The following is a 144,179-nucleotide window of genomic DNA, read 5'->3' as shown; positions in this document are numbered from 1 at the left end:
TAATTGAGAACCATCCTACACAACTAGGTCTTCTATTCAAACAACTGAATCTACATTAGTAATGAACCCTGGCTGAAATTGGTGAAGAAAATCAGTTTCATGTAGATACATCTAGAACTGAAAGGTAACACCTTATCAATTACCTCTTGGAGGAAAGGAATATTTGAGACTAGCCTGTAAATGGAAAAATAATCTGGAAAGGAGGGTGGTTTTTTCAACAATGGTCTTATTACTTTACCATGGAATTCTAGGGAAACAATCATTAAGTGTGTATGCTAAAAGAAGGGATAGAAAAACCTGTCTTAAACATGAAGCCAGGCCAGTGGTGGGCCCGGCAGGGTCCACATGGACACGCGCAACGTGCATCTTAGCGCCTCAGCGAGCCTTCGCGACACTCCAGCTGCTTAGCGGAGTATTGCACAGGTGCTGTACGCGCCATGGGCGTGCTTGGAATCATGAAGATTTAAAAGACCAGTAAGGATGTCGGGCGGGCGAGCGGGCCCTCCAGAGAACCGTACCAGAACGGTATCCGGTGCTCCAGACAGGCTCCGGTATGTCCTTACTGGAGCGTACTGCCTGCAACCCACCACTGAGCCAGGCCCAACTTAGCTATTTGAATCAATCAAGAAAGGCAAAGGTCAATATTAGAAGTAGAGCATCTTTATCTACATCTTCAAAATGTCAGACCAAGAAGAATATTGCTAATGTTAAGGAACAGTTGTGCCCTGTTGAAGCCCAAATGGGATCAAGTTTAGCTTCTGACCATTTATCCTTTAATAAAAGCTTACAATGTGTTCATATGATCACCCAGCCATAATTGTCATCAGTACTATTATTTTGACCCAACAATGAGCAGATGAATCTTTAAGACACTAATGGAGAGATCATTCATCTCTCTTCTTTCTCACCCTTGTTTTGTTACTTTATTGCCATTTTAAATTCAACTTTGTTCCCAGAAAGAAGGATGTATTAAAATATATTTCTAAAATACATTTCTAGTCAACAAGGAGGAAAATTGCAACATTTTTAGGTCAGCTGTATACTTTTTTTCCTTGTTCTATTAAAAAGATGCCAGGTACCCTCTATTTTAAAAGTGTCTTATACATCAAAGTGTGAAATACAATATAATTGATTGTTTTATTACAGACATTACAGCTTTGAAGTTTTGCTTTTCTTTGAAATAGATTTGCCAGGTGTCATCAGAAATCAAATTTGTACTTTAAAAGATCTAGCCTTCTCCCATGCTTTCTTCTAAACAGTAAGAAAACCCATCTTGGTTGGTGGAGTGAAGATGTGGAAATAATGGGGATGGAAGAAGGAATCTCCCATAAAACAAGGAGGTCCATTTTTTTCCTGCCTTCTGCATGATATTTAAAAGTTTATTAGTCACCTGTCAACTTCAAGTTTTGCAGCACTAACTTGAACCTGCCAAGCTGGGACATTACCTGTTGCTTCTGCATAAGAACAGTAGGGCAAATGTAGATTGAAGAAGGGAAAGAACACCAATTTTACACATAAGACTATCTCATATCACAGTTCATATTTGCTCTTCCAACTTTTGGTTCAAGTACTTCAGTGTAGTCATCAACATCATTTATAGGGTCATAAAATCAAAACTATTTTATTTTTAAACAGAGAACATTGTGCATAACATAACATCTCCCTCTGATTTTATTTATATTGGTGTTCAGTTGTGAGTTTTGGCATTTTTGAGAAATGTTTTGCAGAATTTCAAATGGGAACATAAAATTTTTGACATTTAGCAATGTTTCCCTAAATGGTGTTTAATAAATGTTTGGGTCTTGGGAACACCTGGGAAGGGGTCATGCATTCTATGATCCCCTAAGCATCCCATGACTGATCACCTCCACACACAAACAAGTGCACAAACACACATAGAGATTTTACATAATGTCCCTGAAAAGGTTTGTGATGATGAAGGAAGAATTTTGAGTCAACTGTTATAAAGCTGAAGTTATAATCCCTGATTATATATCAAATAACTCTGCAAGCACATCCAGAGCTTTCACCAGAGATATCAGACTTTAGCCCCATCATAATAATGTGCATCATTAAAGACACTGCAGTGGAAATGGAGCACCACCATTAGTGGAGAGCTTAAGGAATTTCATTTGCATTGCTAATCTATGACATGAGCACTGTTGCTGAATTAATTAATATAACAATGAACCAGAGTTATCATTTCCAGAACCTCAGTTGGAATCAGCAGGCCAGCGTCTCTGAAAGAAGACCACAAAGAAGCAAAGCAAATATAATATGAATAGGTATCTCTTTATCAAAAAATTTTAAAAAACTGTTAATTAATGTGCACTTTCAGTGTATTGGTAAATTGGAAGTAACCCATCCTTGAGAATAACAATACGAGCCATTTGGCTAATGATACTGCTCATTCTGTTATTGTGTCCTCCCCCAAATTGTAATTAATTTTGGATGTATAATAAAACCAAGAGAATTCTTTTTTCTAAATCATGGTAACATAAAGAGTCCCAACTAGCATTCAATTAATTAAAAGGCAACTTTAATGAACTGCTATTCCTTACAGCAGTTTATATTACACAGATTATATTAGTTTAACTTCTGAACAGATGGCATTTAAATGCTAACTCTGCAGTGCAGAGAATGCCTAAGCATCAAGAGATGTGAAATTAATTGATCAATTTATTTGTTTGCTAACAGCACATTTCCTATGCAAAATGTACAATATTTGTCTTTGCAGTTATATATATATATAGAGAGAGAGATATATAAATTAAGGTTTTCTCTCAGGTTTTTCTAGTGAAATAAAGTTATCCAAAAAAGTTTGATACATTACAGATATTAAGACCTGGTTTATTCATGATATTCAGTGAATCAAAGAATAAATCAAGTAAGCTTGATGGAGCCTTTCTGAGTGGGTTTATGCTGGAAATCATTCAAAACTTTAGAGGCTGATTTTGAAATAATTAACATTTTTAATATCAACTTGAGAAAGCCATTCTCCTTGACATTTCTGCAAATTCTTCTCTAAGTTTAAATTGATCAATCATTTTCTCATTAGAAGATTATTAAAATTGGATATGCCATAATTTAAAATAGTTGTAATTATTTAAGACCTGACACTTTTTTCATGGCAGCTAAATAATAAACAGAATCTTTATCTTTACTGTAATCCATAATTCACAAGTTAAGAGCTAGGTATCTGTCCCAAACTAGGTGGTGGTAGAAGGAACACCAAAATTTATCATATTACTTTTACTTACATGATTATTAAAAAGTCAGAACAAATCAGAAGTGATTGTATTAATACATTTGCAAAGGTTATTTTTAGTTATAGGAATGTTAGAGGAGTATAAGAAAATCAAATATGATTTTGTCAGGTGATTAATATGTTTTTAACTGTAACATCGTATAAATCCTCAAATGCGAATATCCTGGACTAAGGCAGTTACATTAACTTGCTTTTAACAGTTTCTTTCTTTTTTTATTTTTATCAATAATATCATTTGAGTGGTCTTCTGCCTGAACTTTATTCTTCTTAATTTTCACATGTTGGTTGAAGTTTCTGACCTTTTTCTGTTTTGCCAACTTTTGGCAAATATTAAAAAATATTGGCATAGATTTAAAAGCTGGTGTTGAATGAAGAAGTGGTACTGAATTGAATATCAAAGTCCAACATGTTTGAACAATGTGCCAACAACAAAAGAAAGGAGAGGAGCAGAGGTAACTTGTAGTTAATCTACACACAACTTCCTGAGACACAGTAGTATAAACAGCCTGCCTTATTACTGCTGATAAAGTCCAGTTGGGAATTGTGAAACATTAATCAAATAACCACTGAAAGTGATTTATTAATCTTATATCTTTTGAGTCTTACAAGCTTTGAGCAGAAAATATTAATTAGGTGCTGCTGAGATCTTACTAAGAATTCAACCTGTTGGATTTCATTAAAATCACACACCGAAATGTTTGATGGCTGGAAAAGAATTGGAAATTATATTTTGCTCATTAAAACATTTTGAAATGGTGAGAAGTTGTTCCATTCATCCATGCCTATCCCTGAATTTTCAGATGCCTGGCATGACAGCAAATGAATAGCCACAAATGAGAGAGTAGTTCAAGAGGTTATGTCTCTTATGATTGTCCACGTGGCATTTTCAAAGTGTAGCAAGTATTGTATCCATAAAAGGAGTCTTATAATTATGGCACAATCTGAAAGGATGTTCTTGTACCTATTATAAGCCCCTAGAGGAGTGTGAAACAGTTCTCCACTCAGCTCAAGTGATTTCAGCATGGTTTACAATGATTTTAACAGTAACAGAAAAAGGACAGGGCACAAGGTACCAACAAGATAAACAATTTCCCTTGCTACATCAGAAATGTAGTCCTACCACAAGTTGCTCCTATAACTCAGAAAGTTCCTGGAAAAGTTATGCACTTTTCTGATGTCTGAATTGTTTAGCAGGAACATGATATCAGCATAGAGTATACATATTTTATTTCATTTAAAAATCTGATCTATTTTCCTTCTATGAAGAAAATACTGAAATTCCTTTTGGTTACCATCAAGGGACCTGTCACTCCAGAGTGATCTGGGACATCCATATGATGTTGTTTAATAATATTGCTATGGGATGTAAGATGTTCCAAGTAAATCTGTCTTTGAAATTGACTGATGGTCACGAATGAAGGCAAATGTACATGTCCAATGATAATGTTGCAGGATCCAATCTGCATCAGTCACCGGGACTCATGCTAGATCCCATCCTCAATCTATATCTAAAAACCTACACACAACAGCCACAGTGATGTGCGGTGAGGTTTATGGCTGGTGAGGCTAGTGACATCATCAGGAAGGCGGGGAATGGGACCATGTGTGCAGGAGCTGAGGCTGCCTCAGCCTCCCTCCTGCACAGGTGGTCCCATTCCCCACCTAGGATTTCCTGGGTCCCCATCCTAACCGAAGTTTAATCAAATCTGACCCCGCTTAGTTTTCTTGGAATCAGCCATGGCCCTCTAAGTGCTACGTTCAATATCGTATCACAAAATAATAATTGTAAAAAAAATACATCTGCTTTTTCTCTCTGTCTCTTTCAGCAGCGCAATTCTTAACAAGGTGCCGGCCACGACTAGGTTTCCAGGGTCCTTTCGCGAGCAAGCTGGCAGGGAAATGATAGCCGCCGGTCTGAAAAGTCCATCGCATTTTCCGCTTTCACGAGCAACTTCCCGTAAACCCGCTGTTGCTCAGTGCGAGGAAGGGAGCCACTCGCGCATGCGCATTCGCCCTGGAACCATGATCTCCTGCATCAGAACCCGACAGAAGGCAGGGAATGGGATCACATGTGCAGAAGGGAGGCTGAGGCTGGAAGAGCCTCCTGCACCTCCCTCCTGCACACGTGGTCCCATTCCCCGAGGCTCCTCAGCACCTTTTCCCTTTCCCCCTTTTTTTTCTTTTTATGATGAGAGCGGTGAGGCTCTGCCTCCCCTGCCTCCCCTGCCTCCCCTGCCTCCCCTGACTGCACGTCCCTAAACAGCTAACATATAAATACCACACAGAGAATAGCCCAGAGGTCACAGAAAAGTTCCCTGAGGATGGATTCCAGCATGAGGCTGAAAGCTCAGAAGACAAAACTTCTGACTTCTCCTGGAGACCAACCCAGATTGGATTCTCCACATTGACTGATGGTGATTTTGTCAATGCTGATGGTATTGAAGTGATGCTCAGGATGGTTTGGAATTGCACCCAAGACACTTATTACTATTGGTATTAATTTTGCTTTCTTTTGCCAGTCATTCTACTTCTATTTGCAGATCTTTATATTTTGTGATTTTTTTCCAGTTCATTCTTTTCTCTTCTCCTGATTCCAAGTATTTCAATGTCCACTATTCAGACTTTTTTGTCTTTCTTATAAAATAATAATTGTCAGGTCTTTGGTGTTATTCCGCAGATGAAGAAAAGTCTAGCTTTTCTTTAAGGAATTCAAGGAAGCATATTAGACCTCACTGTGTTTTCAACCACAAATTTAATGAGAGAAAATAACTGGCCTCCGTCACCCACTGAATACAATAATTCAAGGGGATAAACTTGGACTCGGTTTCACTAGCCTCACTGTGATTCCTTAGCTGGCTTTCAGTAACTGGGAATGATAATCTTTTATGTTGTCTTCAATGGTCCTATGCAATGAAAAATTATACCTATAATAGTTGTCTGTCTGTATTACAGACAGGTGGTTAATTTCATCAGATAATCAAAAATGGGTAAACAAAAACACTCTGAGTACAGTCTTGTTCCAAAAGCAACACTGTGCTATATTCTTGCCATTTTAATCTGATAATTAAAACTCTCACAGTGCCTCTCACGTAAAAGAAATTCATGAAAAAAAAATGTCATCCGTACCAGTTTCTGATGTAAGTGGTGGGATAGATAAAATGTTAATTATAGTACACATGCATTTTTTTCCTCCTTGAAAGCAGATGGTCCTGTTAAGGTGTGAAAGAGATTCATTTTCGATATAGATAGATGTCAGGAAGAGAGTAATAAGCCTCTTGTTATTCTTACAGTCACCTAATACATTTGTTATTTACAAATATATCTAGACAACCAGTCACAGTATCCAGTTTTTTCCAGCTAGTGAAGCCAATGTAGCAAGCTGGTTGGTGGGCCTTTTGCTTTTCCATATTTCAAAAAGGAAATAACAGTAATCATACTTGGCCTTTTAAAACAATTACAGGTAGTCCCCAACTCACAATAGTTTGTCTAGTGACAATTCAAAGTTACAATGGCACAGTAATAAATAACGTATGACCATTTGTCACATTTATGACTGTTGTAACATCCCCATTGTCACATCATCAAAATTCAGATACTTGGAAACTGACTCATACTTATGATGGTTACTGTGTCCTGGGGCCTTGTGATGACCTTTTGCAACCTTCTGACAAGCAAAGGCAGTGGGGATCCAGATTCACTTAACTGTACTACTAACTTAACTATTGCAGTGAATCACTTAACAAAGGTGTCATTAATTTAACAATTGCAGATTCACTTAAAAACTGTGACAGGAAAAGATGTAAAATGGGGCAAAACGCACTTAACAACGGTCTCACTTAGCAACAGAAATTTTGGGGTCAATTATGGTGATAATTTGAGGACTACCTATAGTTTGTAGGCTTCAGTTCTGTTGTTAGCTGTTTCCTTCGTCTCTAATTGACAATAAGAATTTGTTATCTTTCCACCTTACTTTCAACCAAAGCTCTCCTGCCAGCTAGAAAAACAGAAACTTAAGTTTCAGTTCCAAAAATCAAACTAGAAAAGGAGAAAAAAAAGTTGTACTGAAGTTCAACAGGGTTTCCTGCCTAGGCAGGGGGTTGGACTAGAAGACCTCCAAGGTCCCTTTCAACTCTACTATTGTATTGTATTGTATTGCATTGCATTGCATTGCATTGCATTGCATTGCATTGCATTGCATTGCATTGCATTGCATTGCATTGCATTGCATTGCATTGCATTGCATTGCATTGCATTGCATTGCATTGCATTGCATTGCATTGCATTGCATTGCATTGCATTGCATTGCATTGCATTGCATTGCATTGCATTGTTCGCTGAGCTCTAGGGACGTTTGCAACATTGGAAAAGAAGATAATCCCATCACCCCAGAATCAAAATTTCCTTTTCATAAAGTAAATCTGGATGTGAGATAAGAAGAAAACATCCTTCTCTTATGTATCCTGTCAACTTTAAGAGTTTGTAACCAATCAGATATGTTGAGTGGGCGATTTGATTTAACAAAGCTTCGGTCAAATCATCCCTTGAAGCAAATTTGTGAATTGAAGCAGAGACTGTTTTCAAAGCAACAAATCAAATCGGTTGACCTCTAAAATCATGAGCAATTATATGTGTTGAGGAAAGGTGCCACCAAATGGCATCTATTTCACTTCGTGACATTGTGAAATAGATATCGCAACATAGATACTGTTGTCGGGCATCAGGGCCAAAGTACATAAGGCAAGATTGGTGTATTGTCTTTTTTTAAAATCATTATGACTTGCTGAGGAAGCCACTGCTCCCAAATGCTTTGGACATACAATGGCTATTCTGCTGCTGATGGAATTCTAGCTAGTATTATGCAATGTTACAACTTTAATCCCATATATAGAAAACACTGAGGGGGTGTTAAATGATGTGGAAGGCTCTCTGACACTGACATGAAAAGCTGGCCAATGAGACTTATCACCTTCTTAAACCTCCTGTCCACTAGAGTTCTTTTGGGATAGCAAGGCTAACATTGCTTTCTCAGCTTTCCCTTTCCTTATTGAGGTCAGGCACAATGTTTACTGTCTTGTGCTAACAGCCTGTACACTTCTTTGCTGCTCATATCAACACAACTGGGAGTTCAATTCCCCTCTTGACACTTTTTCCAGGGAAAAGCAGACTAGTCCAGGACCTGAGGCCCAGCAAGTTTGCTTTACTCTTTCTGGAGTAAAAACCATGGCATATTTTTTTTCAACCCTCAGTGAGTGAGGATAAACAAGGCAGGATGAGGAGAAAGATGTTGATGAATTTAATGGTGTATTTTCCTTTAAGTAGCCACAATACAGTGGCTACTGTCTCTTCAAGTGTCCAAAGGTTAGATCTGGATCTTATGAAACACATTGTTTGAAAAGAAAAAGATTATTGTTTTGAAATAATAATTCAGCTAATAATTGGTTTACACCTAGGAGTAGGCGGCCAAAGCTAATTTATTTACTTATTTATTGTATTTATTTATAATTTGTCAAATAAAAATGAAAACACAAATAATATGAAAATAAAATGACGGAGATGATAGGCATGTTAGTGCACTTATGCACGCCCCTTTACAGACTTCTTAAATACGAAGTGAGTTCCACAGAAGTCAATTTGTAGCTGAGACAACTGAATCAGGCAGCACATTCCAGACTTTGACAACTCTATTTAAAAAATTGTGTTTTTACAGTCAAGTTTAGAACAGTTTACACTGCGTTTAAAATGTTGTTTGTGCACGTATTATTGCAATTAAAACAGAAAAGAGTCATTTACAGGTGTGTACAATTTTGTATGCAATACCTAAGTCCGACCCCAAGCGACAGAGTTCTGGGTTATCCAAATGATGAATTTCGAGCCTAGTAGTGTAGGGGATTTGATTATGTACAGAAGAGTACAAAACTTTTATCATAAAATACTTCTGAACCCGCTTGATTGTGCTAACATTAGATATATGGCAGGGATTCCAAACAGTTGAACAGTATTCCAAGATTGATCAAGTATAGGTTTTATAAGCTGTGGTTAACAATGCAATGTTTCCAGAAAAGAAACTTCGTAGAATTAAGTTAACAACTCTTAATGCCTTTTTAGTAATGTTGTTACAATGATCTTTGGAACATTCGTAGATTGTCAGAGATAAGTACAACTAGGTCCTTAACAAAGTGAGGGGCATCTGCTAGATCAATACCACCTAACGTATACTAAACATTCTGATTACGTTTACCAATATGTAAGACAAAGCATTTATTAACCGAAATTTGAAGTTGCCAAATAGATGTCCATGTAGACACATAATCAAGATCGCTTCGCAAAACAACAGAATTATCTATAGTATTAAATCATGTTATGCCATCAGCAAAAAGGACACAATTGCTTTTAAATTGATCACATAAATCATTCATATAGAGCAGGAAAACTGTGGGTCCTAAAATGCTGCCTTACGGAACACCACTGTTAACTGATGCAGAATTAGACAGCGAATTCCCTATTTTGACTTTCTGCAATCTGTTAGACAAGAAGGCAGCAATCCACTTGTGCAAAAATCTAAAAATGCCAGAAGAATTTTGTTTCAACAGCAGTTTATTTAGGCCAACTCTACACATTTGTTTTATTCCCTCTGGAATTAAGGCTAATATTAGGTTAGGCCAATAAAAGCTAGCTTTATTTCTCAGAATAAAGAACCATAAACAGCCAGAACCTTCTCTCCTACTGCCTGCCTCTGTGCCCACCAGACCATTACCACTCAGTGAATGAACAAATGAAAGGATGTCAGTTTATATTCCTCCTGCCAACTTACCAAGCCTGCTCGTCCTGAGGACATTATTTCAATTCTGATAGATTGGCATTGTTTTTCCTCTTTGCCATACTGCTGTATTACCAAAGACTGCCAGCCTATTCGAAAATCAAGCATGTTAGATATTAGCATATATCGGAGGAAGTTTCCTCTCTGGTCCGCTGCTACAGCGGGAAACAGGTATCGCTCTGATTGGTCGAGAGGCGTACCCGAGTACTATAAAAGGGGAACCCTCCGGCCACAGAGCAAGCTGGATCACTACTACTACTAATAAAGAGCTGTTAAGTCACTTCGTGTCCGCAGTCTGTTCTCTCGTTGCCCAGATCTAACATTGGCGACGAAGGTGGGATTGAGAGACAGATAGGACGAAGAACGCTACCTCCAGAATCTCCGGATTTGATCCAGCCTAGGAATTCGGCAGAAATTCCGGCAGCCATCTCAGGTCACCACAGCGCGGCAAATTCAAACGAGAGAAGATGGCGATGCACACTCCCCCCGCTCCATTCGTCCCAGAGAACGACGAATGGGAAGCCTTCATGATTCGTTTCGAGTGTTTTCTCGAAGCGAACGAATACACGGGGATCACCGACGCCCGAAAGAAAAACACCTTCCTCGGCTACTGTGGAAAAGAAGTCTTCAACACGGCCAGAGACCTCACCGCGCCTACTCCAATACAGGCAGTATCATGGGCGGCGTTGCAACAGGCTCTACAGACTCATTACGCGCCAAAACCTTCCCGCCATGTTTGCCGCCAAGCATTCAACACGAGGAACCAGAAGGCGGGAGAATCTATCAACCAGTACGTTGCAGCCCTACGAAAAGCAGCCACACATTGTGGATTCAGAGACCTGGATGAGCAGATTATGGATCGACTTGTTAGCGGGCTGAGAGACATTTCCCTACAAAAACGGCTGTTAGCCAAAACCAATTTAAGCCTACAGATTGTACTCGACGAGGCAAGAGCTTCAGAAGCAGCAGACAGATCAGCGGAGACCATTCAACACGGATTCAACACAGGCCAGCCAGCGCCAAGACACACCAGAGTCCACTACGAGGACACCATTCCAGATTTCGGGGATCCCGAGCTCGAGGAAAGTCACCTGATGCGGAGCAGTCACGTGAGACCTGGGGGGAGACCCGGATCCCGTTTGCCGCCCTGCGCAAGCTGCGGAGGGAATCACCCCCGGTCTACCTGTCGGTTCAGGAACGTTGTTTGTTCGCACTGCAACAAACTTGGGCACATCGCACAAGTGTGCCGGAGCGAAGTCCCTGCCTCACGGCAGCCACCCATGTACCGCCAACATAAGCCCAAGAGAGGAGTTGCGAACATATCTCACCACAATAAGTCAGGTCCGCACCAAGCGGCCAAAAAAGCTGAAAGTCACAGTCCTCTTGGAGGGCTCACCTTGCAAGCTGGAAGTTGACACAGGATCGTCCCTGACGATCATTTCATGGGCATCCATAAAACAGGCTATCCCTAGCCTCAAAAAGAGCCAACTACGCGTTCCAGACATCCTGCTACGAGACTACCAGGGGAACCGAGTCCCCATCGTAGGCCAAGGCACGTTCCAGATCCGCTTCAAGGACATCGTAGCCCAGCTGCCCGTGACCATCGCCAGCGCACCATTACAAAACCTCCTAGGACTGGATTGGTTTGAATCCTTGGGGCTAGAAGTCACCGGAATCAACGCCGTGGAAAACAGCAGCGCTGAGCAGATTTTTAAGGAGTTCGAGGATGTGTTCAGCCCCGGTCTTGGTAAGTATGTGGGTAAACCGATTTCATTCAATTTAGACCCCAAAGTGGCACCAATCCGACTTAAACCGAGACGGGTGCCTTTTGCACTCCGCCCAAAAATAGATAAGTTAGTGGAGCAAGGAATCCTTGAGCCGGTGGATCACGCGCGCTGGGAAACGCCCATCGTGACCCCAGTCAAACCAGACGGATCAGTCCGCATCTGCGCGGACTATAAATGCACAATTAATGTCGCGCTACAACAAAGAGCATATCCTGTGCCTGTAGTACAGCACTTATTGCACTCGTTGGGGCCAGGAAAGGTATTTGCTAAATTAGACATGGCACAAGCTTACCAGCAGCTGCCCGTAGATAGCGCCACAGCGGAGGCCCAAACTATAGTGACGCATAGAGGAGCATTCAAATGCAACCGGCTACAATTCGGTGTGAGTATTGCCCCAGGATTGTTCCAGAGCGTCATGGAACGACTTTTGCAAGGGATACCGGGAGTCGTCCCCTATTTTGACGACATCTTGGTGTCCGCTGCAAACGAGGAGCAATTAAATAAAAGAGTCAGAACTGTTTTGGCCAGAATCAGAGAAAAGGGTCTCCGCCTCAAAAAGGAAAAATGCCAAATTAACGTGCCTAGCGTAGAATTCCTGGGTTATAGAATCGATGGTCAGGGAATACACCCCACTTCAAAGAAAATTAAGGCGATCCAGGACGCCCCCACACCACGAAATCAGACCGAGTTGCAGGCCTTCCTCGGACTACTTAACTTCTACAGCGTTTTTCTGAGACAGAAGGCGACCGTTGCTGAGCCACTACACCGTCTACTCCAGAGGAACACACCATGGAAATGGGGACGATCCGAAGCTGCAGCTTTTGCCGGAGTAAAGCGCCTGCTCACCACAGACTCACTGTTAGTCCAATACAGCCAGACACTACCGCTGGTATTGACCTGCGACGCATCACCTTTTGGAGTCGGCGCAATCCTCAGCCACCGGATGCCCGACGGAAAAGAAGCACCCATCGCCTTCTACTCCAGGACTCTTTCATCGGCCGAGAGGAATTACAGCCAGATGGACAGGGAAGCGCTAGCTGCTGTAGCTGGAGTAAAACGTTTCCACGAATACCTCTATGGCCGCGATTTTGAACTGATTACAGATCACAAACCGCTGTTGGGACTTTTGGCGGGAAACCGCCCCACTCCAGTCTCCCTTTCTCCTCTCATGACCAGGTGGACTGTTTTCCTGGCTGCGTACTCATACAAATTGATTCATCGACCGGGCTCCACTCTAGGACACGCAGACGCACTCAGCCGTTGCCCACTACCGGACCTTTTGCCAGACCCCACTCCCGAAGTATCGGTGCTGCTCATTGATTGTTTGGACTCAGGACCGGTTTCTTCCTACGATGTTGCAAGGTTCTCTACTAAGGACAGTTTAATAAAGCAAGTTCAAACTTGGGTTTGGAGGGGGTGGCCGAAGGGAAACGTGGGCCCGGAATTCAAAGTGTTTTGGTCAAAACGGGATGAACTCTCAGTGTTACAAGGTTGTTTATTGTGGGGGGATCGAGTTGTTATTCCGTATGCTTTGCGTAGGAATGTATTAGATGCTTTACATGTTGGTCATCCGGGGATTGTTAGGATGAAGGCGTTAGCAAGAAGTTACGTTTGGTGGCCAAACATGGACAAAGAAATAGAGGAATGGGTGGCCACTTGCGACCCATGCCAGGAATCGAGACCAGCACCCCCGGAAGCGCCCGCCACAGAATGGGAGAAGCCTAAATCACCCTGGTCGCGAATACACATCGACTTCGCAGGGCCATTCCAAGGTCAGACCTTCCTTATAGTTGTGGATGCATACTCGAAATGGCTAGAAGTAGTCCTAATGACTTCAACCACGGCAGAGGCAGTCATTAAGGTTCTACGGCGACTTTTCGCCACTCATGGCCTGCCCGACCTCCTGGTCTCCGATAACGGGCCCCAGTTCACGGCCATGCAATTTGAGACATATCTAGCAGGTCAGGGAATTCGGCATGCCCTCGTCGCGCCATTCCATCCGGCATCAAATGGACAGGCGGAGAGAATGGTGCGATTCGCAAAAGAGGCCCTCGCTAGGATGGGTCCAGGTGATTGGCAAACACGCATTGACCATTACCTATTGATCCAACACATTACCCCCAGCGCAACGACGGGTAGGAGCCCTGCTGAACTACTCATGGGCCGCCGTTTACGGTCTCACCTGGACCGTCTTCACCCAAATTACTCTGCCACAGCTCCCCCAGACTCTACAAGCAAAATTCGGATTTTTAGCATAGGGGATTCAGTATACGCCCACAACTATGCAGGGGGGACATTGTGGATGCCGGCAAAGGTCATTGGCATCACGGGTCCACGATCGTATCTGTTGGAACTGGAAGATGGGCGGAACTGGAAAAGGCACATCGATCAACTTCGGGGTCGCCTAGCACACTCAGACCTTCGAACCGAGGACGAGAGCTACCTACCAACGCAAAGTCAGCCACTCGAGAGCCCCAACGCAGAGAACTACGACACCTGCGAGCCCAGGTCTGAACAAGAGATCGAGCACGAAGCAGAGCAACCCCCAAGCAACATAACCGAGCAGACTCCGGAACGCCCTAGCCACGAAGGCACGAAAACCCCCGAACGCGAAGCAGAAAAAGCATCCGATCCTGCAACCACTTCTAACCAACCCGAACTGCGACGCTCCTCCCGAGTAAGGCAAACTCCAACATACCTAAAAGACTATGTTACTAACCGCAACGTTCCGTCTAGGAGGGGAGGGGTGTTAGATATTAGCATATATCGGAGGAAGTCTCCTCTCTGGTCCGCTGCTACAGCGGGAAACAGGTATCGCTCTGATTGGTCGAGAGGCATACCCGAGTACTATAAAAGGGGAACCCTCCGGCCACAGAGCAAGCTGGATCACTACTACTACTAATAAAGAGCTGTTAAGTCACTTCGTGTCCGCAGTCTGTTCTCTCGTTGCCCAGATCTAACAAAGCACCTCTCTGTTTCTTCAGTTCTTTTAGTGGATATCATCTCAGAAAGGAAACCTGCAAATCACTAGTAGAAATTTACAGCAAGCCACAAACTTTGAAGCTAACTTTACATTAGCCTGAGATTTGTAACTGGGCATCCTGTGGAGTTATATGCATAAGAAATGATGCTTGCCAAGCTTAAAAAGGCACTCCCGGTGTCAGACAAGGAAGAAAATATTAAAAAGTAAATGTTAATGTTGGGGAAATAATAGATGCTTGCCTTTAAAATTCTGTTTCTAGAAACTCTGGAAATGCACCTTTGCAGGAGCAATGCTTACTGCCTACTCTGTTGCCCACTACACACATATTATTGATTTTAGCACAGCAACCGAGAATTAAACTTGTCAATAAGGACTGAATGGACAAGCACACGTATCTAACAAAAGGATGTTACCTAAATTGGAATTGGAATTAGGACTGAGAATGGGTGGATTATCTCCAAACTATTTAATCACAAAGTGTTTGCTAATAGTATGTAATGATCATTGTTTAATTGATTCATGGCTTTGATCTTTGTTGCCTTTCTAAATTTATATTACTAAGCTAAGCAAGGCTGCAAATGAAGTAAGAGCAAAGCCCAAATTGGCCTGGGCTCCATTTAGATTCTCCTTTTCAACTTCTTTCATGTAGACCAGGGATGTCAAACTCAAGGCTCGCAGGTCAGATATGGCCCACGGAGTGCTTAGATCTGGCCCATAGGACCACCATGGAAACAGCGAAGGACCGGCCTGCAGTGCCTCTACTAATGGAAATTCTTAGGCTACATTTTATGGCCTCCTACAGCCCTCGGGACGGGTGTGTGCACACAGCCGAAAATGGGGCCTAGGAGCCCGCACACTGGCAGAGTGCTTGGGCCACCAAGGGGACCCCTGATATGAGTGAACATCAAGCTGACCCTGACTATCCCCACTCCAGCTTCCCAAGGTCAAATAAAATCCTGATGTATCCCTCAATGAAATCGAGTTTGACACTCTTGATATAGACATGATTTAATTTTGCTATTTCTTCTGATGGCAGAACGGTACGTTTCTGTACTGGTCCTAATCAACACAAGTTTGAGTTCAAACTCAACTTCCAGCACCCTGAATATATATATTCATGTTTAACCAATCCAGAATATGTATTTTACTATCAAACCATAGGATCACATTTAAAATGATTGGGGAAAGTGGAAATTTTCCTGCATTACAACATGAAATGAATCTGTTCCAGATACTGGTCCAATATTCACCACTTTAAGAATGGTAGACAGTAAGGGTAGGACTGTCATTGTTCTATGTTAGCTGATTTTTCTGATGACTTGTAGGTAGTTGAGGAGTTGGCCATTGTTCGGTCAATTCCATTCAGCAATGTAAAGCAAGCACACTTTGAAGGGTAGATCTGAAATTTGAATCAAATCAGAGCTACCAATGAATACAATCATATCAGGTTTATGTATCTGCCTCTCACCTGCCCTATTTATTCATTACTTCCCATCTCTATTATTATTTTTATAAAGAACTCAAGTGGGGAAAATATCTAATTCTTACTCAAAGGAGTGTTTAAGAGATAAAAGGAACTTCTTGGGAGTTTTAGGCTCTTGGGCTTCCTTCTTTTTAAGTTGTAATTTAGGCTTTTCTATCCATGTATTTCTTAATATATCTTGCTCTTAATTAAAATAGAAGAAAAGCTGTTAGAATTCACTGATAGGCAAAGTTAGGGTTATATATAGATTATATTAAGAACGATGTTCTTTTGAATAGGACATTCTATTACTTAATTACAGCACTCCAAGTATTTTTAACACTCTGCCTATGATCAGGAGCATCTATTATAACAAAGGTTGTTAAATTAAAATCTCCCCAAAAAACCCAGAACAATTTGAATCAAGTCTAATGAGGATCCATTCAGAATCAAGCACTACCATAATTCTTGCATAATGTTTAATTATGCAGGATTCTCCTTTCAGTAAGGCTGTTACTCAGGGTCTGTGCAAAAATCTATTTCTTGCAGTTCTTCCTTCATCTTTTCTTCCTTTTTTAAAAAATGTGATCATCAAAAGACAGTTACTAGAATTGTATATATTTATGTTATTATGTCAATGGGCCTGTTTAGTCATCCAGGTCACGGTTGTCCCAAAGATGTTTTTTTCAAAAGGTAACTGGATGTTCTTAGTTTTCCCTTGAAGACGTTTTGCTTCTCATCCAAGAAGCTTCTTCAGTTCTGATTGAAGAAGTTAGAACTGAAGAAGCTTCTTGGATGAGAATCGAAAGTAAAAACCAAGTCTACTTGCCTTTGGAAAAAGCATCTTTGGGACATGTATGTTATTAATTTTTATTTTAAAACAAAACTCAGCCTTTCTGTATCTGTGCTACCTATATGTGAACCTTGAATCCAAAATTACTTAGATGCCCCAACAATACTCTCTGGTCTTACATCGTTTTCTTTTCAACTTTTGTTACCTTTTTCATCTCATGTGTGTATACATATATCCAATGTTGTGCTTTTGAGTCAGTCTTGATTCCTGGTGACCACCTGCGCAAGTCCTTGCAGTTTTCTTGCCATTGCCTTACTCCTAGGGCGAAGAGAGAGTGACTGGCTCAGAGTTGCCAGGCTGGCTTTGTGCTTGGTCTCCTGATTTCTAACCTGATGCTTTCTGGAGTGCCTGATCATTACACGAAACCAGTGACGTTTGGTGAGGTTTATGGCTGGTGAGGCACTGACACAGTGCTGGGTTTCAAATATTTTTAGACTTGTGGACTTCAACTCCCAGAATTCCACAGCCAGGCATGCTCAGTTCCAATTTAAAGCGACAGCATTCGTTTTTCTCCTTTGCTCCTTCTTTCTTTTTCTTCTCCTTCCCCTCCTTCCTCCCCCTCTCTCAAACACACACACACAGAGAGAGAGAAGTTGGATTGGACTATCTCTCCTACCCCTTCCCTCTCTCACTCACTCTCAAACAAACCCCCCCACACACAAAAGTTGGATTGGATATCTTTTCCAGTGGCTTGAAAGCAGCTCCTCTGCCATCCCCCCCCCCATTCCCCTGCTGCCTTTCCCAAACACCTCCACCATTGCAAATGCAACCTGCTGTCTGGGTGGGAAATGCCTGGAACACAATAAAGCCCACCCACCACCTCCTGCTGGCAGGCTGGGGTGAGAGGAGAGGCAGAGAAGCCGGAGGGGAGCCGATCCGAGCCTTCCAAAAGAAAAAGGCTGGGGGGGGAGTGTGTGTACTACAGCATGGCTCTTTGCCTGGCTTTCTGCCTCCTCCTGTGGTCTCCTCAGTGCTCGCTTGTGCTCTCCCTCCCCAAGTGTAGTTTGATTGCAGGTGGAGCCACGTTGCCTTTTCAAACTTGTAATCAGTGAAGCTGGGCTAGATTTTTATATAGTTTTATCCAGCTGTGTGTGTGAGAGAAGAAATGAATGGGGGCATGAGGAGGAAGTCACTACACTTGGGGAGGGGGAGCACCAGTGAGGAGACCACAGGAGGAGGCAGGAAGCCAGGCAAAGAGCCATGCTGTAGCACACACACCGGCCCCACAACGTGGCTCTGCCTGCAATCAAACTACTCTTGGGGAGGGAGAGCACAAGCGAGCCAGGCTCCTTCCCTCCAGCCTTTGCCCAAAGCCCTGCACAGCACCAGGAGGATGAAGTTTGAATTCCTCCCCCTCCCTCCAACCCACACGTACCTTTTCCAGCTTTTTTTAACAGTTAAGCAGAGTCATCCACGGTGAGGCAGTAACTAGCTCAGCTTTTTCCTTTTACTTTTTTTTTTCATGATGAGAGTGGTGAGGCTGTGCCTCACTTGCCTCACCTGACTGCACGTCACTGCATGAAACTGACTCTTACCTCTTGAGCCACTCCAAAATACATCATGATGAGCAATAAGTGTGAGAAACCTAAGAACCAAGTGAGCCCAGTGAGTGCCAACTCAAACATAGATAAATGGAGAAAGCTACTTGTCTAAATTATTTTGAAGAGGCCAAATGGAACTGCTTTCGGTAATAAAATAAATGAAACTTCTGCAAGAAAAGGCAAGGGGGCAGGGATGGAGAAGAGAACAGAGGTTAAAATAGCACATCTCTTTCCAGCATCACTTTTTATCAGAGTATCTCTGTTCAAACCTTTAATTAGATTAGTATTAACTCAGCAAGTTTACAGCTGCCGCATGCCAAAATATTATTTTCAAAATAAAATAAAGTAACATTGTCAGTGACAGAACATCTTGAAGGGCCACTCAAATATTCTCAATTTGGTTCCCTCTGGCTATCAGCAACTCCGTGTATGCTTCATTCCTGCCAATGTGCAGCTTTGTTTAGCAGTGTTTGTTGGAAATGCACGCACTTGCTTTCTCTCTGTGTTTTTCTTTGCTGTAACGAGAGTTTATTCAGAGAAGCCCTTGGAAGCCCATGCTGTTTAATTGCCTGATGTCAACGGAGGATGAAAACAGCCTTAGAAGCAGGCCATGCTGGGTGGGACTATAAACAGAAAGATAAAGATGAGAAGTAATAAGTGAATAAATCCAGGAGGGAAGCCCTTTGGGTTTGTTTTTTAAATTATATTTTTAGTTTTCCTTCCTTACCTTACTTGGCACAAACAAACTTACTGTTATACAGGAGGCATTTGCATTCCTGTTTTTTTTTTCTTTTTAAGAACAGCAGCGTTTTTGAATTGTTTTCTAATGAATAGCTCTTTCATTCCTTTAAATTCAGTGCTGAAAACAGCAAAATGAGAACTGCATTATTGGATATAAACAATTGCACTGCGGTGATGTTCTGTGTTTTGCCGGCCACAGAGAGTACGTTGGATACAAACAAGGTGGGGGCTAAGTGACTCATGCTGCAGGAACTTGCTTGGATGAACAGGGGAAAAAATGCCAGTTCATCAGCAGACAAAAGAGTGTATCTTTTCAAAATAACCGTTTAAGGAAGACTTTTATAGGACAATGCACGTGAGTAGTGCTCTGATAAGGACCAACAGAATCCTTTAGCAGGCATGCTAACATCATAATCCAGTGTGAGATCAGTGGTTGTGCAGAAGCATATATGGTGCAAGCTTCATCTTCTTTTAATGACCCCATGATCCCTTGCGGGGTCGAGTCTGGGCAACTGAATGGAACTGTGGGTTTGCTGGCCAGATGCCCTTCCTGTCTCCAATGCGGAGCTTAATTCAGCAAATATATTCTCATTGTTCCCAGAGACAGCAATATCTGCTTCTACCCGGGATTGAACTCACAGCCTCCTGATTGTGAGGTGAAGGCTCCACCTCTAGGCCACCGGACTACTCATACTTAGTGCAAGCTTGCCATTGGAACATTCATATCTGCTTCTTTTTTATATTTACTTTTATCAGCTGCAATCTTGAAATTTGCTTCTATCACACATCATCCAAGGGTTACTCAAGGGTATTGATTAAAACAAATATTAAAATAAAAGACATTCACCAAATCATGTTCCAAAGCATGTGCAATTGGCATGATTAATGCATCATCCAATAGATAGTCTACTTTGTATATTTAATATTTGCATGAAGGAGCTCAGCAAGCTGAAAAAATCCTATGAACTTTTCTACAAATGTTGCTCTGCTTCTCTAAGTTTCACTGTCACCATACATATTATAGTATGAATACCTAAACTGGGGATGCCATGACTTTCTCATAGAAGGTACTACATGTTTTTTTTAACTTTGGGTCAATTTAGATGTTTTGGCTAGATGGGTAATTCAATGTACTTCAATGTACATCTCCCTTCTCCCTCAGTCCTCTGTCATTATGGGTTGTAGCAAGATCTGAAGAGACAATGCTCAACTGTTGCTGGCTCCAGCATCTGTCCAAGGGCTTTGGACAATATCTGTCAAATCTCTCCCTTGTCCTTTTTTCTCAATATGAAGATCCATGGGGAGAATACAGGCCAATAGAAACTGTTGCTACATCTTCTCACTCTTGTCATACCTCAAAGAAGACAGATGACAAGGCACAACAACAAGAAGAAACTGCAGGGGTTCCAGGAGCAATGTATATTACATCAAAGCTGTCCCATGGTCAATGCTCACATTAATATGTGAATGGCAAGAGATATGAAAACTGTACAATAGATCAAGGCTAAAATATGTTTTCCACCAGCTCTTTCAACACATTTCCCCATCCCTTGAATAAAATTGGTTTATTCACAGCTGAATGTAAGTTCCATCTGTAGCAATACCAGCAACTTATAGAAGCTCCTTTAGTTTCCTTTCCGCGCTTTTGGTTCAACAGTATTAGATTTATTTTTCAGCTGAGTTCTTTTGCAAGTTTGTTGAATACCAAACAGGCAAAAATTTTCTTCATGCGCCTTTGTGGATTTCAGGTTGACATTCACCCAAAGTTGGAGAATGCGACGGTTTTTTTTTCAAACAATTAATCACAATTTTTAATTATCTTTTAATTAAAGCAGGCAGTATCACATCTCCAAGGGCTTTCATGCCAGCTTGCTCTCTTTGCAATATTAAATGATGCCAGCTGAAGTTTGTTTAAACCATTTTTATGGCTATATCTGTTCCAGCTCTTCTCAAATTGAGTTCAACTATTTTCAAAATTAGGCCATTGTCTTGGATGAAATATTGTGTTTCTAATAAGTCAGATGCATGCTCTGAATGAAAGAGCATTTAATACTTTTGCCTCCTTTTATATAATGCTCCGGCACATAGATTTCATAAATCTGTTCATCATGGACCTCAGTATGAATTGGTGTGATTCCTACTGACTACTGAACTTATTTACTTGGTATTTGAATTAGTATCTGAGCTACCATGCATACCATAGTTATTTTTTTCCTCTATAATTTAAATAAATAATTGTTAGATAAGTTTTAAATACATCTGAGAAAAGTGAAAAATAGCTGTAGGTGTCACAGGTCTAAGAAATAAATCCTGTTCAACACTGGATCTCAATCCATTGACAGAAAATATATAGTCTACAAAAGACTTTAGGTAGCTCCAGGCCTAATTCATTTTTGCTGTATGAGTCTTTGGAGAAAGAGTTTGTCCCATTGAAAATAGTAGTACTTTTAATGTTTATATATACTGCAGTTTTAAGTCTTAATATATGCATCACTACTATCACATGAATGAGAAAATATACAAACCAGGCATTTGTACGTAGAAGTAGACATACATTTAGCCCTTTAGTCACATATCCTTAAAGAAGAATGAAGCATCAAAAGTCTCAAGGAGATTTATGCCAACCTTCATACATGCAAGTGCTGTTGTCATGTTTATGCTAACTAAGTTTAACAGATTGTAGGATACAGTCATTAGGTCTTTATCTGTTTTACTAAGGATGTATATAGAGGCAGAAAAAGAACGTGAATTATATGTCCTCATATAAATCAAAATCCTTTATTAAAATCAATGACTGGATGTTCACATTTTACACACACACACACACACCTCCCACTGCCCTCATTCCTGGCTATTGTGTTTTGTAATCTCCCCCTCCCCCCCTCATTTCTTCTGGATAAGAAGTTCTGAGACTGTTAGCTCTTGAAACAAATCAAGAAAGCACGTAGTAATATCTTGGTTTCCAGAAGAACTTCTAACAGCAATTATAACTATTTTTTAAAAAAATTGCTTTTCTCTAACATGATCTATGAACATTCAAGAAAGTATGATATATCAATATCTGGACAATGTAGGCATAAATCTACAAGGAAATAAATTTACAGCCATCATGATCTGCAGTGTAATGTTACTTCTCCATCTCTAGTCAAATTTCAAGCATCGTATGAAGCACCTGAGTACAGATCCTTGAATCCTATATTACATAAGTGATGATAAATAAAAAAAATCTTTCTGTAAATAAGTGGAAATGTATGGGTAAGAAGAAAACTTGTACATTCTCTCTTCCTCCCATCCCACCCCACAAAAATCCCACAAAGTAATAGAATTGTAGATCTGGAAGGTCTCACTAAGGTCATCTAATCCAACCAGTGTGCTCAGTAAAACCAAATAAAATATCCTCAAGAGTCCCACTTCTTTTTCAAAACCTTCAGGATTGGAAATTTGATAATCCCCCTAGATAGATTTCTTCACTGCTGTAGAGGAGTTACTTGTCTAACATGTCAATATTCTTTTGGAAATGTGGTGCCCAGGATCATACAGTTATTTTCTATGTGTATTATGTATTATTCAAAAGTAGACACCTTGTTAAATATGTACAGAATTATTATTATTATTATTATTATTATTATTATTATTATTATTATTATTATTATTATTATTATTATTATTATTATTATTATTATATACTTTATTCATTAAACATGAAACTCAGCCAACTGAACATTCAAAAATACATTACAAATACCAGTGACTGGTGCTAATGGTTGATACGGTTTGCTGCCAGCGTCCTAGATATTAACCAAGTACCTTCTTAAAATATAAGCTGTTCCGAGTAGCGCAGTTTTTTGCAGTTCTGCTGGTGTTATTGCAGGAAGCTGCAATTTGTTGATGTATCTTGTAAAATTCTTGGACATGATGCCAAGTGCCCCGATCACAATGGGTATCACTGTTACATGCTTCATCCATAGCCGTGTAGTTTCGATGGCCAGGTCACAATATTTCATTATTTTTTCTAGTTCTTTTTCTTCAACTCTGGCATCTCCAGAAACAGCATTATCAATAAACTGTACACTTTGGTCCTCTACAACTGTGATATCTGGCTTGTTGTGCTCCAAATGACGATCGGTTTGTATTCGAAAGTCCCACAAGATCTTCACCTTCTCATTTTCGATAACTTTTTCCACTTTATGTTCCCATGACTTTCTGGATACAGGTAAATCATATTTTTTACATAATGACCAGTGGATTAATTTAGCAACTCAGTCATGTCTAGCTTTGTAATCAATTTGTGCAATTTTGCTGCATTCACATATTAAATGTGAAACAGTTTCGACTTTGTTATTGCAAAGTCAGCAGTTTGAGTTGTCAGTGGATTTTTGTATCTTCGCTTTCATGGCATTAGTTTGTAGTGTTTGTTCTTGAGCAGCCAGTAAACCTTCCGTTTCTTTCTTGATAGTTCCCATCTTAAGCCATGTCCATGGCAAGTTGTCATCACATTTTCCTTCAAAGTTTTTCAAGTGCTGCCCATGCAAAGCTTTGGTTTTCCATCTATTTAATCGGTCATACAGCTGTTTTTCCTTATATTCTGCCTTTGTTTCTGTTGTTTTTATGCTGTTCTCCGTTTTCACAGCCTGCAGCAATTTTTCTATACTTTGGTTCACATAATCAGTCAAGCTTCATTTTTATTCTTCTACAGTTTGATGGATTTGTAATAGCCCTCTACCTCCTATTTTTCTTGGCAGGTACAACCTGTCGATGTCACTTAGTGGATGTAAAGCGTGGTACATATTCAAAAGTTTGTGTGTCCAAGTTTTCCAGTTCAGCCAGAGTCCAGTTGATGATTCCAGCTGAGTAGCATATCACTGAGAATTGAAGAATTGTTATTACTGTCTTGAAACTTTGGGATTAAAAAAGGGAGAAATACTCTCTTTCTCAACCCATTTTCCCTTACAAATATGAAAAGTATGAATACTATAATATGCTTCCTGAAGATCTTTGGCAAGCAGCATACTAAAAAAAAAAGTTCCATTATCTCTATGAGGTATGCTGTCTAATGAACTGATTTGTAATTGCTTTAAGCTATTTGTATAACAGTTGGGTTTCTCTTTTTTTCTCACACTATTCTTTTCATAAGACGCAATTAATTTTGACACAAAGTACCTGGCAAAGCATACATAAAATACAGCTCATTTTATTCATTCCAATAAAAGTAACCAATTGGAAATGTTGACAGGTTAATCAAGCAAAGGAGCTGTCTTGTTTAGTCATTAAAGTGTCAGACTAAGACTTGGAATGCCAAGGTTCAAACTTCAGTCATGAAAATGTCATGGGATTGTGCCTATAGAAAATGGAGAAAGAAACCCATATATTAATTCCATTGTGTGTGTTCACCTTTCATAAAAGACAAATGTGAATATTTCATTCAAGACTACAAAATTTACCTATAATATTTGCTACTCATAGAAGCCAGACCTTCCCACTAAATCACAATCTCCCAGCAATTACAGGTAATCCTTGATTTATGACCACAATTAAGCCCATGATTTCTGTTGCTAAGCAAGGCAATTTGTAAGTGAATGTTGCCTCATTTTATGACCTTTTTGCCACAGTTGTTAAGTGAATCACTGCAGTTGTTAAGTAAATTTTGTGGTTGGTAAGTGAATTAGAGTTAAATTTCCCCCATTGACTTTGCTTGTCAAAAGCCAACTGGGAAGGTTTCACACATCCCTGGCTGCCTCAGCTGTATATCATTGAGAAGAAACCATCACGAAGCCTTCACTTTAGATTTAATTGAAGCTTGACAAGCCACAGTAGCTGCAGATCAGTTAAGAGATGAAAGGCAGGATATTCCTTCCACCATAGTGGCCACCTAATAAATGTAAAAACAGCATATGCCATATGTGAGAACACTGCAATTTGTTTCTTTGACAACATTTTCAGTATCTAATTGTCTTTTCATCCAGACCTGGAAAAGAAAAGAAATTTTTTTTTCCTCAGAGTACTTGAGTCATCATAAAACAAACTTCATTGGCTACGTGATCTATCATGAAATGAGATCAAAATGAGGATAAATATTCATTTTCTGACTTGACACACTGTACTAAATCAAGACTGTTTTAATACTAGTATGTCAATTAGCCCTTAATTTATCATTCCTAATGCCCTCATGCTAAACCAAAACCAGATAAACTACTTGTGTCTTGCTGTTTTAATCCAGTGAAATTTGAAGGGACAAGTTACAAAACATTGCTTAAAAACACAGCAGTGAAATTTTGGAGGACCATAAAACTCTTAACAAAAATGATCTCTGAAGAAAAGAACACCCAGTTCATTGCTAAAGTCTGCTTCCTCTTCTCTAGACCTCTGTTCAAGTAATATTTTAATATGGAGGGTTGAGGCTTTCAATTTGAGTTTGCTTTTCCTCATTGCAACTTAGTTTACATAGCATAAAAACAATGCACTATGTTTCTCTGTATTTTTGTGATCTCATGTCAGCGTTACTTTTCTCATTCAAGAAGGAATGAAAAGTAGGCTGATAACATTAATATATAAATACATGATACAGAAGGAAGAGAAAAAATGAATTTTCTGTAGGTTTGTTATTTGAATTGGCTTTTCATTGACACATGTAAAATGCAATTCTTCCTTGTGTGAATTCTCACTTAAAAGTAAGTACAGATTCCAGAGACATTTGAGCATGATTCTTCATCCCAATTTTCATGGATTCAGATCTGTGGTTGCAATTTAACTTACGCAAACATATATATCAAATGTTCAATATTTTCTCTGGCTACTGTCAGCTCTGTATCTGCAGCAATTTAGCATTTTTCATATGTATAATGTAAGTGCTCAGTTATAATAACCCACTAGCTTTTTTTCAGCCTATACCCAAGAGTATATTTTATACACAGGAGATAATATGCCCATTTAGGTGTCTGCCAATATTTCACTGTTACCACTCACTTTGGGCTATATTTGTTCTCTGCGTGTTTGTGAGTTATAAATAGCTAGCAACTGCACACTTACTGTCTGCTTACGTTGGAAGAGCTGTAACATTAATTCCCTCAAACAAGACCATCTCAGGTTGTAGTTCGCTATAGAATATTACAAATCAACAGAACATGTGTAATGTTCTTTGTTTCTACACTTAGCCAACATCATTTCAGACTTGCTGGATCTCATGTTTCTTGCCCTCTTGACCGCAAATGTGATCCTGTAGGAATTCATGGAGCTATTTATACACATGGGCCTGAGCATATCTTCAGATCAGCCACAGGTAAAGTGGTCACTGCCTCACATATGACTGCTTAATTACCACACCCATATTATGTTTAATTAATCACCTAAACAAACCAACCAACTTATCACAGAGATGGCAAATCCCTGAGTACTCGCAATATGCAATGACACAAAGTGGAGGCTGCCACACACAAAAGAAAGATAGTATAGTGATTAAGGTGTTGAATTGGCTTCATGAAAATGCAGGTTCTAATCCACCCTCAATTCTGAACATTTGTGGGATATTTTTGATCTACCTTTGATTCTCAGCCAAACCTATCAACCAGTGGTTGTTGTTGGGGGGGGGAATAGAAGTAAAGCACATTACTCAACCTACGACCACAATTGACCCCAAAATTTGTTGTTCAGTGAGAAATTTGTTAAGTGAGTTGTGCCCCATTTTACGACTTTCCTTGACACATTTGTTAAGTGAATCGCTGCAGTTGTTAAATTGGTAACATGGCCGTTAAGTGAATCAGGTTTCCCCATTGACTTTGCATGTGAGAAAGTCACAAAGGCGAATCGCATGACCCCAGGACACAGCAACAATTATAAATGTGAGTCATTCACCAAAAATCTGAAAGTAAATCACATCACTGTGGGGATGCTACAACTCATAAGTGTGAAAAATGGTCATAAGTCACTTTTTTTTCTGAAAGAAATGAACTGTTGTAAGTTGAGGACTGCCTGTATTTATGTGGACTTAAGCTCCTATATGAGAGATGAAATATAATGTTGTTGGTTTGAGCTTGGCAGTTTGATTGCAAACGTTTCATCCTCATTCGAGGAGACAACTTCAATGCACTTTGGATTATATACAACCTAACTACCAACCCGAGCTACTAATATTCAAAGACATTTCAAGATGAAATATAACTAAAAAAACTGCAGACACCTCTGGAGCTTCTTCTGACTACACAGGCTTCAGTGACATGATTCCTGGTTTCTTACTTTTTGAAGTAAGAAATATATATATGAATTTAGCTTAAGTCCTGGCATAGGCTAAATATTTTTTTAAAAGAACAAACCCACCTCCTCTTTCAGAAAGGAAAATTCTAACCCCATCCATATTTTGTTTGCATATTTCTTTATATAACAGATTCTAGGACTGCAGATTTGCCCCGACCTAGTCTACTGAAAAATAATAGTTGAAGAAATTGCTTTTGATGTGCTATTTCATTTCCAAAATATTAGAATAATCACAGCCTGGTTTGTGATCTATGCAGTCCTTTTAATTGGGGACTTCCATCGCATAGCATAGAAAATATAGTCTACTTGTTCATGGTTTGTTGAATAGGCTGGATTCACACACACACACTAAATGATAAATCATCATGTACAAACAGCTTCAGAGATTCAGGCAGAATTTATTGGCTGTAAGTCAGTGCAGAAATAAACCAAACAAATGAATGGCCCCTAACCACAAGGTACTTGGTGGTATTATGGCTTTACGTCTGATATGGATCTCTTGGACTGAGATGTATTCCTTTATAAAAACTAGTCTCCTTTCTTAGGATATTCATTACAAACCCAGCAGTTCTCAGACAAATAATATCCTTGATGACTTTGAGAAGAGGTGCAAGTTTCCAATCATTCCTTAACCCATACATTTTTTAAAAAAATATTCTGCAGTATGTGAAGTCCCCAAGCTGATATTATTTTGAATTTTCAAAACTAGTCAGTAGAGGGTCCTCCCTCCCCAAGTGTTCCTTTTCAATATTCAGTGTCCTGTGTCATTCTTCATCACATGTGAAAGACATTTAATTTTTCCCTTAGTGAGGATGATAAATTTTTCTTTTATTTTTGTGGTGTCGGTCTATGCTGTGCTCTTATTTTTTCTTACCTAAGGGAGGATGAGAATTATCCAAAGCCAAAATAAGTTTTTAAAAATATTCAGTCATTCTGCCATGCATTCTGTATGTGTATGAATGATGGACTCAGCTATTACAAAGAAAGCATGAGTAAGACTAAGTGAACGTAATATGAAAGAAGGAATTTATGTATTGTACGACTGAACAAAAGAGACAGCAATAGCAGTCACTCTGCATAAATTTAACAAATAGTTCTACAACTGGCCAGTTTCATACATTGAGCAAAAATAAAACCCTGAAAACAATAAAAAAAATACTTTATGAAAATGAAACCAAAGATGGTAAGAAAAAAAAAATTCCATATTTAAAATAACATTTCCTCTTCGTTTGATAAAATCCATATCTGGATTGCATATTATAGTATTCACTTTTAGATGGACGAATCAAAAGGAACTTTTTCTGCAGTTTGTGTGTTTGTGAGCTGAGATGTAATAGGAAATGGATGCAGTGCGAATAATTGGGACAGTACACAGCAAATAGCAGGAACTCAAGTTCATGAAGTAAATTTTCGAAGTGATAATTGTTCAAGACATCTTTAGTCATACTATGAACAACTCAACAACAACAGGCAGCAGATAGTTGAAGCCTCAAAGCTACAGAGACCTTCACAAATTACTATTTCTAACTGTTTATGCTGTTAAGAGCTCTGGCTCCATTCATGTGGCCACCCACTTCACCCGTCACTGCAATTATCATTTTTCTCCCACTATGTGTTGCCCAGAAACTATCCCCACTTTTCTATCCATGTGTGAGGCAGTCTGAAAGATGATTGCCAATAATAGGACATAGTCATTACCAAAGAGTGAGACAGTCACTGTCAGGAGAACCAAAGCTATTTTTACATCAGGGAGCAATGGGAAAAGGGGGAGATACAAATTCATAACTCGAAGATGGAATGAAGTTCAAGTTCCTGCTAGTGGAAATATACCTGTTTGCATTTTCAGAGATGATGGTGCAAAACTACAATTGCAGCATTTTCTTCAGTGCAAAAGCCAGGCTGACTAAATTCTAAGAATAGAATAGAATAGAATAGAATAGAATAGAATAGAATAGAATAGAATAGAGTTCTTTATTGGCCAAGTGTGATTGGACACACAAGGAGTTTGTCTTTGATGCATAAGCTCTCAGTGTACATCGAAAGACAAGATACATTTGTCAAGAACCATAAGGTACAACACTTAATGATAGTCATAGGGTACAAATGAGCAATCGGGAAACAATCAATATAAATATAAATCATAAGTATACAAGCAACAAACCTACAGACCTGAAGTCATAAGCGGGAGGAGATGGGTGAATAGGAATGATGAGAAGACTAATAGTAATAATAATGCAGCCTTAGTGAATGGTTTGACAGTGGTGAGGGAATTATTTGTTTAACAGAGTGATGGCGCTCAGGAAAAAACTGTTCTTGTGTTCAATTGTCTTGGCGTGCAGTGCTCTATAGCATCGTTTTGAGAGTAGGAACTGAAACAATTTATGTCCAGGATGCAAGGGGTCTGTAAATATTTTTACGGCCCTCTTTTTGACTCGTGCAGTGTACAAGTTCTCAGTGGAAGGAAGGTTGGCAGTAATTGTTTTTTTCTGCAGTTCTGATTATCCTCTGAAGTCTGTGTCTGTCTTGTTGGGTTGAAGAACCAAACCAGACAGTTAAAAGGGTGCAAAGGAATCCCTTGAAGGACTTTAAAAAGGTAACTCATGTGGTAACTGTATTAAAATAATTGAATCTTAGAGCTGAAAAGGCTGTTTAGGCTATTAAATGAAGGAACCCAAATGAAAACACCACAGATAGATGTTTAGTCTGTTCTTGAGTACATTCAATGGAAAAGGGTCAGAATCCATTATTCCATACCTTAAGCAAGGGAGATTCTTGATATTTACAGTATTTTTGTGACTCTATCATATATTTAAAGAATGCTCTATTATTCCCCCAACTTCAGTCCTTTTCTTCAAGGCTCACCATACTTAACTCCTTTATGGGGCTTAGATTTTAGTTCTCTGATTCCCTTCATCTGAACCAACTTCTTTGAGTTCTTAAAGTGAAGTGCCAGGACTGAAAATAATAATGAAGGAGGTGGCCTAAGAAATCCAGAATAAAACTGAAACATTTTTTTCCCATTCAGAAATTAAGATTCTATTTACCCAGCCTAAAAATTGCTTTTTTGTTTTGTTTTGTTTTTTTGCAGCCACATCACATTTCTGGCTAATACTTCATTCATTGCAATCAAGTACCATGTCCCGATTATTTTCCCAAGAGCCATTATCAAACAGAATAGTCCCAATCCCACCCCTGTTATTTTATCTCATTTATCTCAGTTAGACTTTAATTCTGTTACTTTCAGACCATTTGTCTAACCTAGCAAGTTACTTTGGGATTTTTATTCTGTTTCCCAGGGTATCAGCTATGCCAGCCAATTTGATTAATGTTCTCTCTGCCTCTTAATCCAGATCATTAATAAAAAAAATTGAACAGTGGAAGACCCAGGATTGAGCTTCCTGATATCCCACTAAATACTTATCTCCAGTTTGACAAGGAACAATCTTTGATTATATTTTTCAAGCCAGCTATCTACCTACTTGTGCTGCCAAAGTTTCCACATTTAACTAGCTTGCTAATCAACATGCTGTGAATTCCTTGGTTAAATCTGTTCCCTAAATCAATTAAATAAAGCAAAGGAGGCTTCATTTCTGGAAATCAGCTCTTTCATTACGAACAATGTAGGTCTAAAATCTAGTTATAAATCTAAAAACAGACATCTCAAAGTTGAATCAAAGTTTCTGAATGGTCTGAAAAAGTTTCAAAATCCAAAGGGCACATACTTTTCTCTTGTTTCTACCAATGTTTCTACCAATGTTTCATATACGATTTCTTCCTTCTATGGGTCTTTTTGTTTATAGGCATTAATACTATGGAAACTGCCATTCTACTACATGCACTGGCATTTCAATACATTTTAATCTATTTGATATAACTTATATTTAGCAAGAAGGGGAAGAAACAATCAGATTGTGACAAGGACTCTGTCAGGAAATAACATAGAGGAGAGGCAAAGAAAAAGATTTTGGGTGGGATGCCAACATCCCCAGGGTTAATGCCGGCACCAGTTTCTAGTCCTCAAGCTCTTCAGTCCCTTTGACATTGTAAAATCCAGACTTGTTAAAAGGCCCATTTGGCTCAGGAGCAAGGATTAGGCATGTTGTATCATGTTATTTATAAAAAAATAATAAAGGTAAGAACAAATAAATAAATAAAAATATCCCTGAAAGACACAGTTCAGTTGTGTGCTTGTACAACCTCTGATGCAAACTTCACTTGCTTGTAGGAAATTGCAATTTTCATGGCCAGGTGAAAGGGATCCTCTTCCAAAATCTGTAGAGAAGGACCCAATACATGGCAGCCAAACAAGTTTCAAGATGAGGAGAAGTTTATAAAACACTGCTCAAAAACTTGAAGCAAGGCATCATAACTGGGCTGAGCTGGGCTGGCAAAGCTGAATGTTTCCTAGATCTTAGGCCTCCTGGCCAGTCTCATACTCTAAAAGTGACCCAAGTGCCTCCCAATATATAAAGAAGAAATCAGTTTATTAAAAACAAATCAGAAACACTGTTTCTTTTTTACTTCCATCTTGCTGTTGGCAAAATTTTTAATCAACTCAGACAATCAACAGTCTGAACATTCCAAGAACAGAATAATAGTGTTCTGGAATTCTGAAATTGGCTGAATCCTAAAGAAAAAAAACATTTTAACTGGGTAAAACAGGGATGCAATTTTGTATTTTAGGGTAAGGGCTGCTTAAATGATTTGCTGGCCTACTTGATTGTACTGGAAAGGAAATGGATGTGGGTTAAGATATAGACAATTAACCCTAAATCAGTTAAAGTCAGTCAATACAATTTAGAGACTGCTTTTAGGTATAAACTGGGTTCAGAAAATCACAAATGAGGAAGTGATAAGCCGCCTGGAAAAGCAAAGGGAAATCATCAAAGCCATTAAAAAGCAAAAATTAGAATATTTTGTACCGGTGATGCGATACCCAGAAAAATATGGCATACTTCACTTAATCCTCCAAGAAAAAACTGAAAGCAAATGCGGTCCAGGCAGAAGAAGAACATCATGGCTTCAAAACCTAAGGGACTGGTTTGAACAAAACTCAGCAGCACTTTTTCATGCAGCTGTTGACAAAAATAGGATTGCCAACATGATCACCAATGTCCGACGATGGTTATGGCACAAGAAGAAGAAGAATAAAATTTCTCCCTGGTTATTTAATAATTTCCACTTTTATCACATTTAAAATTATAATGCCGTATCACTTATGAGTTTGGCTCAATGGGAGAGGGGTGTTCCTCTCAAGTCCTATATCTTACAGGACTCTGGGGAATAAAGGTTATACACCATAGATTAGAAGTGTTGAGAGTTACCTTATAGCTCAGAAACATTACACAAGTAGACATCAACTTACGACCACAGTGGCGCCCAAAATTTCTGTTACTAAGTAAAGACACTTGTTAAGTGAGTTTTGTCCCTTTTTTCAATCTTTATTACCACAGTGTTAAGTGAATCACTGCAATTGTTAAGTCAGTAACATGGTGGAAACTGAATCTGGCTTCCCCATTGGCTTTGTTTCACAAAAAATGATCACAGAACCAGAGATGGGTTCCTACCGGTTCGGACTGGTTCAGCCGAGTAGGTAATAACTCTGCCTGAAACATGCTTAAACTGGTTCCATCCTTGGTGCCGCCATCTTGCTTTTCTGTTCTGCACATGCGCAGAACAATCTTCCTTGAAAAAAATGTAATTTCCCCTCTTTTTTAATGTTGCGCACATGCACAGACCTTTTTAGGTGCAAATGCACCTAAATGCACGCACCTGTGTGTTTGGCGTGCACAAACTTTTTCGGGCGCCAAACCGGTAGTAAATGTCAGCAGGAACCCACCCCTGCACAGGACCCTGGAGACACTGAAACCATTGTAAATATCAGACAATTGCTAAACATCCAAATTTGGATCACATGACCATGGGGATGCCACAATGATTGTAAGTGTAAAAAATAGTCACAAGTCATTTTTTTTCAGTTCTAACTTTGAACGGCCATGAGTGGCTGTAAGTCAAGGATGGCCTGTATCTGAGATTGGATTTTATTTTGGTTCTTTGCCTGCCATCAGGATAAAGAAGGCAAGTTTTGTAGATTGAACAAATCTTTTTGGGTTTGCTCAACCAGAAAGGCATACATTTTTCCCCCCTACTTCTTCAACTGTCTTGTCTTTTTTTGGCTAAGTTCTGCCTTTCAGCTTATTGATTAATTCACAAAGAAACAGCTCACACTGCTTCTGGAAACACTATTTGTCTCAGCTGTCAGCCCAGTGTGCTATCAATACATAAGTGCCAAAACAAGTGTACATTTTGTATTTTATCCTCTGCAGACACCGGCATAACTTGTGATTCATCAACAAATTCATCACCAGCTGCCTAATTATCATATCATTTCTGGATTTCTTAATGTACAAAGTACTTTTATTTATTTCTAATAGAAGACAGCAAGAAATGTGTAGTTGCTTGAATATTTTGTCTAATTTCATTATGTATACAAAAGCTGAAGAAGTATTTATTAAAATTTGTTTCAAGCAGACTGAGCTCGATGAAAGATCTAGATGTAGCCTCATATGCAACAGCGTAAGGCTTGCAAGACTCAAGTTTTGACTTTGCAGACCTGGAAAATATGCTTTGAAAATTGTTCTAATGAGCACATGGAGACCACATTCCATAACTTCAATGAGAACTAGGAAAGGAACATTGACATTCATTCACTGTAGGAGAAAAGAGCTACAGACTCTATCACATTCGGTAGTTACTTACAGCTGGCAAAATTAACCAGTGTGTATTGCAGCACATAAAATTTAATTATATATTGCAAAATATCAATAGTAGGAAAATTTGAGGAATTCAAACTTGTGAATTGTGAGAGAAGATCAGCAAATATGCAGATGAGAACCAGGATGTGCAGATCAATAAAAAATAGTTCAGCATGAATAGGATGGCATTCCAGTCAGATGGGTTTTAGGATGAAAAAGATCTCTATAACTTTGGATTGCTTACTATTTCCGTGTGTAATGTTTCCCCAAGCACATCCTTTTCTTTTTTACAGTGTAGTTACTGCTATTTGATCCAAGTTTTTTGAGAGATGAAGTTAGTCAGATAAAAGCTTATGGTCTTTTACCATCCTTTCTCTCCCAACTGGAATTTAGTCCTTTGTTTGAAAGCCAAACCATTTTTCTACATCAGCAGAAGGAGAGGCTAAAGACAACTGCCTTTGGGTACATGAAGAAGACATAATTCTCCCACTTGTAACTACCTACTCAGTATCTGAACCTGTCTGGAAGCTAGGGAAGCCTCCCCAATAAAAGCCATTGCTTAGTGCTTTGTGAAATAGAGTCATCTTGATTTATAGTACTAGCAATTATTGGCAGTCCTATACTCCATAACAAATTTCTGTACTTCTCTTTTGAAACCACTCTGGTTGGCAACCATTTTTTTTGTGGCCTTTTGTGTATTTCCCACCAGCGGTATGCTGAACTTGCTCTATTCAAATAGCTTTGACTAGATTAATGGGAAATAATGTGCAGTGTAAAATACCACGTGGAATGCATTTCCTCACTGTCTCATCTGCCCTTACTCACCTTGACTAAACTAAACTAAACTTAACTAAATTAAACTAAACTATTGTGGATTTATAGTCAACCTTGATCATTTTAGATGCATTTTTCTTGAGATTTCAAAATAATGCAGAAATACGATGGGAAAAGGTCATAAATGAAGATATGTAAAAGTGACAGAATGGAAACAGATGAATGGGCTTGTTTAAAGATTCTAGCTGAGGTACAGAGGGACCTTGGAGGTCTTCTAGTCCAACTCCCTGCTCAAGCAGGAGATCTTGTACCATTTGAGACAAATGGTTGTCCAATTTCTTCTGGGAAACCTCCATTGATGGAGCAACCACAATTTCTTTTTTAAGCAATTCAAGCAACTAAGAAATTGCAATTAATCTGAACAAAGAGATGCCACTTCCTTGCCATTTTGCTGATTGAGAGCAGAGAATTAAGATGGACAGACCTTTGCAAATAACCACAAGCAATAAAATTTGTAAGTCATTGTGACTCTCAGCATGTGAATGTTGTTCTTCTAAGACAGGGGTGTCAAGCTGAATTTCATTGAGGGCTGCATCATTGTAGATGACCTTGTGGGTGGGGTCGGATAGGCATTGCCAGGGTGGATGTGGCTGGGATGGAAGTGACCAGATTCCCTGTCTCCCTCTTCTCATTTCCATCTCCCTCCCTCCCTCCTTCCCCTCCCTTCCTTCTTTCAGGACCTAAGGCTGGTCATGTTCTGGCCCAGATGGCGGCCATAAAGTTATAGATCAGGGCCTGGATGGCCTGGGCCAGGGTTGAGATCCGAAGCTGGTCCTTCGCTGTCTCCAGGGCAGCCCCACAGGCCAGTTCTAGCCACATTGCAGGCCGGATCTGGCCCACAGGCCTTGTGTTTGATACCCCTGTTCTAAGAAGACTGAACAAATACCTATTATTGATAAATATCCAGAGAGGAAAGGAAGATTAATACCTGATGTGGCAAGTCAGCATCTTTAGCTCCATCTTTGTGGCTCAGACAATGTTTGAGGCAGAAAGAAAATGCCTTTAGTTAAAGGAATAAAATGAAGGAATAGAAAATATAAAAATCTTGCAATGAAATAGATGACTTGTATCTTATGTCTCGGAAGAGGACTCTGTCTGCATTCATATTAAGAGTACTGCTCTTGGACAATTAACACAACTATTCCACAAGGTTTGAGAAAAGTATGAACATTTGATTGGACAGTTTTTTTAAAAAATAAGTTTGATTAATGTCAGAATATTTTTACATTCTTGCTTTTATGTGATATTATTTTTATTTTGTCAACAATTGTAATATGCCTGGGAAGGAGACAATTTATCTTGAAATATTTGTTCGTTCATCATCATCAATTCAACTATAGTCAGATTGAACTAATTCTTATTGAAGAATTTTCCTTAGAAAGTGAAAACAATACAAATTTAAAGAAAAAGGAAAGCAAGGTAAAAGAAAAGTGATAAATCAATAGAAACAAATGAGAGAAAAAAGACAAGAAAGATTTTAAAAAAAGTGATTACTTTAAAGTAATTATAAAAACATTATTATTTTATCTTCTTTCTCTCTCAATTATATCAGGGCTCCCTTCTTTTCATATTCTACCCTTTCTAATCATGAAAACCATACATTACAAGTTCACTTCTTTCCATTTTCAGCAAAAAAAATCCATAAGGGATTTCCAATCATTCATGACTTATGGGAGTGTCTGTCTGACCAACTTCCAAACATGTTCTGGACTTTAAAACCGCTTAGTCCCAAATGCTGAATCGCATTTACATACCTCTGTCAAGGTCATCTTCCTCACTGTCTACAAATAATATTTTTGTACTTGCATTTCTAAGAGATAAATGTACAAAACTCTCCTGGATAAAACTATTTGCCCACATGAAATTAATCAATAAATTGTATTTTATTATACTTATCTGCTATAAGAACTTGCATGAAAACCATCTTAAAGTTTAACTGATGGAATAACTGGGTAGATTGGGTAAGTCTTATACTATTCTCTTTGCATTCTCTTTTGAATGCAAATTGTTATATAACTATCAGAGTCGCCAAGTTCTGTATAGCTGCTGGGAAAATGTGACAACAAATAATTCAGCCACGATGTTTTAGATGGCATGATTCCTCCCAGAACATAATTATCTTTTATTAACTCATGTTAGCTTTTTATCTCTGATCATAAATAAAAATATGTGTGCATTTCCAAATGATTTTCAGTCTCAAAAAGAGTTTTCAAAGGTTATCAGAGAAGACTGAAGTGAGAATCCATATTTTACTTCCAAAGTCAAGAATTTTCCTTTCATCTTAGGAGAAAACATAGCCCATGTTTTGACATGCTACCCCAATAGGGTATAGGATACTTTCATAATTCAAACATCTTCATGCTGTTTGAAAATATTTGGCTTTATAATAGAAGCAAGGAAGGAACCAATTTATACCCATTTGAGAGGATAATATTTTGTTTTTTGATCATTTGTATAAGTATGAATATTTCCAAATTTCTTCACAAGAAAAATAGAAAATATTTGTTTAGAAAGGCTTTCAGGGGTGTTTTTTTAAAACAAGAAACAAAAAACAAAACTATGAAAGTGGGAGAAGGTGATGCTGACAGATTTGTCCATCAAAGCAGAGAGCGTTGGTTTGTTAGCTATGAAAATCTGAGTTAAATCCTGTTTATTTGATATCTTGCCTTTCATTCAGAAGCTCAAGGCTGCTGAAAGAATGGCCCCTTTTCCTATTGGACCAGGAGTAGAGAATAGACTTAAGAAAAAGATGGCTTGTTCCAAGTTATCTCATAAATTTCTATGCATACAGGTATGGTTGAGAATCTGATTCTTTTCACTCTTAGTCCAATAGGATTAGTAATTTCCCCTCCTCATGAGGGTTTCTTTTTTAATGTTAGGAATACTAAATTTGGTTAGTAGTGTTGGGTGCAAATTTAATTCATCTTTTTTTAAAATGTATGCTAGTATTTGTAATTTTTTTCTATAATAGGAGATGCAAAGATTTTTATATTAGCATATAAAAGTGAAATTGACAGACTGATCTAGCATCAGTAACCCAGATGAGTAAGATTAAATATAAATGTGGAAATTTGGAATGCAATTGAACAGCGACCTAGAAAGAAAACAGCTTTCTGTTTATGTATTAGATCAGAGTGGGTGGATTTGCTTTTTAATTTCCTGAGAAATCAAGATAAAATTAAACTCCTTGTGTTTTTCATTTTCCTTATTGTTTTGCCATGATAACATATATGGCGAACCTCGGTTAATCTAGAAACCTAAGTATGGGCTACTGTCAACCCTGAAGCTGACCTGGCTTAAGCCATCTTGGAGCTTCAGTGTTGCCACACTGAAGCGAGGCATAGGGAGGGTGGGATTAAAGATAGCTGGGGTTTGTGTAGTCAAAGTAAAATACTTTCCCCTGGGAACCAAGGACATTCTCACACCTCGCTGGGAGCAGGAGGTTTGATGTTATCAGACCAGCAGACGCTGCTTTAATTGGGCCATGTGACTGATTGTTTGGGATTGAGGGAAGAACTTTACTTTTAATTACGTGAAAACCAGCTATGTGTCAATATGATATTTCCAATAAAGCAATTCTTTGAGGAATTCACCTGCCTCGGAGTTATTGCTTGCAATGGACTTATTACTTGGAACCCTGACAGCTAGTGAAGTGGAAAAAAAACTATCCTGAAAAAAGAAGAACTACTGCTACATCACACCCAGAAATCAAGCATGTCTGGGCCCATGGAAATCAGCCAGTAAATGAATTTAATCTTCTTATTTAATTCGATGCATTCCTACCGATGTTGCTGCATCTCAGGACATATATAAAATAGGCTATTCACTAGTTTTTAACACTGACCACTGAATCTTTGCAGTAAGTGTTACAAAACCCTAAAAATATAAGGATATCTATATCAATTCAAAAGTTGACAAGTTGAATCATTCAGAAGGGGAAAAAAATGTCCTTTTTTGACCAAGCTGTTTAAATGTAAATGTCTTCTTGCCCAGAATTTGGCAGGTATATTTTTGTGTATGTCTTTCTTTTGCTTTCTTTTTTTTCAGCTTAGTCCATTTCTGTTAGAGAAGAAAAGAGCCATCCCAATGATTCTAATGGGAAGTAAATAATTTAAGAGATCATTATTGAAATTATGACACTGCTGAAATTGACGAGTCCAATAACAAATTGTGGGTTAATGCATTCCCCTTATTTAAAAAAATCTTAACTTTGCATAATTATCCTAAACTTACAAGATATCTATATAAAGTGGTCCCAGTAATGGTAGGAGAACTTGGGGCTGTGATTCCCAAGTTGGGAGAGTGGTTCTGACAGAGCCCAGACACAACATCAGAGCTCTCTATCTAGAAGAGTGTAGTGATACAGTTGGGGGATTCAAAATTTCTTACTACTGGTTCTGTGGCGTGGCTTGGTGGGCATGGCAGGGAAAGGATACTGTAAAATCTCCATTCCCTCCCTACTCCAGGGAAAGGTTACTGCAAAATCCCCATTTCCTCCCAATCAGCTGGGACCCGGTAGGCAGAGAATAGATGGGGGCAGGGCCAGTCAGAGGTGGCATTTACCGGTTCTCCGAACTACTCACAATTTCTGCTACCAGTTCTCCAGAACTGGTCAGAAATTGCTGAATACCACCTCTGCAGTGATAGGAACAGCTAAAATACTGTGCTGAACCTTCAAACAAGTTTCTGGTAGAAAATTTGAGATTGAGAAAGACACATACCACCCTTACTATTTCACTTCACTATTTCTCCTTGAATTAATAACAGTTAGCAATATTTGCAATATTTGTCTTTTCCAGAAGTATCACAGGAGTTCTGAAGAAATGTTATCTCTGTGTAAGATAACTTATGTGATATCATATAAATTAACTTTCAATAGGTTAATATTTTAATAAAATATTTCACCAGTAAATGGCTTACTAATAATCAGAAAGAACACCTTCTAGTGTACTATTTTCCAACTATTCTCTGAAATGCTAAGAGTTTGTTCAACTGGACAAAATAAAATCTTACTTATTTTTGAAACCTCCATGTGTGAGCCCAAAGAATAACAACATTTTTAAATACATTTAGTGTCTAAGCAATTGCCCTAGAGAGTTTCTTCCTTGTAAAGATTACAAAATTTGTGAATATTCAATCTGTATGACAAATGAAAAAAAAAACGATAATGTCCCAGTAACCCACATGCCCAATTTCTTGGTGGTTTTTCATACCTTGAGTCTAAACCCTGCAGAATTAATGATTTTGGGGTAGCTTGCAAGCAAATGTCACTGAATGTATGTAGCCCCTTCCTTTAATATTTCTCCTACAAAGTTTAGCATAGATATGAAATTTATGGACCCAATACAATACAATACAATAGTAGAGTTGGAAGGGACCTTGGAGGTCTTCTAGTCTAACCCCCTGCCTAGGCAGGAAACCCTATACCGTTTCAGACAAATGGCTATCCAACATCTTCTTAAAGACTCCCAGTGTTGGGGCATTCACAACTTCTGGAGGCAAGCTGTTCCACTGATTAATTGTTCTAACTGTCAGGAAATTTCTCCTCAGTTCTAAGTTGCTTCTCTCCTTGATAGAATGCAAAAAAAAATCTAGATTGTGCTGCAAAAATTCATCAGCAAAACAATTCTTTGGTAGCATGATTGGGATTTTTTAATTATTTTTTTGCTTACTTCAGTAAACATTTCAGCTTTAATAGAATCTTTTTTTTACTAGAAAAACCCAGAAGGTATAGTTTTTCATGGTGTTGTTCCCACAGGTTTTAAGGGAACGATTGATGTTTGCAGCAATGTTGGTTGCTTTTTCTTCTGTTCTATTTCTTGAATCAACATTATTCACTCCATCAAACAAACAGCTGGAAGGGCAATAACTGTTTTACACAATTGTATAGAAAATTTATCTATTGTTGGGTTAGAATTTTGAAACTTGAATGTATTATAAATTTGCTGCTCTGTTCCATGCCTTGCTCTTTTTCCATTCAAAACATACTGATATTTTTTAACTTTACCAGTTTACATGGGAAATGAGTGTTTGTAAGTAGCTGGATGTACTAGAGGAGCCATTGGTAAGGGAAAATTTCCTCTCATTGCAGCCATTTTCTAGAAAGCATCAACAAACTCCCAATCACCCAAAACCAATAAAGCAACAAATGTACCATAAAGCAAGAGATTTGAGAGGGCTTTGTTAAGGGAGTAAAATCATCTGGTGACCTCTTATACAAATTTTATCCCAGTCAAAAGTCTCTGTAGAGATGAAAAGTAAGTCAGGAGGACACTAGAACAGAGAAGGCTCCATCTTTTATCATACTTGTCTTAACTCAGAAAATAAAGTGATCTGAAGAGAGGCTCCATGTTAGCTCCAACTGAATGAAGATGTCCTTTAAAGAACTCAGTTCTAAACAATTCATAGTACAATTAATGCACATTTATTGAGAAATATTGTTTTGGTAGGTTAGTGGGGTTTATGAATTATAAATATATACAAAGAACCATGGCCTCTGGATATTATATACAGGTGAGATTAAAAGGCCTACTACAATCTCAGGATCATTAGTCTGCTGCAAAAGATAAAACATTTTCAGAGGTTGGCAACAACATCATAACTGTTTCAGAGAGAAAGGAGTTACTATAAAGGATAGGACCATGCAAGATCGCTCAAGTTCCAAAGAGAAAAGATACCCATAGCACCTTTAATTTAACAACATAAGGAGAGATTTAACCATAGTTTCAATTGGGAAGATATGACCATCCTAGACTAGGCCAAGTCCAAAAATGCCAGGGAATTTCTAGAAGCTTGGCACCCTGACAAATCAGCCATCAATAGTGTTGTGTACCGAGCCGGTCCACCAGTAGGCGGCGCTGTGTAGACCTTCCTTCATTGGCCCATACATCCGGCGGGAGAATCCTGGTTACCCTATTGGTTCCCCGACTGACGGCGTTTGTATAAATTGCTGTCAGCCGGGGATTGTGTATCTCGGTTTTAGTCAGTTACTGTTGCTTTTAAATAAAGATTAACGTCCAGCAGCCTTCTTGTACTTCTTTGCCTTGGAACACAAAAAATAGACACATAGACATTAATGTAGAATAGGCGCCGCTCTTCAGCCAAGCCGCGTCTTAGCCAATCAGACGCGGCTTGGCTGTTGCTAGCAGACCGGCAGGGAATCCCCGGTCGTAAGTCGAGGAATACAACAATTAACATCTATAGACTCTGCAAAAGAGACAATCAACCAGCCCAAAAGAGAAAAAGACTCCATCATCTCTCCACCAGTAATCAGCACTCAAATCAGCATAAATTAACTCCAAAGTTTACTGCAGACCAACAATCAAGTAAACAATCGAAAAACTGCCAAAGAGCCATCAGTAAACAGCCCTTCAGTAAGAATTGGAAAAAGCGGATGGCAAACAGCACTGCTTATTAGCACTGATGATGTTATCTAGTTAGGGTAGTGAAATGTCTGTAAGAAAACAAGCAAGCTCAGAAAGCTCTAAGAACTCTTCATTTCAACCTTGAGCTAGAAATATTCTCTTTATTGGTACATAGCACCTGTTGCCAACTGTTTAAACAAAATATGTCTTTTCACAGATCACACTACACTTAGAGAGGGCATATATGCCGTCCCCTCCAACAAAAGATGCAGCTGCTTTAAGGAGAAGCAATCAGCACCATATAAGTATTATTACGTTTCAAGCAGTTTTTTTTCTTCACATATGAAGATCTATGCACTTTTCACATCAGATACGAGACAGCAAAGCTGTTTTTGTGGTAAAAATAATTGTCATCTCTTCAATCAGCTTAAAGTACGTAGTACAATAGCTTTATTTCTATTATGGTATATTTATGTGTGTATGGTTTCAATGAGTCATTTGAACAAGTCCGTTTGATCTTGACTGCAACATAAACTGCCTTGGGGTCTTTTCAGAAGAACAAGAACAAAACCCAAATGAATTGAGAATAATTTGAAACCTTACTTTAATCCTATTGGATTTAATTTGGAGACTTCAGAAACTACTCCTTCTTTATCCGACAAAGGGAAATATTAACTTGGATAATTATTACAGTGTACTCAGAATACTTGGCTTCCAAGACTGATTTGTCTAAAGTTCCGAGCTGAAGCTTCATTCACAGAGCAAAATCGCCATCTAGTGGATATTTGTGGCATATCTTGCTTCCCAAACCACACTGACAAAAATAAACATCCTTTAAGCAAGCAGCCGCATCCTGTGGAAAGCTCAGTGCATCTCCTTGAAAGCCTTTGCAAAGTTGTCTCTGTGTGAGTGTGTACATGAATGAGAAAATATGTGGGAATATGTTCTTTATTAATCAACAAAAATTTCACCAGGCTCCATTTAGTCTTTCTCTTTGGCTGTTTAGCAGCTTCATATTTGAAGAGCTCATACATTGATGGTTTCTGGACAACAACGACAATTATATTTCTTTTTATCACAAACCACATCTAGGCACTATACCATGGTTTAAGGTTTATGTGGATTTTAAGTAATTTGCTAGATATGTTCATTCCTAAAGAGAATGTATGTGTTGTGGTTACATGTACGTGGATTAACTATCATGTTATTCTTGGAAAGTATAATTTGTCCCAGATGTAGTAGGTACTGAACTTTATTACTCCTTTCTGGCAATATTTATTTTATGATCAGTTTGTTTCTGCCACAGTTCAAAATGTTGCCTTTCTTTAAATTTTGAACAGCTTGCATACAAATTCTATTATGTCATTCTGTCTATTAATTACAACAATTAAGTTGGAAAGTCTTGCATCTCAGCCATGGTGGAAGTGTAATTGACTAGGAAATTATATAGAACTTCAGATTAATCAACCAGTGTTTTGGAATACAATGTTTGATATTGTGACCTTCTGCTCCACGCATGCTAATTAGTAAAGGCAATTTTATCTATCTAAAACTAAATCTATATTCTCTCTCTCTCTCTCTCTCTCTCTCTCTCTCTCTCTCTCTCTCTCTCTCTCTCTCTCTCTCTCTCTCTCTCTCTCTCTCTCTCTCTCTCTCTCTCTCCATCCAAGAGTAGCTAAATAGATCACAGGTGTAACATGGGCAATTCTAGGAGAACACTTAACTGCCTGAGGTGCTGCATTTTGCACTAGCTAAATATTTCTGCATACTCTTCAAGGGCAGCACTTGCTGTTGTCACGACTGCTATTGTATTGGGCTTTTATATAACATTTTGTCTGAATACTGGAATTTATTTACTTTGTTGCATTTTGATATTTCTATGGAAAATATCTGTTAGGAGGAGGAGGAAGAGAAGAGAGACCTAATGAAATTTTAGGAAATAGTAACAGAAATATAGTTCTTAATCCATAAAAAGCAGTTATTCCACATTATTCCAACCTGCACCTTGAGTATTGTGTTCAGATCTGGTACAGATCTGGAGAAAAATAATCTGGAAGGTCAGAAAATTAAAAATTGAAATTCTTGGAGAAGAAATAAAAGGATCTCTGGAACCGTTAGCCTTGAGAAGAAATAATTGATTAGAGATGTGATAGCACTTGCCAAATATTCATGCAAAGGGTTGCCTTCTATCATCACAGAAGTCCAAGCAGAGTTTAAAGTTGTATTCTGGCTGGGGAAAATTTCCAAGAGTAAATAATTCTTAAACTATGTAATCAACTTGCAAGAAAAGTAACAGCATCTCCTTCACTGAGCCAACAGACAGTCATATCCCAGAAAGGCATGCATTCCTACATGAAGCAAGGGCTGCTTTTTGGGGGGGGGGCGCTAAATATTCACTCATAATTCAATAATTGTTTGAAATGGGATTATGGTTACAACTGAAAGATATGTCCTAAGTTTTCTCAAGGCTCAGGGTCCGAACTGATTAATGTGTTTGTCAATTATCTGCTAGCATCCCCAGAAAGAAGTCATTGTTGCTAATAAACTTGTTTGCTAAAAACAAGAAGAAGAATTAAAATCTCCAAGAGAATAAGGGGAGGAAATGGGCCTTAAAATGACAACTAGGGTTAAGTATAAGCAAGTGCAATGGTACAATAGATAAAGGATAGTTCAAAAGAAAATAAAAGGGATAATTAAACACATCATGTCTTTGCAGAATACCTGGTTGAACCTGGGGCTGTGTGATTATGACAATCAGCATGGATGAGTTTTAAAAGGAAGAGTTTAAAGCTAGACATATCTAGGCCAAATAAGGCTATTAAAGACTACTAACCATGATGGCTATCTATTACATTTATATTGGGGCAGTAAACCTCAGAACATAATTTTTCATGAGCCATGAATAAGAAATTGCTATTCTATTCTTCTACAGCTAGTCCTCAATTTACGGCCATAATTGAACCCCAATTTTTTGTTGCTAAGCAAGACATTTCATAAGCGAATTTTGCCTCATTTTGCTATTTTTCTTGTCACGGGTGTTAAGTGAACCACTGCAGTTGTTAAGTTAATAACATAGTTGTTAGTGAATCTGGCTTTCCCATTGACTTTGCTTGTCAGAAGGGGATCACATGAGCCCGGAACACTGCAACCGTCATAAATAGGAGACAGTTGCCAAGCATCTGAAATTTGATCACATCACCATGATGATGCTGCAATGGTGGTGTGAAAAATGGCCAGAAGTCACAAAGAAATATGTTATAACTTGTCAATATGTTCCCACTTATACAGCATTCCGTTCATACTTTGCTTTAAAAAAATTAAACTTACTAAGAATTATAAATGAAGAAAATAGTACAAACAAACAAAAATGCAAACAAGAAATAGAAAAGAAAAAAGAGAGAGTGGTGTGACACCGAAGAAAAAGGGGAAGAGACAGAAAAAAGAAATTACTTCCTCTGTCATCCAAGTAGATAAAAACACTTTTTATAGCTGATCACTGTCTCTAAAAAAAAATAGTCTCTTTTCTTCTGATAGTTCATCTCTAGATAAATCGTAACTCCACCCCAGCCTCTAATTTGCTGTTATCTTTCCAAGATCAATATACTAAGCACTCTTTTGCTGCGTTATCCAAAATCATATATTTTAAAAAAATTAATCAAATTTATGCTATCATCTTTTAAAGAAATAGAAACTTGCCTGATGAACACAGTAAAACCTTGCAAGTCTGAAGGGTATTAATCTCCCCAATATGCAAAATATAAAAAAGAATACCATAAAAGGATTAAGATACAAGGTTCCTAAGCCTTAATGTCCATAAGGCTCTTTTGTGAGTGGGGGCTTGATGCCGTCCTGAGTCTCAGCCATGCTATTCATCATTACTTGCTGATTATATGTACACTGTGAACCTATGCCCAAGAGACAAATTCCTTGAGTGTCCAATCAAACTTGGTTAATGAAGAATTCTATTCTAATCTATTCTATCCAGCATCCAGCAACAATTCCACTCACACACAAAAAAAATGTCTTGCTAGCCAACAAAGTCGCCAAAGTGCTTATAGGAACTCAATTCATACTTTGCTTTATCATGAAAATCTATAGATAGTCCTTAGTTTACAACCATAATGGAGCCTGCCCAACACAGTCATAAACCACAAGTCATGGTGATCATAAAATGCGTCACTCATGTGATCAACTCAAATCTATGACCTTTCTTGTGATGGTTACTAAGTAAATGCCACTGTCATAAAATGAATGTTGTGATCATAAAATGAAGAGCAATGGTGGGGCAGTGGTTAGAAAGCAGTTCTGCTGACTGCCAGCTGACTGCAATTTGGCAGTTTGAATCTCACCAGGCTCATGGTTGACTCAGCCTTTAATCCTTCTGAGGTGGGTAAAATGAGGACCCAGATTATTGGCGGCAATACGCTGACTCTGTAAACCGCTTAGAGTGGGCTGTAAAGCCCTGTGAAACGCTATATAAATCTAAGGGCTAGTGCTATCAAGAATGAAGGCTGTGGTTTAAAATCAAATCTGTGGTTGTAAAGCAAACAAACCAAGGGTTTGTTATGGACTGGTTTTGCTGAAATAAATGCCAGTTTTCAGCAAAACCTTCGTAAATCATGGTCTCATGACTGTAGATGATGCAAACAGCCAGTTGCCAGGCACCCAATATGCAGTCATGTGATTGTGGGGACCTCATCAGAGACATCAGAACTTCAAAACAGAGTACTTCCAGGTAAGTCCCTCATCACTTTGAATGGTTGCTAAGCAACTGGTAGTAAGTTGAAGAGTACCTCTATATTGTACACATGTACACTATCTCTATCAAATTACTTCCATGTCAGAAAAGAAATGTAATGACTTTAGCTAATTAGAAAATGGCATTCTTCAAATAAACTTTTTTGGTACCATATACTGTATATACCGTGTTAAAATGCTGATTCTTGGATTCTAATCTCAGTTTACCGGGAGGAGCGGGGAGGGGCAACTTATAAGTAATAATAATAATAAGTTTGAATTTATTAGCCGCTCCCTTTCCAAGTAGGACTCGGGGCGGCGTACAATGGGGCATATAAAACACAGAAAATATATAAAAACACATAGGCGTACATACAGAACATACATACAGATACACGAACACGGACTCGAACTCGGAGGAGGTAAACAATTTACATCATATAGACAGTTAAAAAACCCGCATTAAGATACCCCAATTATAAAAACCCCGTATAGAATTAAACTTCAAGTGTGTGTGTGCTTTGTAACCCAAATATTATTTTAACATTATTTTTGTCGTTAGAGACAGAAATATCACCCTATCCATTTTACAGTTACTTTGAATTTTGTACAGTTAAGGCAATCTTTTTACAATTTTCAGCATGTGTTTTAAAAAATGCTTCCTATCTTGAATAAAAAATGAAGCCCTAATATAAATCAAGCTTAAAAAAGAAAAAAGAAAAACCACAGCCTATGCTTTTCATTTCAAGAACACATCTGTCTGTTGAGCTGCATTGTGAGCTTAGCATTAGTGATCTAGGAGTTATTTTAACTGCTGCTTGGCTCCAGCTCACTTGATATATTGGTTATTTTTATATATGGTGGGCCATTTGTGTGACTGATTCTGCAATTCACACCGCCTGCTGAAGGACATCTTTTGAAACAGACCTCAGAGCTGTATTTCCCGAGATAAAAACAATTGGATAAAAGTACCTTTCTGAAAAGAGGACCCTCGATTACATTTTTTTCCCTGAATTGCTTGCACAAACCAATTGGCTGGTTACTGGTAGAAATGAAACAGAGAAAAAAAAATTGATAGGATTCAGGTGTCAGTGTGCGGCATTAAATCCATTTCTTATACTTAGCAAATGGTGAATGTTGTCTCAAATTCCAGCATATGGACAAAATATAGGACAAGGCAGAAAATGGCCAGATAACAGGGGTCAGAAAAAGAGAGCTGCTAATGCCTGCAGACAGCAGAGACAATTTACATGATATTGTTATTTTAGAAAGCACGGGGCTCCATTCTCCTCTAGTTACTCAGGTCTGAGGTGAGGAAGTTCTCACCATTTTAAAGATGATAAGCACTCAAAAGAGCATAGTAGACATAAGAACTACTGCAGTACAAAATGGAGAACCAGGGTAGATTCACAACTCTAATCCAAAACAGAGATCAAATAGACCAACCTTCACAACACAACAGAGGATGATAGTGTTGGAGGAGTGAAATCACTCCTCCAACATGTAATCAGTGTTGGAGGAATGAATCCAATGGCACCGACTTTTTAATGTCTAATCACCTACTGAGAAAGAGCAGGTAGAGATTTAAGGATGTATGGGTATGTTTCCTATTTGTCTGTCATTTTGCCTAACCTTGGTTTAGATTGCCAACTTCACATCCTTCTCCCTTCCTTGCAGAGCTACACATGAGATATATACTCCCTGACTTTTCATTTGGTAGAATATAGTTAAGAAACAGTTAGCTAGCCTTGACAATCACTATAATGAGTTTCCTCCACATAAACTCCTTCCAGATCTAGTTATAAAACTTGCTTCAAACTTTTAGGAATGGTCTTCATTTCTCTTTCTCATGTATGAATGGGACAACTTGCCACAGCTAACTCATTGTAGCTAAGTTGCCATCTCCAACTTACCATGACCAACTTGCCATGGCCAACTCACCATGGCCAACTCCTTGCAGGACAATTCGCCACGGCCAACTTGCCATGAGACAATTACTGTGGAACAATTTAACAATTCTATTTAATTATTTTAAATAAAAAATATTTTAATTTTTGCAATTCACATTTTGTTCTATCCCTCCCTTTGCATCATTTCTTTAATGATTCTATTCCACTATTTCTTTGATATTAGTGTAACACTTGTCCCACAAAGAGTTGGCTGTAACAAGTGGTCCCACAGTGAATTGACCGTGGAAAGTTGGCTAGGGTGAGTTAGCCATGGCAAGTTGGCTGTGCCAAATTGTCACAGGCCTTTCTCACGTACACACCCAGAACATATTAATTTGTAATAGACAGACAGACATACTTGGAAGGCCCCAGATATGGGAAGGTTAATACAATTGTTTGCTGAAAGTTGTCATCCTTTTGCATATTGGTTAAAAAGGGGGGGAACGGGGGGGGGGGAAAGCAGAGTAATTATATGTGTAATAATCTGTGCTCCTGAGGTTATTAAACAATAAGCCCATGTACTTACCCTAAAAACATCCTTACAGAGGAAAAATGAAGATGATTCCAGAGATGAGTTTGAGAAGATCTTCACTGCTTTCTGGGTCAAGCAATGAAGTTGTGTACAAGCAGTCGAAGATTAGTTTCGCTTTTGTAATAAAACCCACTAGGATTGTTTTAGCCTGGGCAAACTTTTCAGAAACTAAAATAACACTAGGTTTAGATAAACTAATAACCAGGTTTGAAAATTTCTCTTTAACCTCCAAACCACACTCACAAATACTCACTTTTCTTTTCATAATGAATGAGAATAAACCTAGAAGTGCTCTGATACATGCCGCTGTTCTCACATATATCATATTGTAACAATTAAGATGCAATTATTTGCTATAATGACAGCTGAAAATAAAAGAACATATCCCTTTTATTGGATAGAGATTTCTGCTGCTTGTATCACATTGAATACATATATGTGCATTAATTAAAATCTTGGGACTCATGGAGAAAGATTAACATGTTATATGGAAGTTAATACAACCAAAGGTCATCTAAAGCATGCAACCTTCCTGACACAGTACAGGAAAAAATATTAATTATTATCCTTCTTTATATTGATTTCTTCACCAAGCATGAAGCTTGTGCTGAATTCCTTGCTCTGGTGAAGGGATATTTTTACTTAATATACTATCTCTCCACTGTTGAGTAACAAATGTTCCTCTTTTTAAAAAGTTATCCAACTTTGTAGATTAGGTCCATTGCCTTTTTGAATTTTGAGAACTCAGTGACCTCCTGGAAGAAATGCTCAATGATCTATTGATCTGTAAAGGTCAAGGTGAAGCATGGCTTTCCTTTGTAGTTCTCCCAAATAATCACAAGTAGCTGAAGACATTTCCCATAATGTGAAAGAAATTCGTTGTGTGCTAACACTTTATCAAGACTGTACTTTTAAGAATCTGTGACCAGTGTGCCTCTGCAATTGAAATGTCATATGTTGTATAGTATGAGGGTAGATTTAATGCTATAGATCTATAGATCCATGTTGTTCAGTGGATTCTACTTTGACTGAGACATTTTCCATATCTTCCAATGCAAGCTGAAAGTCAATTGCCTTAATTTCATGATTGCCTGATAAGGTTCATTTACAAAGGAAACACCTAGAAGTGATGCCAATCTCCCATGCTTATTTCATCCCACATCACCAAGGTATCAAGGCTTTCCACAATTGTGTTATGCATTGGAAATCTGCCATGACAGGGGCAAGAACTATCTCATCAGGTATCCATAGGTGCCGGTTAACAGGTGCTAGATTCTGCCTTTTTGGCCCCCAAAGTCAATGACATTCCAAGTAGAATGTATCTAACTCTGTGATAAGTTCTTGAGTTGTTAAAATATGCTAGGTAAGAATTTATTCTCCAAGGTATTAAGTAGCTATTAAAGGTAAAGTTTTTTTTTAAACTGAACTCAGAAGCATTCATATTTTCTGGGCAACAGTATGCATATGTGACTTGAAACTGCTTTCTTCCACTACAACTACATGGAATGACTTCCCTATAGCCCCAAATTTTCTTGACATCTTCCACTCAATTACTTACCAGATCTGACTCTGTTTGTCTTCTGAGCTCAACCAAATGCTGTTCCAATTCAGGCATGCTTCACATTGAAAATCCCTTTTGTTACTCAACTTCAACTGACAAAAGGCTTACCTTTTCCAGTTCTATAACCCAAACTTACAAAGGTGTGTTTCACTGAACATACAAGAAGGTTCTGGCATCTTTTAATACCTCCCACGAGGGTGCTCTGGACCTCTTCTGCTTCGTGGACCTTCTGGATTTGATTTATTTGGTTTTTCCTTTCTTGCTGTACCTCTGTGTCTTGGAACAGTGAAGGAGAACTGACTCTTTACTTTCAGATTTGCTTGTTGCCCTGGACCAGCCCAGCTGCACGCCCTGGTGACGCCATTTTCTTTGCATAAGATTTACCATCTCTGAACTTAGACAATGGGACCTAAGAAACCCCCAACGGGCAAGTCACTTTCGGCCCCGGCTTCAGCGGCTTCCAGTCCAAGTACCCAGCAGCCAAAAATCACTTCATTGCTTCAAACAGAAGCTGCTGGAGAGAGTTCAAAAGAACTATCTGTCAACCAAATGTTCCAGGAAATTATGAGAGGTCAAAATGAACTGAGGAAGGAAGTGGCAGACCTCAAAAATGAACTCAGAGGGGTACAACATAATACAGCAGAGAATAAACAGAGAATTGTAGTACTTGAGGAAAGCGCAGCTGGGATGGAAGAAAGGGTTAAGGAGGTCCGAAAAGGAAATTTAGAACTGGAAAATTTTATGGCCAAAATAGAATTGGAAAGAATGTCTTTTTTTCTCAGGTTCCAGAACCTACCAGAGACAGAAAATGAAGATCTTAAAGATATTATGAGCACAATCTTAGCAGAATACCTTAAGAGAAACAAAGAGCAGATCTGGGGGGATATGGACCTGGTCTATAGAAGCAATTCAGCATATGCCAGAATTCATAATGTTCCAAGAGAGGTACACGTTAAATTTCTCAGGAGGGCCACGAGAGACGAGGTAATAGGGGCCCAAAGGGAGGGACCTTTAAAATACCAAGACAAAGAAATTACCATTCTAAAGCAAATTCCAAAAAAGATCAGAGAAAAAAGGAGGAAGTATGCTTCCTTATCAAAGAAACTATATAATAGAGGAATTTGGTTCAGATGGTTATTGCCAGAAGGAATGTTGATTTTCTGGGAGGGAAGTCGAGTTAGAATTAAGACAGTGGACGAGGCAGATGCCTTTATTAAAAAACATTTTCCCCTCCCAGAGGACGAAGATAGCAGAGGTGGGGAAAAAAGCAGCAATGTACAAGATATGGAGGGGGGGGCACGGCTCCACCCGGGAGCAGAGAGGAGGAAGCAATATCGAAAAGGCTCAGGTCACAAAAATAAAAACATCTGAAATATTATTGCAATTGTTGATATACTAGAAAATGACAAAGAAAGAGATGATTGAACATGTTGTTGACATAAAGTAAGAATTCTGTTTATGCTATCCTTTACATGTTATTTTTAAAATTGTAAAAGTATGAAGATGGGGGGGGATTTCTACTGCCAACATGGAAGCTACTAAAATTTTCTATGTACCCTATTACCTTTTTCCCATAAATGTTTTTAAAACCAATAAAACTTTTTACAAAAAAAAAAATGAAGGATTGAAGCTGTACTAGATATGCTCATCTCTAATCTAGTGGATGACAAACAGCCTTATTTCCTGGTATCTGGATTAGAATCACAAATTGAAATGTCCGTAGTATCCAGTATTTTCATCAAAATGGCACACTGTCACAATATAATTTCCACCCCTATTCTACTTGCAGGCAAGACCGCATATACAAATGGGGCACATCTTGCATCTGATTGGCATGACACAGGTTTTGTCACTTGTCTCCCTTGTTCATCTGTTTTGATCAGGGATCCCTAACCCCCAGGCCATGGTCTGTTGGGAACTGAGCATAGTGAAGGTGAACTGAGTGACAAGAGAGCAAGTGGGGCTTCATCTGCATTTGCAGCCTTTCTCCACCACTAGCACCACTGCCTCAGCTCCACCTCAGATCATCAGGCATTAAGTTCTCACAGGAGAGTGAACCCAACTGGAAATTGTGCATGTGAGGGATCTAGATTGCACACTTTTCCTTCCTCTCCCAGTTCAGGGAAAAATTATCTTCCATGAAACCAGTCTCTGGTGCCAAAAAGGATGTGGAACATTGCTCAACATATTGTTGACGATCAATGTTTGCTGGGAGGAAACTTCATGCATTTTAAGGGTTCCACACTATGGAAAATTCAGCACAATCAGGATTCCAGATTGCATCAAAGTCTTAGGTGTAGGTTCTTCCCTTGCAGAGATGATTGTGAATGGCTCCTGTGTTTTTAAGAGGTGGGGATGAGCAGTATAGCCTCACTCTCTTTCATATTCATTCAGTACATGAAGGAGATATCTGACAAGAGCATCATCGCAGCAAACTTCTTTGACAACAAGGTCAGAAAGAAAGCCACTCGCTCTTGGGAGACACTGATAAAAGACTACCTGCCTGTACAGGGCATCTTCCATTCCATTATTGATTTCTATCCAGTGGACTTAGCCAAAAAAAAAATCATTACAGTAAAAAAAATGTTATAACTATGTATGATGAAGTGCAGAAAGCACACGGTGATTAACACTATAAACATAAGCAAGTTATAGTGTCATCAGTGCAGGGAGAGAGGAACAGTTCATCAACCCAATATCATTGGCCTCACACTGATTCAGCAAAGCTCCATTCTGCCTTGAGCTTGCTATCCCAGGGTCTCCATAGACAAAAGTTGCCCATCTCCACAGGCAAAAGTTTCCCTTTGAGAAATTACAGCTGGCTATACATGCTTTTCATCTCAATCTAGGCCAAATGACCAAAGCAAATAACCAATTCTCTTAAATGTGTTCTTATCCAATCATTGAGGTTTCAATAATGAGATACACAGAGAGGGGGGGGGAGAAAGAGACAGAGAGGGAGAGAGGCAGAGACAGAGAAAGAGAGACATAATAAAATATTGGGCTTGCAAGAAAATCATGAGTAAGGATTCCATAAAAGTATGGGGCAAGTGAAAGAATAGCAAGCTGGATTTAACTTGATTGTTCTTCTACTTTCTCTGTCCATATGACTAATTCCTGTCCTTCAAAAGAAAGCAATGACAAAAATATGCAGGTTTACTATTGCATGTTGATTACTATGTAAGAGAAACTATAATAGATCTTATTGGATCTCTTCTCATGGCTGTCTCTTATTTTTCACTACCAAAACGTTTTTGAACTGTCCAACCTTGACATAAAACCTTGAAAATGCCCAGCCATTCCAAAATAACTTGTATATGGTCTTGGTATTTGGGAGGAGGGAGGATTTCTTAAAGCCCTTTGTTCCATGGTCTTTTTCCACAATTTTTTATGACTTGGCAAGCATTGACAATATTTGTTACTCTGGATGAAAATGAGTGACAAATTTATAAAACCCAGTCTGAATACCGAATTGCCAAGTTAATTTGGAATCTCTCCAGTGGCCTTTGGACAACCATTAAATGAATGTTCAAGAAGGGACAGGAGACTGAATTAGCCTCTATATGATTCAGTAAGTCAATGCACATGATATTATATTAGTAGGCACTTTACGCTAAGACTGGCTATTGATTCTACGCCGTGACAAAGCTTCAGACAGGTGAGTTTTAGTCATATCATAATTGAAGACATCAAGAATTAATCTTTTGTCTCTGAAGCTGGTATTTTATCACAGAGCATCATGAGCAGCAATAACCTTTCTAATCTAGTGTCCTCCAGATTCCCAGGGAGTTGAACCACAGCATCTTTGCAGAGCATCTGAAACTGAAAGAATCTATTGAAGTTTATTTTAAAATTGGTCAGAACAAACTTTGCCTGAAGTGCTCTAAACAGCCTATAGAGGGCACCTTCCAACCACAGAAAAGAATGCTAAGCATAATTGACTGTTAATCGCTGCCTTCAGCAATTCCCACTTACAGGAGACTCCAAAGTGCATATGCATCAACCTCCATGAGCAGCTCAGGCAGTATGAATTACTGATTGTAAGGAGCCAGGAGCAGTGTCCTTTGGAAGGAGACTGTTTTCTGAGCTCTAATCTTTCACTAAGGATGTTATACAAGAGGGAGGGAAAATGCATGAGTGAAGGTCACAAATAAGTCTTTCTGACATTTTGCTTTTAGTCTCAAGTCAGTGAGCACTTTGGTTTTGGAAATTTTAACCGTGAAAATATTTAACCTTCAAAACTGATCGCCTAGGGCAAGGTTTCCCGACCTTGGTGACTTTAAGAAGTATGGATTTCAACTCCCAGAATTCCACAGCTGGCTGGGGAATTCTGGGATTTGAAATCTATACTTCTTAAAGTTATCAATGTTGGGAAATCCTGATCTAAGGCAGTAGCAAGAGGGATGGGGCATAATCAAATAACAATTATTTCTCTCCATTAGCTGCTAGAACAATTGTACATGGGGTGGTGGGTAGGCAATGGTTAGAAGTGTGAAATTTCAAACTGCTGTCTAAGAAATTTTTTTTTATCTAAACTGTTTACTGCAATTTGCAACTTCTACTTCTTCTATATCTTCTTCTTGGCTTATTTCACTGGTCAGTCATGTTCTCCCCCCACCCTTGCGACCCCAGCCAATTAAGAATTTTTGTATGATTCCATCCAAGAACAAAGACTATTCTTGTTACTGAGGTAGTCATATTAAACATTAACCAATTTACTTTGATAATGTACCTGTGATAAACCTGCAACTGCCATGGTTTTGGCACTGACTAGTCATATATTCTTACATCTGTGAGAATCACACATCTGTGCGATCCCAGGAATGTTAGGAGGAGGCAAAATAACTCAAACTACATACCATCTTATATGCTAAGATCTAAGATCTAAACTGCTTTGGTTCCACATCACAAATATTACTCAAAGTTAAGGATGAGGTTTGTTTGCGTTTCTGGTTAATTTTTCAACCAGTCACTAAGCCACACCAAGGTTATTATGGAGTCAGATTTCTTCTCATAGAGTTCTTGTTCTGTACATCTGATCTTTCCATGTTCCTTCTTCGTTTGTTCATTTGTTTGTTACCAGTGATGGTAGCAGACAGTGCAATTAATGCTATGTCAAAATCTAACTTGCGATTTCTCAAAAGTTTCTTCTTCCAGAAAAATAAGCTCTGTTCTCTTCATTATTCTTAGGGTGGTTCTCATGGTATTGTTTCCAACTGTAGAGCTTTCAATATCTCTGAAAGTGTCAGACACTCAATTCTTCCCAATCTGAAAAGCCCAATGAGAAGAGTACCTCATGACATATTGGAAACTTGGAAAGCCAGACTAGCTGCAGATCATGAGAGAAATTTGTGTACACCACAAACTAAAAACCACAAATTAAAATGTTCATGTCCCTTGAAAACAGAAAAGTAAACTCCCATCAAATGTGATATATTAAAATATGAACACTGTTTTCCTATCTATAACTTGCAATATCAATTACCTTTGTTTTCTCAGAGTGTTCAAGAAGGCCTCTACTCCACAAATACAGCTAGTATAAGGTATCCTTTGCAAAACAAATTCAAAGAAATGCACCCACACATTTTTTTCAAGTTTATGCTCACAAAAATTCCTGACTATGATTTTACTTATGAATTAAATTATAAATTATACCATCCTACATCCCCTTCAAGCATTTTTAAATGATTTGGAGTATCTTAGTGGTGGCTTAGAATAAATGGACAATAAAGTAATATGATACCAAAATTATTACACTTTTTTAGAGTGGGGCATTTAAGGTATCAGCCTAAAGAGAACACATTATAAGGTAGGACTGGAAATATTGGTTGAGCAGCATAATACACAAAGACGAAATGCTCCAATTAATGAATCTTACAGATGAAATGCTTTCTTTAGCATATTATCACCTGTATTAAAATATGTTATGAGATACCGCTAAGTGCATCTTTAAAAAGGACTGAGTGCTCTGCATTTGTAATATAGTTTTGTTGTTTTTGTGTGGTACTACTATATTGAATTCTTTGGAAGTAATTAAAGCTGAAACTGATCCAGCTTTTCTGCGTGTTCAATGCTTCTTGCAATTTATAGCTAATTGGCAGGTGAGCAAGATAAGTAGCATTGAATGATGCCACTTGATGTACTGCCTGTCTAAAGGAGCACCCAGAAGCCTTTCACACGGGGAGAGGCTATTGACATGTGCATGGAAAGGAGCAGAGTGAATGTTCACCTAAGGAAACCAGGCAAGTGGCTTACCATCTGGAAGAAGAAAGATGCATTTTGCATTTCAGGAAATGGAGTAGAGATGATAGGAAACCTAAAAGATAGAAAGCCTTTAAGTCACTTCAGTATTTCTGAGAAATTAGAGGATAATGATACGATTTATAGTTCTTCCTTGTCAGTGATCACTTGTTCTTAGTAGATACCTTTTTCTTTAACTCTTCAGAGCAAGCAAGCCCCAGTTTCAAGCTTGGCCCTCATCCGATAGACACCTTCAACCAATATCATGTAGTAATATATATTATATACCGTGTGTGTGTGTGTGTGTGTGTGTGTGTGTGTGTGTGTATCTGCACAGCTCAAACATTTGCACATCTAATGCAAGGGTGTCAAACTCATGTTGTCACGTTGTCATCATGTGACATACCACAACTTTTTTCCTCTTTGCTAAAATGTGGGCGGGGTGGCCAGTGTATGACGCATCTGGGCCTTCGGCTGCGAGTTTGACACCCCTGATCTAAAGGGAATGATAAAGGTAAAATGTTCCATGAGTCTAAAGATAGCTAGTAAGCTCATGGGCACAGAAGTAGCCCACAACTTTTCAGTACCTAAGATGAGCAGCTCAAATGATGTTTCTCTGCCTCTTGGTTGGTACCAAAACTTTGGAGTATCTCATTTATGGCATCCTCCCATTCTACTCTTCTCAAAGTATTGGCCTTTTATCTCAGCAAAACAAGGACTAGAGACTTGAAATGTGTTACCTACTTAACGTAGAAATATTAATCTAATTTCTGGTGTCTGACCCGCGAATGTAACTTTTCTTTCCCATGTAAACTGCAGTTTTTATTTTAGTGAATATTACAGGTGTTGCTTTGAATGCAATATTGTTGTAAAGATTTGAAATGCTTCCTAAAGAGAGGTGGTAGAGTCCATTTATAAGATTGAAACTAGAACAGAATGAGTTATACATATCCTTTTGGCCCTATGAGAAATTGCCCTGTGTTTAAGTATGTTGCTCTACCAGGTTTAAAAAATTGTTTAGCTCTGATATGGTTAAAAAAATATCCTTGTCAGCGTTCTAAATACCATGCATGAAATCAATCAGAGACCAAGGCAGAATCATCCTTAAAGTTCCAATTTAATCATACAGGCATGTTAGCACGTCTGTGGAATTCCAACTCTGGTTTTCTTCCTGGAATTCCACCCAGTTGAAAGTTCATGATCTTATCCCCACACCCATAATCCCATCACATGTTCCAATCATCATCTTCCACGCTGGCATCTACACCCCTCTGCTTCCGGTCAGGTGTCGAGGTGCAGAGACAAAAGATGACCTTGAGCTTCTAGAAAGAATGACAACAAAACATTCCACAATTCTACTCCTTTCTATTCCCCCCTCCCAACTACTACACTAATGAAACAGCATAGGAAAATAATAGAAAGTGTGGCAGGCTAAAGATCCTAAAAGGAACATAACTACAGGCCTGACACTCCTTTTTACATAAGTTGCATAGAAAACCTTGCTGAAATATCAGTATCAGATGAAAACTATTATCTGAATGTTTATAATTACCTGATATGGTGACCAAGAATGCACTATAAAATTTCCCACCCCTTCCCCCTTAAAGAACCAGGTTATTCCTGGTTATTAAAAAAAAAGTTGTACCTAAATTCAACTTCATTCAGCCCAGAAGGAATCAGTTAAGTTTACCACTCAGGAAGTTGAGCTAGAAAGGGAAGGAGTAGTTTTTATTCTCCTTGTGTTCACATATCATTCCAAGCTCCACATGACACAAGAGTTTAAATGGATCACTGCTTAGTCATTTGAGCTGCTCTTTGGCTTAAAAATGTCAAGTGTAGGGCAAGCACCTGCATAGTTCAAGTCCATAGGAACTGACACCAAAAAGATAATAAGGCATGGAGTAAACCATTGAAACTGAAACTGACCTAGCATGAAATAATAGTGGTTTCATTACTAGTGAAAAAGTCACTCAAATATGCATGATAAACATGGTTTCCGAAGATTATAGCATATTGATTACTCTGCAGTAAATGTAAATGTGTACAGGATTTCAAACTTAAAAGCGATTGTGCCGGTCAGCCATTATTATATTGTCTTGGGGGATTATAAGTAGTCCGCAATTCATGAACTATTGGGACTAGAATGTCCATCACTAAGCAATGCCATCCTTAAATAAGCCACACCCAAATTTACAACTGTTTTTGCTGTGATCATTAAGTGAATTCAACTGCCCACATTGAATTTGCTTGTTGGAAGCCTCCTGGGAAGGGCACAAATGGCAATCATATGACCCCAGGATGCCATTACCATCGTAAATACATGCCAGTTGCCAATCATCCAAATTTTGATCACTAATTGCAGAGATATTGTGACAGTTGTAAGTCACTTTTTTTCAGCATTGTTGTAACTTTGAAAAGCCATTAAATAAATGATCATAAATCAAGGACTACCTGTAGCAATATTGTAAGACAATGTTCTCCAGGGATTTTGGAGTACAATTCCAACAGTGCCTTGTCATTTGCCACATTGGAGAGCTGAAATCCAAATCATAACAGAATGAATATAATATGTTGGAGAAAAGGAATCCGTCAGAAAATCCGTGGTCAGAATCTCACATTATTCTGAATTTATTGGCAACCACATAGGGAATGGGGAAGACTGAAGAGTTATGCACATGAAAATGTTATTCTGCAGTTAATGTGAACTGTGTATCCTTTGTATTATGATTCATGACACAACTGGCACAAATTGCACAATTTTCATAATTTGTGAGATGTTTATAAAATATGGCTTCTGCTGGACACTTTTGGTGTACCCTTGATTTTGGTGTACCCTTGATAATCTCAAGCTTTATCAGTGCTCTGAGAGATCACATCCATGTTTTGCAAGTGTTTATATTATTTATTTATTATGAAATAGATGCCCCAGGTTTCATTATATGCTCCAAGTCCATTAATTAAACAACCCTGTTGCAAATTAAGAAATCCTCCTTTCAGAGGAGCAATACTGCTATGAATTAGATAACTTTTTCTTTTAAATTTACTAGATTATTTTAATTTTTTTTTCTTTACAATTTCAGAACATGGGCATCACTAGATGGCATTGGTAACATAAAAATATGGAAAATTCTTACACTTTGTTGCCATAAGATAATAATAATAATAATAATAATAATAATAATAATAATAATAATAATAATAATAATAATAATAATAATAATAATAATAATAATAATAATAATTTTATTTGATTAGCCGCAACCCTCTCCTGAAGGACTCGGGGCGGCGTACAATCAAAACAAATAAAATACAGATAGAGACAACATACATACATAAGAAACAAAGACATATACATGTGCATGGAGGAGGTAGACTAATAAGTGAAGACAATTAAAAAACACAATTTAAAATCCCATTAAGTAAAATTACCGAATTAAAAAACCCGTCAGGAGCGATATGCAGTTATGGTTGAGCCAGGCCAGCTATTTGGAATAGGTGGGTCTTGAGCTTTATACGGAAGGAGCGGAGGTCAGTGGAGGTCATTCCACAGGGCTGGGCCCGCCACAGAGAAGGCTCTGCTCCTAGGCGCCACCCCTCGGCACTGTCTGGTGGACGGCACCTGGAGAAGTCCCTCTCTGTGCGAGCGGATGGGTCGCAGGGATGTATGAGGCAGAATACGATCCCGCAGGTAACTAGGTCCTGAGCCATGGAGCGCTTTAAAGATCGTAATCAAGACGTTGAAACGCACCCGATAGACCACAGGAAGCCAGTGCAGCTCGCGCAGGAGAGGTGTCACATGGGAGTACCTAGTATTCCCCATAATCACCCGTGCGGCCGCATTCTGGACCAACTGCAGTCTCCGAGTGCATTTCAAGGGAAGCCCCATGTAGAGAGCGTTGTAGTAGTCCAGGCGAGACGTCACCAGCGCATGGGTGACTGTGCGTAGGGCATCCCGGTCCAATAGGGGGCGCAATCGGCGCACCAGGTGAACCTGGTGGAACGCCCCCCTGGCCACGGCTGTCACATGGTCATCCATGGACAGCCTGGCATCCAGGAGGACGCCCAAATTGCGCGCCCGCTCCACGGGGGCGAGTTGAATGCCCCCAATGGCCAGAGATGGAATTAACTGGTTGAACCGGGGGGCCGGAAGCCACAGCCACTCCGTCTTGGAAGGGTTGAGCTTGAGTCGGTTGTCATCCATCCAGATCCGTACGGCTTCCACACACCGGGACATCATTTCGACGGCCTCGTTGGGGTGGTTCGGGGTAGAAATGTACAGCTGAGTATCATCAGCGTACGGATGATATCCCACCCTGAAACCACGGATGATCTCGCCCAGCGGCTTCATGGATGTGTTGAACAGGAGTGGCGAGAGGACCGACCCCTGTGGCACCCCACAAGTAAGGGGGCTTAGGGTCGACCTCTGCTCCCCTGCCAACACACGTTGCGTCCGGCCAGAAAGGTAGGAGCCGAACCACCGCAAAACGGTGCCCCGGACCCCCAGCCCCTCCAGTCGGTGCAACAGGATACCATGGTCGATGGTATCAAAAGCCGCCGAGAGGTCTAATAGGACCAGGATAGAGGAACAACCCCTATCTCTGGCCCTCCAGAGATCATCAACCAACGCGACCAAGGCCGTCTCTGTGCTGTGCCTGGGGCGAAAGCCGGACTGGGGCGGGTCTAGATAATCATTCTCCTCCAGATGTCGTGGGAACTGAGAAGCCTCCACACTCTCTACAACCTTCGCCAGAAAGGGAAGGTTGGAGACAGGACGATAATTGGCCAGCTCTGTAGGGTCCAGGGAAGGCTTCTTGAGCAAGGGTCTCACCACCGCCTCCTTCAAAGCGGCCGGAAGAGACCCCTCACCCAACGAAGCGTTCACTAGGCCCAGAAGCCAGTCGCGTGTGACCTCCCAGGATGCCAGTACAAGCCAGGAGGGACACGGGTCCAGTAAACATGTGGTAGGTCGCAGTCGTCCACGCAATCTGTCCAAATCCTCGATGACAACCAAGTCAAACTCCTCCCAAAAAGGTTTCTCAAGACTCGCCACGGACGTCTCGACTGGGCCACTGAAGGGGACCCAATCCTTCCGGATTTGAGCGACTTTATCCTGCAGATATTTCCCAAATTCCTCTGCCCTATCCTGTAAAGGGGCCTCCCGCGGCCTCTGAAACAAGAGGGAGCGGGACACCCGAAACAGGGCGGCAGGGCGGTTCTCTGAGGATGCAATGAGAGCGGCGCAATATTGGCATTTGGCCGTTCTCAATGCCACTAGGTATGTCCTTAAATGGGCTCGTACTTGTGCTCGGTCAAATTCGGATCGGGAGGATCTCCAACGACTCTCTAGGCATCTCTTGCGGTGTTTCATCACCCTTAGCTCCTCGGTAAACCAAGGAGCCAGGGTGGATCGTTGCCGCCGGAGAGGCCGCAAAGGCGCCACCCGGTTCAAGGCCCCGGTAGTCGCATTGTTCCACGCGGCCACCAGGTCCTCTACCCGAGGGCGGGTCAGGGCTGCAGGAGGTGGCCCAAGCTCCGTTTGGAACCTATCTGGTTCCATCAGGCGCCTGGGGCGGAACCATCTAGTGCTTTCCGGTTCCGCCTCCCCGCAGCGGGGGGTAGCACCAGGGAAGTCAAGTCGGAGGAGTGAGTGATCTGACCATGACAGAGGAGTGATGGTTAAGTTCACTCCTCCCAGATCACTCAACCACTGGCCAGAGACAAAAACAAGGTCCAAGGTGTGACCTCCCTCGTGTGTTGGGCCCTGAATCACTTGAGTCAGGTCCATGGCTATCATGGAAGCCATGAACTCCCGAACCCCCTCTGATGCTTCTCCCACCGATGGCAGGTTAAAATCCCCCATCACTAGAAGTTTGGGGGTCTCAACCGCCACCGATGCGATCAGCTCGAGAAGCTCAGGCAGGGTCGCTGATGTATGGCGGGGAGCCAGGTATACTATCAGCAGGCCCAACTGCCTCCCAGGGCCCCATTTCACAGCAAGGGATTCACATCCGGACGTCTGTGGCACAGTGGACTCCCTCGGCTCTAAGTCCTCCCGGATAATCACTGCTACCCCACCGCCCCTTCCCCGGGCCCGGGGCTGGTGAAATGCTTGGTAACCTGGTGGGCACATTTCCACGAGGGGTAAACCTCCCTCGTGGCCCAACCAGTTTTCCGTTATTCCCGCGAGGTCTGGCTCCCCCTCCAAAATTAGATCCAGAATGAGGGGGGCCTTATTGACAACGGACCTCGCATTGCATAGCAACAGCCTCAGGCCCTGGGCCTGCAGATCCTGACCACCTAGAACGCGGGGGTTGGTACAAGCGACCGGGTGTAACCAGCACTCACGGTCTCCCAACCGACTGCGAGTTGTAGAACTGTCCTCGTATCTGCCTCTCCCTACGACTGTTGGAATCAAGGAGCCCCGTATGGGAATGATATCCTCCCCCCTCTCCTCCTCTCCGCTCCTTCTGCTCGTGACCCCACCTGGTGACCTGGCTCTGTCATCGCTCCTGATCTGACCCACCCGCCCCCCAACCCCTAAACCCCTAAAAGAATTTTAAAAACATTTAATTAAAAACCCCCTAAGTCTCCGCTTCCTCCACCTCTCGGGATTAATAAATCCGTCATCAAGGTGGGCCCTTGAAAGGGCGGAGGGCCACACCTGCGAGAGGGGGGACTCCCGCAGTAGGATTAGGTCTAGCCTTGAGTACATATGTTATTAAAAATTCATCAGGGCCTAGGCTCTGTGCTGCAGATGTTCTGGCCAATAAGCCATAGTCCAATAAAGTTGAAAAGCCGGATTCCGGTGCAAAGAAAATTGTCCAGTCCTAGATGAGGGGGGGGGGTAATGATGGTAGATGTTTCTCTGGATTTTGCAACTCACATGTAATAACTCTAATAGTAGCTTCAACTTTCTCTGCAATTAGGAATACAATAAATCTATACTGTGTGTGGTAAGATGCTGGGCCACCTGCTTTGATTCAGCCTCCTACCAGATTATAGGAAAAGTAGCAGACTATGGAAGATTCCAGAATAGGAGAGAGAGATACAGGTGGCAATCAGTAACATCAGGTGGATTGGTGGGTAGAGAAGCGTGCCTTTTCTGTCACAGTGCCTGCTATATAAATCAGTCTCCCTCTTGAGAAACAGTCACAATTCTATTATGATGCTGTGAAGACCATGCTCATCCCCAGGCCAGGATGTTAGTTATGAAATTGTGGTGTGAATCAGGGTGATGTGTGTACCTTGAGATTTTAATGGGGGAGGAATTTACTTCGTTATTCTTTGCATTTTATGTTTTAATGATGGTTTTATTTTGTTTTTCATTGCCCAGAGTTTTATTAGAAAGACAGGTAAATTTTACTTTTCATTGCCCAGGGTTTTATTATAGAGATAGGTAAATTTAATCAAACTATTTACTTATTTGTTTATTACATTTGTTTGCTGCTCATTTTGCCGCATGTTGACTCAATCAATCATATATGGAGAACATGATACAATAGTAGGACAATATGGCTTGATAACACATTCCCTATACTTGATAGGGCATATTGAAGCATTTTTTAGGACAGAATGTTCCATAACATTTTAATAAATATTCTGAGTATTTTGTTCTACAAGGTCCATAACCATTAAACTATATAAGATTAGCTTAAACGTAAGGGTAAAGGTTCCACTCGCAGATATGTGCTAGTCTCTCCCGACTCTAGGGGGTGGTGCTCATCTCCGTTTCAAAGCTGAAGAGCCAGCATTGTCCGAAGACGTCTCCATGATCATATAGCCGGCATGACTAAATGCTGAAGGAACATGGAATGCTGTTACCTTCCCACCAAAGGTGGTTCCTATTTTTCTCCTTGCATTTTTACATGCTTTCGAACTGCTAGGTTGTCAGAAGCTGGGATAAGTTACGGGAGTTCCATTACGGGGCACTAGGGATTCGAACCATTGAACTGACGACCTTTCTGATAGACAAACTCAGCATCTTAACTATTGAGCCATTTATTATCTTAGATTAAGATTAAGATTAATTTAGGACAGTGCAATTCCATGAATATTCTACTTTCTTCATTTTCTTTGTACTTTCCAGTAATAAAGGTGATGCCCTAAAACAGCGATGGTGAACCATTTTTGGCTCGCGTGCCACAAGTGGGGGGAGCGCACGGGAGTTGTGTGCAGGCGTGCCGCACCCATAATGCAACACGTGATCCCCCCAGTGTGCATGCGCGCACAACGTGCCCCCCCATTTTTACATGCTTTTTTTGTCCTCCCCAGGCTCCAGAGGCTTTATAGGAGCCTGGGGAGGGCGAAAAGAGCCTCCCCCCCCGGAGGCTTCAGGGACCGTCCAGAGGCTTCCCTGAAGCCTTCGGAATGCTTAAAACCACCCTATGAGCAACCCAGAAGTGACTTCCGGGTTGCTCGGAGGGTGTTTTTAAGCGCTCCGAAGGCGTCAGGGAAGCCTCCGGATGGTCCCTGAAGCCTTCGGAACACTTAAAATGACCCCCCGAGCAACCCGGAAGTGACTTCCGGGTTGCTCGGAGGGTGGTTTTAAGCGTTCCGAAGGCTTCAGGGAAGCCTCCGGACGGTGCCTGAAGCCTCCGGGGGGGGAGTGTATTTTGGGAGAGACTCCTTTCTAGAGGCTTTTTATTGTAGGCAAGGGAACAATGTAAAACAACAGAAATATCTACTGTAGGAAGATCTTAACCTGGAAAACATAGTCAATGTTGAAGTTGCAGTTAGTAATATCTGGAGCACCTCTAGTTGAATAATCCTGATCCATAGTCTAGTGTGACTATAATTTTGCTTTCTAGGCATCCAAATAATAGGATAAAAAATCAGTATTTTCACATGATGTGTCCCATCATCAAAAGGATATTTTCTTGGTGGCAGAAAGTTCTAAGAAGCCACTGACATAGTGACAACCCGCATCAACCTGACTTTAAATACAGCCTGAAAACTTAAACAGCACATGTCGGTCTCTTATTCTACAAGTTGGCATTCAAATCATAAAAATGAGGTGTGGAAAAAAAATCAATGTAAGTCTCATACATGAACATGACTTAAATGCTGACCTGGTTATTGTAACTTTCTGCTAGGCTTCCTGAAAAATTAACAACTCACTAGGGTTTTGAAATGTATTGTTCCTGAGAACTCTTAACGTCCCAAATTTTTGTTGTGTAGCTGACTGTACTCACTATATCACTTGAAATGCCAATTGGCAATGTTAGCAGTTAAATAGATAGCCTCATTGTTTTATGCAAAAGAGTTAATGGAACTATGTTTATGCTATCAATATATGCAAATATGAGTTTCTCTGCCATGTACTCTCACTATGCATGTAAATGTTTAGGGAAATTGTATTTGTCTTAAATGTACCTTGATGACACAACATGGATAAAGATATACTATGGTGACATTAAAGATTTACATAGGCAATGTGGGTCAAAATTTATATTTAAAAATTCTTTTTAGTCAATGAAAGGTTAAATGGAATTGATAATCATGGCATTTCTTCTTTCTCTCTGTCTCTGTCTGTCTGTCTGTCTGTCTGTCTGTCTGTCTGTCTGTCTCTCTCTCTCTCTCTCTCTTTCTCTTTCTCTCTCTCTCTCCCTCCCTCCTACCCTCATTCTCTCAGCAAGTTTAATAAGCCAATATCAAGGGCATCAAGGCCTCTAGCTTTTGAAGATTTAAGACTTTTAAATGTGAAGCACCTCATTATATCTGAATATTTTCAATGCAGAAGATAAGACACTGATGATATGACACCAGTTATCGCTGACATTTGTTTGACTGAGTTCCATTTGAAATGTATACCATTTGCCTTTTTTTTTAGTAGATTGTGGAATCAAATACTTATAAACTATACAGTATAAGATGATGTATCACTTTTCAAATAAGAACATAAAAAAGAAGACCGTCCTGTTTTCTCGCTTTGTATAAATAAAGAGCTATTGTACTTTGTAGCATATAACATTTGCTACACGGCCAATTGACTTGCTTCCTCTAAGTCAACTACAGTGTTTACCTTCTTATACAAACCTTTTTCAAAACCATTAAAACTAAGAGGATTAGCATCATATTTCTACCAAAATGTGCTTTTATTTCAGCAAATGCTACTTTCACTCTTAGAAGAGATTAAAAAGCCTGAAAGAAATGGTTTCTTTATTGTTGCACACTCACTAAAACAGACATAAACTATCTTTCTCTTTTAAAAATGTGCTGTCTCTTTATCCCATTAAAGAGGATTTGAAATGAATTCAATTACTAGGGGGGGAGGAAGAGAAGTATCCTGAAATATGGATTACTTCCCAAGAACGTAACATATAAGTTCAAAGTTCACTATGTAGAGGTAACATCATACTGTCGGGTACTGTTGGCTGTGCTGCCTTAGTGTCATTTCTGTTAAATTGGTTTTTGTTAAAGCGCTCAATTAAGGTGCTAATTTTGAGACACTAGTTAGCTTTTTATAATTAAATGAACAAATCACCACTTTGTTCAATAAACATGTTCATTACTTATGGACACTCATAGAACCATAATAATGTGATTTAAAGCATATTTGGTGCTCTCTGAGTTTGATTGTTTTCTTCCAGGCATTTCAATACACAAACTAGGTAGCAACATCAGTGCTAGTAGTGGGTTAGCACTGGTGGTGTTACCTAGTTTGGGTACAAAATGTCTGCAAGAAAACAACCAAACTCAGAGAGCATCAAGGGCCTCTCATTTCAACCCTGACCTATACATATTCTCTTTTATTGGTAAGGAATATTCATTCATTCATTCATCATATTTTTAAACCACCCATCTCACCTACATGAGTTGTGACAGTTTACAATAAAAAATAGCATGACATAAAAGCATGAATTAGAATAAAGTTGAAATATAATTAGAAATATTAGACTTAAAATATTAAGAAAATAGAGAATTAAAAAGAGAAATGTTTCTGAAGTTCAGAATATTAGGGATCCACATCACCTCTAGCAGTAGGGTGTTCCAAAGGGCAGGAAAATGGCAGTGATCTTGCTGAATCCTGCCAGATAAAATCCTTTAACAGATGGGATCCGTAACTGCTTGCCTGACAAACAAAGGTCCATTTTCTCCTTGAAACATCAAATGAAGGGAAATTTATCACACTCTTAGATCATTCATTTTACCATCGAACTGCTATTACTAGGAAAACGTTTTTTTCTTACTTTTAATCAAAAACTGCTTTTTACAAGTAACAACGTTTTATCTAAGAGGCCGCTGTTAGAGGTAACAGAGGCCTTAATCGTTTGTTTACAGCCCTTTTAGGGTTTAGATTGTGTTACCATATCATCCCCCAATCAACTTTCTCTCACAACTAACATATCAGAGACATTAGAATCTTCTGATAAGACTTTGTTTCCAGTCATTATTATTGCCCTTTCTGCACGTCTGTATTTAATTTAACATCTGTATTCTCCAGATGTGGTACTCAGAACTGAATACAGAGATGTGGCAGTCTGACCAGTATGACAATTTTTTTTTGTCCTACTGACAGTCATGTCATGTAGTACTGCCAGACCACATTCATCTTATGATAACCTATAATTCCACAATCCTTTTCACATGTATTGAAAACAAGCCAGAAATCTCCTAGTGCTGTGATGGTGAACCTATGTGTCAGCCTCTGCTTCACTATTTGCTTTCGACTGCCATTGAAACGGAGGGGGGGGGCTGGTATTTGAGAGGGGAAGTTTTAGTACAGGAGAGATTGTAAAAAGGGAGTTTTGTTCTCACCGTCTGCTGCGCATGCTGGAGACAAGTGCTTGGCGTTGGTCAAGGCCAACCATCCTGCATACCAACCTGATGATGCTCCTTGAAGATGAAATTCACATGACACCTAAGGGACTTGCAGATTGGACAGTGGGATAAGGGTTACTGGGGGAGGGGGTTGGTCACCTATTGATGTGTATGATTTCCCGCGCTTTTGCCTCAGATCTTGTTTTGCTTGGCTGCTATCTTTTCATAACCAGTAAAAGTACTTTTAATTCTGCAAAATGGAGTTAAGTGGTTTCTTTCTTGGTTGCTGAGAGAGCCCGGCTTAACACTATGGCACGCATGCCATGTAGCCAGACATGCGCGGCCTTGCCTGTTTGTCTTCCGGGTTTCTGGCATGCATGTGCGGGTGATGATCAGCTGTCCTTCAAGTACATGGCAGTGCCGAAAACCGACCTGCACATGTGCGCCGTCCAGCTGATTGCTAGGAGTGCATGCACGCTAGAACCCGGAAGTTCGGCTTTTCTGGAGCACGGCTCTGATGGAGCACATACATGCACATGCAACATTTTCGTGCAACCTTTTCGGCACTCAGTGCCGAAAAGGTTTGCCATCACTGTCCCTAGTCACTAGTGTATGACTATGCATTGGAATTTTATTCTGATTAAATTTCATTTTCTGTACAATTACCTAATCATTCATGATTATTTTTTTATTTGAGCTTTAGCTAGCCCATCCCACTTTGGAACATCTAAAAATTTTAATAAGTACCCTGTCTCTCATTTTCTAATCCAAAGAATAATTTAAAACATTGACGAACACTAGGGCAAGACTTCCGTAATTCATATTTCCTTAAACTAGCTTAGTGTTTTTGTGCAGGTATTTAAAAAATCCAACAAACATTTCTTCCCATAAACATAAACATATTAAAATGATAGTAAATAGTTAACAATGTGATTCTTTTCAGGATATGCAGTGGGTATCTTATTATGCTTAATGCAGGACCAATTATTTACAGTGCACCAGAATTGCACTCCTTTTTTAAAAGTGCTAAAATAGGTTGCAAGATAAAGCTGTTACAAAGTTTATTGTAACTATTTTGAGTCCTTAGCCTCACCCTTTCCCTCCCCCCAACACTCTTAACAGTCAAAATGAAAAATTTAGCCATGCCCATGCCAATGAAATTACCACATCAAAGGCCAGGCCACATTCCTAAGGCCTTCCGTGGCCAAAAAAGTAAACACAAATAAATGTTGAAAATACATCCTATAACTTAATGCATACCTTGTTATGTACTTTGTGGTTATTTCCATATTTCTCACCTGCTGAGGGCTAAATGTGATAGTTTAACTTTAATAGTCTAGTGCAAACATTTTAAAAGCTCCGTGTTTTTCTGTCCTGGTTCAAAAAAAAAATGTCTGGTGTTTGTCAAAGTCTTTTTTTTAAAAAAAACAACAACAACACAAGTTTTAAAAATATCTTCAACTATTTGCAAGAGCCAAATCAAATAAACTGGCTTATTCCCAGCATGGAAAAATCCACGTCTACCTATCTTCAACATTGTTGGAGATGAAGAACTTGTTATTTTTAATGTGGTTCCTATTTCCTGGAAGGACAATACTCAGTTTTGCTTTACTCTAGATTTTTTTAAATTAAAAATAGAAATGAGCTAAGTTCATCCATTGTCTCTTACAGAATTATTTTAAAAATTCTTCTTGATTAAAAACCTAAAAAAGGAAAATAATACTGGTCATAATTTGGTTTTAAAAACATATAGCAATCACTTTATACATACGCTACATAGAGAAAGACTCTATTCCAACGTCAAGTGCCACACTGGATAACAACCATCCAAATAGATTCCTATGCACTTCATATGTACAACTATTTCTTGAGCAAGAACCCTTGACATGAAAACATCTTTGTGTGTGTGTGTGTGTGTGTGTATGGATCTGTGAAGTCTATCTCCTACATCCATTATGTGGATAAACATACATCATATATGTGATAGTAAAGGATAGAGCTATTCCAGGCAGCTCCATCCTTTGTGCACGTGACAGTAAGTCTTCATTTGTAACAAATGAAAAGCGGTAAGATAGATTTATGTTTTCTTCCTGTCTTGTTGAAAAATTATGTTTTGGCTCCTGAGTGACACTGCAAGTCAGCAGCAAATCTTTCTACATAGTTCTTCAAAACTCTTGGAAAATCCAGGTCTTTTTCAGACACTTAACTATAGAATTAAAAGAACATGTGAGTGCAAAATAAGGATGAACATTCTAGCTCCATTCAGCCACTGTTGTACTTTTTGTTTTTCTTGTGCTGAATGTGAATTTCTATAATGAATGCCTTCTATATATGTGTAGGCTCCCTGTGCAGATAAGAACTCTGGAAGATGAATGCAAGACTTAATCTGTGTTGAAAAGTCAGCAGAAGGAAGCACTGTTGACCTAATCGTAAACCTAAATTCTACTAAGTATGTTCACTGCATACTAACCATGAAACCATGAATAAAGCTACTATAACAATCTGACCATATGTTTATTCAGTTATATGACCTATTAAAATGTTTTACAAAGAAAAGCTTTTTTGAATTCAGGTATCTTTCCATATATGGGAGAGAAAAGGAACAAGTGTATGATAGCAATCTTTTTTTTCCATCGATTCCCCCCCAAAATAGGTGGTTCAATTATCTACCATTCATTCATTCCACAATATTAATTCCCTGGTCAATTAATGAACTATATTAATCCTTTTCTTAGCACACTTTCTAAATCAAATGCAAGTCAAGCAACACTCTTTAAAAGTAAATAATCCTATAATCTAAGAATAGTCAGTTTGATTCATGCCTCTCTGAAATATACTTATTCACAAGTTGGGCTATTGTACACTCTCACTTTGAGAAAAAAATATACAACTGCATACAATCATCGTTAAATACACACTTTGATATATTTTTCACACTTCTAAACTTTAAATCCCATACTCAACTTGCCTGGGAATAAATCTCAAACTTTAAATTCATATGAAATTTAGTCAAATTATTTTGACTTAAAATATAATTTTAAAGGCATTGCATGGAATGAAAAATTGCTTTGCAAAATTTGCAGAAATACTAAAGCTAAAAGATAACTGAGCTACAATCATATAGAAGTAGTCCTTGGGTTACAATGGGAATTGGAACTCAGATTGTCATCACTAAGTAATGTATTAGTAAAATGTGACATCACATGACTGCAGCACTTATCAGTGCCAATCCTAGACAGTCCCAGTTGTCATCAATCCCCAAGACACATGGATCATTAAGCCAGAAGCAGTAAGAGTCCTAGGTAAGATGTGCAGGGGTATTTTGGGAAGAAGGAGAAAGTCTGGAGAAAGCTTGGGAGGGCCAGCAGAGGAAGTGTGTAGTGTGGGAGGCTTCAGTGGGCAAGAGTAAAGAAGGAAAAACTTATTGGAACAATTTGTGACCTTCCTTGCCACCTTAGTGGTCAGGTACTTAAGATTTAATAGCTGCCAGCTGATGCTAGGTTCTAAGCTGTAAACTGTAAGCTGATGCAATGAGGATAAATCAGTAATATAGGCATAGCCAATTTAAGACTCTGGTGGGGTCCACACAAGTCATTTTCTGGTTTAAGAGGTGTCTATATATAGGTGGCCATTAGAGGGTGTCTCGCTCTGGTCGTTTATCTCATTTTCCTCTGTGTCTGTAGCTGAGTGGTAAGGGATTTATCTACCATGTGTATGTATGTATATGCCATATTTTTTGGAGTATAAGACGCACCAAGATTTTGAAGAGGCAAATTTAAAAAAAACCATTTTCGCACTCTACAGACCTCTCAAAAATGGTCTATTTTTTGCCAAAAAAAGAGACCATGAATAACCTTTAGGAGGCTTGTAAAGTGCTCCTGGGGGTGGGGGGATAAAAATAAGCAGAAAACGGCACTTTTCCCTCATTTATGCCTTCCCCACCCCCCAGGAGCACTCTGGAAGCCTCCTAAAGACTATGCACGGCCATTTTGGTGAAGGAGTGGGATTTTGGGAGGCCAAAAATGCTGTATTCAATGTATAAGATGCACCCAGATTTTCACCCTCTTTTTTGAGGGAAAAAGGTGCATCTTAAACTCCGAAAAATACGGTATGTATATATAAACCACTATTAATTGTCTAAAGCAGTGGTTCTCAATCTTCCCAATGCCGCGACCCTTTAATACAGTTCCTCATGTTGTGGTGACACCCAACCATAAAATTATTTTATGTTTTCCGTATTTTTTGGAAAATATGTGTTTTCCAATGATCTTAGGCAACTCCTGTGAAAGAGTCATTCGACCCCCCCAAAGGGGTCCCGACCCACAGATTGAAAACCACTAGTCTAAAGGCTTTGTGTGCTGTGTTTATCTCATAATAATAGTCACACTGCCAAAACTCTGACTTTGCTTGTGGGAAGGCAGTAGAATGGAAGATCACAAATGGTGATCATGGGAACATGGCTTCCTCTGACAATAACAAACCAGGCATATGAGTGCCTGGATTGAGATCACATGATCATTTTTTTCAAGAACCTCAACGGTCATTCCTAGGTTCATTTTTCATCATTGCCTTATCTTTGAATGATTGCTGAATGAATGGAACATAAGGTAATAACTATTAGTGTAGTCAATATCATCATCATCATCACCATCATTTCCCAAACTATGTTATTGTGCTCTTCCATTTAGGGTTACAAACAAAAGTTATTCACTGTTGCACTGGTTTTCATGGACTCAGTTGTCATTACCCTGACCCTCCATGCCATGTTTGCTGATCTACCTTTATGTATAATCTACTGCTTTGGGCTGATCCATAGATTTTATCTTATGATTTCTCTTTGTTCTACTGCAAGTAGAAGCTGCATCAAACTATGGCATCAGAGGCCAAATGTCTTGCTTCCAATCATGCAGATCAAATCATGTTCAGATTATTTGACTACAATACCTTCCATACATTTTCATTGCAGGACGAGCTGTAATTGTGGTAGGGCCTAAAAATTTTAATGTAAAACTTTGCTTCATTCAAGAGTGTTAAATTTATGATGCCACAATCTTTTAAAAGGAAAGGCAAGAGAAAGGGCACAATAGATTCAGTTCTGTATACTGTATATTAAAAGGATTCTGATTTTTTCCAAATGATAACCTGCTGAAGGAAATGATGTATCATGCCACAGTACCTGGTTGTCTAATTGCAAACCACGCAACCTGATCCCTGGAGAGATACTCAGATAAAACACCACTGTCATCACTTCCACCTTCCCTAGCTTTGCTCTTTGTGCTTTGCAGCAGGTAAGACAAGCAACAAGGCTTTCTCAGTTTGGTAGAGTACATTTGAGAAACCGGACAATCACGATTGCTTGTGTGGACACACGTGCAGAGAGACTGGAACAACTTAGTGACAGAAGGCCTTTCAACCGGGCACTATTTAAAAAATCAGAGTTTGGCTTTGAGAAGATCAGCCACCTTGAACTACTGCCTTTTCACATACAGAAAAATCTGCTTATAACCAAAGATCTCCAAGAGTTTGTCCATACTAGGAACATTCCATTGTCTCCAAGGACATGGACAAAAAGGTTCAGTCAGTAGGTGTAAGGGCATGTCTGACAATCAAATTGATTTATCTGGTATTTGCAATGGCCCACCATCATCAATCCAGAATAAAGAGCTGAAGTATCAATTCCTTGAGTTCCTTCAAGTTTTTAACGTTAAAGGAGCTGCATTCATTTTCTGGTTTTCCAGCATGAATGCCCACTCATAATAATTTTCTAAATTTCATACCTTATATGTGTGTCCTACCAGCAAATATTTTGAAATTTCTTTCTATAAATTATGAGTATTGTTACACATCATTTATTGCTAGCAATTTTATGAGAAACATAAGGATATACTTGTTAAAGCTTAAATCTATTTACTTGGTTGACTTGGCTTGGATTTGTGTAAGTGCCAGCTGTAGAAAGTATCTCACCATTGTTTAGAAGCAATCAGGAAAATGACTTATGTTTTGCTACAAACATACAGGTAGGGCCTGTAAGAATTAAAAGAAAAGATAAATAACAGTTCATTGTCACGTCTCAGTCACATTGTCACTGACTTTTGCATATGCAATACCGAAAGCTGAATGCAGAAGTAATCCAGTCTGAATCAATAACGATTAGCTAAAGATTATTTACACAAAACTTTTTATATTATCACTCTAGGCAATGCCATATAATGCCAACATTCTCTTCCTTTAAACCAGCTGTCTATGCAAATGTAACACTTCTTGATTGTTTATATATTTTTTAATCAAACAATATATCCAAAACTTTCTGATTCAGGTTTAAATATTTTTCTGTTTTCACATTTCTGCTTTTGACTAGTGTCATTCATTTTAGGTTTACTAAATAATGCAGTGATGAGTGTCATTATTTGTTTGGAGAGAAGAGCTGTACAGCTAAAATTCCTGATAATAAACTCCATTCCAGGGGAAAAAAAAGAGAAAAAATACATTCTATCAATATTTGTTTCTGGTCAACTTTCTACCCTGAAACAAGAAAAACCAGCACAATACAAACCTCATCCCCCCGCCCCCCATCTTCAGTTTTCCACCATTAGCCAAAGCAGGTTAATATGGATTTAGTTCAGTGTCATGCTACACATCAATAATCTAAATTTACATCAGTGTTTCCTGGTTAATACTGAATAAAACCTGCTGATATGTGGATATCTTTAGTGCAACACAAAGACATTCAAAGCAGATTGAATAGAATTTTTTGAAATATAACTTGATGCCTCTTTAAAACACCTAACATTATTTACACCATTCCTCTGCATCTTTTGAAACTAGTTATAAGATAATTGGGGGGGGGGGAGAGAGACTTGGGTTCTTCATTTGCTTTCTAGATGTTTCTGAAGTCTGAAATAGATTAGCCAGTAGTGAGATGGTGTGGGCAACCAGTTGTCCCATTCTTGTTCAATCAGATTTTGCACTGCCTTGAGCTAAATAAACCTAAAAGATTGTGAAAACCTGCAAATTCTGGAAATAAATCCTTCATTTCATTAAAATAGATAGGATTTTAAATGAAAGGAAGTACATTGCATCAAGATTTGTTTACGATCAGCGTTTATACCCCAAAGCAAGGTGGGGGAAAAACATCTCGGAGAGCACTGCTATATTTTACCTTGAATTGTAATTCATCTATATCATTACATTCGTTTGTAAGATGGATTTATATTCCATCTTTCATTCAGGATTCAAGGTACCATGCATAGGAATCCTTCCTTCTATTTTTCTTCACAACAATCAAGTATGCGGTTGGACTGAGAGAGAGGAAAGTTACTCATGAGTTTCTATGATTGAGGTGCTCCAACCTACATAGATAATTCTGCTTCTAGGCCAAAACTCTTAACTGTTGTATTGTGCGAGTTGTTCACATCATTCTATAGATTTTGACAATTTTTTCAGGAAATGTACTTTTGCTAACTTTTGTAGTTAAATAATACAAGACTCTTTCCTACATGATGTGGCCCCTGGGCGATTCTATTTTGAACTGCAATGTCAAAGACAAAGGATAAAATACACAAGATGATTCAAAGATGGGATAGGAATTCCTATCTATCATAGTAAGATGGTTCTCTTTGAAAAGTGGCAATATTTAACTTTTGACAGCTCCAATTCCTATTTGTATAGGTAGGAGATACCAAAGTATTACTGGGTTGTTTTCCGTATTTTGAATGACCTTATTTTATGTACAATTTCTTTTTAAAGTGGAAGTTTACTGGCCAGGAATTTGAATAGCATTGTACTTCTGACCATGCAAATAATGGCAACTGTCACAGCATTATTTTGTAAACTTAAATGTAAAAAGAGAATGGCATGAATCATAAAAACTGAAATGTGAAAACAGAAAAATATTTAAACCTGAGTCAGAAAGTTTTGGATATATTCTTCGGTTAATGGAAAATATAATCAATCGGACAACTTTACATTTGCGTACACAGCTGGTTAAAAGAAAGAGAATCTTGGCATTGTATGGCATTTCCTAATGATGATTGTTTTGTGTAAATAATCTTTAGCTAATCATTGCTGATTCAAACTGGATTATTTCTGCATTTGGTTTTCGGTATTGCATATGCAAAAGTCAGTGTTGAGATGTGACAACATAATGTTATTTGTCTTTTCCCTTAATTCTTGCAGGCCCCACCTTGGACTAAAAAGCATATTTGTAGCAAAACATAATTGTAAGGCATTTTCCTGATTGCTTCTAAACAATAGTGAGACATGTTCCTGCAGCTGGCACTCATACAAAACCAAGCCTATCAAAGTACCCAAGTAAAAATAGTAGATAGATTTAAAATATATCCTTCAGTTATTCATTAAGTTAGGGGCAATAAATATGTTACAAAAGCTTCTCATAATTCATATAAATAAATTTCAAGATCTAGAAATATTTGCTGGAAGGATGCATATGTAAGATATGACATTTAGAAAATTATTATGAGTGGGCACTTCTGCTAGAAATAAACCAAATATGAATGCAGTTCCTTTAACATTAAATGTTTAATAAACTCTAGGAATTTGTACATTTGCTCTTTATTCTGGATTGGTGATGATTATGCATTGCAAATACCAAATAAAAACAATTTGATTGTCACACATCCCTTACACATACAAGCTGGACCTTTTTGTCCATCTCCTAAGAGACAAAAGAATGCTCCCAATATGGATAGATTCTTGGAGATCTTTGGTTGCAAGCAAATCCTTGTTTATGTAAAAAAACAAGCAGTTCAGGTAACTGCTCTTCTGAAAGCCAAACTCAGTTCTTTAACAGTGTCCAACTTAAACTTAAGGGGGAGGAAGCAGGTATATTAATTACTCTTTAACTAGCTTTTTGTTTGTTATATCAGGTTAATTACATCTGAACTGAGATGCACCTGGTTCATATCTAATTTTAAGCATATTGTGGTTGATTGATTGGTTTAATTTGTGTTTGTTTCAATAGAATTCCTATTCTATTCTATTCTTGTTTGGACATGTGCTGTTATATCAATACATTTTTGATTCAGGAATAAAAAAAATCAATTAGAAGAAAACCACTTTTCAAATTACAGAATTTTAAAAAAAATCTTGGTGAACAGGAGAAGGGGGGAAAGTTTGTTTGAGTGCTCTGTCAGTATACAAACACTGATTGTGTAGGAAACTGGATTTCCCCCCCCCCCCCCAGCACTAGGGCACATTTGTGCCTCTCCAGGGATAATGATGGAAAGCATCTCTAGGCCTATCTGGAATTCCTTGAGTAGTTATTTTTTTTCACAGTTTAGCAGATGTTGGCTAACAGTTTGAAAATCAACTCAAAATGGAACTATTCAAAGAGTTATACAACAAGGTAGAGTGGGAAACTGTAATGTGAGTTTCCCATGCAAATTTCCCACTCAGTTGCCATTTGTCTATTTTTCTGGTACTTCAGTTATGTTTTCTTGCCCATCCACTTTTACTTGAATGTGTCTGGAGACCTGTAGATTCACCAATACTAGCAATTTCTCTAAAGTCCCCATGCTAGAAGGCATTAAAAAAAGAATAACAGAAAGACTTGGAAGACTTCTAGTCCAACTCCTGCTGAAGCAAGGGACCATATACCATTTCAGAAAAGTGGTTGTCCAATCTTGTCTTTAAAACCTCCAGGGTTGGCGCCCCCACAACTTCTGAATGCCAGCCATTCTACTGATTAATTGTTCTCACAGTTAGGGAATTTCTCCGTGTATCTATATTGGTTCTTTCCTTGAGTAGTTTCCATCCATTGTTCCTTGTTCTACCTTCAAGTGCTTCAGAGAATAGGATGACACCCTTTTTCTTTGTGGCAGCCCCTTCGATATTAGAACACTGCTATCATGTCATCCACAGTCCTTTTCATTAAATTAGACATATTTAATTCATATGTTTTAGCTTACAGTCTTCTATTTATTTTATTCCCTCTTTTCTGCACTCTTTCTAGAATCTCAATACCTTTTTATATCATGGTGACGCAAACTGGATGCAGTATTCCAAGTGCGGCATTATAACGTGGTACTAACTGATTCTATCCCTCTCTGTTAAGGCACCTAGGACTGGGTTGGCTTTTTTTTTTTTGGCCCCGCAGTAGACTGCTAGCTCATATTTAAGTGATTGTCCACTAGGACTCCAAGATCCCTCCCAGATTTATTACTATTGAGCCAAGTACCACTCTTATATACCTGTGCATTGTGGTATTTCTTGACAAAGTATAGAAACTTACTTTTCTCACCAATGAATTTCATTTTGTCAGATATTACTTATTATATTATTGTTCTGAAATGTTATGGGTATATATGGTAGCCTCCAGTCTGAGACATACTCAACAATTTTGCCTTTGGTCTCTCCTAAAAAGGAGCTTCATTAATTCTAAACTAAATGTTTACATTGGTTAGCCTTTCTCTCCTCTTCCTCTATGGTACCATGTTTAGAATGACAGTTTTTTTCTGTTACAATTTTCCAAACTTTCAAGTTTGATAACAAACAAATATTGTATATCTACTAAAACATATACTAAATAGAATCCCACCAAGAGGTCTAAAATTATTACATCGAATATGTTTGACCAAGCCAACAAAAATAATTTTGGTTTTGGAAGCATAGGGAAGAGAGACCTACATTACCTGTAATTTACAAAACACTATTTAAAGTTATATATTGTATATGTAATGGTATTAATTTTAAGGTTCTATATACCAAGAAGAGGTTTAATAGATTGAATTGCATTATTAAAAAAAAATATTCTAAAAGCTATGGTATAGATAATGGAGTTCTTCATCAATGGTCTGTTAAAGTCTTACAGTAAATGAAAACAAGAGTGTCAGCTAGTCAAATACTGCAGGAGTTCAAGTTGATATTAACATCAAAGCACTCTGCATATTTTTCATTCCTTCTTCTGTAATAAGCAGTAGCGTTTGACAGACACACAAAAGCTCCATAGTCTTCTCCTGGAACATGCAAGGCATCAACAATTTCAAACAGAAGCAGTTTCATTGTTGAATCTATGCAATTCTTTCAAGACTTGATTTAACGTTAATATCATAGAATGTCATCTGAGATTTACAGTAAAGCATATATATACATACACACACACACACATACATACATACATGCAAATATCTATGTATATATCTGAATTAACTTGTTAATATCAACTACTGCTTAAGGATCTTAATGGAAAATGGGAATGTAAAAAGTAAATGAAATACTGTTTATGGTCATCATTCAGTGTCATTCGGGAAAATCCAAAATATTTGTACAGGTAGCTTTGATTTTATTCCACTATTGTTTTCTAGTGGAGGAATCAGGCAACCAATGCTAACTTCATTAGAGGATGTTAATATGCTATTTTTTAAAAAATACTTGCATAGAAAAAATGAAATTTAAAAAAAGAATTCCAGTCTAGACTAAGTTGGAAAAAAGAAATTATATTATTTTAAAATATATCCTTAAGAAGAGTCAGATACTGAATCATTAGGAGAAGAAAAGAATTTTCATTCCTTTTCCCATAATTTTGGCATATAAATAAGTCATCTAAGGAGATAATATTTTTACTTATGGAAGAATTTGATTTGCTTGGCTAAAATAAGCAATTACTAAACAACAACAGAGAAGAAACAAGCTATTTAGACTGCCACTGTATTGTAACCATATTTTGAAAACTTTAAAAAAAAAGATTTGTTTCTGAGATCTTTTGAGATTTTATCTCAACATTTGTATCCTGAATTATATAACGTAAAGCACATTTCCTCATCAATTTTATTTTTTATCTGGTGGAAAGTATTTACAATGACCTTTGTAATATATCCTCACAAAATTACAAAACTGAAGCCTAAAAGTTTGTTTCAATGGCACAATTTTCAATGTGTTTTTAACTTAAGCTTGAGAAGTAATAGAATGCTTCTACCAAAGACTTGAACAGAATAAGGTTGCTATTGCTCACTTTCATTGGTTCATTAACAAACCTTTGGACGAAGTCAAAGTCATGTCCCAAAAACAGGCTGGCAGGCTTCACTACAAACTATACCTACGAAGAAAGATCTTCTGTTGACATTAAAAGTTGGTGAAACAAAGGACCTTAAAAAAAAAGAAAACAATATATTCTGAGAGAAAGAGAGATTAAGACCGCAGAGTCATTTCCAATCAGAAATCCACCATTTAATTACAACACACAGGAAATTACAGAGTGACTGGCCAGGACAGTGATAAGAAACTGACACTGGAAGATGACAGGTACTGAAATTCGACCACTTCATCACAAAGCTACTTATCACAAGAGCCTGTCTGGAAGGCTGACAATCTGATTGTACTGTCAACTCGATTCATAATTAATATATTTATCAAATTAATTACTGAAAAAATCTCACTGGCGCTTGCCATAAAACAGTGGCTAAATTCATTGCCCGTTGGCTTCGTTTACTGCTAATAACTGTGCTGTCAGTTTAATGAGGGCAGTGATTGGGCCCTGTTTTAGCTGCATGACAGACAAATTGCCCTCTTATAGAGAATGATACAGAGAATTTAAGAGAAGAAAAGAAATATGTCATTGTTTGGTGACAGCCACAATCGCAGCCTTGTCTCGGAAACTTAGCATCAATTCGGACATACATGAAAGGGAGGTTGGGAATTCTTTGGGCAGTTAAATAAATACTTTATGAAATTCTGAGTGATCCCTTCATCTGAAATGACCTACTAGTGTAGTGGATAACTTTCAATAATTCCTTGTTTTTTACAATGCTTGGCAAAAATCCATGGCTTGGCAAAAGGGAAAATGCTCAGCCAAGCCACCGTTTGAGAATAAATAAAGATGAAACAAACGAAGCTGCACATTCTTCTGTTTCATGAAATGGAGAAATCTGATCAATGCAAAAATGCAGGTAAGATTACCTATATCTTTGTGCGCTCAAAGGCATGACTTGTCAGCTCAAAAGAATTACAGGATTTGAGCTGCAGTAAATAGGCATTCTCTTTGTAGTTACACCTAGTGATACCCGTAGAATCTTTATTCATTACCTAAGTTCAGGTAAGTTTGCATGGAGTTTTGCAAGGTACAATATGACATTTTGAAGATAGCACTTATTTGGAACATACACTAACACAGGAGAAAGTGGGAAAAATATATGCTTCAGGTCCATGACAATGTTAATAGTCACTAAACATTCCTTGTCCAAAATAGCAATCTGTGTATAAAAGGCCTTTCTGAATGTTTACCTTTTGTCAGTGGGTATGACAAATAACTAAAACAATCAAAATATGTCAAAGTCGGCTGGTTAATCTTAGTGTATGTCACTTCTGCTAAGCAAAGCAGATGAAAAACCTGACTACAGGAGTATTTTGAGATATAATTATGTTTTTTTTCATAAAGTTAAAAATACTAAGATTAGCTTTGTGCTATTGGTTGCTTGAAATAGGGGTAATCCAAAATGGGAATATGACTTGGTACACAAAACGAGCACCGTTTCCCTTGAATTCAACAGCATGTTAGATTTTAAGCATGTTCTCTTAAAAAGTGGTGAGTTGGACCCTGGTGATGGGATTTATATGAATGAACACAGAGATACACACACACACACCCTTGTGACTGTTTTGTTGTGTGTGAGAAAGCAACATTACACAGAGTGCCGATAAAGGGTAAGAAATAATAAGACAAAGAAATAAAAGCATTTGATTTTAAAAAAGAAAGAAATCTATCTGAAACAAGCAACAACGTTCACTATTCCTCTCCATAACTTTCCATCCTATGCATCACTTCGTACAGTGCTTGTTGCTCTTTACATTTCTCTCTTTTTCCGGATCTCATTAGCTCCATCCAACCACATCTTTCTCAGACTTCTTTTTCTTATTGATCCAGTCAATCTTCTTTGAAATCTTGCTCTGCAATTTGATCCTTATTCATTCTCTCGTTATGGCCAAATCACGTCAATATACCTCATTCATGCTGGTCACTCACTTTTGCATTCATTCCATCTATGACTTTATGTTTCAGCCAAATCTTCATAATAGACCGTTTTCTAAGCAAATGCCCAGCAAACAATCATCATTTTCATTCACTTTGACCCAATCATTTTTTATGTATTCTCTCATCTCATTCCCAGCCACCTGTTCATGTTATCTAGCAGTTAATTATTTCCTCTAGATTAGGATTCAGAATGTTGTACTTTTTTTTTTTTTTTTACAAAACTCTACTCTGGTTTTTCTGTTATTACCATTCACTAGTACCTAATCTGCAGGTATCATTGACCTATGGATTCCTACTTTCCTATGACCCACAACAACCTAGAAGTCTCCATACATATTTTCTGATACAGCCTTGTCCTTTCATTTGTAATTAAATCTACATTTTTGCTCCCCTGCATGTATTTAACAACTGTACGTAAGCAATGGCTCTTTTAGTTTATTATATCATTTTTCTTTTTCTTAGTTTCACAGACACACCACCTTTTCTTTCTCTTAATTAATTTATTTATCAATCTCTTTACCATAGCCCTTTTCTTACATTCGAGATCTCAACATATGCCATGATTATCATCAGAAGACCTATAGATATTAATCTCTATCTATATCTGTATACCATGTGTGAGTCGGGTGGAACTATACAAATTTGTTTAATGAATAATTAATAAACATGTTGTTCTCTTATAACTGGGGGACTGCTTACATAAAACAAGCAAGGGCCCTACAGTATATCAAGTTGCTTTTGTTAAGCATTTCAAAATATATTTGTGTTGCCTTACAAGTAGACAGAATTACCTAGGTACCTCAGTAGGAAGCTATTAGGCTACTGGAACAGCAGTCACAGTCCTTTCAAGATTTTGGCCATGTAAGATGAAAAACAACATATTCTGGGATTATTTCTCCTCTTTTATTTCTTGTTCCACACTTCTTGTTCCCTACCCCCCCCCCCCTTTTTTTTTTCAGGCATAGAGCAATTGGTTCAAGAACCAGGAAACCTGAATGGTGGAGTAACCTGAGAGACACTGACTGATTCAACATCATCCAGTGAACATTTATACCTGAACCTGGACCTCCCTGCTAGACCACATTGACTGATGATAGCATGGAGCTGACTACTCTGTTCTCTTATACCAATCAAGGGAAGAACCATTGCTTTATTCTCCCATTAATATAAACTTAATTGCTGCATTAAAAGTTTCTAGAACCAGCAGTAGAATTGCCGACATTTTTGTCCCATGCATCAGCCAGGCGACCAATAATTGTTTCAACAAAAATCCCACCAAGAGACAATCACACTAGCATGAATTGCTTGTCACTTTAGGAGTCATCCTTTCATTCTAGAATTGATCTTTCTCCTTTCTTTTTCCCAACATTTCCCTTCTGTGTTTGATCTTTTTAATCCATAGCCTGAGGACTGGATCTGTCTCTTTTTTAAAACTGATGTGAGCCACTTTGGAAGACAATTGCCTAAAAAGTAGGATAAAAATACAGTCAGTGAAATAAATGAATAAAAGATTGTGGAGTTCCCCAGCCAGAACTTTCTGTGTTATATGGCCTGCCAAGTACTCTCTATGAGATTTTCCCCAGGATTGAGTTATAGTGTTATCCACTATCCTGTTCTTGGTTTCAAACTACACCAGCATGAAATTGGCTGCCCCATTGCTGATCCCTATTCTGCTCCTATTCCCAAGCAGTGCCAGTCACCCAACTTTCTAGGGGGAAAAAAGACTGGTAAAGCCTAATTAAAGTTATATATCTTAAGGTTGTTCTTGGAATGTGGAACTACTACTTTATAGCTGGCAGAGCAGAAGATGACTTAAACCTGTATGAGCTGTGATTGAATGAAGACAAATATCATAGGAACAAGACAGGGGGTGGCCAAAGCATGTTTGTCTCATGGTTAGGTAACAGCAAGGAGCACCCTTAAACAAGCTTGCTCCATTCAGGTATAATGGAAGATATTGTCCTGTCTGCATTATTATGGTTAGCTTTTACATAGAAGATGAAGTCATGAACATTATTTTCTCCGTAGCCTCAGGAAATAAAATGCCTTAAATTGCCTTGGAATCTGAATTGTTCACCTTGGTGTTGTTACATAAAGCAATGGTCTGTTTCCAAAGATGTGTTAAGGGATGGACAAGAATTCCACAGATTTGTTTCCCAAGCAAACTCATAACCTTAGCTTGCATATTGAATGCCAATGTTGACATAACAATGCTAAGGTTAAAATTGAAACAGCATAGAGAATGATTTGGGTTTTTTTAAAAAAAAACTTTTCAGAAAGGCAGCTATGTTACTCCATTGCTGCCAAAACAACTAAGAGATATCTGACTTTAGTGGAAGTAGGGTTTTTTTTTTATTGGCAGAAGTTTAACCAACATCAACTTTGTTCATCTTTTTGTTTTTAATTGTTTTCCTTCACCACCTTTTGATCATCCAAGGATCAAGCTTAGTGTAAATGCTAACATCAACTAGGCATTTTCAGAAAACAAATAAAGCTGTATTTATGTCTTAGCTTAAATCAAACTCTATCATTTCTCAGGGATCTGTACATATTATTTGTGTAATGAGGTCTTCTACATATTTCTCCCTATAAAGCAGTGGTTGGGATCCAGGGCCCTTTTATGACTTTTGGACTGAGACATTCTGGCTCAGGAATTCTGGGAGATGAAGTCCACAAGTCATAAAAGGGCCATGGTTCCCCACCTTTGTTGTAAAGGGTGGAGACTTCAATGAAATGTAGGTAATCAAAAATATTATTTTGATCTGGCCAGACCATGACATTAATGCTGTGAAAAATCAGCTTGGCTATCGTATGTTATCCATGAAAAGCCAGTTAATTATAAACATAATTAAAATCACTGAGGAAAGCAGGGGCAGTCGTTACAAAAGAAATATTTCTGATTTATTTTGAGAAAATATCAATTATATTTTTTCAAAGTAAAATCAAAATGAATCATTCTTTAATACAATTTTTTTGATGAGCAACCTTTTCTCTGGTTACTCAGTTCATTGAAATTATTAATAGATTTGTGATTTTTTTTAAAGTCTCTGTAGACTAGAATGGATAACAGGTACTTGATTAAATGAAAAATGGATTTTGGATGTAGTGAATTGGACAAATTATTGGCACTTCTTTTAAATTGCCATATTTTCCCATAAATCCAAATGAGATGCAATTGGGTTTACTTATCCATAGAGGGCAATGTCTTTCTTAGAAGACAGCATACTTAAATATGATATGGATAAAATACTCCTGCTTATATATTTAAAGTTTTCTTTCTTTAAAAAAATAGAATTTAAAATTCGAAAATAAAAATAGAGTTTCAGCTACAATGGTCTGCTCCTATGTTTGAAAGTTGGCGAAAGGGGAAATAAATAAAATGCCCCATTTTAAAAATTATTTCTCAAAGAAAATAAACCTGTACAATTTTTCCATATTTTGTTTGCTCTGATCTTTTTATTCTAGGATGGAGGATATTTTATTCTCATGTTTAATACCTGTTATAAACTGCCTAATTCTATGAACAGGATATTGTATACAGGCAGCTTATAACAGTACCTGTTTACTACCTGTTGTATTAATTAAACATTATGACTATTCATTTAGCAACTGCTCAAACTTATTACAGCACCTAAAAATGATTTATAACCAGTTTTCACACTTACAACCATCTTCCATAGTAACAGGATTGTGATCAGGTGCTGGGAAGCTAGCATGAATTTATGATTGCCGCAATGCCCTGGGATCACATGATCATAATTTGTGACTTTCAGCTGGCTTCTGATAAGCGAAGTCAACGGGGAAGCCAGCAGGGAAGGTCACAAATCATGATCACATAATAGCTTGTTTAACAACTGTGATAATTCACTCAATGACCATGGCAAAAAAAGGTTCATGAAATTGGGTGTCTTCATTTAATGACTGCATTGCTTAATGGCAAATCTTCCAATCCCATTTGTAGTCAAAAACTATTTATATATAGTTGGCAAACATTCTAGAATTAACCATAGGATGTGATTTTGTATATTTCCAATAACAACTCAATCATTATGTCAATCCAAGCTTCTTGATATCATTATCATAAAATCTACTATGATGAAAATGTCCATAACAATTTCATTTATTCTGCATACACTTCTACAATGTACTATATGGTTCAGGTTATGTATAGTAGTCAGCAAAAGAATAATTTGTTCATTTCTATGCTACATCTTGAATGAAGAACGAGTAATTTCCATCTTTGAATGAACATGCTTTTTAGAAACTTTTTTCACTTTTAAAATCAGAATCTTAATTGTGTGTTAAATGGATATGAAAGCACAGACTTCATTCATTTTCCCATTCTCGGCTAAAACCTAAATGCATCTCTTCTGTTTTGTTTCAGTAGTTATTAAACTGCTCAGCAAGTCACAAATCTGAATGGGAACTTGGAATCAACTATAAAGTTGGAAATCTATCACTGCTCAGGGCAATTATCCTTCATGATAATAAATAAGTATCCACTTTTATTTTAAGAGAAGAGTTACAAGGGGTGTCTTTGGCTACATCATATAATATCACAATTTTTATCTATGTCTGTATTTTGACACCAATCATCATAAAAAGGAGGAATGGTGGTTTCAATTTGCATAATTATTTGTATGAGATGGTTGAGATGCACAGGTGTATGCTGTAAAATAATTATCATATGTTAAACAGAGCTATATTTCATAATTCTTTACAAGATTATAAACAGTTTCAGTGGTGGGATTCAAAAAAATTTATGACCTGTTCTGTGGGTGTGGCTTTGTGGGTGTGACAGGGGAAGGATATTGTAAAATCTTCATTTCCATCCAACTTCAGAGGAAGCTTACTGCAAAATCCCCATTTCCTTCCAATCAGCTGGGACTTGGGAGGCAGAGAATAGATGGGGGCGGAGCAAGTCAGAGGTGTTTAATTTACCGGTTCTCTGAACTACTCAAAATTTCCACTACTGGTTCTCCAGAACTGATCAGAACCTGCTGAGTACCACCTCTGAGTTGGCCTGTCTGCTTGCTGTGTATTCCTTTAAAAGATTTTATGCAGATGAATATCTTCAAGGCCTCTATCCTTTTACTGTAGCCCCAGCACTATCAAAATTCCTTAAAGAACATACAAGTGAAAGCTGGGTTTTTGTATTTTTTTTAATGGCTGCATTATCGGAAGCTTTGCAAGGATCCCTAATATTTCAATGGGTAAAGACAATCTGTTGAAAGTCACTTTGCAGTTAACTAAAGATAGAAGCAAACACAAATGAGGTATTGATAGCTGTATATATCAAGAGGGGATCAATTCTTATTGTCCTTTCATACTAATATTAGACTAGCTAAAAATAATAGTATAGATCATTTAATCAGACAAGATTTTGCCTTCAAACAAGTCTGAGAGTCGACCATTTATTTAGCATTCTCAAGCTAACACACTCAAGGCCCACTTCTGATAACTTGCAAAAATCTAAAACTCCTCATTAAATGTCAGATAAATTGACTAGCCTAAGGGGGAAAGGGGGAAAGAGAATATGTGAGCTGGAGCCCAGTTTCCTATAATTAATGGGCTCTGAATAAGCAGATCCAATCCAACCTGAGTGAGAATAAAATTACTGCACCTAGCAAAGTTCAAATAAGAAATATGTGAACTTTAAAGTGCTTGAACACAAATCAAGCTGGTCAGTTATTATAAAAATCTTCCAAAGCTCAAAAAGCTGAAGCTCAAAATGACCTTTTTCATTAAGCTTAGTAAAGCCTTTGAGAATAGATTCAAGTCACAAGGTGTTACATTTTCAGCATACTCCACTTGTAGGATTTGCATCGTTTCTGGATCTGTTCTAGATCTGTTCCAGGAGTGAAATGCTACTGGTTCTGACCAGTTCACGAGTACTGGTAGCAAAAATTGCTAAGGTTCACCTGAACCAGCAGGAAAAAAAATGCTTTAAAAAGTGAAATAAAGAGAGTCCATCATACTCAACTGTGTCTCATGATCATCGGAAACTTTTTTTCCACTTTTTAAAGCATTTGTTTCCTACCTATTCACCCGAACCAGCAGGGAAAAAATGCTTTAAAAAGTGGGGAAAAGTGGGCAAAATCCACCCAGTCACATGACCACCACCACCAAGCCACATCCACCAAACAGGTGGCAAAAAAAAAATAGATTTCACCACTGATCTGTTCCATCATTTCAAATTCCCACTTTCATAGGCAAATAAGATTGTAGGATCTTATTTTTAATTATTGATTTATTTGCAGGAAGCCAAACAAAATCATGCAAGATGAAACAGTGTGAGAAAGGGGCATTGATGTCTTGTTTCTTCTTTCCTGCTGTATTTTCATATTCAGTTGTTGCAACATAATCTTGAACCAATGGAATGAAGCATCTGGGCTTTCTTGCTCCACCTGTCTGTGTTGGAGAACACTTCTTTCTGCTCCTTAATATGTGAGAAAGGGAAGATTCAGTTCTGTTATCTAGCGCCTTCCCCATGGACATCTTCTCCAGTGTGGTCAAGTGTGGGATTTCCCATTGTAACTCTACAGTCTTGATTCTTGATTGCTGATTGTTTTGCTATCCCATTCCTATTCAATTCCTACTCAATCAAGAGGCTCTTTTCCTAGTGAAGAAAAAGAGATCAGAGGTGAATCAAGTTCTAATGTCGCTTTGACAGTGCTTACCTATCAAATTACCATATTTCAAAGCCCATAAATGGAGTAATAACCACAATGCATCATGACAACTGCAAAGCCAACCTTGTTAATGGAAATGAAAGTATACATACATTCTAGTTGTTCCTGACTGTGGGGGCGGTACTCATCTCCGTTTCTAAGCCAAAGAGCCAGCGCTGTTTGATGACAATTCCGTGGCCATGTGGCCAGCATGAGTAAATGATGAAGGCTCACAGAATGCTGTTACCTTCCCACCAAGGTGGTCCCTATTTTTCTACTTTCATTTTTACATGATTTCGAACTGCTAGGTTGGCAGAAGCTGGGGCAAGTAATGGGAACTCACTCCATTACACGGCACTGGGATTTGAACTGCCGACCTTTCTGATCGACAAGCTCAGTGTCTTAGCCACTGAGCCGCTGTGTCCCCTTTTAAAATTTAAAAATGAGAGTACAACATTAGAATAAGGGTTCAAAACAAATCAGAATGGAGGTGAAACTTAAGATCAGTCTATAAGTGCCCTAGCTCTCTTTTAAAAGCATACAAATGTATATAACAATGATCATGTACAAAATGGCTCAGGCACAAACTTTTCCACATATGGAAAAGCTGTTGGGGGAGAAATTTGGGTCTAAATCAAAATACATGTTGGTTCCAATATAGAAGAAATCCAGTTTCTTTGGCCCAAAATATGGTGCAGGGTAAAAAAAATCTTGCACTCTAGGGGAGTAAAAGTGGAACAAATCTTAAGACATTGGTAGAAGCAATTAACTTTTGTGGTCAACAGGTATGGAATCCTCTATAGCACCACATGTCTGGAGGGAAGGTCAAAAAAATTCAATATGGTAGCAGTGTAATAAAATCTCCACCTTTGCATCACATGGCTTCAGCTCAGTGGTGGGTTTCTACCAGATCGCACCGGATCGCGCGATCCGGTTGAAGAATGAACCCGGAAGTAATTTCCTGCCCTGCCCCCTTGGCGTTTTTTGCATCGGGGCTCACTCCCCACCGCCACTGCTGTTCCTTGTCTTCTGGCCGCGGCCCCACGCCGTGGAAAACATAGGCGCAATTACAGCCCGGAGCAGGAGCAAAGCCCCTTTCCCAACTGGCCTTTCCTCGCTTGGAGGGCTTTGGAGGGAAGCTTCTGCAGAAGCCCGGGTGAGTGACAACAAGTTCCCACCATTACGAAGTCTCGGAGGCTGTAATTTTCTGAGCTGTGCGCGCGCGCCTGTTTTCCACGGCGTGGAGCAGCGGCGAGATTCTGCGTGGCCGGCAATGACTCAGGATGCCATCCGGGAAGACGAGGAACGTGAGGGGGGACCATTGACGGCCTCCGCAATCATCGCTCGCCTCGCAGAGCCTCGCTGCTGCTCCACGCCGTGGAAAACAGGCGTGCGCGCACAGCTCAGAAAATTACAGCCTCCGAGGCTTCGTAACGGTGGGAACTTGTCGTCACTTGCCCGGGCTTTTGCAGACGCTTCCCTCCGAAGCGTTCTGAGGGAGGAAGGACCAGTTGGGAAAGGGGCTTTGCTCCTGCTCCGGGCTGTAATTGCGCCTATGTTTTCCACGGCGTGGAGCAGCAGCAAGGCTCTGTGCAGCCAGCGATGATTCCGGGGGCCATCCGGGAAGATGAGGAACATGAGGGGGGACCCTGCCCCCCACTGATGGCCTCCGGAATCATCGCTGGCCACGCAGAGCCTTGCTGCTGCTCCACGCCATGGAAAACATAGGCGCAATTACAGCCCGGAGCAGGAGCAAAGCCCCTTTCCCAACTGGCCCTTCCTCCCTCAGAACGCTTCGGAGGGAAGAGTCTGCAGAAGCCCGGGTGAGTGACAACAAGTTCCCACTGTTACCAAGTCTCGGAGGCTGTAATTTTCTGAGCTGTGCGCGTGCGCCTGTTTTCCACGGCGTGGAGCAGCGGCGAGATTCTGCGTGGCTGGCAATGACTCAGGATGCCATCCGGGAAGACGAGGAACGCGAGGGGGGACCGTTGACGGCCTCCGCAATCATCGCTCGCCTCGCAGAGCCTCGCTGCTGCTCCACGCCGTGGAAAACAGGCGCGCGCGCACAGCTCAGAAAATTACAGCCTCCGAGGCTCAGAACGCTTCGGAGGGAAGCTTCTGCATAAGCCCGGCTGAGTGACAACAAGTTCCCGCCGTTACGAAGTCTCAGAGGCTGTAATTTTCTGAGCTGTGCGCGCGCGCCTGTTTTCCACGGCGTGGAGCAGCGGCGAGGTTCTGCGAGGCGAGCGATGATTGCGGAGGCCGTCAACGGTCCCCCCTCACGTTCCTCGTCTTCCCGGATGGCATTTGGAGTGATTGCCGGCCACACAAACCTCGCTGCTGCTCCACGCCGTGGAAAACAGGTGCGCGCGCACAGCTCAGAAAATTACAGCCTCCGAGGCTTCGTAACGGTGCGAACTTGTTGTCACTTGGCCGGGCTTATGCAGAAGCTTCCCTCCAAAGCCCTCCAAGCGAGGAAAGGCCAGTTGGAAAAGGGGCTTTGCTCCTGCTCCGGGCTGGAGGCTTCCCTCCGAAGTCTTGGGATGTTCTGAGGAGCCCCCCAAGGAAAAACGCCGCTGCCAGGTAGTTAAAAGTACCTCTCTGATTCTGTCAGACTCTGTCAGTCTCTCTCTGATTCCCTCTCTCACTCCCTCTCTCTGTTCCTCTCTCTCTCTGTCTGTCTGTCTGTCTCACTCACACACACACGCTGTGGTCACCTTGTTGAGTGTTCCAATCACATTTGAAACACTCAACAACTGGCCTGCATTTATGGTATTTTGCAGCATTCTGCAGTCATAGGACCAAAATATATGGTTAAAAGCATATATTTTGGTCCTATGACTGCAGAATGCTGCAAAATACCATAAATGCAAGCCAGTTGTTGAGTGTTTCAAATGTGATTGGAACACTCAACAAGGTGACCACAGTGTGTGTGTGTGAGTGAGACAGACAGACAGACAGAGAGAGGAACAGAGAGAGGGAGTGAGGGAGGGAATCAGAGAGACTGACAGACACACACACACACACACACACACAGAGAGAGAGACAGAGAGGGGGAGGGAGGGAGAGAAAGATAGAGAGACACACACAGAGTGAGTGATTAAGTGAATGAGTGAGAGACAGACACACCCACATACACAGAGTGACAGAGAGAGAGGAAGGGAGTGGAGAGAGACAGAGGGAGAGACAGAGACAGACAGACAGACACACACACACACAGAGTGAGTGAGAGACAGACAGACACACACACACAGAGTGATAGAGATGGGGAAAGGAGGAGAGAGAGACAGAGATACAGAGAGAGAGACAGACAGATAGACACCCAGAGAAAATGACAGAGGGAGACAGAGAGGGAGAGAGGGAGAGAGAGACAAAGAGCCAGAGAGAGAGAGAAAAAGAAAAAGAAAAAAAGAAAGTGGGAGAGAGAGATGAAAGAAAGAAAGAAAAAGAACTTATGACCACAATTGAGCCCAAAATTTTGGTTGCTAAGCAAGAGCATCGTTAAGTGAGTTTCACCACATTTTCCAAGTTAGCCATGCCCACCTGGTCACATGACTGCCAAGCCACTCCCACCAGGTCACATGGCTGGCAAGCCACTCCCACAAAGGAGGCCATACCCACAGAGTAGGTTCCAAAAAAAATTGAAACCCACCACTGCTTCAGCTGCACAACTGCAATCAACAATAGCCCCCGCTGCAGATGCTGCTACTATATAAGTTTATATGGGAATAAAATGTCATTGATAGATGAAGTATCAAGAGTTTCAGGAACTGGCTTCTGGCAGCCATACAATAATACTTGGAAAAAAATACAGTTTTCTAGCAGGCAGACGCTCTTAGTTAGTTGAGATTATTTTTCTTTCTCTCTTTCTCACTGGCTGCTTTTATGCAGTTACATTACTGTAATGTGCTATTCATTTTAAAATTGTATCTTTTTGTTTGTGTCTAATGCAAAGAACTTTCTAAAAAGCAACATTCAGCACAAAGAAAAGTGTCCGCTGCATTTATAGGTAACACATAATTACGTACAAGTATACTTCAAGGAAAATCCTGATATAATTTTGTAATGAAGCTTATACACATATAGTTGCATTTTAAAAATAAATTTTAAGAACATTTTCTCAGAAGATGCTGGTCAGCTTCAGGACTCCTTTTTTTCCTCCCAGACATTCCAGGGAGACGAAAAAAACAGGAAGAAGAGTTGGACCTTTCAAGGTAATACAATAGGATTTTGTGAGAGTCACAGGGATATCAATTACGATAAACCGAGCCTTGCAACAAGGAGATTAAAGCATGGATTATCAGGCACTTACCATGTGTCATACAGAAGAGCAGAGTTTCAGATGTGAACTCTACTTAATCTAGTACAGCAGCCTTTTCTTGAAAGGATTAATGAGGCCGGGTTCCAGTTCGGCATTCTAATGGGCATATGATAATCAAGTTTGAGAAAAGAAACAAGTAACGACAGAAACATCAACGTTAGCCATTAAGGGATTTAATAACAAATTATCCATGGCTGAGTTAAACCAAATGACATCATTTATGTGCCGTGCTTAATTAAGGAAGCATTGTATTCCAATTAAAAATAGGCTGCAGTGAAGATATTGTAGGGTGGATCAATGGGAGCAAATGTGAACACAGTTTAGATTGTGGATTTTTATTTTTTTTGCAAGTAAAGAAATACTGCCTTTATGCCTTTCTACAGTTATTTATTTCTTTATTCTATCTCAAACTGCCCAACTCCACAGCAACCCTGGCCAGAGAAAAAAGAAAAAAAAAGGAAAACAAGTCATATTAAGAAAAAAAAAAGAAGACTTCTGACCAGAAGACAAAACTAAATGAAATGAAACAAACAGCAAACACAGGATCTTAATCACTATCCTACTATTTAAGGCAGTGCTGGCTAATCACTTTGGCACAGAGTGCCAAAACAGGAGCGTGCATGTGCAGGAGCATCGAAATCCAGATGAGAGCAGCTGGCCAGTGCGCATGCACACTTCCGGTTTCTGTCACATGCATGTGCATCAGTCAGCTGGTCTTCACCCAAACGCGTGACAGAACCTGGGAGAGAGCAGCTGGCTGCTTGCACATGTGTGCCATCGCTAGCTGCACTTCCAGGTTTTGTCATGCGCATGGGCGAAGACTGCTGGTTGGCATGCATGCAGGCAACAGAATCCGGAAGAAAACAGCTGCCCATGCATGCATGCGTGCCAGACCAGATGGCCAGTGCACATGTGCACAATGGAACGCGGAACAGCAACAGGCCTGGCTCCGCATGCCTGGGGACATGACTCTGCATGTCACTTCCAACGCACGTGCCATAGGTTTGCCATCACGGACCTAGGGCCTGAGGGGAAACAAGCAGGTATTTTGGAAATTTGTGGACAGTCAAAGAAGTAGAAGCAATACAAATTTTCTGGAAGTTATCACTCTAAAATGAAGGAACCAACACCAAGGAATCATCCTTCCTAGATTCCTCAAGATGAAGATGCTTATTTGACAGGATTATTCATTAAAATATGAGAAATAACATTTATGTCCCATAGTCAATGAGAGTCCCTCAGATAAGCATGTATCTTGTGTCATCATAGCTAAATTTGTATCCTTTATCTAGGAAGAGGTAAATTGGTAGTAAAAAACACCCACTCAAAATGATAGAAGATTCATTCAAAATAATGTGAAATGTACTTAATCACATAGATTATTTTTTTTACTCTCCAGTTGATGTCTTATCCTGGAAAGATGGAATTAATTTTGAGAGGTCGGGGCTTCAGTAAATTTAAACCCAGCCAGTCAAATTCAAGTAGATCAATTTTGTTTTTCCAACTTTTGATCTTTTCTTTGCTTAAAATTTAATCTTGGAAGACATGTTATATCAGAGAAACCATATAGAGCAGGTGTGTCAAACTCGCATCATCGTGGCGTCATCACATGACGTATCATGAATTCCCCCCCCTTTGCTAAACTGGTCGTGGGTGTGGCCAGCGTACGACACATCTAGCCTGCAGGCTGCAAGTTTGACAGACCTGATATAGAGTAACAGAAGACTCCACGGAATGTCAACTCATTCCTTTGAAAATGTAGAGTCATACCCAGTCATATTAAGCAGCATAACCAACCACTTTCCTGTGCTTGCTGTCCACCTTCAAATGTGTACCTTTTAAATTGTACTAAAATGTTTGGGACTGCTAGACAAGATAGACAATACAGGATAGGTGGGGAGAAAACCTTAGATTTCTGAATTTCCTCACTTGCTGTTCTTTGAAGTCTTGGTGCTATCATTAAACATCAGTTGGAAATGCCAAGTACTATATTTGCAAATTAATATTTTGAACATTTAGGTTTTTTTTTTTTAAATGCATTTCTTTCTTTATTACTTGATTATTAAGGAGTCATGCTAAAATGTGCAATTTGGTTAGTTCATAAATGTGCCTTAACCCTGTTTACACTGGCCTTCCTCAGCTTCATTAACTGGTACTGTATACTGGTACACCTGAAGTATATTTATTTTCATGGAATGACTGTTTCTTTCTGCTTTCTTTTTGTTTTTCCTTTTGTGGGGGGACTTTTCTTCCAATATACCCATGCAAACCAGTCCTGAGATGTCATATAATTCAAAGTGTACAGTTTTTTGCTTCCATAGCAAAAGGAAGGGGTCAAACAACAAGCTTCTATTCAAGGCTAATTCACAAAGTGGTTCTGCTGTGTCTCACTGACTGCTCTCTAACAAGTGCTCCATTCATGGTAGCCTTGTGCAGCTGAGCTCTTTCTACTCCAGCCAGTGTTACAGACCTTTAATCAAACAAATGTACAAGGAAGCTCAACTACTTAACCGCTGTGCTTGTTTGGTGGATGGAGTTAGCCAACTATAACAAAAGAAAAAGAAGGAGGAAGAAGAAGAATTTTATCCTGTTTGGGACGACTACATTTCCTTTCTGTTGTTCTTCACAAAGGGCAGGAGGTACAAATGGCTTCCTATCTGTGTCACTGGGAAGTGGAGGGCAATTTGTTTCTATTAAACAGGATGAGTCTACTTTTTATTTTGATGGTTTTCCCACTCTTTAACCTGTGTCAATCATAGGCTTTAATCTGAACTGCCTCTTGACCGTATCTAGCATGCCATGGAAGAATTTCTTTCTTCCTTTTCTTTCTTTTCTTCCACTCCCCTTCTCCGTCCGTTCGTGTAATTGTGAGAATCCAAGCAAAAGCCCTAGAGAATTTGGTTCAAAACACAATCCTGCCATTCTCAGAATAGTACAAAGAGTAAACTTGAATACGACATTGACTTCTGTTAGGCTGCACCTGCTGGTGATCCCTCTCCTCCTTCTTCTTCTTCTCCAGTTCATGGTGGGGTCACCGAATCCTGAGCCATACTCAGGTAATAATGAAAACTGCTCCCGTTATATTTTCAATTCACAGGGAGATGAGAGCTATAATGTTAGACCTGTGAAATTTAGTGTGTGACCGATAAAGCAGGGAAAAATCAACAAAACACCAGGATCTAGGAACTGGGATATGAAAGACAAAAAAGTGTTTCTGAAAGCCAAGTCACTTGCAGTTCTGCGTCATGATTTCTTTTTAATCAAGAGTAAAACCTGCAGTATAAATGCAATTCAACTTTTTGGAAGAAAATTCAGGCAAGTTAGAACCACTAACAAGGTTTAGCCTTGCTAGCAAGGTTTAACCAAAGACATTTTCAATACACAATATCAATCCTTAATAGTTCTATTGGTTCTGGTCTATCTCCCACCTAACTTGCATTTTTTTCTATTTAGTCATATAAACCATATTGAAGAGAGGGCAACCTAAATTTAGCTTCTGGATAAGACTAAAGCTAAAGATAATTCAAAGCCACAAGTGGTATTTTTTCTCAATTTAACAAGGAATCACAATTATGTGAAGCTAATATTAATGCAGCGAATATTTTTTAAACCATCATATTTTATTTGACTAAAAACCCTAAAACTGTTTATATAAACTTGGATGCTGCATCAAAAACATATTTACCTAATCACTAAAATTAGAGACAAAGTAACATAACACCCTTCAGCTTGTACTGAATGGTTATAATGCTCCTATTCAGTTTGATACAATTACAATAAAAATCGCAATCTAAGGCAAGTAAATGAATATTGTGTCATGAGTGAAATACAATCTATAAAAATTGGTTTGAAAATACAATTTTAGGCCTGGTACAGCAAGTCCTGACATTTCAAATGAATCTGTCCTATAACAAAATTAATGACCCTCCAGGTTGTTTAAGAATGGCTGTTAAACTATACTTACCTTATCCATCACTGGATCATGCTGAATAATCCGGGCAGTTAATAGGTTATTAAGTACAGAACACAAATTCTTTTTTTCAGAAAACTTGAGCTAGTGTTCTTTGAAAAAAATAAATTGCCCAGCCATTTAAAGCTAAGTAAAGTAGAAAGAAAAACTCTGAGCATTTCAAGAATTTCATTGTACCATCTGTTCATGACATAAGTGGAGTCAGTCATATTTCTATCCAAGCATCTGCAAACTTATCTGAAATTATTTGGCAAATAAATAGTGTGGCTATCTCTAAGGCAGGGGTGCCAAACTCGCATCGTCATGGCGTCATCACATAATGTATTGTGGCTTTTTCTCCACCTAGCTAAACCAAGCCTGCAGACCATGAGTTTGACACCTCTGGCTCAAGGTCTGGCTTTGTGAATGCCTTTCTCTGATCTTCCTGGTCATCTCATCAACAGATTAGCAATGGATGAAATAGCACTAAAGATTAACAATGGATAAAATAACATTAGGAAAACTTTCGTTTACTGTATGTGCTTCCAGGAAAATGAATCTTAAAGAACTCAACAGGCCTTACTTTGGAATAAAGGTGTGTCCAGACCATATAAACGGCAAATGATATTTTATTATGATTGAAATAATAACTCCATCAAGATAACACTCTCTTCATATTTTCGGTCCAAATTAACACAAACAAGCTCAACAGGAAAACAATGTTAAGAAGAGTAAGGAAAATAGGAAGACAGAAGACAACCTGAATCAAAAGCCAGAGAGGTTATTGTAGCTAATCAGATAAATAACTGGAGGTTATAGAGCCGTGATGGCGAACCTATGGCACGCGTGCCACAAGTGGCACACGGAGCCATTTGTCAGGGCACTCGAGGCGCTGCCCTGTCAGCTGGCCAGCGCGCATGTGCGCGCTGGCCAGCTGAGTTAACCTTTTTAAAAGCTATTTTTCGCCTTCCCCAGGCTCCAGAGGCCTTATAGGAGCCTGGGGAGGGCGAAAAGAGCCTCCCCCGCCCCCCCGGAGGCTTCAGGGACCATCCCTGAAGCCTTCGGAACGCTTAAAACCACCCTCCGAGCAAACCGGAAGTGATGTCCGGGTTGCTCGGAGGGTCGTTTTAAGCGTTCCAAAGGCTTCAGGGACCGTCCAAGGCTTCCCTGATGCCTTCAGAGCGCTTAAAACGACCCTCCGAGCAACCCGGAAGTCACTTCCGGTTTGCTTGGAGGGTGGTTTTAAGCGCTCCGAAGGCTTCAGGGAAGCCTCCGGACAGTCGCTGAAGCCTCCGGAGGGCCTCTGGGGGGTCGGGGGAGGCTCTTTTCACCCTCCCCAGGCTCCTATAAAGCCCGGGGAGCCTGTGGAGGGAAAAAAAACATGTAAAAAGGGGGGGGTCACATGTTGTGCGCGCATGTGCACTGGGGGGGTCACGCGTTGCATTATGGGTGTGGCACGCCCGCACTCGACCCCCCTGCGCTCCCCCCACTTGTGGCACGTGAGCCAAAAAAGGTTTGCCATCACTGTTATAGAGACATTAACAGACAGACATTCTACCAGTGATTTAGCTAAACCTAGGTTACTTTTATCCACTTGAACGGCTTTGATTTGATCTGGCTTCCTTCAGCAGGCTATTTCCAAATAATATGCTGGGTTTAGCTGGCTTCTAGTGATGGCAAACACATCTATATTTTTCTGCCTTTTGATGATGAATCTTCAAAAGTTGACATTCACAGGTCCATGTAGAAGCCATTGGTCAAAAATCAGACCTTTTCTTCTTGAATTCTTGCTTGCACCAAGGCCAGTTCAATGTAGCTTTTAAAAGCAGTGTATTTTGTTAAGAAAAAGCTAAACGAGATACCTTATATTACAAAGCATAGAAAATAAAGGTGATTTTTTTTAAAAAAATAATAATTATGAATAACAATACAAGAACCACATGCTGCAAGATGTGGCAAAAATATTCCTTTAGTGGATGTAAAAACAATATTTCAAAAAATTAATCTGTGTATCTGGCAGACATTCGAAAATATGAAAAAGGTACTATATAATGCCCTTTTTCTATATTTCTGATCATCACCAATCTTTGTATTTTTTTCCTGAAAAACTATGGTACAAACCTGTGTTTAACAGTGTTTTATGGGTATTTTCAAGGATGTTTTGCAAGCACACCATCTCCATTCTTCACACTAAAATCAACATTTTAAATTCAGCTTGTATATGCTCTTCATTTTTGTAGAATTTTCTGCAGTATGGATGAAGTTATCCAATAATTTTGGATAAATAATGTGATAAAACCTAAACATAACATTTTATTTATGCTGATAATAATTTTTAAAGATGGGTAATATGCATATTTAATTATGCTAATGAGCAGGTAATGAATTTTTACAATGCACGTCCTATTTTCAGGACAATTGCCATATAGCATTAAAAAAAACTTGATAGGCTTAGCCTAAAGAAGATATGGTTACAGGGAGATATGACAGCAGTCACCCAATAATGTAAAGGTCTGTTGCAAGGTGTGGATTTAATCTTCAGGACAAGACAAGTGAGTAGAAGATTCACACAAAGAGAGCTAAACTCAAAATAAGGAAGATTTTCCTAACTACAAAAGCTATTTAGCAGTGAAACAGTTTGCCTCTTGAAATCATCAGTGTCCTAACACTGGACATTTTCATTTGAAATACCTTTGTACATTCTTGATAACTTATCTGGTGTTAAATACCAACAAAACATCATCTTATTTTTTTTCTTATAAATTGTAATTTAGTGTAAATTTTAAACCTTTTGTCCATATATTCTCCCATTGTTCTAGCTTTACATTATATCCAAAGATCCCTGCCCACTGAATCATACAATGCTTTACATATTCACTTTCCAAATTCAAATTCAATAACATTTTGTAAACCTTAGCAATAATATATTCATTGCTATCGTACAGTAGGGTTTCCAATTCATTTTAACCAAGTCAAACCCATAACTCTTTTTGTCTAATGTAAATTTTTCTTTCAATTGTAAAATACGTAAACTAATGGCAGACATATCCTTCTGATTCTAGCTCTTCCTTCGATTTGAGTATAGGATCACCAACATTAACATATATTATTTTAGCATGTCCACCTGCTCAGCTTATTTTCAACCCAAGTGGATAGCTGATTGTATGTGATTCTTCCCTTGGCTTAGAGGTTGGGCCAGAAGATCTTTAAAATCCATTCCAACCATATGATTCTATGATTCGTGTATATTTCTATTAAACGTATCTATTATTCATCAATAAGTTTTCTAACTGATGCTTAGTAATGATTATTGTACTTGTGCAAAGAGTTTAAAAGAAGTTGTATTTTTTTAAAAAAAATCCAAAGATGGTGGATATCTGTTCGCACTAGGAACCATTGGAATTTTAATTAAGATATTCAATAAGATTTAAATCCTGAACTCACAGAAAGCTCGCCCCATAGCATCCAATTATGATGTTCTATCATGACTTGTCCGGGAGATGGAATTTGGTAATATTTGTATCTCTATAGACCAAGTGTAAAATACAAAGTGTAAATATCAAAACAACCCAAAAATGTTTGGAGCTAGAAAAAGGAAGCTGGAGATATTAAGCATTGTATCCCTGATAGATTGAACAGTCAATTCTGAACTGCAAGAGATAAAGGTTCTTTCTTGATATAGCAATAGCACTTATATATCACTTCACATGCTTTACACCCTCTCTAAGTGGTGTACAGAGTCAGCATATTGCCCCCCGAAATCTGGGTTCTCATTTTACCAACTTCAGAAGGATGGAAAGCTGAGTCAACCTTGAGCCGTGAGGATCAAACTGCTAAACTGCTGGCAGCCGGCAGTCAGCAGAAGTAGCCTGCAATACTGCATTCTAACCACTGCACCACAATGGCTCTATATAAGAAATACGATGGCAGAAGAAGAGAGAAAATATTGTGATACAAGCTTCTTTCGATGGTAAAGACTTCAAAGTAGAAGTATGAAAGGTATCTGTGGATGGCTGGGCAGATCAAATAAAAATCCCAAATAGACAGGGCTTATTTGAACTCTATATAAATTAGCTCCACTGATTCCTTTCTAAACTCTGTAAAAGTAAATGAGCAAGATATTTCTCTTCCCTTACCCATATAGTATGTTAGAAATAGCCCATATTTGTATAGATACAACCAATGTACATTCATTTATATTACACACCATCTTGAATAGCAAATTTGCAGCAAATTTGTAGACACTGTAACAATGATAGGAGTACACTCAATTGCATCTTCAGTCAACCTGGACGTGCTTTAAAAACTAACTGCTGTGGTGCTTCAACTGCACTTCTGATTTTGCTTGTACTGGAGGCACAGAAGTTGGAGGACATTTCCTTTCATCATTCTGTCCTTTATTTATTTTCACTCATGGTTTGCAGTAATTACAGTCTAGGTTCAGTTAGTGACCATTCAGATAACCCTTTTAATAAATAATAAGAGTACCACTTATTGATTTAAATATTGGCTGGTTGGGAAACACAGACTACACAGTGCAATGAAAATAATGTCACTCATTTTTCATTTTATGCTGCATCCTTCCTGTATCTTACCTTGGCTACTTGCTCTTGCATAAACAGTCGGAGACCTTATTTTCCTCTCAGGTTTATATTGCTATAAATCAGAAGAACTTTACTAAAATCAATGGAGTTTATAAATTGAACCCCTTAATAGACCAGGAAGATAAAAAGATATTGGTAAACGAACCAACCCAAGAAAGAATCTATAGTCTACTAGAGTCAAACACAATTCTCAGCAATTTTGATAGAGACAGAGCCTCATCCATACTATCATAACTTAAAAATTATTGTGTTGGTTCAGGTGATCTTTATAATCCCTTCCAACTCTACACATTATATACAATTTTAGATGAACACAAGTGGTTTCTGAAAGTCCACCAGTCAGCAGATACGAGACGTTCTACTACATTTTGATGAATTTTTCTAATGAGATGAAAAATTATTCCATATTTTTTATGGCTGTTGAATTATAAAAGTTATAGGTGTAGCCTCCTTTCTGATCCATATGGTTTCATCCTTCATATACATTTATCTTCTCTCATTTTTCTTCTTTTCTTAGTCTCTGTTCGACTTCTAGAGTTTCTGCCAGTAGCATTCTAAGGCCCTCAAACCTTTAGTTTTCAAACCCTTCCCTGCCTTGCTTACAGAGTAGACCTGCAAGAGTGAAACTTGCCTCCTCTATTATTGAGAGCAAGTGCAAAATCTAAGATTTGAAAGTTTAATTCATATAGGCTCATTAGCCCATGTTTGACCCATCAGCTTCACATTACACTGGGGGGGGGGGGACTATTTATAGCCATAATCCATCATTAAATTTATATTTGTATTTATTAGTTTGTCAAACATGTACAAGATAGCAAGTATAAATATAAACATGTATATGAATGAAATAAATAAATACAAATAGATGGAGACAGTAGGACAGGGAACCTAGGCACACTGGTGCACTTATGCACGCCCCCTATACTTCTATACAAAAAAAAGATACAGAATACGCTTATGTTTTTCAATTTCCCATATATGAAAAGGAATTATAATGTTATATTTGCTTGCATTGTAACATTATTATACCAATAAAACTCTTATAGTAAGAACGCAATCATGTATCTACCTCCTTAAAAGTAAAACCCCACTTGGCTCAGTGTTTTATGTTTAAAAGATTGCAGCGTCATATATTTATTATTTGATTATTTAGTGCTACTTATTCTGAAATGTCATCTGGGAACTATAGAAGCACAAAAGTCAGTGCAATCAACTTACAGAAACAGACCTTAAAAGTTATTATGACATGATAAATGCCTTGGTGATGCATTCTCACCATGTGGTCATGCCCCGGAGATAAATACTTTGTGCCAATAAGGGCAAAAAGAGAAACCTCAGAGAGAAGCCTATTAATGTTGTTTGTGTTTTCACTGACTGTTTTGGAATGACTTCTTTGAACAAGATAGATATTGCCTAATTTTTACATGGGGGTAATTACAGTAGAATATGGATTTGTTTGTCAGTTAACAGGAAGCCAATTAAGCAGGGCAAAACAGAACATGGAGAATTAACTTTCAGCAAACCTCACCATACCATAGATGAATTGTATCTAAATATAAAACAAATAAATAATATAAAATATTTAGAGGCAGAACTGAATGATTTCCAGATTTTACCATCAATTCAAAGTTAGACGTGTCTGTGACCCTTCGCAAAACCCACTTAATCCCACTCTCTTCATGGGTCTCCTGTTTTGTCTATAGCTCCTTTAACCTTACTGTTCCTTCAGAAGTTAACATCTTATAATCTATGTTTTATTTTTTCAATAATCGTCAGCTAAATTATCATAAGGAAGGAGAATAACAATATATAAGCCTAGGTAAAAATCTAACATTGGTGTCAATTAACATAGGCTAATTTGTGCCTTTGTAGAGTCTTTATATAATAGAACAAGTAATATTTGTTTTCAGATCATTTTTCCATTCATAACTTGACGCATTCAAATAAAATGCATGCATTATTAAACATTTCACCATTAATTTGGTATTTTGATACTGGCTTTTTAATTAAAGAATCAAAACTCTCCAGTTTAATGACAGTTGTTCATTAAATAGCAGGTGTTCACTTGAGATGGCTGAAACACAAAAGAGAGTTCCCTTGGGATTAAACAAAATGCCAGCTAAAAGTTCTTTATACAGGTGGACTCATATCTTGTTCCTTGGCTTTACCTAGAGAATGGAACTTTTTTGGCAGCCAAAATCAGCAAGATTTTTTGTTTTAGAAAGTTAATTTTTGGAGTTATTTCAGTATATCAAATACCAGAAGTAAAAGCATTGCTCAAATAGTTCAGTAGATAAATGGAGGGAAATATAGACATTGCAATATTTTCCATTAGAAATTATGGGGGAATGTTATTCAGAGCCATAAAATATTGGAGTGGGAGAACTGTAAGCATCTCTCTCTGAATCAATTATTTATTGCATCTTAACCAGTTACATTGTTAACTAGTGGTACATGTATTATTTTTACATACTTTGTCTTTTGCAATGAAATGCATATCTGCCCTCTTTGTATTTTTTGAGAAGCCACAAAATGTATACATGAACACACTTCATATCTTTTATAACATTTATTTAGAAATTACCCATCAAAACCAGGTTAGATTAAGCATTTTTCTTTGGCACATTTTTAAACATTTTGATTAAGAGTGGCTTACCAGAGTTTTTGTAGATGTTAAAGAAAACGTGACTACTAAAATTCATTTTTATAACATTTTTTAAAATTCATTTTTATAACATTTTTTTTCCTGGAGTTTGAGAAATAAGTGAAAAGCTTCTAACCACCCAAGCTCAAGCAAAGAAACAAGGAAAAAATAATTATTATTCAAGGGCACATTTTAAAAATATTTTAATGGAATATTATATTGTGCTTTTTGTCCAAGTACATTTGGCTTTCCTGATGATAAAGATTTAAATAGCTTACATTTAAAGTGGCTTACATGACTAAATGCCGAAGACTCATGGAATGCTGTTACCTTCCCACCAAAGGTAGTTCCTATTTTTCTACTTGCATTTTTACATGCTTTCGAACTGCTAGGTTGGCAGAATCTTGGACAAGTAACGGGAGCTCACTCCATTACATGGCGCTAGGGATTCGAACCGCCAAACTGCCAATCTTTCTGATCGACAAGCTCAGCGTCTTAGCCACTGAGATGTCCCTTTTGAGAGCTATCTTATGGAAAGACAATAATGCTCAAAGACGTATATAAGAAAAGGAGTAGAGGTTTATATCATATAGTTCCACATGCAGAAGTACAGTATGAAAATATTCATATAAGTACTGGGCTGGTACTCAAGATACAGTTTTTATCCAAGATAAAAGTTTTATCTAAGATAACTACACTAGCACAAATAAGACTGGGTTAAAGTGGTACGTAGACGGGGATGGGTTGCTGCTGGCATTACTGCCATTTCGAGGCACAAAAAAATTTGCCCTCCATGCGCCTGCACATTTGCATTTAAAAAGGTCTTGCGCACAACATTAGAAAAGGAAAAAAATTACATTTTTGCGATGAAGATTGTTCTGCGCATGCGCAGCACCGAAAATCAAGATTGCAGCACCAATGCTAGAACCAGTTCGGGGGCATGGCAGGCCAAGTTACTACCTACTTGACCGAACCGAGCCGAACCGGTAGGAACCCACCTCTGAATGTAGATCATATTAAGGTTACAGAATCTGCTCTGGGGCATTCAGAGGTACAGATTCTTGCAAGGAGAGTTTACATCCTATTCCCTTTTGCAATGGCTTGGTGAGTTGAAGAAAGTAAAAATGGAAGCTGACTACAGCTAATTGTTTTCCCAAGAACTGTGCAAATTTCTTTTTCTACTCAGAGAAAGGATGACAAAAGTAAGCTGGGATCATAGAGGACAATTGGGAGGGCAGGTGGCCCTCAGCTTATGACTACAATTGAGCCCCACATTTATGTTGCTAAGTGAGAAATGTGTTAAGTGAGCGTTGTCCCCATTTTACGACTTTGTTAAGAGACTCACTGCAGTTGTTAAATTAGTAACACGGCTGTCTGGTTTCCCCACTTGGCTTGTAAGAAGGTCACAAAAGGGGATCGTGTGACCATGGGGATAATGCAACCAGTGTGAAAAATGGTCATGTCACACTTTTCAGGGCCGTTGTAACTTTGAATGGTCATTACACACACATATACACAGAGACACAGATATAAGCACAATCAAAATGGCCTTAACTAGATAATTTGAGGTAGCTTTGAGGCAGTTTGGGGGGGAGGGGGGAATATTTGGAGTTAAGGAAGAAACAACTATGAAATCTTACCTAAACAGTCACTAAATGAATTGTTGTAAGTCGAGGACTATCTGTACTCTTCAAAAGAAATCCCTAGGCTTAATTTCACGTAATTTTTATTACTTAAATGTTACTTAATTTTCTAGTAATGCCTATGGGAGGGACTTGGACATACTCAGAAACATCATTATAGTCTTTTTTTTTCAAAAAAAATTATTGCTTTTTACACATATATGGGGAAAGGTAAAGGGATATACAAAAAATTTTGGCAGCTCCCACACTAGTGGTAGAAACCCATCCAACACTCACAATTTTTACAATCTTAAAAACAAAAGATAAAAGATAAGCAGAAAACAAGGTCTTATTCTATATTGTCAACTATGTGTTCATTCATTTTCCTTTGTCACTTTCTAGAATATCACCAATTGCTATTTATTTCAAATGCTTTTATTTTTGTGATCTGAGCCCTCCTTCTTATCTTGCACCATACTGTCCCTTCCACCACCTTCGCTATGTTCGTCCTCTAGGAGGAGGAAAATCTTTTTAATGAAGGCTTCCGCCTCCTGCACTGTATTAATTCTAATCCTGTTTCCCTCCCAAAAGATCAAAGAAACATCATTATAGTCTTAATCATACCCGAACTACTAAATCTTGGCTGCAAACATGCCAATGACTGCTACTGTCCAATATTTTAATTTTTGCAGGCAAGATTTCATAGTTGTTTCTTCCTTAACTCCCAATATTCCCTTTCCCCCCCCCTCCCACAAACAGCCTCAAAGCTACCTCAAATTATGGTATCTTGTTAAGGCAATTTTGATTGTGCTTGTATCTGTGTTTCTGTGTATTTACAACAGGCTTTTGTGGCTTTTGACTATAGGTAGTCCTCAAACTTGCAACAGTTCATTTAGTGACCATTCAAAGTTAAAACGGCACTGAAAAAAGTGAGTTGTGACAGTTTTCACAGTTACAAACTTTTCAGAATCCTCATGATCATGTGATGAAAATTCAGGCAGCTGGGTCAAATTTATGCTGTGTCCCGGGGTTGTGCGATCACCTTTTACAACCTTGTGATGAACCAAGTCAATGGGAAAACCAGATTAACTTAACAACCATGTTGCTAACTTATCAACTGCAGTGATTCACTTAACAACTAACACAAGAAAGGTTGTAAAATGAGGCAAAGCTCCCTTAACAAATGTCTCACTTAATAACATAGACTTTGGGATCAATTGTGGTCACAAGGCGAGAACTATTCTGTATTCATGTGTGTTTTCAGGGTTCTAAGTATAAAATGGAAAAGACATCTAAAACATTGCCTGAAATCATTCCTAGAAAACTCAATTTTAAACTATTTCAGGGAAGATCCGGTAGGCTTAAACTGGGATGAACTGGGAGTATAGTTTATAAACTTTGCTGCTTTGTTGCTTCATCTATTATCTGCTTTGTTGCTTCATCTATTCATTTATTATTATTATTATTATTATTATTATTATTATTATTATTATTATTATTATTATTATTATTATTATTATTATCTGAGCCACTGAGAGTCTCTGGAACAGAGCCGGATGCCAGTTCAGCAAATAAATAAATAAATACAGTAAGTATTTGGTAATCATGATAATGCTGCTAAGCTTTTATTCCTCTAATAAGCTTTAGCAGCTCTGCAGTTTAAATGCAAATGAACCCCGGAGACTCAAAGGATGAAAATAAATATTTGTTTTTTATTCAATGAGCCTGTTATGTTTTATCTGCCCTGACCCTCCTCTTGCCTTATGCACAGCAGATGCATGCAAAAAAGCGTCCTTAGAAAACAATGGGCTTCTTTATACAAACACACACACATTTGCCAGTAATTTCCTTTATATCTCTTAACATTTCCATTTTTCAGCAATACATCTGCAGTGTGCCAGTCCTTGGTAGTAAAATTAAATGCAGGAATTAATAAAGAATTGTTCACAGAGAGAGAGGTGGGGGGGATATAATGGTTTATTTGGGCAAAAGGACCTGCAATTGTTCAAACACGATGCAACTGTTTTTGCTTTGGCCATCTGCTGTTTAAAGAGGGGGGAAAAAAACCTACAATTGACAAATACTTACTTCGCTTGAGAAAGCAGAACCAGCAAATGTTAAATACACCACTTGGTAACTTATTGCATCCATAAAGTGGATTGTAAGTCGATTGGCATTCTTATTGACGAATGTGTTTTGGTGCTACCGGAGTTAAATTTCACTCAGACGGTTTGTTTATCAGAGATAAGCTGCAAACATTACTAGGGATATGAATGCTGCTGAGTCAAGAGCATTTTCTTACTATAGATCTGCAGAAGGTATGTATGTCACTGACAGATGAATCCCATAAAAACATTTCCCATTCAGATCATGATGGGATAGAGAAATGGCTGCTGTCATCCTTCCATTAAGTTCGAACACAAAAGTTGTCCCTCCTGATCTAGATGTCATTCAGTGCCAACACAGGCAGTCCTCGGCTTAGTGACAGTTTGAAGTTACAACAACACTGAAAAAAAGTGTCTTATGCCCATTTTTCACTCTTATGATCATTGCAGCATTCCCATGGTCATGTGATTTTCATTCTTTACCACTGACTCACATTTATGATGATGCCTTGGGGTCATGTGATCTCCTTTTGCAGCCTTGTGACAAGCAAAGCCAATGGGGAAATCAGATTCACTTAACAACTGTGTTACTAATTTAACAACTGCAGTGATTCACCTCAGAAATGTGGCAAGAGAAGTCGTAAAATGGGGCAAAGCTCCCTTAACAAATTCCTCACTTAGCAACATAAATTTTGGCTCAATTGTGCTTGTAAGTTGAGGGCTACCTATATGAATTGAACTGATAATCCTTATCAGCCTAAAACAGCCTGAGCTAAGAAGGATCAACCCACCACAACCACACAAACACTGTAGAAACTTTGCTATATCCCAAGCTAAGACCTAATTTGTATCATTTCATTTGAAATTATTAAATTAAAGGGAATAATCAACAGGTTTCATGGTAGAAAGTGGATGGTGCAAAATCAAATAACAAGTACATAGCTACGAACACAAAAAAAGGTGTTAAAAGACAAAATATTCTGACTAGCTTTCACGATCCCCTTTCGCCCCCCTCCAAAAGCTTGCAATTCCCAGCTTGCAATTGAAGAACTCAGCAAAGTGAATATGACAAAATTAAACACACGATTTAAAATCTGATATTGTTCACCTTCATGCCATTCGTAGGGAATGTCCAAGTGGAAGCCTCTGCACTTGGGAAATGCTATATATCAGTGATGGCTAACCTTTTTTTCCTTGGGTGCCAAAAGCACACACTTGCACGCTGTCACTTGCACATGCCCACACCCATAATACAATGCCCCTCCCGTGCGTCCCACCCCTTGCATATCCACATGTGACACCCCCCCCCCTGCGTGCTCCCCTCAACCCACACACATGCGTGCACAAACCCTCCCTTTTGGCCTCCTATCCCAAAACAGCGCTGGGGAGGGGGGAGAAAGCCTCCCATCCCAAAATGGTGCTGAGAGAGGAGAAAGCCTCGCATCTCAAAACAGCGCAAGGGGGGGCGGGAAATCTCCAGAGATCTGGGAAGGCAATGGCTGCAGAAAGTGAGGAGAACGGTATGCGCGCAGGTCTCCCATCTGCAGCGCAAACCCACAAATCAGATGCCAGTGGGAGGTGCATGTTATGGGCAATGGCTCGCATGCCTGCAGAGAAGGCTCCGCCATAGGTTTGCCATCAGCGCTATATACTATAAAGGTATGTTAGGACAAAAATAATGGAGGCTGTTATTGATATAGTTGCTGGTATGGTTTCAATTGTGAGGCAGTCTGAGAAAGATTCATCCAATACACTTTTTTCTCTCCTCTGCTCACCATTTTTATTAGTTCTATCAAACCAAAGGGTATTGACTGGGTAGTTCAGGCAATTCTTCATGACTCTTTGAGTAGCTCTACTAGGGGAAATAATAATTGATTGTATTACCCAAGAACCACAAACCAGTGGGGTAGGGCCTCTTTCATATGAGCATTCCCCTCCCCCCAACTTTTTCAAGGAATATTCATGTAAGGATTTACAAATAGTTGCTGTGAACTCCACATGGCTTCAGGAAGGGCATCCGGCCAGTAAGTTCTCAACTCCATCCATTTGCCCTGATTCTGTCCCAAATTAAGGGATTACACAGTTGTAAAAGGAGAGAGTTTTTTATTCATGCAAGGATTTAGACTGAAAAGCCATTCCTTATATACACTCACATACCATTCTCTTACATTTACACATTCATGTACACATTTCCATTTCAAACATGCATGTTCATACCTTCTTGTACAAACCCTGGAAACTGGACTTACAAATCGTTTCCATTGGTACTCTCTTATTGTGAGGGAGCAGAGATTTCTAGAGAGTACTGGGGGAAGAGAAAGGTTAATCCTCCCCTTCTGAGCAATGCTGCCCTGAGAATGCAATTAATATGCAGCATTAAAATAGTCTCTCCGACCATAAATGGACAGTATTTTCAATTAAAGGCATCCTGAGTTGCATGAATTTCCAACACTGACCAGAGCCCAAATTCATAAATGAGATGCTGAAATGCAAAGCTTAGTGACTTTGTTTCATTAGCAAAAGAAAATGCCAAATGCCAATCTTATAAGCCTTTTAATAGAATGAGACAAGATATTGTGGATTCTTAGCATGATGCAACCTGGCTCATTTTAGAAAAATCAATGCAGGGGATTTGGAGTTAGCCTTCTCTAAATTCTGGAGGATTTTAAACAAGAAAAAGAGGAAAGAAGTCTTGTCTTTGAATGGATTTAAATGACATTGTCATCATAGTTAACCCTTTTTTGGTGCATAAATGTGTAGAGGAAGAAGAGAAGGATCTATTATATACAGTAATGACAGGTGTAAAGTTTTTTGGGGGTAAACTCCTCAAAATGCAAATTGTTTTAAAATATGTCTTGTTAGTTGGTTTGTTTAACACTACCTTCCTCAAAGAAATTCAAGGTAGTATCTCTACTTCTCGTCATTTTACTTGGGCATTGTAAGCTGGAAATTCTTTTTGAGATGAATCACTAGCTTTCTAGTGATGTTATGTGTCCAACATATGTGCTATCATCATGATTTGTTTCGGATACCTCTGCACACGAACACACACACACATACAAAAACTTTGGCTAACGGATAGAAGCTAACTCAGAGGAAGTGAAAACTTTCCATATGGTATGGAATTTTACTTGGGCATTGTAAGTTGGTGACTTTTTTCAGACAAAACACCATGCATCTTTGGAACTGCTAGTTTTCTGATGAAGTTAAGTGTCAACCATATGTGTTGTCAAAACTATTTGTTTCAGACATCTATGTCTGTACACAAACACACATACATGTACAAAAAGGCATGCATATTATGGTGGAACAATATAGTCTGCAAGAGGAAACAACATCCTTATATATCCGTGATGGTGAACCTATGGCACCCGTGCCGGAAGTGGCACTCAGAACCATCTCTCCCGGTCCACCACCTGTCACCCATTGCTATTCTGGGTTAAATGCACACCGGCCAGCTGGTCTTTGAGCATGCGGGAGTGCAGCTCCTTGATGCAGATTGTGCACACTGGGAAGCTGAGCTTCTGGTTTTTGGTGTGCTCATGCCTGCTGGCCAGCTGGTCTTCATGCATTCATGCGCTCCAGTAACTGGAAGACCAGGTGACAAGCGTGCATGCGCTCACTGGAAACTGGAAGCTGAGCTACTCTTCCAGTTTCTGGCACTCCCACACATGCGTGTTGGGGAGCTGCTCTTCCAGTTTCCGGCGCTTCCCCGAGCGCATGCTCCCATTTCGGCACTCAGTGCCAAAAAGGTTTGCCAAAACTGTTATATATCATGCCTTATATATAAGTATATAATTGCTGATATCAGGTTAAATCTGTTTAGTGCATCTGCATATTTTTTGAAATCAGATAAAAAGTATTCTTCTCTCCGCCCAGAGTTTCTAATGGAATTCTTCTGAAGTAGGCTCCGTCCTTTATACTGGACTGAAGGGGGGGATTGTAGGGAGGGACTAAAATTTGCAATTCTAAAACTGCCAATTTCAAAGAAGCATTTGAAACTGCTACCATGTTTGTCTCATGTAGATCAGTATCAAATTAAATTTCCCTCTTGTAGCTGTTGTGTTGAGAACATAATGCAGGGAATGTTGTTTTGCTTCCTCGCCGTCTTTCTAACTGTGACATCCTTTTCAGTTTAAATTATACAAAAGTGAATCATTATGAAGGCCTTCTGTTTACCATCTTTAAAAGATTTAATTTATCCCAATAAACCTTGTGAAGCAGACCTTTTGGATTTCACAATGACATATAATTTACTTGGAACAAATGCTTTAGGGCCACATAAAGACTATTCATCAAGCCAATCTGAATCTGAGGCATCCTAGAAAAAAAGAGCCTTTTGTCTAATTGTTTTTCATCACAAACAACATGTGGGAAAGAGATTTAGGCAATATTTTCAAACACTGCAAGCAATGCAATTATTGTCATTGCCAATGCTAGCGATAGCTTTGCAATCATGGTTGTGTTTTATCTTTAATCACCCATTCACTGGAACCAATTACAAGCTTGCCATTGATGAGATGTTTAATAATATTAAATACAAAAACCTCAGATTTCAATAACAGGGAATTTGCCACAGACGCCGACAAAAGCCAGGAAATTGGAAGGCAAAGTCTTCTGTGTGACACCTTGGTAGAGAAGAACTTGAGTGAGCCAGGAACAAACAAAAGAAATGTCAGTTTTACAACAAGAGCTTCTTCATAATTCTTTAATTCCATTTCAGATAGTTGCAAAACACTGACCTTTTTAAGGTCAGCAATCCCTAGACTGACCCAACGCTTGAATTATATGACATGGCTGTTTCTTTTCAAAATGAGAGGGAGGAAGGGGGAGAGGGAAAGGGAGAAGGAGAGAGGGAGGGAGGGGAGGAGAGAGAGAGAGAGAGAGAGAGAGAGAGAGAGAGAGAGAGAGAGAGAGAGAGAGAGAGAGAGGGGGGGGGGGAGAAATTGAGAGAGAAAGCAGGCTAACTCTGCTTTCCACTGGCAGGAGGACAATCCTGACTGGCTCAAGGTTGACTCAGCCTTCCATCCTTCCCAGATCAGTAAAATGAGGAACCAGATAGTTGGAGGCAATATGCTGACTCTGTAAACCACTTAGATGGGGCTGTAAAGCCTTTTGAAGTGGTATATAAGTCAAAGTGCTATTGCTATTAAGATGGGAAGGATGCTAATGCCATTAAAATAATTTAAGGAAATTATGTTACTTGATCTTGCCTACTGTCTGTAGACTCTTTCCCATGTTCTGTTCAAAACCTGCCTTGCTATCTGATTTATTATTTATTTATTTATTTATTTATTTATTTATTTATTTATTTATTTATTTATTTATTTATTTATTTATTTATTTATTTATTTATTTATTTATTTATTTATTTATTTTAAAATTCTAGGCCCTATTCTCACTTCAATAGACTCTGAATATCTTACAAAAATCTAATCCATGGTTAAAACAATTCCCAATATAGATAATACAAAATGGCCTCAACTAAAAATGGCCCCAACAATTTACAACATGGCAGAGGCTGTAGCAATATATGGGAATGGCCTTGGGAGACAGAAGGAAGAGCTGCAGATCAGGCAATGATAGCAGATGCAGCAGCTTAGCCTGCAAAAGCAATGGAGACATGACAAACCCCTCAGAAGGAATTTCCCTGTTTCTTGGACTGTAAAGATGAGGGGAAAAACATTGGGGACTATCCAGAGTTTATTATAAACTGGGCAGTTCTATAATTGTAATAAATAAATGTTCTTTCAGATTGGCAAGATTTTGTGAATGTAACCTTATAATCAAAGTTAAAGTGAATACTTTTAGAAGATGATGAGGCTGAGCCCAGGAGAGGGGTGTAACGTGTTATCAGTCATGAGTCGCCATGCGACCACAAGAGATCAAAATCTATCTCACCTTGAATGCCCATCTTATATCCTAATTTCCCTTAATCGTTAGTTGCTCAGATTCTTGCAGAGAATCTTGCAATAAATCTTGCAATAAATCTTTATACTGATTTGAACTGCCTGATTCTCCTGATTTCCCAAACACTTGACAATAACTTCGGACTTGCTGTTGTTTCACCAGTCTTGTTAGACTGACGGGAATTTCCAGGCAACATTAATCCCAAGCCTGGAATCAAAACTAGGATTTGTTTATTTATTTATTTGGATTTATAAACCGCCCCCTCTCCCAAAAAGGGACTCGGTTATTTAGAGGTTATTTGGGAGAGTTTTTGCCCTTTAAATCATTGGAAGGGGGGGGGGCTGATTTCTAACAACATATCATAATAATCTAGTCAAGAAGGAATGTGGAAAACAATTTCAGCATATGGATTTGTTCTGGAGCTGTTATGGATCCCATAGTTGATGTCAATACTGAATCTGTTAATTTCAATACCATCAATAAAAATACATTAATTTCAAGGCTGCATAAATGAATGATCAACCTACTTTCCAAATGAGGCCCAACTGCTTTTATTAAAAGTCATTATGGCTAATTTGGAATTAGAATCATAATAATTGTGGCCTTAAATTCAAATGACAGTTGAAAGGTTTAGGGGCTGAAATTGTAAAGCGGCTGAAAAAGAACCTGAATGGTAGGCTGTACGTACGTACACACACACACACACAAACAAACAGCCTGCACATATAAAATCATTTTTCTCCTTTTAGTGAACTTTGATCTCTGCCTGAAAGGTCAGCCATCCCCATTTTATTCCTATTTCTCTGTATCCCCATTTACCTAATTAATGCATCATTTCTCAGCCAGACACTTTATAAAGGTCCATAGGAAAGCATGGTGGCATAAGAGAGCTGTCAGTCTTTGGTTATGGTCCTGTAGCTCTAATTCAAGAATTAAATAACTGTCTTTTCTAAAAGTCATTACATGATTTATTGGAATATGGGTGGAAACAGCCCTTGGGGTTTGTGCTCCAATTCTGGTTTTAAAAGAGTGGCTGCTAGCTATGACTATTTGATTTCCCCATAACTTACTGAATAGCACTGCCTGTTTCTATGATAATTAAATGTTTGAAATTCGTTTTCTTATGGATTACATGCATTCAGTTAAGTTTTTTACTTCAGCCCTAAGATGATGCCTAGTTTTGATTGGGGGGTAAAGAGGGGGTGGGCGGAAGGCCTTGTACAAGCTAAATTAAACACTTTTCCTGCGCTTTAGAAGCATCTTATTCAGCAAAAGAGTAAGGCTGATCTTTTTCCTGTTGTCCAAAGTGCTTCAGCAAAAACCTGCAACCTGAAAATTACAATGGTGGTAAATCATGCTGCATGAATGAAAAGTAATCTGTTATTTCTCTAGGGTGTTTTGGCCTGTCTTTAAACATGAGGCTAATATCCAGAAGAATATAAAAGACCCTTAAGATATTTAGACATAAATATATGTCAGGGCGATGAATTCATTGCTCCTGATCCATCTTTAAGCATCCCCTATTATTTGTATCTTCTGCTGTCATTTAAAATTCACATCTTTCTAAAATGCAAATATGGAATGATGCATAAAAGAGTTTGTCCTAGGGACTAAGTTAATATAAAAAGATCTTAGGCGGATATTTCTGAAGATGCAAATTAGGTAGGAAGTACACTTCACTGAACACAGAGACTTTCTCCTGAATAAATACAGATAGGCTTGTCCTGTAACTATGTTTAGTAGTAAAAGCCGATTAGTATCTCTAGTTGCACACTGCGTCCTCCCATTATGTATTTTGGAATTAAGGAAAAGAGTTTCTTGATTTAAAAACCACGAGGTGCCACAAATCCATCAGGTACATGAATAATATTCAACATAAAATGCCCACATTTTAAATACTTAACTTTGGGCAAGAAGTAATAATATATAATAATTTGATGAAGATCAATATAAAATACTTTGCCCAAATAGATGTTCACTAATGCTGTGTTGAAAATACAAACAGCAAGACTGTAAAGACTACAGGTTTCACCGTTACCCAAAAATAAAAATAAAAAAATCAGCATATTCACAAATCAAAGTACAGCATAAAACGTTCAGAAAAATGACTCTCTTTTCAGGGAATCATATCATTTGACATGAATTTGGTCAAAGTAGCTTTAACTTCATCTGTGCAAGCTAGAGAACCTCATGTACAATTGTATGTCAGTTCAGGCTACCTTGAAATATTCTAAAGTAGCTATCCCCAAACTCCAATCTGTGGCCTAGTACCAGTCCATGGGCTGTTAGGAACTGGGCATAGGGCTGGAGGTGAGGGGCGGGCAAGCAAAACTGTGTGCATGGGATCTAGGTTACATACCCTTCCCCCCGTCTCTCAGTCTTTGGAAAAATTGCCTTCCTCAAAACTGGTCCCTGGTGCTGTAAAGGTTGGGGACCACTGTTCTAAGGAATATACCCATGCTGGCAAACCTATGGCACGCATGCCAGAGGTGGCACGCAGAGCCTTCTCTGCTGGCACGCCTGCTGACATTCCAGGTCAGATCTCCTTGGCATTCTGTTTCCCTGCAAACAACAAAACCGAAGCTCACGAAAGAAAAAGATCTTACTTCTTGCCATGCTGCTGGTGTTGGGATGCCCCGCCTCCCACCGGCCAGCTGGTCTTCAGGTCTCTGCTGCGCATGCATGCATGTCCATGCATGTGAACATGTGCATGTGTTCATGTCTGCACGTATGCTCGTTCACACACAGCTTTCAGTTTGGGCATGCACACAGTTTGGGCACTCGGTATCCAGTTATTTGCCATAACTGGAATATACTCTAGTTAAGATGACAACTCCTGCTACAGGAGAAGTAGGAGGAGAAGTCCTACTACTTCTTCAGTTCATATTCTTTCTGTTTTTGCCTTTTTGTTACATTTTTATCTGGCTGCAGCTCAAAGACTCTTGGGGGCTTTCGTGATATGCATTGCATATCCAAGGTACATTAAACATAACACATTATATTGCAGTCAGAACCAATAAATCACCCCAACAACTGTTGAAAAAGTGAATTAAAGGCGAAGAATAAAGAAACAATAATAAAAGAAGATGCAAGTCATGAACTGATTTGAATTGTGCTTGGTTCTTAATATCCTTAGACATCTTTCATCTGAACTCTTGCAACATGCTGTATATGGGGCTGCTCTTGAAGAGAATTCAGTAGTTTCAATTGGTCCAGAATGCAACAGCAATGGATGGTGTTGGATGTACCACAGTGCACCCACATAAGGCTGCTGCTTATGTGGCTTCTATATTGCTAATCTATACAGGCTTCCGGTAGGCTTTTTAATGCAAACTGGGGTCAGGTTCAGTGGTGAGATTCAAATTTTTTTACTACCAGTTCTGTGGGCGTGGCTTGGTAGGTGTGGCATGGCTTGATGGGCGTGGCAGGGGAAGGTTACTGCAAAATCCCCATTCCCTCCGGATACTGGGACTCGGGAGGCATAAAATAGATGGGGGTGGAGCCAGTCAGAGATGGTATTTATCAGTTCTTTGAGTATCACTACTCAACATTTCTGCTACCGGTTCTCCAGAACTGGTCAGAACTTCCTGAATACCACCTCTCGTCAGGATACCCATAGGATCCCTTCTCCCTGGTGGTCTCTGTCCATCCTGCCAGATCTAGCAAATTGGCATGTTCTAGGTTCCAGTAATGAAGTAATGTCACTTGGTGGGTCCTGGGCAGTGTGTCTAGTTCTACTTTAGTTATGCTTTGTTCAGATCAGAAATTAGACTTCTGATTTTAGCTATTTGGGAAGAAGGGAAAAGTTATCTCATAATAGTGGTATCACTAGTAGATTCAATATTATGCGAAGGAGAACACATTTCAATGATTGTGAGTCTCAAAAACAAAATATATATTTTACTGCTGAAATATAAGGGAAAGAGTGTATTTATTTACAAATCCTACTAAATTCATTAAGCTTCTTTGGTTTCAAAAACTGGTAAATGATTTCACACTTCAATATTGGTCTGTGTCAAAATTGTCTTCCCATGGAAGGATCATGTTGATAACACTTTACACATTGAGCTAGCTTCCCATGTGTAGAGACCTCTAGTTGCATAGTGTCATCTACCTACTCTATCTATCGATGACGGGTTTGTTAACCCAGAGAGGTGGAGGAAGCGGAAATTAAGGGTTTTTTTAATCAATCGTTTTTTAACAGTTTTAAGGGGTTCCAGGGCAGGGGGGAAAGGGATTCAGGCCAGGAGGGAAAGTAGAGCCAGGCAAACAGGTGTGGTCGGGAGGGGAGGGAGCGGAGTGGGGGAGGAGGGGGAAAATAGCATTCCAGTACAGGGCTCTGTCATACCAACGGTCATGGGGAGGGGTGGGTGCGAGGACAGACTAAGAACCTGCAGTCGGTTGGGAGACCGTGGTTGTTGGTTACACCCAGTCGCTTGTACCAACCCCCGCACTCTAGGTGGCCAGGATCTACAGAGCCAGGGCCTGAGGCTGATGTTATGCAATGCGAGGTCCGTTGTTAACAAGGCCCCCCTCATTAATGATCTGATCTTGGAGGGGGAGCCGGACCTCGCAGGAATAACAGAGACCTGGTTGGGCCACGAGGGAGGTGTACCCCTCATGGACATGTGCCCACCAGGCTATCGAGCATTCCACCAGCCACGGGCCCAGGGTAGGGGCGATGGGGTAGCGGTAATTATCCGGGAAGACCTGGAGCCGAGAGAGTTCACTGTGCCACAGACATCCGGGTGTGAATCTCTTGTCGTGAGATGGGGCCCAGGGAGACAGTTGGGCCTGCTGATTGTATACCTGGCTCCTCGCTATACATCAGCAGCCCTGCCTGAGCTCCTCGAGCTGATCGCAACGGTGGCAGTTGAGACCCCCAAACTTTTAGTTATGGGGGACTTCAACTTGCCATCGGTGGGAGAAGCATCCGAGGTGGTTCGGGAGTTCATGGCTTCCATGACAGCCATGGACCTGACTCAATTAATTCAGGGTCCCACACACGAGGGAGGCCACACACTGGATCTTGTTTTTGTCTCTGACCAGTGGACGAGTGATCTGGGAATAGGGGACTTAGCCATTGCTCCCCTGTCATGGTCAGACCACTCACTTCTCCGACTTGACTTCCCTGGTGCTACCCCCTGCCACGGGGAGGTGGAACCGGAATATCCTAGATGGTTCCGCCCCAGGCGCCTGATGGAACTGGACAGGTTCCAGAAGGAGCTTGGGTCACCTCCTGTAGACCTGACCCGCCCCCGGATAGAGGACCTAGTAGCCACCTGGAATAATGCGGCTGCCGGGGCCTTAGACCGGGTGGCGCCTTTGCGGCCTCTCCTGCGGCAACGAACCACCCTGGCCCCTTGGTTTACCGAGGAGCTAAGGGTGATGAAACGCCACAAGAGACGCCTAGAGAGCCGATGGAGATCCTCCCGTTCCGAACTTGACCGAACACAGGTATGAACCTACTTAAGGACATACATTGTGGCAATAAGAGCGGCCAAACGTCGACATTGTGCCGCCCTTATTGCGTCCGCAGATAACCGCCCTGCCGCCCTGTTTCGGGTGACCCGCTCTCTTCTATCTCAGAGGCCGCGGGAAGCCCCTCTACAGGGCAGGGCAGAGGAATTTGGGAAATATCTGCAGGATAAAATCGCTCAAATCCGGAGGGAATGGGTCCCCCTCAGTGGGCTAGGGGGGACGCCCGAGGTGAGTCTTGAGAGACCATCCTGGGAAGAGTTTGACTCTGTTGCCATCAAAGATTTGGACAGGTTGCGTGGGCGACTACGAGCTACCACATGTTCATTGGACCCATGTCCCTCCTGGCTTGTACTGGCATCCTGGGAGGTTACACGAGACTGGCTCTTGGGACTAGTGAACGATTCAAGGGTGAGGGGTCCTTACCGGCCGCCTTGAAAGAGGCAGTTGTGAGACCCTTACTCAAGAAGCCTTCCCTGGACCCAACGGAGCTAGCCAATTATCGTCCTGTCTCCAACCTTCCCTTTTTAGAGAGTGTGGTGGCCCAACAGTTCCCACGTCACCTGGAGGAAAATGATTATCTAGACCCGTGCCAGTCCGGCTTCCGACCCGGGCACAGCACAGAGACGGCCTTGGTCGCGTTGGTAGATGATCTCTGGAGGGCCAGGGATAGGGGTTGTTCCTCTATCCTGGTCCTATTAGATCTCTCAGCGGCTTTTGATACCATCGACCATGGTATCCTACTGCACCGGCTGGAGGGGCTGGGAGTAAGGGGCACCGTTTTACGGTGGTTCTGCTCCTACCTCTCCGACCGGATGCAACGTGTGTTGGCAGGGGAGCAGAGGTCGACCCTGAGGCCTCTCACCTGTGGGGTGCCGCAGGGGTCGGTCCCCTCGCCTCTCCTGTTCAACACATATATGAAGCCGCTGGGTGAGATCATTCGTGGTTTTGGGGTGGGATATCATCTGTACGCTGATGATACGCAGCTGTACATTTCCATCCCGAACCACCCCAACGAGGCTGTCGAAATGATGTCCCGGTGTTTGGAAGCCGTACGGGTCTGGATGGGTGACAACAGACTCAAGCTCAACCCCTCCAAGATGGAGTGGCTGTGGCTTCCGGCCCCCCGGTTCAACCAGATGATCCCATCTCTGGCCATTGGGGGCGAGCAACTGGCCCCCATGGAGCGGGCGCGCAATTTGGGCGTCCTCCTGGATGCCCGGCTGTCCATGGATGACCATGTGACAGCCGTGGCAAGGGGGGCGATCCACCAGGTTCGCCTGGTGTGCCAAATGCGCCCCCTATTGGACCGGGATGCCCTTCGCACAGTCACTCACGCGCTGGTGGCGTCCCGCCTAGACTACTGCAATGCTCTCTACATGGGGCTCCCTTGAGATGCACCCGAAGACTACAGTTGGTCCAGAATGCGGCCGCGCGGGTGATTATGGGGAGTACTAGATACTCCCATATAACACCTCTCCTGCGCGAGCTGCACTGGCTCCCTGTGGTCTATCGGGTGTGTTTCAAGGTGTTGATTACCATCTTCAAAGCGCTCCATGGCACAGGACCTAGCTACTTGCGGGATCGCATCCTGCCCCATACATCCCTACGACCAATTCGCTCTCACAGAGAGGGACTTCTCCGGGTGCCGTCCACTAAGCAGTGCCAGAAGGCGGCGCCCAGGAGCAGGGCCTTCTCTGTGATGGGCCCAGCCCTCTGGAATGACCTCCCCCCCCCCGACATTAGGATTACTACCGACCTCCGCTCCTTCCGTTCAAAACTCAAGACCCACCTTTTTCAACTAGCCGGCCTGGCTCAATTATAGTTCCATCTTTATCCTCCTGGCAATCTTTTAAATTTGTAATTTTATATTGGGGTATTTTAATTTTAATTTTATTATGACTATTCCTATGTATTGTACTATGCGATTTTGACACCTCCTCTGTGAAATGTTTTAATTGTATAATATATGTTTTTATTTATTGTACGCCGCCCCGAGTCCCTTTGTGGAGAGGGAGCGGCTAACAAATCTAATAAAATTCAAATTCAATTCAATCTATCTATCATCTATCTATGTATTTTGTCTACAATATCTATCATATATCTATTCTGGAACTTTTATGCCATTTTAGTTCAAAGTGAAAGTAGTGATTCCCTCACAGTTTTTTACTCCTGCAAGAACCCATCTTTTATCTTGTATCCTTCCTTTTGACTGATTGGGTACATACTGTATAATAAATACAATTTAAAACATATAGAGAAGAAAACATGGACAGCTAAAATGCAGCAAGCACTGGCAATTAAGCAGCATTGCTATTTAAAAATAGCACAGCATTTGAGCTGCTTTTTATTTGATAGAATCGACAATGAAAACCCATGGCATGTTCTCTGTAAAAAGCTCAGGAATGTGTTTAAAGTGAGAGCATTATGAGATGATAATGTTTAGAAAGGCAGTTTCAATGAACTGTCCTAATCCATTTAGCTTTGCAAAATCTGCTTTATGCCAGTAGGATTTTATACATGACAGGATCCACTGCCTAGTAGTCTTTGCAAATAGATGAACTTTCACTTTCAATTCCAAGTTTTGTATTGCACTAGAAATACTTATTAAGCAAAAAAGTAAATTACCATTTTGATGTTTTACTTGTATATGAACTTGGACTTGAAATGGAAACATTAGACTTCAGGATGTTATTTCTAACTTGAAAATAATTACAGGAGCAGTAGGAGCTCAGAATGCTTTGTTGAAAGTATTAACCTTATGTTCTACAGACAAACTTTGATTGGATTGAAAGTTGAATTTTTCCTATATCTGTACTGGATACCATCCACCATTCGGCCTCAGGCATTAAGATAACCTAGCTGCTGCAGAAAAGTTGTGTAACTTACATTGCTCTATCCACAAACAAATGAAAAATGACCATGGAGTTTAGTGAGAATAATCAGGAGATTGAAATTTATCTTAGTCAAAATACACAAGTATGTTGCACTATATCATTAAGGGGATGCCCAAGCCTATTTTGGATGCTTATAAGAAGCTATCCTCCTGCTCAAAAAAAGTTGCGCAGAACCTTTTTCTGAATTTGTTTAATATCAATGGGTTCTACAACAACCAATCATTTCTTACTTGCATATCCAAAGCAACAATTTGAAAACATGTATTCATGTATTTGACATGAAGCATCATGACAGAAGCCACATGGAGACTTACTTTATGCTGTGGTTGTTACTTTGAGGCTATAAAAGTTTTATTATTAGGCTTAATTGGTGTGTTAAGCCTGTTTCATAAAAGACCAATTTAATGGAAACTGGATGGGAAGTTCAGTCATTGGTGCCTTATTCACCTTTTATTTGGATTAATGCAATGCGCTTTGGTATGAGACTGCCCTTCAAGATATTTGGGATCTGATACAAGATATTCAGCTGATACAAAACAGGGCAGCATGAGAAATTATGGGTACCAGTCATAAAAGCACATGTGATACCTCTACTCCATGAGTTGGAATTGTTATCAGTATGCTAATTCCGGGTACAGTTCGAGGCATTGGTGTATTTGAAAGCCCCATGATTCAAGACCTAGTTACTTACAGTGGTATCTACACATCCTTTAGATTGGTCAAGAGAAGCATGCAACAGGGTAACATCCAGTAGGATGACAGCTTTTTTCTGCCATGTCAACTACCTGGTGGAACATCACCTCACTAGACTTCTCTCAATTTGTTTTGCCATGAAGCCTGGAGCCCCGTCCCAGTGTCTTGATTATATTCAGTGTGGATTATTATGAGTATTGTTGGCTGCCATTTTATGCTATTTTTATTCTGTTTTAAGTGTAGGCCACACAGAGTCATGCATATAGAGGAACAGCCATATAAATTAAATACATTTAAGTACATTAATTAAATTACTATCAAATTTTAGTAAATGGGTCACAAATTAGGGTTTAGGATCTGGATTTGGATACCTACTTCTATGCCTACTTCTACCTTAGAATCAAACTCACATTAAAGCTATCAGGAAAGTATTTTTATTTTAATTGTTTGAGGATACCGTACCTACCTATCAAACAGCAATAGCACTTAGACTTAAATACCACTTCATAGTGTTTTACAGTCCTCTCTAAGACTCAGACTATACAGACTTAGCATATTGCCCCAACAATTTGGATTTTCATTTTACCAACCTTGGAAAGATGGAAGGTTGATCCTGATGGGCTCAACCTTGGCAGTGGGTAATGAATTAGTCTGCATTTCTGTATTCTAACCACTGAACCACCATAGGGCAACAGGATAGTTTGATTTTTATTGTGAGGGGGCAGGAAGGGATTTCATATTATTGACCATATATTATTGACCCTAATTCTAACAGCAATTGCCTTTTCCACGCATAACAATAGGATTATGGGAGGAAATCCCTTTTGTGACAATAGATATATTTTACATACAACTATGCGATATAGGTCTGTAGATATTCAGATGACCACTAGAAGGCAGCAAAGAGCTATATAAATCTTTTTGCTTCCATCTACTGCTTGTCTTGATTTTCACTGACCAGATGTGGACATTCTATTTAGTATGAGAGATAAGCATCAATGAAATTCATGGCTGTGTTAGGAACAATTAAAAGTCATATATGTATAATAAAGGCGAATGTGTAGCAACTTGATTCTTTGGCCTATCAGTTGTTACATCGTTTAAACTTAGAAGAATTGCATTTTTTTTCTAGTTGTAGCCTATTCATCCATTTTATTCAAACGTTTTCAATATATACAGCTTGTAAGGGCACATCATATTTTGATTCAGGAATAAAATTATTTAAGTAGGTTGATGATCTTAGGTTAATAATGTTGCAAGCTAAAAGTTTTCTCCCAAAAAGAGATATATTCACCAACATCCTAACCGCAATAGCATTGAGTTTGATATACAAATTGGTACAATTTGTAGGACACGGGAGGAAATAAAAATTAAACCTATGTTTAGTAAAGTTCAAGAACAGTATAGTGTAATGTAGTAGAAAACTAGAGACAGCTTGTTTTCCTGTAGAAAATGAAATAAGTGGAATATAGCTACTGATGTGTTAGGCTAAACACCAGAATGCAAGCATAAAAGTTTCCTAGTTTACTTATTAGTACAATATGTAATTGGATGGAAACAGCTAGACTCAAAAATTTGTCTTACCATAATGACTCTAATTTTTTAAAGATCGAAAATGACTCCGACTCGAAAATACCATTAAACTACCAACTTGGTTAAAATTTAAAGGGTAATTCACATATAATGCTTTTATTTAATAGCCCAATTTACAAAACGTCTAAAATTAATGCAGATCTTTTCAGGACAAAATCAGCTGTAACTGCACCAACTAATTTTTGCTCATTTGAACTGAATTATTAATAAGTGAGAAATATACCATATGTTCCCCAAAGAGCTAGATACATTTATTTCAAATAAAATTGCTGTGTTTGGTGGAATATAAGAGGTTTAAATGCTTTTGGAGAAATGGGTTACTTATATACTGATTTAATAGAGTATAAATCAGACTGCATAATTAGGGACACAGCTGGCTCCTAACCTAAAGCCAGCAGCTTTTGTTGGTTAAGTTCCTTTATCACCTGCATGGCTTTAATCAACAATAATTTGTTCTTCTCATAGAGTAATAAGAGTTAATCAGTAATTTTTCTATTAGTACTACTGTGACAGATAGGGCTTTGTGGCAGGCCTAGATTAAACTTTTTATTTTTAAAATATTTGTCTTGCCTTCATCTTCTAAATCACTTCATTGTTTTTACTGATCTTAAAAAATTAAACAATATGGAGTCTTGACAATGTAATCTTTATCTATAAGCATTTCTGCATAGCAAACTTTCAACCTATTAAGGGAGCCTATTTCCTAAACACATGATTTAAGAAACATTGTGGCCTCTTATAACTCATGTATAAGGTTTTCCAGCATTCTTTGATATCCTAGCATGCTTTCTTTCTATATTTTTATATGCGATAGGATATCAAAATGTACATAGACCTTACTGACACATAGACCCAACATTTAGATGTGCTAGGATTCAAGTGTACATAGAACTTAATGATACTGTATATAACCATAATAAATGTTTGCTTAGGTGTACCCTGAATACTTCAGTTTGCATGTATTGGGAATAACTATTAGAAGATAGAGAAAGACCAGGGGAGACATAATAGCAGTGTTCCAATATCCGAGGGCTGCCACAGAGAGGAGGGGATCAACCTATTTTCCAAAGCACCTAAAGGCCAGACAAGGAATAATGGATGGAAACTGAACAAGGAGAGATTCAAACTGGAAATAAGGAGACATTTTCTGACAGTGAGAGCAATCAACCAAAGGAACAATTTGCCTTTCAGAAGTTGTAGGAGCTTCATCTCTGGAAGCTTTCAAGAAGAGATTGGACTGCCATCTGTCAGAAATGTTGTAGGATCTCCTGCTTGAGCAGGGTGTTGGATGAGATGATTTACAAGGTCCCTTCCAACTCTGTTAATCTGTTAAAAATAGTTATCTCCATATATGTCAGGAAACTATAGAAGCCATATCAAAGTTTGAGAATAATAAAGCTTATTCTACTTCTTAAGAGTTCCATCGTTTAATCACTTTTACCTTGGGCTTTTCTAGATCTTGCCTTTCCCCAATTTCATGGTACACAGTAATCATCTGATTGGTGAGACTTGGTTCCATGAAGCTTTGGGTTTCTTCCTTATGAGACCCCTTTTGTTCTGATAGATGTTCAACATTTTGTTATTAGTAGCCCAGGTGCTGATTCACAAACAACTGGGCCTATCCTTGCTTAACACCAAATATAATCTCATTGCTTTAAAATCACCGGAGGAAGATTCCATCCTGAATCTGTGTCTGAAACCAATGATAAAAAAACAAAAATTGTTATGTAAACAGTAAATATTAACAGAGTTGGAAGGGACCTTGAAAGTCATCTAGTCCAACCCCCTGCTCATGCAGGAAACCTGTACTAGGAATTCGAACCGCCGACCTTTCTGATCGACAAGCTCAGTGTCTTAGCCACTGAGCCACCTTGGATTCTCTTCTACTTTTACACTTATAGTAACAGTTCAGTCCAAGAATTAAATAGAGCTACGAGATCTTGATTGCAAAATATGGTTGCTGCTACTTGCAGCAAAGATAATTTCCCATAACATCTAGCAGCTGTTTGTAATTTTTGCAGGAATAGTTCTCTCCAGTCCTGTCCAACATCAAGATGAGAGTTGCAATGGATGATATATTTGATTCTTAAATCAGAATGTATCTTACATTTCATGGAATTGCTTTTTTTCTTATAACAGGTTTAGATCTGGCCAACAATAGTTTGTAAAAATCAATACAGTTGTGTTTGACAACCATCTTTATTGAATCAGCATTAATGTCTGACCTCTAGAATAATGTACAGTTGCCTCAGACTTTGTTTACATTTATATTTACAACCTGTAAAATAAGTAATTAAAATCTCAACTCCCCTACCCCCACTTTTTGGATGACCTCACTGCACATGCACATCTGCACAAATACAGTACTATTTGATATACAAGTCAATTTTAGAGGTTTTACTGGTTTTTTTGGGGGGGAAGGATGAATTGTAAATTGTAGCACTGTGCAAATGTAAACTATGATAAAGATATAAAGATCACATTCAACAGCTAGATTGGGGGTTGAGAATGGGCAGCGAAAGTCTGTGCAGGAATTCAAATTTTAAAAAAATGTTTTAAGAATGGGAATAGGAAACTCCTGACGGCCTCAGGAATTTTAAGCATTCTGAGCATTTTGCTAATTACAAAATGGCTTCCTAAATAAGCCTGATCCGTCACAAAATAATCATGTATTATTAAGGCAAACACATTATAATGCTCTTCTTCACTTCTTCTAGCTTTTGTTATATTCTATATTTGCATTTGCTCTATTTACATCTTTATGCATAGACAGGCACAATCGAAATCAAATAATGGCTGCAATCACTCATCATTTCTAAATTCTTTTCCAAGAATATCAAGAGGACATTCGCAGATAATATCAGAGATATTATTATGAATTAAGGTAGTGCTGGAGAATGACACTTTGTTCAGGAGCATTCCAGTTTCCCTTTTTAAAATATGCAATGTTTTAAAAAATGCATAGTAAAGTAATGAGAGTCAAGGAGTCTGGCAAGCAGGAAAGGAGTATTCATAGTTATGTTGGTGCCTAAATTATCTACCACTGAGCTAAACTGAGAAAAAAAATGCTTCGCAAATGAAGAAATGGTGTTTAGCAAAAACTCAAGCAAAACACAGTGCAGAATTTTGAAAGTTACGAGTAAAGCCTTAAGTCCCAAACATGAAGGTTTGGATTTAGTGGCTTAGGGGGGAAAAGCTTCATAAGCTTTTCAGGTCACTTTATAATATATATTCGGTTAATGACTGGGTAGACCATTACATTAATGAAAAGGAGTAGCATTCTATAAGCTTTTAATAACTTGGTATCGGTCTTCTATATGAATAGAGTGGGGAAAAAACTCATTCAGTTTGCTAACAAAATTCCATTTTATTATGACAACAGCCAAAGCATGGAAGCTACTGTATGTATGATTCACTTATACTATTGCCTTTAAGTGCAGCCCAGTATAACTTATTCCCATTCCTCAAACTAGAATGATCAATGCCACTGACTGGTTAAACAATGTGGAATCCAATTCAGTCTTCAAAATTCTATATTGTAACAACCCTTTTATTTATTATTTATTTATTGGATTCCTTTTCATCTCACCTTTATTATTCTTATAAGTAACTCAAGGTGGCAACATATCTAATACTCCTTCCTACGCCTATTTTGTCCACAGCAACTATTCTGTAGTTGGCCTGAAAGAGAGTAACACTCAGCTTTCATGTCTAAGGTGGGACTAGAATACACAGGTTGATGCCTTAACCATTAGATCAAACTGACTGATATAAAATCTTCTTATTAAAAAAATTTTCTGAGCATTTTTTGATATATACTTTTAAAAATAGGCTATTGGTGATAAGGAGTAATAGGAATCAAAATCTGTAATGGGATTATATCTTGCTTGATGTTTGTAGTTCTATTAGGATCATATCTACAATTCAAATTGTGTATATATCTTTAAAATCATACATGTTTCATGACTAAATTGCTCAAACAATTGGGCTACTCCCAATTCAACCATTTGTCTTCTGGGTCTTTTTACTTACTGTACTATATTTTAGAAAAAATGCTTCCCCAGACTTATCTTCATTTACACCATTCAAATGCTGGTTCCTTCCTGATGTTTGTAGTATGCTTTTACATATGGTGGTTACTTTATTAAAAATTGTGCAAGAAAACTAGGGCATAGAAGATAGTAAAGTACAAAAGGTGTAAGAAGATTAAAGTAAATACATGTGCATCATTCAAAACTTACTGGTTTTACCCTAAGGGAAATACTAGTAGTCCTCCACTTATGACCAATCAATTAGCAACCCTTCAAATTGATGACAGAGCTCTCAAAAAGAGTTCTCTGTATCCTTCCATTTAGGGTTAGTGTTTTTCAGATCATCCTGAAATGTGTGATGTCATGTTTTCTTTGACATTCCTCTTTTTCTCCGACCATCTGGTGGTATTTAATTGATTGTAGTCTTTGCTGGACATTGCTCATTCATGCACAGCATATGTCCAGCAAAGCGCATCTACATTCAGTTACTATCTCAGACAGGGAATTATTTCTTTGTAGAATTTCCTCATTTGTGATATGGTTCTGAAATGAAGAATCCTTCTGAGACAACATTGTTGGAAGACATTGATCTTATGAATAATTCTTGTGATAGATGGCAGTTGGCATCATGACGGCATTAAAAAATCCGATCTTGGTTTCTGTGTTTATAATGGATGTGGTCCATATTGAGAGCATTAGTTGAAAGACAGCAGTTGCTTTACCTAATAGGCATTTCACATCTGCATCTGTTCCCTATCCATGATGCTACCAACATAGTTACGTTGTTCCACAAATGTTCAGACTTTTTCTCTTAGTGTTACTGGAGTGTTGTCTTGAACACAGCTTGATTTTGTCTTCACCAATTCTTATTTTTGCCTATATTTGACTCTGCTTCGTGTGCTAGTGCCATATCTTTCAGCTCTGTCTTAGTGTTTGCAAGTACAACAATGTCATCAGCAAAATCCAGGTCGCAATGTGTTCACAACAATGAAAATTAAAAAGTGATCACATCACTATAGCTACTGCATTATTATTATTTTTAATCACACCTTGCAAATATCTCAAGACATTTAGTAGGAAAAGCTGTAAAGCTGGCACTTCTGATCTAAACAACTACAAACTGCAATAATGGTGTCATTCTCTCCAAAGGTAGAACTAGTCCTCTGAACCAATCCACAGAAAATCTTGTTTTAAAGGAAAGCACTACTGACAGATTTACCAGTTTACAAGCAGATTTGTCTTCAAATTCCTTTTAAGAAAGAAAATTTTTTTAAAGTGTACAGATATACATGACATCACTGTAATTATTCAAGAGCAGTTATTTAATGATTCAAGGTTGATTTGTACTGATTCATAACATGAAGATCAGTACTGCAACAGAAATAGCAGTTTGCATTTCATGTTAATTTCCTTACCCATTAATCTATTTGCAAGACGATAAAGAGTACTTAAACTTTTGAATTTTGGTGTTGGAGAAGACTCCTGAGTATACTAAGGACAGCCGAGAGAACAAATAAATTATTGAACAAATGAACCCAGAGCTCTCACTAAAGGCAGAAATGATCAGGCTTAAATAATCCTACTTTTGACAAATTATGTGGACTGAAGAAAGCTCTAAAGTTGGGAAGGTGGAAAGAAAGAGAAAAAGAGGATGATAATCATCAACATGGAGAAACTTAGTTGCAGTAATGATGATTGCACTTTTGGAAAAAGTTTGAAGGATCACATTGGGGATAGATCATAATGGACAAAATTTGCCTATCTGGTCACTAACAGTCAACAACAATGTGATGGTATGTAGTTAATTGATCATGTGAATTAGAATGCAATAATAAATTCATAGTAGCATTCCAATTTGGAAAAGGGAAAAACATACAAAAATGTTGCTATGATAGCAAATTCAAGCATATATAAAAATCCACTATAATACAAACATTAGTTGTAAAGAGCAGTTATGCGTAGATGGGACAAGCATACCAGAATGGGTCAAGTAAAAGAAATGTGTTTTAAAATGTCAACAAATGTTGTGTATTTTAAAAAAAGCTAAATATTGATATAAGTACATGAATGAATGAATAAGGAACTGGAAGGACTGAGAAATTGACTACATTTGTGTCAGGCTAATATGATTCATTTGTTGAGCCCATCTGAATATGGATTCTCAACCTACAGGTCTTCTTCTGGTCAGAATATATTTTCTGCTGCTGACCCAAATGCGTTTTTTGTTCCTCAGGGGGCAATTGTCCTTCTGATTTTTCTTTGAAGATGTTTCACTTCCATCCAAGAAGATTCTGGTTTTTTTCTCTGAAGACGTCTTACTTCTCATCCTTGTTGGCGAAATGTCTTCAAAGAAAATCCAAGAAGCTTCTGATTTTTCTTTGAAGGTGTTTTGCTTCTCATCCAACAAGTTTCTTCAGCTTCTTGGGTGAGAAGAGAAACATCTTCAAAGAAAAACCAGAAAGTCCAGTTTCCTCTTGAAAAAAAAAACCCACACACAATCATATCCTGGATGTCTGAGAATCTCCATAGACTTTCTGCTGCTGAACTATCATAACCCACTTTTAGTAGATATGCTATTGAATTATGAGGTTGTGTATTGAAATATACTAGCTTCCATGCAAGACCTCCATAAAAAAGGAATTTAATCAATTCAGTATTATGGTAATAAATATATAAAGCAGAAAAGCTAGAAGATTAAAGCTAATTGCAGGACATGTCTGGTATTTTGGCTTAATACAGTGCACTAAATGAGACTTTGTATCCTAGCTAATTAATTGTGAAGGTCATAAAGTACATTTTAAGTATATTTAAATGCACTTGGACAAGTATCAGCAAACAATCAAAGTGTAGTTTTATGACGGCACATAATTTAGCAGTGATGCTTTGTATTTGCCCGTTTCGTGTAATAGGTTTGAAATAAGCACCGCTCGCTGTCAAGCACAATGCGAAGTCTGAATTGACAGGGCAGCAGAGAATTTATTTTTTTTCCCTCCTTTTTTCTTCACAGCTGAAGTTATTATCACAACTGCTGGAGAATTTGTGAGATTGGGAGATAAGAATCATAATGATCCATTGGGGACTCGTCAATCATGGCAAACTGCTACCAGAATCGAAATTACATCTGCATTTGAATTAGCAACATTACTCGCCAATTTAGTTCAGAGTGAACATTTTTCCATTGAAGATGGAATTAAATTAGAAAATGAGTGAGTCTTTAATTTCCAGATTATAAATCACTGAAAATAATTCAGCTCCTGTACCTTAAGGCCAATTACATTATCCTAAGCGACATTTTATCTCACAACCTTCCAAGTGATTTCATGATGAGGAACCATCATACAAATCAGTTTTGCTCTAGTAGCAAGAAATATATCTACACAGAGTTACACATAAAATAGCAGGAAGGGGTTTAATGTGGGAGCTTACTTTACATGAATTGTGGATATCTTATAATAGATTTTTCCTGCGGTGAGCTATAGACCAGCCATGGTCAATTCAGAATGTCCAGCTTTAAATTCAAATTTTAAAAGGGATTTATATAAGATGTAGTCATTTATTTCTCCTCCAATATTCCAATTATTTTGAAATCTATATTTAGAGAAAAAAATAAAGAACTGATTAGTGATAAGAAAATTATTTTGATTAAAATAAAAATAGAAAACTGAAAGCTTTTGGATATTTTCATGTAGCACAAATTCAAAAAGTAGTTGCCATAAAGAACTGAGCAAAACTGAAATTACAAATGAGAATAGAATATTTATTTTAAAAAACAGAATAAAATTAATATTGTTTTTAAAGTTTTTTATACAAATTAAGCTAGGTTTTCAGGATATCAAAATATTAAAACTTTTATGAACCATGATTTTACTTAAAATGATTTTGCCTCATATACCATCTAATACACAAATTAATATTATTGACTTTTGCAAACATATTTGAATAACAATTTTACCTCTTTTAATTTGTTTAAATTGTTGTGAATAGTAAAAATAATAGGACTTGATCAGTGGATAAAGAGTCAAATACAATCTAAACATCTGGCTGATTGGTAGTTAATAATAATAATAATAATAATAATAATAATAATAATAATAATAATAATAATAGTTGTTGTTGTTGTTGTTGTTGTTGTTGTTGAATAATTGAAACTGTTGACCACATACTCAGCTGCTGTAAAAAAATCATGCAGACTGATTATAAATTGCGGCACAATTCAGTAGCACAAATGATCCACTGGAATTTGCGCAAAAATTATAATATTAAAACAACAACAAACTGGTGGGAACATAAGCCTGAAAAAGTCACCGAAAATCAGATGGTCAAGATCCTGTGGGATTTTCGTATACAAACAGACAAAATACTAGCGCATAACACCAGACATCACACTGATTGAGAAAAGTAAGATTACAATCATAGACATCGCAATACCAGGTGATAGCAGGGTTGAGGAGAAGGAACATGAAAAAGTCGCGAAATACCAGGACTTAAAAATTGAAATCCAACGATTATGGCACAAACCAGCAGTGGTAATTCCAGTGGTAATCGGCACACTGGGTGCTATTCCAAAAGCACTGGAATTACATTTAAAACAGTTAAAACTTGACAAAATCACCATCAGTCAAATGCAAAAAGCTGCACTGCTTGGATCTGCACGTATATTACGAAAATATGTTACGACGTCCTAGGCCCCTGGGTGGGGCCTGACTAGTAATCAATGCCAAATCCGGCGAATCAACTGGCCGCTGTGATACAATCGTATAATAATAATAATAATAATAATAATAATAATAATAATAATAATAATAATAATAATAATAATAATAATAATAATAATAATAATAATAATAATAATAATAATATAATATTCAATTTATATGTTGGCCAACTCTCAGTGAGTTTGGGCAACATATGAATAAGTAGCATGTTGCAACCTCAAGGCCAAACCATTGTTGGAATAAAGAACAAGCTTATCTGCTTATCTGCTCTACAATACTAATCCACATATCAAAGTTTCCTAGATATTAGCTGAATTTTTCTTCACATCGTATGAGAGACACGATTGTTCATCTTATCTATGTCATCTTAGGAGACACAGAGCAATAGAGGTAGCATTATAGACCAATACCTCATCAGAATTGGTATCCTTGGTATCTTCCTCTTGAAGAAGCAATCTTCTTCTGTTTAAAGGCAGGTCCAACCTCACTAACAGTAGAAGAGAGAAGGAAAAAAGACCTATAAGTGACAACATTCGCTCATGTTAGCAACAGCCCTTAAAGCAATTACTCAAAACAGAAATAGAAACCATAACTGGTGCCATTACTCTCACTTTACAATATTTTCCCTCTCTTCTCCTGCCCTCTCCTCTCCTCTCCTGTGCTCTCACTCCTCTCCTCTCCACCCCTTCTCCTCTCCTCTCCTCTCCTCTCCTCTCACTTCCTTCTGTGAGTATAGCACCACACTTTCTAGAATCTTGCTGTAAGGGACAGAGAGTTGGACAGCAATGAGTATTAGATAGAAGGAAGCTCTTGGTATATAACTTTCATTGCATCCTTATGGTTCTATTTTTGAAAAGTAAATTCATCTTTAACATCATGTTGTCCAGGCTTGACTCTCATTTGTTAGAAAATTAATTCAGATGCTGAGAGTTAACTTTTGTTTAATCAACTTTTGTTTAACAACTTCCATGAGCATATAATCGCATTTTGTAGTTGTCCAAGGTCACTATAGCTCAAATTCTTCATAGGTTAAATGTTGGTGTTACCAGAGTCTTCAGCATAAGCAGTATTTATGCCCTTTCCAGAAACATCCTTTTAGCATTCATAAGAATTATTGTTTGGCCTGTTGGTTCCTCAATATAATTCCAAATTCAATTCCATTTTCTCTTCATTCTCTTCTCCTTCTAGCTTATAGATTTTAAGGAAGCCCAATTAGAAATAAATTTTCAGTGGCAAAACTGATTAATGCCATTGTGAAATATGTAGACCAAAACCATGAATGGTTTTTAAAAGGTCTGATTGGAGAAGAGGTAAATCATGCTTTATTATGCCCCTGATTATTTTTAATTGTATAGAACACACAAGCATCAAGACATTAATTTAAGATTGTGCCTTCGTTAAGAGCTGAGTTGGGGCAGTGGTTAGAGTGCGGTACTGCAGGCTACTTCAGCTGACTGCTAGCTGCAGTTCGGCAGTTCAAATCTCACCTGCTCAAGGTTGACTCAGCCTTCCATCCTTTCGAGGTGGATAAATGAAGACCCAGATTGTTGGGGGCAATATGCTGATTCTGTAAACCATTTAGAGAGGGCTGTAAAAGCACTATGAAGTGGTATATAAGTCTAAGTCGCTACTGCTATAATCCTTACAACACATTGATGATGTTACTAGTTGGATAATGAAAAGTCTGCAAGCAAACAACCAAGCACAGAGAGCACCAAGGATTCTACCATTCCAAAAATAAATGGTAGAATTGTGCAGAACTCCAGTTTTAAATGTAAAATAGGTTTGGAACAGGTAAGGGGGCATGCATGTAGCACCCACCAGTAAACCCAAACTGTCTCTTCTCAAGATCATGTCGCAGGCGCAGAGATGGCAGCTATGCAATTCCAAGGGACACAACTTTAAATTACAAATGCTAGATTAGTATCCTCCCACTTTCTGAAGCCCCCTTTTCTTTCATTAGTGCTGCCCAACCCCAATGAACATTTAACGTTAGATTTCCATCTCCAGATATTCTGGCCTAGGTTGGCAGGTCTGTACCAGTTGGTGGGTTGCTCCTACCGTCGCTACCAGTACGCTGCTCGTGGTCCATTCGTACACCTGTCGGCCGTGCACTGCATACGTATGTGCAGTCCACCACCCCTGCAACACCCAGCTGCTTGTCGGAGGTCACGCAGGTGCTACACACTGTGCATCTGTGCACAATTGGCCTGGTTGCTTCAGAAACAGGTACGGAACCCAAGCGGGTGGGTGGGCCAAACGAGCCACCATATCGGTACAGTGGATGCTGCTCCCGACTACTACCGGTAAGGAAGTATCAGGCCGTACCACCACTGGTCTGTACAGTGGAGACATAATCAGAGGCTTGGAAGGAAAAGAGACCTCCCATATAAACGTATCTAAATAACCACTTCCAATATAATATTTTCAGTTCCTTTAAAAAATTAATACTATAATTTAACATGTTTTCAAGTCTAAAGCCACTAAATAAATTTCAGAAGAACTTCAATCTGAAGGAGCAAAGATTTCCTTCCTTTTAACCCAGGCCGTTTGATCAGCTGGCCTTTCAGTTTGAAAGACTACATTGCAATTAGCTGATCCCATTTCCCTCCGCTGGGCCTAACTTCATATCTCTCATTATCTGACTTTTTAATCATACTGTAAGATAGTCTGATTCTATTTATTTAATTTCTCAAAATGTCGCAAAATAATGATAATTGCAAGAGTGCCACGTTCAATGGAAAGTGGAAGTGGAACACTAACTTGCCGTTTCTAATGGTACTGTGGTATTCACCTCTTCTGCTTTCAACATATTTAATTATGTATGAGTCTCTCTCTCTCTCTCTCTCTCTCTCTATAGAGAAAAATAAAAGCTACCCTCAAATAATGTGAAACGTCTACAGGAAAAGAGATTTGAAGATGATAAATGTTATTTAGAATCTCCATGATATGATTCATATTGTGATGTGATTGGAAACAATATTAAAACCTACCCAGGCTATTATACCTAAATTTTTGTTTCCATTCATGCAATATTGCTGCTGCTTAATATGATTTCTATTTACTTTGTTCCATTGTTAGAGTTTTATTGAGGTTGTGTTGGTTTTATCAAGCCAATCTTGACTGGAAATGGAGGTTAGAAGATCCAGAGCACAGGCAAAAAAGAGCAACCTCTATTATATAGTCTATGGCATGAAATTAGAGTGAAAACGTTCACTCTAAAATAAACTTTTTCTTTGCTGCTCTTCTGCCATAATATACTACTTAACACACGTTTTGACAGACTGATATTTAAAAATTTTAGAATTTCCCGTAATCTAATTTTATGCTTCTGTCCTATAAAGTAGCATTAAAACTTCCCTTTAAAAAATAAATAATTGAATGAATTTATTGGAAAGCTTCAAATCTACTTATTGCTGCCATTAATAAAGAAATGAATTTGAAAGGTTATTGTAATGATAATTTAACTACATTCAGTAGTGCTGTTATTGGCCAAGATAGTAACATATACAAATTCATCAATTTATGCTCCTTTCTTGTCAATGCTAAAGGACGGCTTTATTGGGATGAAGTTTATCCAAACAAGATAGCTGAAATGCTTTATAAATCATGCATTTATTTCTCCTCACAGTGACTTATCAGCAATAAAAGGGAGTTATATACATTGGGAAGAGGGGGACCACATATTCAAACTGTATCCACTAGGTAGTTTCCTATATTTTTTCCAAATCTTTGATTAAATTCAAGGAAGGTTTTCACTAGGAAACTCCTCACCTTGGTTTTTTTTTCTAACCATATATCCCCAGATGCAGAAAGTTATTTTAGATGCTGCAAACCAAGCAGCTTGAGGTGGATTGATTTGAAGGGAACAGCCCATGATGGAGTTCTCCAAAGAACAATGATACCTTCTGAATCTGTCTTCCAAAGCACTGGTTGTTTTAAAAATTCAAAACAAACAAATACCCACAGTGTTTGAGACACAGTAATATTTTAGCCGATCAATTGACAGGTTACAAACAAAAGATGAAGGATGGAGACTTAACAGAAACACTACTTTTGACTTACTCTTATAGCATATTGCAAGAGTTCATTCTAGTGCACCTAGTTTACCTCAGAATAGACTACAGTCTATTTGGTCTGAAATTGAACACTAATCAGAGAAACATTTATGAAACAATGGATAGAAGTGGGCAAAAAAGTGGTGGGATACGACCGGTACGCCCCGGTATGGGCATACTGGTGCCTGCTGGGATCACCAGGTACCATTTGGGTATGGTGCTCTGGAAGGCCCACCCACCCGTCTGCCATCCTTCCCTGTATTTGAGCCAATCGGGGCTTCCGCGCATGCGCACGGAGCATACAGCACCTGCGTGATGCTCCGCCGAGTAGCTGGGGCATCGTAGGCGGTAAGTACGCATGTGCATGCTGTGTGTGTGCTGTGCACATGCATATGGTGGATACCCAGCCCTGTTGCACCGTACCAGTTGCAATGGGTTCCGGAACCCACCACTGGGGCAAACCCACACCCCAAATGTTGAATGTGGCTCTAGAGCTGCTTCTGCACAAGAGTTTTCTCCCAATCATCCTACATTCAATAATGTAGTTTACTTTTGCCTTTAATTTAATCCACATGCTGTTGAATTAACTGTTTTCATCATGTCACTTTGAAATGGTTTGCAGAGGGCTGTTTGGGAACTTGGGGCTTCATGGGGCTTCCCTTGGGACGCACCCGGAGACTGCAGCTAGTCCAGAACGCGGCCATGCAGGTTGTCATGGGGAGCTCTAGATACTCCCATGTAACACCTCTCCTGCGCGAGCTGCACTGGCTACCTGTAGTTTTTCAGGTGCGTTTCAAGGTCCTGATTACCATCTTTAAAGCGCTCCATGGCACAGGACCTAGTTACTTGCGGGATCGCATCCTCCCACATACATCCCTGCGGCCAATCCGCTCTCACAGGGAGGGGCTTCTCCAGGTGCCGTCCACTAGGCAATGCCAGCGGGCGACGCCAAGGAGTAGGGCCTTCTCTGTGATGGGCCCAACCCTCTGGAATGACCTCCCCCCCCCCGATATCAGAACCACCACAGACTTCCGCTACTTCCGACAAAAATTGAAGACTCACCTGTTTCAATTAGCTGGCCTGGCATAATTATAATTGTGACAACTGTTACCTCCTGGAAACATATTCTTACCTGGTTATTTATAGGGTATGGTTTTATATTTAACTGATTTTAGGGTTTTTAGAACCAGATTTATATTCTTCCGTACAGTTCTTTTTAAATTTTTAACCTCCTCCTTATGTGTATTTATATCTGTATTTATATTTGTATTTGATACTTATTGTTTGTTGTGTGGACTGTACACCGCCCCGAGTCCTTTTCGGGAGAGGGGGCAGTCTAGAAATTCAAAGAAAATAAATAAAAACTTAGTCATTTCGATTTTCTTCCTTTGTCCTTCCCAAAGGGGATACTGCCATACTACAGTACAATACTACCGAAATACCCACTATAATATCAGACCTCATCCCAGGATGAAGTAGAATAGAACTGCCCAAATGCTCACATAATGACTTGTGCTCAAAAACTGGACCATCATTTGCAAGTGTGCACATGAGAAGTGAAGTTAAATTACATTGTTTTTATTCATTTTAGACCTACTAGACTACTAAGGCATTTAAATGACCACTGAATAGCAACATATATTGTATATACTTCTTCTCTTACACTTCCCTACTCATGGGCCTCTATATTTATGTACACCAGTTCTGGCAATCTTAAATTATTACTACTATTATAGCTGGTCACACAGTTAGCCAGATGTTTAGCCACTGGCAATTTTTCTTTCTCTATAGTCCTTTTCTAGGACTGGTAATAGGAAGATATTGTTCTTTCATAATATTAAAAGTATCGTTGCATGATGTAAGCTATTCAAAGTATAGATACCTTTTGCAATCAACTGATGGTGACTTTGTCATTGCCAATGAGATACAACCGGCGTTCCAGATGTTTTCAGATTTCAAAGTGCCTACCTATTACAATTGGTACTATCTTTGCTTTCTTTTGCCACAGTCGTTCTACTTCTATTTGCAGGTATTTATATTTTGTGATTTTCTCCAGTTCTTTCTCTTTTATTCTGCCGTCTCTTCGAATTGCAACATCTACTATCCCATTTTTTTCTTTTTTATTGACAATTGTTAAGTGTGGGTGTTGTGTGGCATCACTTTGAATTCTAACTGTTTCTTCAGAGGCAGTATTTGCTCTCTGTTGCGGTGTTCTTAATTCTTAAGTATACACATTTATCCTTAAAGCTTGAACTTGTGCAGCCAGAATTAGCACCTCTGTCTTCCTTTTTTTTCAACTTTCCTGCTCTTAGCCACTGCCAGTCTTGTTCTGAACTGTTTTGCCTAATAGTATCTTTATGTATTGGCCACGTGATACTTTGCCTTGCCATGTTTCTTTTCTATTTCTTGGTCTTTCTTATCGGCCAGTTTGGGACCATGATAAAATCCCAGTAAAATAAAAAGAAAAAAAGAAAACATTTTTAACTAAATGTATTTAGCATCTCTTTAGGTTAGAATCTTGCACCAAAACCAAACTGGTTTTGATATATCACCCTATGTCATCTTCAGGTTAATTATCTGGTTTGAGTTTAACATGTTGAGAGAACCAATAGCAGTGTAGGTAAAACATGGTATATAGCTTATATTTATTGCTTATGTGAGCATCCAACCAAATAACCACAGTTAAGGTGTAAAGTGTGTACCCACTCATGGAGTTCAATTGGTGTCATCTCACATAGGCAGATTGAATTTTCAGGCTAATACTATAGATTTTGGAACAATTTCATGCATATCATTTGATTCAGGCTATGAACAAGCCTATTAAACAATATCCGTACGTCTCTATCTCTCTTTCTGTGTATCTATTTTTTCAAGATCCCTTTTCTTAAGTTTCTAAGTGTTGTTATTGGAAACATGATTGAAATCTGACCAAAAAACCACCACATTTTATAATAATATCCTGCAGCAAAAGTATGGCACTGATAACTAAACAATACTTTATCACCTTTGCCTTTTTCAACAGCTCCCATTAATACTGAGATCAGAATGTTAGGCCTTTTATTCCCCTGATGACCAGCTACTGACAGGGCTGGCTCAGGAAATGACACTGAAAAATATTTGCCATGACACAGTCACAAATCACTACTGGACAAGTTTAAAACTCAATATTCTCTAAACTTGCATCTGTTACTTTCTTGTTAGAACATATAAAATACAATGATTACTTTCTAGATTCCAAAGTATTGAAATATTGATGGGGAATGATGTAAAGAAATGTGCTGTGTTTACTGAACCCCAATTGTCAAAGGTTTTTTTTTTTACAAAGGGTTACATTAAAAGTTTTAATGTAACTTTTTTGAAAGAATTATTGGGACGAATGAAGTTACATTCTGATTTATTTTTTTAAGTAATCATTACCCACAGTTTTCAAACACATATTTATTGCCATATTTTATTTTCTCGGAAATCAATGTGATGTTTAAGTAAGATCATATATAGTCCTTACTTCTAATAAGAAATAATCCTTCCCCAAGCTCAGTGGAAATTAAATGTGATGTCTTTGTACTTACAGTATTATCCTTTAAATTCACAGTTATGCAAATATATTTTTAGTTTATACTCTGCCTTTCTATAATAGAATACTGATTAGTGTTCACTGGAATATTCTTAAGATGGACGGTGTCATTTTCAATATTGCCATCATATTCTCATTAAAGCAAAGCAAAACAGAACAATTAAGCTATATTCTTTTTGCATTATATATGTCTATCAACCTTATGCCAATGCTAGTCACCACCTGATATGTCCATAGCTGCATATTAAATAGGATTGGTGCACCGTTATGTTAATGTACTTGTTGCTGTCTGTTTTAAATATGAAATATGAAAAATACTGACATAAGTCCATTTTTATTGCCTACACATGGAAACAAGTTTTAAAAGTTTTCATCTGAAAAGCAAGTCCCTAACTGAAGCATTCAGTTTCATTTACCTTCCAAAAGAACTGAAAAGTAAATCTAAGAATAATTTTATCCTCACACAGGCAGCTTATTCAAACTCTTCCTTATAATTGGCAACCACCAAAATGCTCCTTTCATCTGACTTTTCCTTTCTTTCTTGAGAATAAGTTTCTAACCACAAAAATCCCTTAACATAATGGACATCGATTATGTTTGCCTTGCAAATATCCCCTTCTCCTTGATTAATATCTCTTTTGATAACAACTCTTTAGAACTCAAAAGTTTTCAGGCATTTTATAGATCTTCAGTTGCCTTAATAAAAATATTCCATTTGAATTTCTGTTCCCCCACTCCTGCTCCCTCATAGCTTTCCTTCCTTCCTTCCTTCCTTCCTTCCTTCCTTCCTTCCTTCCTTCCTTCCTTCCTTCCATCCATCCATCCATCCATCCATCCATCCATTCATCCAACTATCTATCTATCTATCTATCTATCTATCTATCTATCTATCTATCTATCTATCTATCTATCTATCTATCTATCTATCTATCTATCGCTAATGTGGTCAGCATTTCTACTGTTCCTGTTCAAAGACCTGTCCAGTTTATTAGCAGGCAAGTTTGTAAATGCTTCTCAAGCCATTCCACAAAATTAGACTGCATATAAGTAATATTTTAATCTTAAAAGTTTCATGTGGTATTAGAATGACCACCATTGCTAAAATGAAAAAGCTTTAAATATGTAAAATCAGAAGAAATAAATAACAGCAAATGGACTAACTTACTAAGAGGACTAATCTAAACCAAAACTCATATTAGTTTTCATTTTAAATCAGAAGAATAATCCATGTATATATATATATGGCGCATCCTAAGTAATTTCCCCTCCTTTCCTTTTTCCAACAAGATCAAATGTAGTATCAGTTTAATATCCGATCTGTTTTCTATCTGTGTGCTACATCCTCCTTTGGCAGAAGGATGGTCTCAAAAATATAATTGCCTTGTTCATTGCCTAATTCTGAACATCCTTAATAAAAGTTGCAATGAAATACTGAGAATAGTTTTCGAAGACTTTGAAGGAAAAAAATATTTCATTTTGCTCAAGTAGTTATTATACCTGTTATTCTTTGAAATAAAATACCATGGAAATAATGGAGGAAGATTTTTTTTAAAGGAGGATTGAAACAAGTTGATACATAAAAATAAAAAATATATATTTTGCCACACAAGTTTTGTTTTGTCTTACTAAACTGAATATCTTTAATATTAAAATTAATGATGCAACTGATTGGATACTTTGACATTACTGCAAATGAAATATCATTCGTCGCTGCATAGAAATGACTGTTTATAAATACTATATCATAAGATAAAGTGAATGGAAATGTTGAGGCATAATGATTTATATAGGAACCTTGTCACCTTGAGGGAAAATATATGTATCAGAATGATGTATCAGTAAACCTAAGCCATCAGAAGAAAAGTCAGAGGAGAGTTCCAGAATAGTTTTGGGATTGTG

This window comes from Natrix helvetica (genome assembly GCF_964273705.1).
Source record: "Natrix helvetica genome assembly, chromosome: 5".
Classification (NCBI taxonomy): Eukaryota; Metazoa; Chordata; class Lepidosauria; order Squamata; family Natricidae; genus Natrix; species Natrix helvetica.
Note: the sequence above shows the minus strand (reverse complement) of the source record.